At 43.7% G+C, this 144179-nt stretch overlaps 3 protein-coding genes and 2 long non-coding RNA genes across 13 annotated transcripts; 3 read left to right on the top strand and 2 right to left on the bottom strand.

The window, feature by feature from the left end:
* The first annotated feature begins 24905 nt into the window (after positions 1-24905).
* On the top strand, positions 24906-50302 carry TOP3B (DNA topoisomerase III beta). 6 transcript variants are annotated; one of them, XM_035098607.3, is made up of 18 exons: positions 24906-25175; positions 27283-27408; positions 28514-28645; positions 30542-30648; positions 30803-30877; positions 31802-31998; positions 32698-32854; positions 34004-34117; positions 35401-35491; positions 35811-35965; positions 36256-36361; positions 38144-38290; positions 40237-40410; positions 44086-44214; positions 46231-46380; positions 46483-46583; positions 47464-47665; positions 49787-50302. In XM_035098607.3, the coding sequence occupies exons 2-18, from the start codon at positions 27339-27341 to the stop codon at positions 50266-50268; spliced, it is 2589 nt and encodes an 862-aa protein (XP_034954498.2). In that variant the 5' UTR covers positions 24906-25175; positions 27283-27338; the 3' UTR covers positions 50269-50302. The 6 variants fall into 6 exon arrangements, with proteins under 6 accessions (XP_034954498.2, XP_034954500.2, XP_034954499.2 ...); XM_035098609.3 differs by having other exon boundaries at positions 25171-25513; XM_035098608.3 differs by lacking the exon at positions 24906-25175 and adding an exon at positions 25198-25508.
* A 3906-nt stretch (positions 50303-54208) lies between these two features.
* Positions 54209-114330, top strand: PPM1F (protein phosphatase, Mg2+/Mn2+ dependent 1F). Of its 4 annotated transcripts, none has more exons than XR_015947370.1 (8): positions 54344-54593; positions 64402-64532; positions 76365-76567; positions 77824-78012; positions 81768-81911; positions 83697-83790; positions 87515-87935; positions 114199-114330. XR_015947370.1 is itself a non-coding variant. In XM_035098330.3 (7 exons), the coding sequence occupies exons 1-7, from the start codon at positions 54415-54417 to the stop codon at positions 87880-87882; spliced, it is 1308 nt and encodes a 435-aa protein (XP_034954221.3). In that variant the 5' UTR covers positions 54209-54414; the 3' UTR covers positions 87883-89016. The 4 variants fall into 4 exon arrangements, 2 of the variants coding, with proteins under 2 accessions (XP_034954221.3, XP_088515293.1); XR_015947371.1 differs by lacking the exon at positions 114199-114330 and adding an exon at positions 100515-100532; XM_035098330.3 differs by lacking the exon at positions 114199-114330 and having other exon boundaries at positions 54209-54593; positions 87515-89016.
* On the top strand, positions 107607-128493 carry MAPK1 (mitogen-activated protein kinase 1). Its single transcript, XM_035098160.3, has 9 exons — positions 107607-107992; positions 114199-114381; positions 116165-116354; positions 116884-117000; positions 119227-119341; positions 120056-120187; positions 121238-121347; positions 121849-121976; positions 123801-128493. Exons 1-8 carry the CDS (start codon positions 107850-107852, stop codon positions 121963-121965), a joined length of 1107 nt encoding a protein of 368 aa, XP_034954051.1. The 5' UTR covers positions 107607-107849; the 3' UTR covers positions 121966-121976; positions 123801-128493.
* Positions 116351-123695, bottom strand: LOC148683094 (uncharacterized). Its single transcript, XR_015947372.1, has 3 exons — positions 123213-123695; positions 119495-119578; positions 116351-116666 (listed from the first exon to the last, which is right to left on the bottom strand). It is a non-coding gene; the product is annotated as an uncharacterized LOC148683094 (long non-coding RNA).
* A 12393-nt stretch (positions 128494-140886) lies between the features above and the next one.
* LOC148683093 (uncharacterized) lies at positions 140887-142194 on the bottom strand. Its single transcript, XR_015947373.1, has 3 exons — positions 142099-142194; positions 141766-141827; positions 140887-140984 (listed from the first exon to the last, which is right to left on the bottom strand). It is a non-coding gene; the product is annotated as an uncharacterized LOC148683093 (long non-coding RNA).
* Positions 142195-144179: the final 1985 nt, after the last annotated feature.

The raw sequence follows: 144179 nt of genomic DNA, 5'->3' as shown, positions 1-144179 counted from the left end.
AGCTAGGAAGCCAATTCTGTTTTTTTCAGCCCAATTTTTGAGTGGGTGGTGGATCCTGATCATTGGGACCACGTTGGGCCGATTTCCCGGAGGTCTCTGGCTCTCTAATGCTGGAGACAAGAATTCCCGAATGTTTTGCCAATTAACGCTGAAGGTTCTTTCAAGGATCTTTGGTAGTCAGTGTATGAGGGAAAAGATATTTTTATTTGGACAGAATAGGAAAACCTCCTTAAACAGCTATTTTAAAAAAAACCTCAAACAGTAAACCTTCTTAAACAACCATTTAAAAAAACAACCTCTTATACTGAAAATTAGCCCCTAAAGAACAATTCCAAAGGAACAATTCCCCCACCAGACCTTCACCTACATACAGCACCAGATCCAGCCGTTAAGGAGCCTCAGCAGTGCTTAGTCCCTCACCTTCCTTGACTTTGTTGCCCTGCGCCATTTGTACCTGCCTCAACCAGGCAGGACTGGATGTCTTCACGGCTGCCATCTGTGGCAATTCGGGGTCCTAATCTGGGCAGGAGTGCTCCTGCAAGGACTCACAGGAAGGGTTGGTTGCGCAAGGGCCAAAGCTACATCTCCTCAATTAATTCTTGCGCATTTTCCACTACACCAAGGACAAGACTATTCCTGGAGGCAAGACCCAAAGCATACTTCTTTAGACCTACTTCAGGTTTTGCTTGGTTAAGCTGAGAGATCTGCTGAGTCACAGGATAGTCTATGGACATGTTATTTTACTTGCCGCTGTTGCAAGGTTGAGATTTTGTTTATGATTGTTTTTCTGTTAGGTTTGGGGTTTTGTTGTAGTTGTTATCATGTATTTTGTGCTTTTATATTGCACTTTTATGTTGTGAACCGCTCTGAAATCTGCGGATGAAGGGCAGTGTCCTGTCCCCCCCCCCCATTTTTCAAAGTTTATTTTTTTTCCATAGTTTCGATATCTACATACATATTCTACATATTTTCCTCCATTTATTCCCTTTAGACTTTCCACCCCACCCCACCCTGGCTTCCTATTTTTCCTTTTTATGCTGCATATCCTCAAACAACAAATTATCACCTGTTATCATTCTATTCATTATTCCGGTTTGTAATTACTTTGACTTATATATCAATTCTTACTTGTAGATCTATTTGGTTATTGTACCTCTTTAGGGTAGTATACAAATTCAATAAATACTACTACTATACTACTCATAATGAAGCCACAATCAAAAGGACATCTGGAGGGGCTTTTAAGCATGTGGCGTACCCATTTGTGCTGAGAAGATAACGAGAACGCTGGCTTACTTTATAATTGCCCTAAAGATTTAAAAAAAACTAATGTATGTGATGCGGTGAAGACAAGGAAAATGCTGGCTTGCTTTATAGTGATCCTAAAAATTACAGACCCAGGGTGAATGGGGAACTATAAATAAGTCAGAAATTAGATCATTATAACAAAAGAAAAAAACCCCTATGTAAAATCGCATAGAAATGTTTTCTGCTCTATAGTGCCATCTGGTGTTGCATGTTTATAATGTATTCAAACTATCTATCATCTATCTATCATCACACACACACACAAACTTTTACAGTACTTTTTGAGAATAGAAATTAAATCAAGATGCAAAGGGTGAGTATTGACATAACAGGCTTAAGACAGCTCAATAACTATACATACAGATAATCTTAACATTCTTCAAAATTTCTTTACAGGGTGTCAAGGGAAGAAATAGATCAAAAGGTCCTTAATCTAGAATACTTGGGGGGGGGAGGCACTACCCTTCATCCTTTACACTTGTGTAATAAATAAGCACTTTCCATATTTTCCAATAATAATAATACAGTGGTGCCTCGACTTACGAATTTAATCCATTCCGAAGGCACCTTCTTAGGTCGAAAAATTCGTGAGTCGAAAAGCGCCATTGGAAATGCGATTTCCCATAGGAATGCATTGGAAACAGAAAAATTTGTAAGTCGAAGCAACCCCATCTAAAAATTTGTAAGTCAAAAAAACCCTATCTAAAACCGCCGTGGTTTCCGTTCGGATGTCAAGAAATTCATAAGCGTGCGGGAATTTGCCCCATTCGTAAGTTGAAAAATTCGGTTGTCAAGTCGTTTGTAAGTCGAGGTACCACTGTAATAATAATAATATATTATTTATACCCCATCCATCTGGCTGGGTTTCCCCAGCCACTCTGGGCGGCTTCCAACAGAATATTAAAATACAATAATCTATTAAACATTAAAAGCTTCCCTAAACAGGGCTGCCTTCAGATGTCTTCTAAAAGTCTGGTAATTGTTTTTCTCTTTGACATCTGATGGGAGGGCGTTCCACAGGGCGGGTGCCACTACCGAGAAGGCCCTCTGCCTGGTTCCCTGTAACTTGGCTTCTCGCAGGGAGAGAACCGCCTGAAGGTCCTCGGCGCTGGACCTCAGTGAATCCTTTATCATTTGTCCCCTGGTTAACTCTTAGTTTTTGTGTTAATTTCTCTAAAATACCTTATTGCCAAACGTTGGTATATTTTCTATGGTCCATTGCCGGGTTGGGAAATATTTTTGGCCCAGCAGGCCAGGTCATGCCCATCACCTAATGTCATGACAATATCATATGATTGACAGTTGGGCCCACCTACCAAAGTCTGTTATGTAGTGTTTCTTACGTTCCCCATGCAGCCATGCAGTCAATCCAAATCATAGAGTTGGAAGAGACCACAAGGGCCACCCAGTCCAACCCCCTGCCAAGCATGAAACACCATCAAAGCATTCCTGACAGATGGCTGTCAAGCCTCCGCTTAAAGACCTCCAAAGAAGGAGACTCCACCACACTCCTTGGCAGCAAATTCCACTGCCGAACAGCTCTTACTGTCAGAAATGCTTCTCTATCTGCCCCACATCACATATTACACAGGTGTGGGGCAGGTGGGTGTGGTTTGGGGGAAATGGCTTCATGGGCCCATTTGTGACCGATGCCAGAGCAAATGTTGCCCATACACCAGAGGTTTTTCACCCCTGGTCTATTGTATACTTTAAGGCAGGCACGGCCAACAGGTAGATCATGATCTACTGGTAGATCTGTGGTAGATCACTGGTAGATCACTGCTCCCCCCATAGAAGCTCAACAACTTTAAAAAAAATGTATTTATTGAATATTTTCAAACACAAAAAACATACAGAAATACAAAACAAAACAAAATACAAAAAACAAAAAACAAAAATTCTAACTTATACCTTGATGATAACACTTTGGACTCCCTCGACACCCCCCCCACCTTGGGTCCCTGTTACAATATTATTTAGACAGTATTCATTGTTATTTAACACATCTTAAACATTGCTCTCTCAATCCTTTATTTCTATAGTCAACTATAATTCCCAATTCTATTTATATCACCTTTAATCTAATATTTCAAACCAAATATTTCTTTTTCCCCCTTTATTCATTCTATTAAAATTTCCCCTTCTGCCTATAGTTTTTACTAACAACGATTCATCATTCTAATATTAGCTCTTATATCATAATATTGTTTCAAACATAATAATATATCTCCCCCCCCTTCCCCCAGATCTAGATTCTCCAAGAGTTTTCAGCGAAATCCATTTCCCATAACTTCCACAGGACATTTTTACCCCACTTCTGCTGTTTCCTCCCACATCCGCCTGTACCTCCCTTTCTAACTTCCCAGAGCGTGCCCTGTCCTCCCTCTCTCACTAGGAGGGCAAAAGCCCACCCTGGTTCGTCCTTGAGGTGTTCTTGCGCGTCAAGTCCTTTTTCTGTTCCACATCTCCCACTTGTGGAGCATTCTGCCATTCTTCCTCCTCCTCCTCTTCAAATTGTACAGAGAAGCTCAACAACTTTGGCTCGCCTAAAAAAAGCTCAACATTTTCTCCCTGCAACCCCCTCCCAAAAAAAATTTCCTCCTCCCTAAAAAAAGCGCTCAACAACTCTTTCACCTAAATGGAACCCCCCCCCCAAAAAAACAGGGCTTTCGTTCCTAAAAGGGGGTAGATCATTGCCAGTTTTTAACTCTGTGAGTAGATCACAGTCACTTGGGAGTTGGCCACCCCCCTGCTTTAAGGCATCCTGTGATTATTCATTGGCAAGTGCTATAAAAATGGATTACATAAATGTAAAGTATGTAAAATTAAAAGTGGGGGAACTGGGATTTCACCACCACACCAGCAGGGAAAGATATCAGTTAGGTGATGAATGTTCACAAAGAGAACTATTTTGGAAGGGTGGCTTGGGGAAGCAGCAAGATGCACCCAGCAAGTATTTATCAAAAGCCTCTGAAGACACTGAGAAAGCAAAGGGGAGTTCAAAAGCAAGAAAACATTCAGTCTTCACCCAACTGACAAGGCTGTAATGTTTCAAGAATTCCAGGCATCCATGTGGCTCTTCCATTAAACACCCCTGATTAGTGAGCAGTGCTGATAAACCTCAGGGGCCAGAGGTCAACACTTTGGAATTGAAGGTACCCCAGGTATCGTAGAATGCCTTCAGGATTTGGATTCCACTCACACAGTTAACCCTTCCTCCACTCGGGAGAAGAAAGAAAGAAAGAAAGAAAGAAAGAAAGAAAGAAAGAAAGAAAGAAAGAAAGAAAGAAAGAAAGAAAGAAAGAAAGAGAAGGAGGATGCTGGATCTAGTTAATGTTTGCCTTAAAAACTATATCTAAGACCCATTCATTTCCCTGAGTACGCAAGAGTTAAGCAGACCTTTATTTGGGTACTAATAATATGTATACCCTGCCTTTCAATTTATAAAATGTTCCTTGCAACTTACAACATTTTTTAAAATTAAATTAGTAGTAGTAGTAGTACGGTAATTAAATCATTATCCCACTTTCCCTCCCCAACACCAAAGTGCTAAACAGAACAATTCAAAATAAAACAAAAACATATTAAAAACCATCTAAAATTATTAAGGGGGGGGGACACACAAGCAAAACAGACACATATGCTCACAGGTAATAATTTCAAGGTTGTCGAAAACAGTTTCTTTCAGTCATCCAATAAATGCCTGGGTAAACAAAGGAATGTTTTTTAAGTACCTCCTGAAAGTTAAGAATGAGGGAGACAGACTTACCTCACAGGGGACGGCGTTCCACAAATGAGGAAATGATACACAAAAAGGCCCTGTCATGAACTGAAAGCAAATTAGTAGGAATAGGAATAAAAATTCAGAGACAGGTTCAGAGCAGATTATTCGTTTGTTTGTTTGTTTGTTTTTTTGGGAAAATGAAGAAAGTGCTTAATCAGAGTTCTCTTAAGTGCTGTACAAATAAAATGGTAGATGAAATGCAGTTTTACAATATATACTGTACATACAAATAATAATAATAAGAATAATGATAATTTATTTGTACCCCGCCCATCTGACTGGGTTGCCCCATTGACGGCTTCCAACATATATAAAAACACAATAAAACATTAAACATTAAAAAGCATTAAAAAGTACAGTCGTACCTTGGAAGTCGAACGGAATCCGTTCTGGAAGTCCGGTCGACTTCCAAAACATTCGGAAACCAAAGCGTGGCTTCTGATTGGCTGCAGGAAGCTCCTGCAGCCAACTGGAAGCCGCGGAAGCCCCGTCGGACATTCAACTTCCAAAAATAGTTCGCAAACCAGAACACTCACTTCCGGGTTTGTGCCGTTCGGGAGCCAAAACGTTCAAGAACTAAGCTGTTTGAAAACGAAGGTACGACCGTATCATCAAAACGAACAGAACTTTTAAAAACTAATGGAAGTAGCCTTAATGTATCTTTGAGGGAGCTTCTAGGTATGTTGGTAAATTCATTCCAAGGAAATCGATAGAAACAATGTTGATTGGGTAAGTCAAATGCAAAGGAATACAGTGGTGCCTCACTAGACGAATTTAATTCGTTCCACGGGTCTTTTCTTATAACGAAAAATTCGTCTAGCGAATCCCATAGGAATGCATTGATTTTGGGGGGAATTTTTTTTTGCCCATAGGAACGCATTAATTGAATTTCAATGCATTCCTATGGGAAACCGCGATTCGCTAGACGAATTTTTCATAAAACGAATTCGTCTAGCGAGGCATCCTCCGCTCGGAAAATCCTTTCGTTAAGCGGAAATTTCATTAAGCAGGGCATTCGTTAAGCGAGGCACCACTGTATCTGATCAATATGAAAGAATGTCATGAAGGAGGAGGTTCAAGACCAGCTTGACATAAGAAGACCCTCATGTTGGATCAGTTCAGTGACCCATCTAGTCTAGTATCCTGTTCTCACAGTGGCCCGCTAGATGTCCATGGGAAACCCGCAAGCGGGACCTGAACGCAACTGTGGTTTCGACACCCGCAATTCCCAGCAATTGGTATTCTGAGGCATGTTGCTTCTGATAGCAGAGGTAGAACATAGCCATCGTGTCTGGTAGCCTTGACATCCATGAATTTCTCCAGTCCCTTTATGAATACAGAAAGTGAAACACGCCCAAAGGCTCATCTAGTCACCTACAGTTCAAAAGACGACTCTTCTTCCCAGGCTGAGAAGGAAAGTGGTGAAAACAGGTTATTTATTGGGACAGAGCGACTTTTGCAGCTGTTGCTAAAGTGGCAAAACAACGAAGCACGGGGCGGAGGGATGGATACATTTCTGAAACTACATCGGGATATCAGCTTCGCCCAAGGCATGAAGGAGAACAGCAACAGCCGGGAAAAGATAGGCATAAAATTTTACAAGGACAGGAAGAAACATCAGACAGAATGATTGCCACACACAAGAAGAAGAAGGATATAGTTTGAGTGCCTCACTTGTAATTTTATAATGTGTCAATACGAATAGAAGTTATTAATATTGCAGTTGTTGTATAAGAGATTATTAGTACAGTGGTACCTCTACTTACGAATTTAATGCGTTCCGAATGCACATTTGTAAGTCGAAAAAAATTGTTAGTCGAATCCCATAGGAATGCATTGGGAGAAAAAATTCGTAAGTCGAAGCAACCCTATCTAAAAATTCATAAGTAGAAAAAATCCTATCTAAACAGCATCCAAGATGGCGGACGGAGCTCCATTCGTAAGTAGAAACATTCGTATGTAGAGTTATTCGTAAGTAGAGGTACCACTGTAGTAGTATTTAGTATTTTTCCATCTGTAAGCTGGATAACATGACCCCTATTTTTGGGGACTCCAATTTAAGAAAATGGGGGGAGATTGCCCCCGTGTATAAGACACCCCCAAATTTTGGACATTATTTTTTAGGGGAAAAACCTACATGGAAAAAGACGGTAATTGAAATTGATAAGATTATAGAAAGCCATTTCCCGTTCCCGGGGAGATGACGTTGCGGGCTGGGAGCAAGCGCACCCCACGCGCACGGGGTGGGATAGCCTCTGTGCCATGGGATGGTCCTCGGCCACGGCATCCTTATGCCGTCCAATCCGAATGGCCTGGGGGCATGGCACAGGCTATTTAAACTGCCCATGGCCGAGGACTCACCCCTGTTTTCTCCCTGCTCGGTCAGTTAGATGAACTTTATTGCACCACAATTTATCACAACAAAAATACCAAAACTGGAAAGAAAACTCTCAAAGGCTCATCGAGTCCAGCATCCTACTCTCACAGTGGTCAGCCTGATGCCTATGGGAAACCCGCAAGCAGAACAAGAGCGCAAGAGCCCCAGGCAGTGGGGTCCGTGCACCCCTCCTTCGCAGCCAGATGTAACTTCGGCCCTCAGCAGGACACGGAGGTGAGCTTCCCCAGCTGATCTCAATAAGGCTTAACTCTTTCTTCCATCAAAATCAATTGAGGCAGGAACCTTTGGTGGAGTCTCCTTCTTTGGAGGTGGAGTCTCCTTCTTTGGAGGTCTTTAAGCAGAGGCTTGACAGGCATATGTCAAGAATGCTTTGATGGTGTTTCCTGCTTGGCAGGGGGTTGGACTGGATGGCCCTTGTGGTCTCTTCCAACTCTATGATTCTATGATTCTTTGTCATGGCTTAAAGGCCGTGAACAGCTCATTTCTCATATCCTAGGGCAGGATTACCAGCTGCATTATGCTTATGCACATGTTCCCCCAGTGTGGGGTGTATGGAGTGGGGTTGCACAAATTGCTGGCAGAGACCTCCCCAATTTTGGCTTTTACCTTTCCCCATTGCTCCAGTCCTGGCATTGTATCCAGCTAAGTTCTCCTCAATTTGGATCTGCTGAAATGAATGGACCCAAGTTAGATAGAGATATTAACATCAACAGGTCAGCTCTGAGGAGCAGTAGCAATGAGTACACCTCCAGATCTGGCCTAGGGCCCACACACATGCAATTTGAGAGTGGGTGTCCTATTTATTGGATTATTGGGTAATTCCCCCCCCCTGCAAATTACTAGACCCACCAGGATCGTAGTAGCAGGGACCAAAAGGCTAGAGACCCCTATCCCCCGCCCCCATCCTAGGGTCCCAATCCAGACTGGTGCCCCTGCACTGTTAGGGTTGCCAGACTCAATAGAGGACAGGACTTCTGTGCCTTTAATTGCCCTGCTCTCTTTTGAGTCTGGAAACCTTAAAGAGAAACCAGCAGACCCTTTGTTTAATTTCCAAGCAAAGGGTCTGCTGGTTTCTCTTTAAGGTTTCCAGACTCAAAAGAGAGCAGGGCAATTAAAGGCACAGAAGTCCTGTCCTCTATTGAGTCTGGCAACCCTGTGCGCTGTAAATTTGCATTTTTAAAAATGTGCAGCTGAAAAGCACAGCAACCAAGTTAACAGCACACACACAGCCGCAAAGTTAACAGAACAAACATTGCCACCAAGTTAACATAACAAACATCGCCACAAACGTAACACATCGTTTGGCCCTGAGTTTTTATTGCTTCTGATGGGGAGGAGGCACACTCTGCTAGGAGCTTCCCTTACTCGAGTCTCGCAGAGATGAATGGAAGCTACCCAAAAGTGCTACCAATTATGCCCTAGGTTTTGCATTTTCTCCGTGTCTCTCCTTCCCCTGAACTTCCTTCCAGATGTGTTCCTCCTGGACTGACCCAGCTGTCAATAGCTGTTAATTTCACTGCCGCCTTTCCAAATGTGCTTGAAAACAAAACAGGAAAAAAGTAAATTGGAGTGGGGAGCCACCAGTGAAACAGCTCCTTCTGGCCCGAGGAGGAAAGCTATTAATGATGACAAGGAACGATACGTTTGTACTCCTGCAGCTCCCATCTGTCAAAGTTTCAATAAGCGTTACAAATATAAGCCCTCCCGACTTCCCTTTGCTGGAGAGCCGTGCAGGATCCCACAAGAGGGAAGGGGAAAGTGAGATTCCTGGAGCTCCTCTCTCTGCAGGAGAGACAGCCAAACGCTTGGCACAGACTTCTACACAAGCCGTGCCATTCGTTGTTGTTGTTTTAAATGTGTGTAGCCCTTGTGGTTGTGTACAGCAGCAGCCTTTCACAGACCTGGGTCTCAGTTGTTGTTGGACCACAGTTCCCATCAGCCCTGACCATGGCTGGCAGTAATATAGCGGCAAATTCAGGTGCGCAGGGTCCCTTGTCACAGCCACTTCCCCAACAGCCATGGCCCCTTCTAAGATTATATAATGATCTTATAGTTATAGAACAACAATAATGAAGCATGCATTGCAACAATCAATGCAGATCACCATGTGTAGCTTTTCAGATAGATCTTCTATTTTCCATGCATGTGCATGGGCAAATGATTTTGAGTGCTCCAATATCTCCTTTCAAAGCGACTTGAGTTGCGTTTTCCTTGAACTGCCATTGTACGTAACATAACTTGCACCCCATTCTCTTGAAACGGAAGCCCTTGTGTTTTCAGTTGTTCCTAGATGCTTAGCTTTGATTCTTCCTTGGTGTACCATAGTTTTCTGTGTATAAGATTTATTATTATTATTATTATTAAAAATGTTATAAAGTGGGGGACGTCTTATACACAGATAGTGCGGAGGGGGGACGTGAGCAGGAGATTGTCAGCGGCAATTGGGCGTGTGATTGGTGGCTGTGGCAAGGCCTGCTGTTGATTGGCTGCCACTGCGGTACTTGGGCGGGTGATTAGCGGCATTTCGCGGCGAGCGGGCAGACGGTTGGTGGCTTTGGTGACATGTGCGATTGGCAGCGTTGGTCAGGCAGCTGAGTGATTTTCGGCAAACCCCCCCCCCCAAAGCTCAACAATTCTGGGCAATCCTCTGTCAAAAAAGCTTAACAACTCTGGGCAATCTCTCCCCCCCCCCATTTTCTTAATTTGGAGTCCCCCAAAATAGGGGTCATGTTATCCAGCTTACAGATGGAAAAATACTAAATACTACTAATAATAATCTCTTATACAACAACTGCAATATTAATAACTTCTATTCATATTGACACATTATAAAATTACAAGTGAGGCACTCAAACTATATCCTTGTTCTTCTTGTGTGTGGCAATAACTTCTATTCGTATTGACACATTATAAAATTACAAGTGAGGCACTCAAACTATATCCTTGTTCTTCTTGTGTGTGGCAATTATAACACGAGGGCGTGTTATACAGGGGAAAATACGGTACTTCCCAGGCTCCTTCTCCAGAGGAGACAGTCCTCAGTGTCTGACTCGCCTTGTTTTTGCTCTGGCTCCAATCACCTCGTGTGGGTGGGCAAATAATTTGGAGTGCTGCAATATCCAATTTGAAACTCCATTCAGGAGCAGAGCTACTGCCAACCTGAGCCTGGCAGAGGGAAAACAAGACTTTAAAAGAGAGTTTGACTGCATGGGGAGACCTGCAGGAGCCAACCATGGGCTGCTACAAATGTCTGGAAGCTCACCATGGCCGAGAAAATTGCACACAACTCTCACGCTCTTCAAGGGAAACAAAAACTGGACACTTTTCTTGTGTTTGTGGTGGCCTTTTATTTCATACACGAGCACCAGTGGTATAACAGATCAATTATCATCAACACCACCAATAATTTCACAATCCTAGATACACATTGTATCTCTCATTTGACTGGTGCCGGCGTCCCTCTCTTAACTCCCAGGCTAGTGCTTGATCTTTGACCTGGATCAAAAGCACCGCATCCCAATTAATGTGAGAAACACTTTTTCATGTTTGATCCTCCTGGTATTGTTAAAGGTGGGGGTAAGAAAGAACCTAAGGGGCATGGGTGGCGCTATGGTCTAAACCACAGAGCCTAGGGCTTCCCGATCAGAAGGTCGGCGGTTCGAATCCTCGCGATGGGGTGAGCTCCCGTTGTTCGGTCCCAGCTGCTGCTGGTAACCCCCGGGATCCCTTACAACTCTACAATTCTATTATTCTAAAACATCCCACCCCCACAAAAAGGCCACAGATTGTTAAAACCCAAAGGCCTGGTTTAAAATGGTGGTGGTGGTGGGGGGTTTGCCTAAAAACACGTAACAATGGCGCCAGAGAGAGCCTCCCCAGCGAGAGCATTCCACAAGCGAGGAGCCACCACTAAAAAGGCCCGTTCTTGTGTTGCCACCCTCCAGACCTCCTGTGCTAATTTACAAAACAGAGTTTGTCTTACACCACCCTTTTGTCAGTGTAAGTCCCGCTGAGTTATAACAATAACAATAATATTAGTTTTATTATCTATACCCCGCCCATCTGCCTGGGTTTCCCCAGCCTCTCTGGGCGGCTTACAGCACATAAAAAATTGTAAAACATTAGACTATTAAAAATTTCCTGATACAGGGTTCCTTGGTCATGTGACTCAGCTGAAAGAGGTTTGGGGTAGCCTCTCCTTGCCCTTTCCTGCCCCCCCACATCCCTGGAAGATTGCTTTTTCAAGACATAGGGTGGCTAAATTCCCATTAGTTGAGCCCTGGCTGAGCCAGGATGAGGCAGCTAAAGCAGCATATTCCAGCTGTCTGAGCAGTCAAAGATTCACCTATCCCAAACTCTCTCACACATATACACCAGCAGCAGATCTTGGGTTAGGACTGCCCTGTAAATGTCCATTCTCTTAATCAGTTACATTTCTTTCTTTGCTCTCCCTCTTCCTCTCTTTAGGCTTCATTTCCCTGTAACTACCCAAATGGATTGCTGATCAGAAAGTCAGCGGTTTGAATCCCTGTGACGGGGTGAGCTCCCGTTGCTTGGTCCCAGCTCCTGCCAACCTAGCAGTTCGAAAGCACATCAAAATGCAAGTAGATAAATAGGGACTGCTGCAGCGGGAAGGTAAACGGCGTTTCCATGTGCTGCTCTGGTTTGCCAGAAGTGGCTTTGTCATGCTGGCCACATGACCTGGAAGCTATACGCCGGCTCCCTCGGCCAATAATGCAAGATGAGCGCCGCAACTCCAGAGTCGGTCACTACTGGACCTGATGGTCAGGGGTCCCTTTACCTTTTACCCAAATGGAACTTTTAGTCGTCCTGTCAACTTTTAACCTTTTTTGTTTAGAACAGCCTCTTTTTAAAAAAGAAAAAAGCAACCCTTTTATAACAATGCAGAGGATGCAAAATGTCAGGTAGACATCATGCATTTAAACACATGACTTCCGCAAAGAACTCTAGGAGATGTAGTTCATGAACGGATGCCGGGGGGGGGGGGTGTTGTAGCTTTGTAAACGATGCTTTCCATGATTCTTTAGGGGGAAACATGTGCATTAAATGTGCAGCCTGAAAAATCCAAATGCACCCTAAAACGTTGACAGTCCCTGGTCTACAGAAGCATTTATGCCCCTATGAGCCCACCTATAAAACAGAATATCCTCATTTATCCTGCGCATCACTCATTCCCATGTACTAGTTTGTTTTCTCTTTATTCTTTTCCTTATTTTCAGACTGTTGTTGTTTGTAAGGTCTTCTACTGTAACACTTTGGAAGGTTCCCAGTCGTTCTCAAAAATCCTGCATGCACACATAGGGGTTTCCATATGTCCTCTTTTTCCAGGACATGTCCTCTTTTTCATGGGTAGAGGCATCATAGTTAAAAGTAGAAGTCGGCAAAGGTGTCCTCTTTTTTTGCTTTTCAAAAGACTGTACAGTGGAACCTCGGTTTATGAACACCTCGGTTTATGAATTTTCGGTTTACGAACGCCGCGCACCCGTCTGGAACGGATTAATTCACTTTCCATTACTTTCAATGGGAAAGTTCGCTTCAGTTTATGAACAGACTTCCGGAACCAATTATACCCATGCTTCGGGTTAAGTATGCTTCAGGTTGAGTACTCCGCGGACCCGTCTGGAACGGATTAATTCACTTTCCATTACTTTCAATGGGAAAGTTCGCTTCAGTTTATGAATGCTTCAGTTTATGAACAGACTTCCGGAACCAATTGTGTTCATAAACCGAGGTACCACTGTATGGCAACCATTAAAGCACATCTAAAACACATTCCTGCAGCCTCAGAGAACCCTGTGAACTGTAGTTTGTTAAGGGTGCCAGAAATTGAAGCTGTGTGGGGATAAATTTCAGTTCCCATGACTCTTGGGGGTGTGCTTTAACCATATGGTGTGTACACAGCCTACAACTCAGCACAGAGGAGGATGAGGACAAAACCAGAATTAAATTGTGTGCTGCCACACATTTAAAGCACGTAACACTCCCCACCCCCCCAAAAATCCAAGAACTATAGTTTGTTCAGGGTGCCAGGAATTGTAGCTCTGTGAAGTTAAACTACATTTCCCAGGATTCATGAGTGTGTGGCTTCAAATGTGTGGTGTGTATAGAGTCTCCTTTACTTATTATTATTAGCCTGTGGATGGGGACTCTATATGGTGGTTTGTTTTGTATTTTGTTGCCTAGTTTACATGCTTCACTTTGCTTTATCAAACTTCCAGGTACTGTGGGCAAATAGAGAGAAAAGGGCATATCACAAGGGATGGGACATGTTCCTAGAAAATTAAGCAAATGATATAAACAAGGGGCCAAAAATCACCTGACCCTTTAGGAGAAAGTGGCTTCCTTTTTCTACGGCACCCCAGTCAGAGGGTTACTGGGGTTAAGTGCCATTTTTATTGTTTTACGGGCAGCTGCCCTAGACAAAGAGGGAAACTGAAGGGGCAACGAGATCCAATGCAAGGGGTGTAGGGAAATTAAGCGAGAGGGAGTTTGAAAGTGCACCCAATCAGAGAGGGCAACAGATGGCCGACTTGGGCAATGCAAAACCCCGGAAATAACAAGCTGAAGGAGGATCACCCTGCCCCTCCTAGCTCTATCCCGATTTTGGCTGTGCCTCCCACTTAAGTTTCCATGGCTTCTTTTCCATAACTCTTGGAGTTTACTGTCGTGGTGGCTAGGGCCCATTGGGACTGCTAGGGCAGAAGGCAGGGAGCCCAACCGTAGGGGGAGCCAGAGCCAAGGACAGGTGGAGTCAACCAATTCTTGTTTAATCCCCATCCTCCTCCCCACTCTGTTCTGCAGGGGCAACCCTGAGACTAAGTTGGAGGAAGATGTCTGCCAGCGCCACACACTGGGTTGTTTATAAGTAAAACAGAAGTGCAGAGAGAAGATGTTAAAGGAAGGGGGCCAAGGGAAGAAAAGAAGGATTAATAATAATAATAATAATAATAATAATAATAATAATAATAGGGCTATTGTTTGTTTGTTTGTTTGTTTGTTTGTTTGTTTGTTTGTTTGTACATACATTGCCTTTTTCCTTGATGGGACTCAAGGAGGTCTTACAGATAAAACAATACGTGCTTAAAACATATAAAATTCTATCACTGAAATATAGTTAAACGTTGAGAGAATGTATCAATGTGGTACCTCGGGTTACGAACTTAATTCGTTCCGGAGGTCCGTTTTTAACCTGAAACTGTTCTTAACCTGAAGCACCACTTTAGCTAATGGAGCCTCCTGCTGCTGTCGCGCCGCCGAAGCACGATTTCTGTTCTCATCCTGAAGCAAAGTTCTTAACCTGAGGTACTATTTCTGGGTTAGCGGAGTTTGTAACCTGAAGCGTTGGTAACCTGAAGCATTTGTAACCTGAGGTACCACTGTATTGGGGACTGAATAAAAATAAAAAAGTAAAGATCAACAAATAATTGGTGTTGTGTCTAACCTTCACAGAAACGTAATGCAAACAGGGGATTGGACTAGATCATCCTCAACAATTCTGTGATTTTATGAAATTAGGATGATTGCTCAATAAACAGGTTGATGTACCGGTAAGTAATTGACTGCATTCCATACCATTTTGATTTTATGTTAGCCACCTTCTTTGCAGCATAAAAAATGTTGAATTTAAAGAAACAACAACAGATAATAGTTTGCCCGTTTATTTGTTGGTAGTGGGTCAAGAAATGGCAGAGCGAATGAATCAACAGCAGACTCAAATCAACACTAAAGTCCTAGGAAGAGAGAGAGAGAGAGAAAGAGAGAGACTGGCATGTAAATAAATGAAGTTAAAACAAAGCAGTGTTGGTCAAAGGTGATCTTTTGAAGACGGATTCCAGCAGATGTCCTCAGGAAAGGAATCCCAAAGATAAGATCCTGAGGTTGTGAGCACCCTGCCTCCAGCCCAATTCCAAGGGGACCACAAGGACAGGGCACAAGCAAACGCCTGTCAGCTCCAATTACTGGATAGAAGCTACATATCCTATTGGCATTAAAGTAGCTCAAATGAATATAAGGAAAAGAAAATCCTCTACCCACCCCCCACCCCTTTCTGGTTTTGCTGTCCTTGTCAGAGCAAGGTTTGACTGGGCATCAGACCACAAGGAGGGTGGGGTGGGGGAGCCAGATTAGAACTCAGATAAAGAGAGACAACTTTCAGGAGATGAATTCTTTCAGAGAGCTGAACATGCCTACTCAAAAGTAAGCTACACTGAGTTTGATGGGGCTTACTCCAAAGTCAGTGTGTAGAGAATCACAAAACTTTGACCGGGAGAAAAAGATCTAAATTTCAAATAGAATTGTTGGAAGGCAGAGTGAAATTGTTGTCAAAAAATGTATAATTTTCTGTTAGAATGGTATACTAAAGATGAAATAACTAAGGAGGTGATGATAAAATGGGCAAAAGATTTTGGGCATCATATTGAATATGACGTGTGGTTGAAACTTTGGAATGAAACGATGAAATTTACTGCCCTGAAAGAAAATGTCATGAAAATGATGTATAGAATAGATGGTATTTAACACCAGTAAAAGTAGCTAAGATGTATAGGACGAGTAGTAAAGTATGCTGGAAATGTAAAGAGAAAGATGGACAATTTTATCATATGTGGTGGACATGCGAGACAGTAAAAAGATTTTGGGAAAACTTATATAATGAGTTGAAAAAGATATTTAAGTACACTTTTACCAAAAAACCCAAAGCGTTCTTATTGGGACTAATGGGCGATGAGATTGCTAAGGGGGATCAGAGACTATTTATGTATGCCACAACCGCGGGAAGAACTTTACTAGCCCAAAAGTGGAAAATGCAGGATATACCGACAATTGAGGAGTGGCAGACAAAAATGATGGACTATGCTGAACTGGCAAAGTTGACCTGTGAGATCCGAAACCAGGGAGAGACAAAGTTCCAGAGAGAATGGAGTAAATTCATTGACTATATGGAGAAAAACTGTACAAGTTTAAAGACACTTGCAGGACTGAAACAAATCCTACGAAATTGGACTGAGTTTGCAAAAAAACCTGCGATATAAGAGTGAAATAATAAAGCTGTATGGAGGAAGGGAGGAAAGTCACAGCTCGGCAGAGCAAAAGGAGATTAGATGAGGCGTAATTAATTGTAAATGATGTAATTAATAAGTTTTATTTTTGTGTACGTGTGTTTTGTGTTTTGTTTAATTGGAAAATTGAATAAAAATTATTATAAAAAAACACACCAAAACTTTGACCGGGAAATCTGGCCAGTCATTTTGTAATTGATACTTATCGTATATTCCGGCGTATAAGAGGACTGGGCGTATAAGACGACCCCCAACTTTTCCAGTTAAAATATAGAGTTTGGGATATACTCGCCGTATAAGAAATACGACCCGGCGTATAAGACAACCCCCAACTTTTGAGAAGATTTTCCAGGGTTAAAAAGTAGTCTTATACGCAGGAATATACAGTAGTTCCTGAGCCAGGACAGGCTCGCCTTATCCACACTTTAAATGTGACCTTAAGGCAGGATTTGTGAGCACAGAGAGAGACAATGAGGAGGTGTTGTTGTTTTTGCAGAGAAACATTTGGTCAGTTTAGGAGCTCCAGGACTGTCCTCCTGCACTGCTCCAGACATGTGGTCCACATATACAGCTATCATAGCTGCCAAGTCTCCCGTATTCCCCGGGAAATCCCCGTTTTTCCAGTTGTTCCTAGCTGGAAAAAAATGATTTTTTTTGTTTTCCCCCGGTTTATTCTGGCGCGGTGGCCATTTTGGAACTGGGCGGAGCATGCTCAGAAGCGACTTTTGATGCTGCTCTGCCCAGTTCCAAAATGGCTGCAGTGCGACTTCTGGCGTGGCGGCCATTTTGGAACTGGGCAAAGCAGCATCAAAAGTCACTTCTGAGCATGCTCCGCCCAGTTCCAAAATGGCGGCAGTGCTAGTTCCGGTCTGCTACTTCTGGCCCGGTCCCTTATTTCTCCGACAGCAACTTGGCAGGTATGACGGCAATGAACATTTAATTTATATATGACCTCAAAATTCTTACAACACTAGCAGCAAGAAGGTAAAGTATCATGCCATTACATACCTTCCAACATTTCTCCGATGAAAATAGGGACGTCCCATTCCATAATGATAATTCTACTATTTATAACCCACACATCTGACTGGGTTGCGCCAGCCACTATGGGCAGCTTCCAATATATATAAAAACAAAATGAAACATTAATTTTTTTAAAAAAATAGAAACTTCTTACAGAATTGCCTTCAGACAGTTCAGGGATCGGATAACTCTATACCTGCCAACATTTCTCCAACGAAATACGGACAAGTGGGACATTCCAGGATCAAATCAGAAACCAGGACGGCTTCTGTAAATCTAGGACTGTTCCTGGAAAATAGGGACACTTGGAGGGTCTGCTATTAATGAGCAAGGATAGATGAATTCATCAGTTTTGGGTTTCCAGTCTCACGGCGGGCAGGGGCATTTCTGCATTAGGCTGCAATTTCAAAATTCATCTGCACTTTAGTGCCCATTTATTTGCAAGCACTTTCCCCAAATATAATGCACTTTTATTTTTATTTATTTTTAAGCAATTTATTAAATTTTTCAAATAAACACATTAAACAAAACAAAACATTCAACAACAAACACAACACACACAATTTTTCTCTTTTTAACATCTATTCCCCTATCTCGAATTCCCAATGCTCTGCCGAGCTTTGACTTCCCTCCCTCCCCTCATTTGGTTTTCTTATCAACTCTTATCTCGCAGTTCCTTTACTCCTTCTATTTAGAGTCATTTCGTAGGATTTATTTCAATCCTGCAAGTGTCTTTAGGCTCCTACAGTTCCTCTCCATGTAGTCCACAAATTTACTCCAGTCTTTTTGGAACTTTGCCTCCCCCTGCTTTCGGATCCTGCTAGTCAGTCTTGCTAATTCCGCATAATCTATCATTTTTGTCTGCCACTCTTCGATCGTCGGTAACTCCTGAGTTTTCCATTTTGGGGCTAACAAAGTCCTTGCCGCGGTTGTCGCATACATAAATAATACTTGATCTCCTTTTGCAATCGCTTGTCCTATATGACCCAATAAAAAAGCCTCCGTTTTGGGGGGGAAAGTATATTTAAAAATCTTTTTCAATTCATTATATATCATTTCCCAAAATCTTTTAACTTTTTCACATGTCCACCACATATGATAAAATTCACCATCCTTCTCTTTACATTTCCAGCATGTTTTACTACTCATCCTATACATCTTAGCTAATTTTACTGGTGTTAAATACCATCTATACATCATCTTCAAGACATTCTCTTTCAGGGCAATACAATATAAGGATAATGTTTTTTAAAAATTATTTTTTTTAAAAAAAAAGAAGCGACTTGGTCATGCTGGCTGCATGACCTGGAAAAACTGTCTGCGGAGCGGACAAACACCGGCTCCCTTGGCCTGTAAAGTGAGATGAGCGCTGCAACCCCAGAGTCGTTCGCGACTGGACTTAACTGTCAGGGGTCCCTTTACCTTTACCGTTATGTTTTTATATATTTTGGAGCCTGCCCAGAATGGCTGGAGTAACCCAGCCAGATCGGCGGGGTACAAATAGTAAGATTGTTGTTGCTGTTGTTGGATATGATGTCCCCATTTCCATTGGAGAAATGTTGGAGGGTGTGCAGGGTCCCTCCTGAAACAGCTTTTTCCTCTAAGAAGCACCTGTTAAGGTTTACATGTACCTTTGTGCGTAACATGCAGTTTGGGCAACAGGTAACACACAGGAAGCAGCAGTGGAGGCTGTTCCTTTAGAGTCAGTGGGGCACTGCCCCACGAACCTCACCTGCCTGCCTTCTTACAACCGGTTAGTGCACCACTATTTGCCCAAGGAAGTTTGCCTCTTGCGTGAGGTGACATTTCAGCCGGTGCAGAGATGGTTTCCATTGCAGCCATCTCCCTCCCCCCCCTCTCTCCCTCCTTCCCTCCCTCCCTCCCTCTCCCTCTCCCTCCTGCACAGGTGACCAAAGCTCATAACACCCATAAACCAGTTAAGACCATAAACCAGTTAAGGCCAATTCACTTGACCTAATTGGCATGCGGAGAATGTGGGCCACATTGGATGTGCACAAAGCCCGGCGCATTCTCAGCATGCCACTCTGGGAGCACAGATTGGCCCCAGGGCTTCAAGTCTCTGTCATTCCTGGGATTCTGTCCTCCCATGAACAAGAGCTAGACTTACTTCCAAGTAAACAGGCCCAGGATCGAGCTGTTAGCCTCTAAGGCGTGCTGCATCTCTCACGCTTTTCGACCTTCTTGTATAGAGTGGGTGAGATGGCCTAATGTGTTCGGTGCATTAGTTAACTCGACTCAGTGAAGACCTGCATTCACATTTCACCAGGATTCAGAAGTGCAACAGTAGATCTTCCCTCTACGCATGCAGCCCTCAGCTCAGGGGATGGGGAACCTCAGGCCTGGGGGGGGGGGCAAATGTGGCCCTCCAGGCCTCTCTGCCTGGCCCTTGGGACCCCCCCAGGCCATACCTCTTACCACCTCTGCTTTGCAAAGCTAAAATTAATTTTAATTGCTCCACCCACTTTGGCCTCTGGACCCACCCACCATTTGCATGTGGCCCCCATTAGGCTGCCCAGAAAGGAATGCGGCCCCTGGACGGCAAAGGTTTCCCCACCGGTGCCTTAACCCCTTGCATGCAGTCTAGGATCCTGAGCAATGCATCCCAGTTACCTTGGCCTCAAAGGAACTAACCAGCTCTTTGAGAGCCAAGAGCGGATTGCTCACAACAACCGAGACAGCGACCCTTTGTGCCAATACACTAGTTTTTATGTATTTATTTCTGAATAGAAAATAAATAGGACCAACTTGCTTACTTTTCTACTTTCATACTGTATTTGTTTATTTGTTGGAGTTGTTTGCTTGGAAGTCAAATAATTTAGGGTTAAGGCCAAGGGAAGGGTTGGCTTTCGTGTGCTCTCTTTCCCATTATGATCCACACTTGTAAAATTGCTAGAAAGGCTTCTGGATTAAAACTTATTTCTTTCTACTCTTGAGTGCAACTGTGTGGTGCACAAGCATCGAAAAAACTAGCAATGCCTACTTCTCTCTTTGGCATTGCTTTTAACCCCGAAAAGTCCTGCAAAACAAATGGTTGACAGTTTCTCCGTAAATACATTTGCAATATTGTACTACACTGCCCTCTAATGGAATTAAATGAAATGGTTTCACTTGCTTCGTGCTCATCTATGGCGATGAGAAGATTGGCTTGCACTACAGTAGTTTGTTAATGTTTCAAGGAACAATATTCTGTTCTGATGCCCCACCCTACCTAATTTTACACTCTTTCCTGAGAGCACAGGAGGTGAATGTTATGGGTTCAGGAATCTGAGGCACCCAACATTATAGCCTATACTGTACAGTGGTACCTCAGGTTAAGTACTTAATTGGTTCCGGAAGTCCGTACTTAAACTGAAGCGTACTTAAACTGAAGCAAACTTTCCCATTGAAAGTGATGGAAAGTGGATTAATCCATTCCAGATGATGAAAAACACCCCCCTAAAACAGCAATTTAACATGAATTTTACTGTCTAATAAGACCATTGATCCATAAAATGAAGGCAATAATCAACCTACTGTACTATAAAATAAATAAGGCAGTATTGTAGATGAAAAAAATTAACATTTACAGTGGTACCTCGGGTTAAGTACTTAATTTGTTCCGGGGTGCAATTCGCACCCCGAAAAGTACTTAATCCGAATGGCGATAGCGCACGTGCGCGAAGCGCCAATAAGAGCACTTCTGTGCATGCACGAAGCGCACAGATTGCTTCTGTGCATGCACGAAGCATGGCGGAACCCGGAAGTAAACACTTCTGGGTCCGCGGAGTACTTAAACTGAAAGTAGTCAAACCGAAGTGTACTTAAACCGAGGTATGACTGTAGTCCAAAAATAAGAGGACAATGTCAGTTTCACCCAATACAGAGGGACTAAATATACAGTGGTCCCTCGACTTACAAAGTACTCGACTTATGAAATTTCGAGTTACGAATGAAAAAAAAATGGCCGCACACTTGCTTTTTTTTTTTCAACATCCGAAAGGAAAACCGTTGCAGTTTAGATGGGGTTTTCTCGAATTGCGAATTTTAGATGCGGTTTACTCGACTTACGAATTTTTCCGTTTCTAATGCATTCCTATGGGAAACCGCTTTTTCGACTTATAAACTCTTCGACCTACGAATGTGCATTCAGAACGGATTAAATTCGTATGTCGAGGGACCACTGTATTATGTGTTTTGTATGTGTGCGTTGGGTTAGAATCAATGCAGAACAGCTCAATTGTAGATACAGTACTCTAATTAAAAAAAAAGATAACCAAATTTTTGTGTTTTAAATGGAAGCTAAACATTGTGTTTTAAATGGAAGCTAAACACATGCAAGACGCCTGCTTCTTGGGAGAAAAGCAATGACAAACCTAGACAACATCTTAAAAAGCAGAGACATCACCTTGCCTACAAAGGTCCGTATAGTTAAAGCTATGGTTTTCCCAGTAGTGATGTATGGAAGTGAGAGCTGGACCATAAAGAAGGCTGATCGCCAAAGAATTGATGCTTTTGAATTATGGTGCTGGAGGAGACTCTTGAGAGTCCCATGGACTGCAAGAAGATCAAACCTATCCATTCTGAAGGAAATCAGCCCTGAGTGCTCACTGGAAGGACAGATCGTGAATCTGAGGCTCCAATACTTTGGCCACCTCATGAGAAGAGAAGACTCCCTGGAAAAGACTCCATTCAGGAGTGGGGTTGCTGCGCTGCCTAAGCCCAGCAGAGGAAAAGCAAGCATTTAAAATACGGTAGTATTCTTTGGTGAGTTGCCAGGTCATGTGACCCAGCTGAACTGGTTTAGGATCCAGATTAAGTCTCCGCTCTGTAGTCCCACGGCACCACCATAACCCAATAGCACCCTTTTGGGGAGACTTACAGCGACCTCAGCCGAGCCTCAGCCGAACCGGGATGAGCAAATTAAGCCAGAATTTCTTCAGCTGAGCCAGGATTGGGGATTTAACACCAAATCAGAAGGCTGAGCCAGTAGCATCCTAAACTGCTCATACGTAGGATTGCTTCCCTGTCCCTCTGCCCAAGCTATTGTAGGCTTTAGTTTTAATTAAAACTCTTCATCAGGCTGACTGCAGACAAAATGTAAATTCCGTTTATGATAAATGACATTGATTAATTGACAAATTGCAGGGCCAGTCCTGGTGAATTCAGTTCATTATTTTGTAGCTTTTAAAAAGATGATCTGAACATAAGATATTATGCTGCTATTACAACTATAGAGTAAATGTGATTAAAATGGTTTTTAATTGTTTTAATTGTGTGTGTGTGTGTTTAAATACTACGGTATGTTCCCTCAAAGCAGGCATGCCCAACCTTCGGCCCTCCAGATGTTTTGGCCTACAACTCCCATGATCCCTAGCTAACAGGACCAGTGGGCAGGGATGGTGGGAATTGTAGTCCAAAACATCTGGAGGGCCGAAGGTTGGGCATGCCTGCCTCAAAGGGATTATATCAGGCATGGCCAAACTTGGCCCTCCATGTTTTGGGACTACAACTCCCATCATCCCTAGCTAACAGGATCAGTGGTCAGGGATGATGGGAATTGTAGTCCCAAAACATCTAGCAGGCCAAGTTTGGCCATGCCTGGATTATACAAATTCAAGGAAGCAAGGCAGGAGAGTTAGTTAGTGTGGGGGATTAGGACTAGGGAGAAAAAATTTCAAATCCCTCACTCAGCCACAAAGCAGACTAGATGAACTTGGACCCATCACTCTCTCTTTCTCTAACTTACCTCACAGGGTTGTTGTGAGTAAACTCCCTCTTAGCCCTGAAACTCTCTGGGTGTCCTTCAGACAGCCTAAGTACCCTACCCCCTCTTGGCTAGCCTATCACTTGTGAATTGAAAATGATTTTTTAAACATTTTTATGTTAATTGGCTTACCAGTGCCAGGATGCCTGTGTTGTTAAGAATTGTTTTGGGAATTACCACTATTAATTAGGTACTTTTCACTGACTGCATTTCATTTCCCTCTGGCCTCACTGTTTGAAGTCCCTTTGTCATAACATGTGTACCTGCAAATCAGGATAATACTTCATACATCTGATAAAGAAGAATGTAGTCTGCAAAAGAGTATGCCACAAGGTCTCCAAGGTCCCTTACTGTTTGTACCTCACAGAGTTGCTGTGAATATAAAATGGTTCCAATCCCACACTTAGCCACAAAGCTCAGTGGGTAACCTTGGACCAGCCGCAGTTTCTCAGCAGGGCCTACCCTACAGGTCTGTTGTGCGGATAGAATGGGGAAGTGGAGAACTGTATACCCCCCTAGATATAAATGAAGTAAAACAGTGAATAATCAATCTCATTTATTATTTGGGATATACTTGGTGGGATAGAAATGCAATAAAATAAAAAAGAATAATAAAAAGAGGATGAGAAAGAACACTATAAAACCACTTCAGAGCTCCTTAGAGAAAATATAATAATAACACTAATAATAATTCTATGATTATTCTAAAATGTTAATAATAATAATAATAATAATAATAGTAGTAGTAGTAGTAATAAACACAATGCTAATACCCTATACAATTGCAAAAACAAAGAAATGGAACTTTGATAGTAATGCATTTCAGCAAAATATAATAATAATAATAATAATAATAATAATAATAATAATAATATCTTTATTATGGCCATAGACCAGCAAAAAAGAAAAAGAAAACCAATAATACATAAAATAGATAGTTCTTGGGTATCATCTTTGAACAATACTGTTTCATAATCCTATTTTAAATTAAAATTGAGTTCTATTTCATCAAAATAGAATTTAAAAATAAATAATAAATGAACATTATAAAAATACATTACTAATAATAAAACTTAAGCTTATCATTGCAAAATCTAAAAATTGGTAAAAGAAACAAGAAATAATTACTATGATTAGAAATAATAACAAACAAACAAATAAATGCAACAATGTCTTAATAATAACAATAACAGTTATAAGGATGCATTTTTAATATTATGAACATTTTAAAATACGTAATCAGTCCTGAGTCCTGTCAGGGGGAAAAACAGGACATGAATGAATGAATATATATATATAACAATAATTATTAACAACAATGCAAAAAACTTTCTTGCTTAGGCTGAGGTTACAGCATTTTGACTTTGGTACGTTCTCTGGAGGGGTGCAGGTTGTGACTTTTTCCTCGGTTCTCCCGTGTTACCTTTTTTCCTATTTGTGGGGCACATCACATTTTTGTAAAGGGAACAACAACAAAAACGAAACCCGTGTCGTGGTTTGGAAAGAAACGAGTCAGTCAGTCCCCACACCACCGGGGTGGGTGGGTCTTGTGCCCACCCCCACCAGCTTAAAAACCAACAGCACACAAAGAGAGGGAGAGAGGCATCTCCAGCCGAGCGGCGGGGCAGAGAAAGGAGAAGGGAAGAAGAAAGTTGGGGGGGTGTTTCTATGGCAACGGAGACGCCTGGAGGGGTGCAGGGTACCTGGAGCATCTCCGCCTCTCCATCCGCGACTGGGAAGAGGAGGAGGGCCCGAGGGTGACCCGGCAGTGGAAGCCTCGGCAATGGCCGCCGCCATAGCCTTCTGAGGCCGCCCCGCCGGGTGAGTAGAGCTGCCCGCCTCTCGCCTGTGTGGGGAGAAGGAGCCGAGAGATGTGGGGTGGGGGACATTTTGAAGGGGGTGTCAGGGGGCGCTTCTCCTTCCTTTCCCCCCCCCCGCAATCCGCTTCCACGTTGGGTCGCCTTTTAGCTGGGGAGGGGGGAGAGGCAGGGGAAACGACGTAATTTATTATTAATGATAATAATAACAATTTTGAAAAGCCCACGCAAAACCCCAAATTCGTTTGGCGTCGCCGTGGAAGCTGCTGATTCCTTTTATTTGGAAACGGCGCCTTTTCAGTTCCTGGTAACAACTTGGAGAGGAGAGGCCTTGCAGGCAAGGTGGTGCAGCGACTTACTTCCTCGGTGCAGGGGGAGGAGGGTATCGTGTGTATCTGGCATTGAGTACACACGCAAGCGCGACTGTCTTCGCGAAGGCCTAGTTTTTGTGCTCGCTTGGAAGGAAGCGTGGCGGGATTCGGCGGGCGTTTGCTCCCTGCTTGCGTAGCATTGCAAAATAAAATATGAAATATCCGGGTTAATATATTGGAATTTTGCGGGTGGGGTCAACGGTGCATTTTGACTTATTGTAAGCAATTGTTATTACCGGTAATTGCCTTGGGAGGTTTATTATTTTCATTCTTTAAAGGCAGGGTTTATTGGGACTGAAATTTAAAACAGGCTGCAATCCTGCGCGCAAACATTGGAGAGCCACCTTTCCGCGGAAATCAGTAGATTACTGGAATTATTAACAGCGGATTGTGAGTTTTACAAATGTTATTAAAAAAATAGGATTACCTAATTTGGACCTTTGGAGATAGGGAGGCTTAGAAATTAGAATAAATATACGGTAGGTGTTAGTTTGAATTCTTACTTGCCCAGTGAATATACTCTGGGGCAGATAATGACGCTTTTAAATGTGCATACATAAAATGCTCCTCGTAGAGTCTACTGACTGTTAAAACATACTGTACCTGAAACATGAGCTTGAGGAGAAATGTGATCTTTGCAGCATCAGACTACGAATGGTTCTTGGGGCCTCAGTACTTTTGAATGGGCATGTATCCACTTTTGAGAGTGGATTGCATGGTCTGCTGCTGAATTTTGACAATTCCTGAAATCATTTCAGAGTTGCAAAGCGAAGTCTGCTCCTGTCTCTCTTGCTGGTTTTCTCACATATCCAGTCTTAATAAATTTATAGAACAACTAATTCTAAACTAAGTTGCAGTAGACTGAACTCAGCTTTAATATGCATGTTTTTACAGGCATTTAAAAAGCCAGTATCATCTTTCCCATATTTTATTCAAACGAGTGTTAGCAAAATGTTTGCTCAACCAATAATCTTTGCTATTTTCCTTTTTTTCAAAGGGATTGGTGTTACTTTTCCTTATTTTTGAGTATGACAGCTGCATAGAATTCCCATAAAATAAACTTTCACATAAAATGGAATTAACCTTTTTTTTTACATTTATGTTCAATGTACTATACATATTTAAATTCCATGAGGCTTGCTTGTTGGTAGACTGGTATAGGGTTGCACTGTTACTCTCATAATTTAGCTGGAAGAGACCTTTAAAAAATCACTGTACTACACACTGGGATTTGTGAAGATGTGACTAAACGTAAAGGGTAAAGGGACCCCTGACCATTAGGTCCAGTTGTGACCAACTCTGGGGTTGAGGCGCTCATCTTGCTTTATTGGCCAAGGGAGCCAGCGTACAGCTTCCAGGTCATGTGGCCAGCATGACTAAGCCGCTTCTGGTGAACCAGAGCAGCGCACGGAAACTTCGTTTACCTTCCCGCCGGAGCGGTACCTATTTATCTACTTGCACTTTGACGTGCTTTCAAACTGCTAGGTTGGCAGGAGCTGGGACCGAGCAACGGGAGCTCACCCTGTTGTGGGGATTCGAGCCGCCGACCTTCTGATCGGCAAGCCCTAGGCTCTGGTATAACCCACAGCGCCACCCGCGTCCCAGAAGATGTGAATACTAGGTGATATATAGTTGCTTTTCAGTGTACTTGTGAAACAAAAAAAATTGAGAGGGGAAATATTGAATCTCCAGGACACCAGTCCAAATAAGTGATAAATAGGATTTGTTTTCTCTCTTTAGGTTGACAAGACAGAATTTTCTTGAAATTTGATTAGCCTTTTGACTACCAGCAGAAGATGAAGACGGTTCTTATGGTAGCAGAGAAGCCTTCTCTGGCTCAGTCCATAGCCAAAATCCTTTCAAGAGGTTAGAAAGGATCTACATCCTTTTTCTTTAAAACTATTGCTTGTTGTTTTGACAGTATTTTTGTAGTAGCATTTAAATCAATTTGGTCCGGAACCCCATTCACACAACTTGGGAGTAAATCCTCATTGAATTCCTAATACCTAAAGCAGGTTCAAAAGTGGTATTCCTCTGAAAATCAGAAAGGAGGAACATCAAGCAGGGCTGTAGACTTTATGTCCTGCTTGTGAGCTTCCTGCATAGAAACAAGATAGAGTAATCCCTCATTTTATTTGGGAGTTCAGTTCCAAGGGTTATGAACATACACAAAAATTGTGTGTAGCTCTTTGCCTTGCTTGGGACTTGACATGCACACTTTCAATCAGCTCACCTTCAACTGTGTATGATTGAAATTGCACATCAAATGCTTGTAAAATGGGAGGTTATTGTATTGGATCAGGGAATGTGTAGGCCTCCAAATGTTGCTGGACTACAACTCCCATCATCCCTAAGCATTAGCCATTCTGCTGGGAATTGGAGTCCTACAACATCTGGAGAGCCTCATATTCCCCACTACCAACCTAAGGAAGTAAGAAAACTTGTGGTGTTGTCCTCCTCCCATTCCTATGAAGGTTTCCCAAACTTGGGTCTCCAGCTGATTTTGGACTACAACTCCCATCATCCCTAACTAGCAGGCCCAGTGGTCAGGGATGATGGGAATTATAGTCCAAATACAGCTGGAGACCCAAGTTTGGGAAATCCTGGCCTAGATAATCCACCAGGGTCTCCAAGGCAGTTTCTGTTCTGAAATGTGACGGTAATTGATCCTGGAGATCAGCTTTCTCCAGGAATACTTAGATTTGGGTTGCCACCCATGGATCACCCATGGATTAAAATTGAAAATGAAATACTGGATGACTGTCTAATTTACTACATCCAAATATGTCCTCCCTCCTATGGTGATTAAGTGGCCCAAATGCAACTGTAATTTATTATTCCTAAAAGTAATTTATTTTTCTTAAATGATGCTTGCCTTCCTTTATTCCCAGGACAATCTTTGTCCAAAAAAAATGCAACATGAGACATTCTTAATATCTACTGTTACCATTAGCATATCTTCTTCTTGTAGGAAATATGACCTCTCGCAAAGGGCTGAATGGGGCGTGTTCAGTGCATGAATACACCGGATCATTCATAGGACAAAGTGCCCGTTTCAAGATGACATCTGTCTGTGGCCATGTGATGACACTGGATTTTATAGGTATAGCATCACCTGTTGACTACTTCACACTTTTATTTGGTTCTGTTGTTATTTGAGGCCAGAATTTCTGCAGAGCTGACTGAAACATTTAGGAAGCTGAACCCTGACACTTTCTGAAACAAGGCAGGATCCTACTGGCGTTGAGGGTGCGCATCCAGATCAGAAGTTCAGCGTGCTAAAAACTTTCAGCAGTTTCTCAACTCCGCTCATCCCTGCCCAAGTGTGCAGGCCAACCTTGCTCAAAAACAAGTGAGATGCCTGCCCAACCAAGTACAAAACTCAAGTCTGCAACTCCAGAACAGCAAGCTTGCAGTACTGGTGGGAAACCACCCCTTGAACTATAACAAATGGGTGGATAAACACTCGGTCGCAAATTCCCTGACCCAACTGTTGGGGCACACACTACGCCCCGTAGATATCGTGGACATCTCATGGTTGCCTTCTGGACCTTATATGAGACGTATGGTTATTAACTTTAGATCTGCCCATCTCGTTGCAAAGATTCTAAAACTAAGAAACCGTACAAGAAAATGGTACATCTATTTTACAAGGGTATTCGCCAATCTGACCCGTACACCGCTATGCACCAGGATAGGTGCTGCCTGTGTTGATGCTGGGCCTGTGTGCCACAAAGAACAAATAGATGGGGGAATGGAGCCGGGGACCCCAAACAAGGGCAAATCTATTACCCCACAGGGAGTGGCAAGCCTGCCTGCAAATGACTTAATTGATTTTCTACACCCTCCGCTTGGTACCCTGGTCTCTACGTGCAATAATAATTTAATAATAATTTATTATTTATACCCTGCCCATCTGGCTGGGTTTCCCCAGCCACTCTGGGCAGCTTCCAACAGAAGATTAAAATACAATAGTCTGTCAAACATTAAAAGCTTCCCTAAACAGGGCTGCCTTCAGGTGTCTTCTAAAACTCTGGTAGTTGTTTTTCTCTTTGATATCTGGTGGGAGGGCATTCCACAGGGCAGGTGCCACTACCAAGAAGGCCCTCTGCCTGGTTCCCTGTAACATGGCTTCTCGCAGCGAGGGAACCACCAGAATGCCCTCGGCACTGGACCTCAGCGTCCAGGCAGAATGATGGGGGTGGAAACGCTCTTTCAGGTATACTGGACCGAGGCCGCTCAAGAATCAATTAACTACTTAAGCAGTATAAATCATAGTTTGTCTCCAGACCAGAATTAGAAACCACAGTATGAACAAGAATCTTCCTTTTTAAAACAAAAACAAAAAACCTTGTTTGGAGGCAAATAAGGATGGCAGTAACCACTGTTTGCCCAGTTCAGATGTTGCAACACACTATAGTTAGTGTTAACCAATGTGTGGTAGAGGGAACTGAGGATATGCAAGGGAAGGAAGGAGTGTGCGAGATGGAGGCACAACCCCAATAATCAGACCATGGTTTTGTGTTGATGTTTGCACTGGAGTATTGTGTGAGAATCAACCCTTAGATTGGAAGGCAAAAGTAGAAAATGTTACCTTAGCTATCACCTTTTATATACCTGCTTCAGAGAATATAACTGGTTGCCAGAGTGATTTTTTGTACTTGTCAGATAAAAAATACACATACCTCTGAACGCAATGCTGAACTACATAAGCATCATCCTCTAAGACCGTTTATTCTTTTGAGGGCCACTTTCCCTTGGGGGTAAGCAGTTGGGGGGGGGCACGTGTCAATGGTGCTTGGAGCTATTCCCATATTTTCCCTCTTTCCTTCTCCCTGTCCAGAGAGATGCCAGGGAGGGATAAAGTTGTGCTCGCCAGAGGTCCAAACCAATCTCTCGCAGAAAATTCTGGAAATTGCTTACTTCTGCTCTAAGGCAGATAACCACAAAAGGCTTTGAAGATAATGAGACCTGTATTTCATTCTGTTGCCTTTCTTAGGAAAGTACAACAACTGGGATAAAGTGGACCCGGCTGAACTTTTCAGTAAGGCCCCGACAGAAAAGAAAGAAGCGAACCCCAAACTGAACATGGTGAAATTCTTACAGGTATTTGCTGTTCTGAGGGTTTTGTTTTTGTTTTGTTTTTTAAAAAAACAAGCATTACATTTGTCTCTGAACCATGCACATTTATTTATCCTGTTGTATGACACCCTGCAACACACCTGCCTTCTTTACAGTAACTGGAACATGTGTATTTTAGGTGGAAGGGAGAGGTTGTGACTGTATTGTTCTGTGGTTGGATTGTGACAAGGAAGGTGAAAACATCTGCTTTGAGGTAGGATTCCTGTGACCAATTTATATTCATTAGTTAACTGCTACATTTTAGTTGGTATCTATGGATTTAAACAGTTTCTTTTATAGTTTGTAGAAAACTTTAGGTCTTCTAATCCAGAAAATTGGCAGGGAACCTGTCTGTTGTGAATTCATATAAACAATATTTATTTTTATATTTTACTGACGATGGCATGCACCAGTGTCTCCACATTGACAGTAAACCATGAAGTATGGTTTATTATGGCGTACAAATTGGTCCATTGTACTCCATAAATCAGCATTATTATCTCCCTACTGTAGATGGGGAGGCTAAGACTATGTTGGCAAAAGTTACTTGAGTGAATTCATTGCAGATGAAATTGGATCCAGGGATTTCCTGATTTGTAGCTGGGGTTTTTTTCCAGATAATATACTGCATTAGCTCATAGAGAAATAAATAGGCAAAATGTTTTCCCAGTCCGGAAATCTGCTAAAGCCCATGTTGAAACAGGTAAATGTGACAGGGTGGTGGTGTTTATACTGCCAGACTTCCCTCTAGACTTGAAAGTGTAGAAATGGGGAACTGAGATACTCTCATTTCTTGTTACAACCTGGCATCCCGATTTTTCCAAGGACCTTTCTCATGCTACAGCAGCATTTTGAAGATTGGAGCCACAATCCACAAAGCGGATTGGTTTTCTGTGATAAAACACCTAAATTTCTGGATGCACCTCTCTCAGGAACTTCTGTTGCACAAGCTTCATTGAAATCAATGAAACATTCACAGTCGTGATCTTGAACAACTCCCATTTGTTTCCATGGTGCTTGTAGAGGAAATGTTCCTAAGGTGTACCTATTGTCTTCATAGGCACTTGAGAGTGGATGTGTCTAATTTGCAGCGTTTTTTCTTTAATTAAGAAGCACATGCTCTGGTTTCATCTCGTAGGTCCTGGATGCTACTGTTCCTGTGATGAATAAACCTCGTGGCAGCGAAAGGACCGTATACAGAGCCAAGTTCAGTTCTATTACGGACACAGACATTTGCAATGCCATGAACAACTTAGGGGAGCCTAACCACAATGAGGCTTTGTCTGTAGATGCCCGCCAGGAGCTGGATCTGAGAATTGGCTGTGCATTTACAAGGTATCCACACAGCACCCAGAGCGCCACAGTTTCCCCCTGCCTGATGTACAAGGAAAATTGTTTCAAACTAGATTACTCAAAAAAGAATCACACAATACCATTTATTGACTCAGTTCACACTTAACACAAAGCCAAACCACGACTTAAGGCAGACAGGTGAATGTGTGGGTTCCTGGAGAACGGATCACAGCTGCGTAGTCCTCCCCAAGTCCTGTTGCCATCACCCTACCTGGGGCTAAGCCAAGTTTTGGTTCAGCATGTTGTCTGAACTCAGACTCATAGCCTGGCGTAAGGCATACCACAAACTCGGGTTTGGAGAGCATGCTAAACCAAACCATAGCTTAGTCCTTAGTAGTGTAGCAGGGCTAGGGGAGGGATGCAGTGACCATTCTTTCCCCAGGAAAGAATTATTAGCATTATGTGTGAACTGGGTCATTCATTGTGCAGATGATGGCCACTTAAAAAAAGAAGAAGAAGCAGCAGTTTTAAAACAACACATTTTAAAATTATAAAATGTAAGAATCACATCCAGTAAAGTTCGCATGTGCGTACACGATAACTGAAACACATTTTAGATGGTCACGATCTAGCAATATCTCCTGGAAACATATGTTAGATATATGTGGTTCGTTAGGGTTAAATAGGTGTAATTATCAGCACTGAAAACTAATAGCTTAACTTCATTTCTTTATCTTATAGGTTTCAGACAAAATACTTCCAGGGTAAATACGGCAATTTAGACAGCTCACTAATCTCCTTCGGACCCTGTCAAACGCCAACTCTAGGGTTTTGTGTGGAGCGACATGATAAAATCCAGTCTTTCAAGCCTGAGAATTACTGGGTGTTGCAAGCCAAGGTTCGTGATAAAGAGATTCCTGCCTCCCTGAATATCTAATTGTGTGATAGTAACTGAATATGAATTTGCTTTTGTACACGCTATTAATATTAATTGGAAAAAAGAAAAGCTTAGCCCAGGTTTCAGAATTGTGTTAAAAATTCACAGTATCGAGTTGTATCCAGTGGTAGCTTCTATTATCACAAGGCATGGCCACCCATTTTTACCAATTGCAGGCTTCTATGCCATCTCTAATCCAGAGGGTCACCCAACCTTGAGGGACTGGTGACAGCCAGGTGTTCCACCCTACAGAAGAATTTCACTAGCACAAATCCATGATTCGATACAAGCTTTTAAAGTGAACCATCTTTCATGGAATATGCTTCAGGTTAGATATAAGATACTCAACTAAAGTAGCTGTAAGGAGGTTGTCTGAACAACAACCCCCACCATCCCTGACCATTGGCCACGCTTGGTGTGGCTGATGGGAGCTGTAGTTAGGCTACATCTGGAGGGCCAAAGGTTCTCCCCACCTGAAGTAAAGGGTGTTACAGTGCAGCCACCGTAGAAGTGGGAAAGCACAGGAAAGCTGAGGCAGTACAGAGTACCAACCCATGGACTGGGACTCTTAACAGGCTATTTGACTTCGGCCTTGAAGCAGTCAAATGCTGGAGGCTGGGATGGAAACTAAATGCAAACAGTTTCAACTCCTTGCCTCAGTTGCAGTAGCAATTAAGTTTCTTATGTCTCCTCAATTCTTCCTATTTTGCAGAAAGTTGGAATTTTGAAGTATAACAAGCAAATATCTGTGTGACGGAGATGGTTGCAAATGGGTTTGTGACTTAAACGAAATTCATTGGTCTGTCTTCAAGGGGCTGTCTCATGAACCAGGAACAAATTGTATGCTGTCTTGGCAGAAAAGCAGTGTACAAATCTAGTGAATGAATTAAATTGAAAACTGGATCTTTGTCTTGGTAGTATGCCTTCACAAACTGGTTTTGTGTGCTGTTAGTCTTGGGAGTTTGGCACGTCAAAGCATGCCGCTAAGGGCAGCATCTTAGAAAACGCCACCTCAGTGGTTCAGTTTGGCTTATGTCTGTTAAAGAATAGGTTACTGCTGGAGAAGAACAGAAGATACTTTAGCTTTTCTGTTTATTTTCTTCCTGACAGGTTAGCCATGAAAAAGACTGCTGTCTGACACTCGAGTGGGACAGAGTGAGGGTGTTTGACAGGGAAATTGCTCAGATGTTCCTAAACATAACGAAGGTTGCGAAAGAAGCGAAGGTAAGGCTATGAGAACGTTGTACACGGGCTGAATTCTGGTTTCAGAACTCCTGTTGTTTCAGTGTTGAAAGTTCAAATAAGGCCTTGCATCTTCTCTCATGGTGTATTGGGGTCTCCAATCTCTGGAGGCCAGAGATCTCGCTCACAGAATAGAAAGGAGGGAGGGTGTCCCATCCTGGCATCCAATGAAATGTGGGCATGTTTAAGAGGGCGTGTTAAATGGAGGAGAGGGAATTGATCAGGAAGAGCAAACATTCTTCTGTGCATTGTGGATTTTGATGTGGACATTTACTGAGACCTTTGACACGCACCATAATGTAAGTAGCAGACTAGCATATGCAGGCACCACTTTGGCAACTCCTGGCAAACTGTTTTCAGTTACTGTATGGTACCGAAAGTGTTGGAACTAAAAGTAGCGTACAGTTGTACCTTTGCTCCCGAAGGCCTCTGGAGTCAGAACGTTTCAGCTCCCGAACGATCGGAAAGTAGAAGTGAGTGTTCCGGTTTTCAAACTTCCTGCAACCAATCAGAAGCCGTGCTTTGGAAGTTGAGCAGACTTGCAGAATGGATTCTGTTCGGCTTCCGAGGTACAACTGTACAATAGAAACATGTTGCTAGCTTCCTCATCTCCACACTAAATTGGAGATAGAGAAATTTAGCTCACAATTCTTTACCAATGTACCTGAACGTAAGCCCGATTGCACCTAATGAGACTTACTTTCAAGTAGGCGTGTGTAAGGGGGAGGGCTTATAGGGAACAGCCCCCCCCCCATCAGGTCGAGTTCTTCGCAGAGCAGCACATCCAGTAGCGGATCAGGTTACAGCAATTAGGAAGTAGAGAGGGAGGAGAGAGGCTCGGACAGCATGAGAGAGCCTCAACACCAAGTAGAGAAGGAAGCAGCAGGGGAGGAAATGAGGGAATTGGCCACGGGAGAGCAGTCAGTAGGACGGCCCTTCCCCCCGACGCCTGAATTGAGGCGTATGGCACCCCGTAGGGCGAGAGGGAGGCACTTTGGGGATCCCAAGCTGTTATGTTGGGCGCGAAACAGAAAGAAGCCATTGCGAGGTTCTGACTCGGACTAAGCAGACATGTTTTCCAGACTCTTTGCACTGTAAATAAGATGCACAAGAAAGACACCTTAAAGACAGAGAGGCATGGAGCGTCGTTACTCATTAGTAGCCGCAAGAACCTCTGACAGCATGTATAGGACTGTGTTATGGGTTGGGTTTCCCTTCTGCTTTCCCCCTGATATCTCACCAAGGGACTTGTTTCTGTGTTGTAGATCGAATCTGTGAGTAAGAAGGAGAAGGCTAAGCAGAGACCTCTGGCACTGAATACTGTAGAGATGTTAAGAGTTGCCAGTTCTGCATTGGGTAAGTATATGGCTCAGTGGCATCAGTCTTGCTTAGCTCACAGCTCAGAGACTTGGGCCGTTGCTGCAGTGCTTTGCTGCAGAAAATCCCGGGTTCAATCTCTCCCAGCACCTGATGCCAAACCAGAGACTTTGAAGAGTGAGTTCTGGTTGGAACAGACAGCACTTGGCCAACTGGACAAGTAATCTTATCTGCTCTCTACATTCCGAATTGTGGAAAAGATTAAATCTGGAAAAAGTCTTGTGACTTTAAACATTTGGTTATTAAATAAGATAATTGGCTTTTTTTTAAAAAAAAAATGTCAATATTTTATTTCTAGGAATGGGACCGCAGCATGCCATGCAAATAGCAGAACGGCTTTATACACAAGGCTATATCAGTTATCCTCGAACAGAAACTACCCACTATCCAGAGAACTTTGATCTGAAGGGCTCTTTGAGGCAGCAGGCTAATAATCCTTACTGGGCTGAAACAGTAAGTTTTATATATATACATAGGTCTGCTATTTATTTGAAAAAGCAATGTGAAGAAAATGGCACCTTTTGCAAACTGCTACGCAAACAATGAGAAATATAAAGGGCATGATCCGGCCACAGTTGAAGCTCTCCTAAGTACCATTGCGTTCACAGAGTTTTTTAAAGCACTTGCTTAAATGTTGTCCCACTGAAATCAGTGGAAGATCACCAAACCTTAGACCGATTGTGGTCATGAAGAAAAATCTGCATTCCTAACTTACATACGTTTTCTTTTGGTTTCCCCCCTAGGTAAAAGCGTTACTGTCAGAAGGTATTAACAAACCAAGGAAAGGTCATGATGCAGGTGACCATCCCCCAATAACACCGATGAGAACTGCCACAGAAGCAGAACTAGGTGACTTGATTATTTAGGAGTCTAAACTCCTAAAGGCTGGTTGCACTTTTTTAGACCTCGTGGAAATTACTGGGCCTGTAAGCAGTTCTTTACCGGAGGGGTGGGGGGTGGCCTCATAATGCAGTGAAGTTGACTTGGAAGAATTTTTCTTAGCAGCTATGATAACTTCATAAGGCTTAAATTTTCTCTCAAATACTTTTTTTAGTATGTTTAGGAGCGTGAATGATGCCAGTTAAGTTAGTCTCAATTATCTGGGCTGCACATTGAGAGTTAAGGTAAAGGTACTCCTGACTGTAAGGTCCAGTCGCAGACAACTCTGGGGTTGCGGCGTTCATCTCGCTCTATAGGCCGAGGGAGCCGGCGTTGGTCCGCAGACAGCTTCCGGGTCATGTGGCCAGCATGACTAAGCTGCTTCTGGTGAACCAGAGCAGTGCACGGAAATGCCATTTACCTTCCCGCCAGAGCGGTACCTATTTATCTACTTGTGCTGGTGTGCTTTCGAACTGCCAAGTGGGCAGAAGCAGGGACCGAGCAACGGCAACACACCCCGTCACGAGGATTTGAACCGCCAGCCTTCTGATCAGCAAGCCCTAGGCTCTGTGGTTTAGACCAGTGTTTCTCAACCAGTGTGCCTCCAGATGTTTTGGGACTACAACTCCCATCATCCCTAGCTAGCAAGACCAGTGGTCAGGAATGATGGGAGTTGTAGTCCCAAAACATCTGGAGGCACACTGGTTGAGAAACACTGGTTTAGACCACAGCACCACCCGCATCCCCAGAGTTAAGATAGTACCTTTTAAAATGGCAAAGCAGTCCTCTTTCTAGAACTTTAAAATATATCTATATTTATTTGGTTTTTCAAATTAAAATTTTACAGTCGCATCCAATTTACAACATAAAAACAAGATTCCAAGGAATCTCTTGGACTTCCCTCCTCCCCTTTGTGGGTCCTATTGTTAATCATTCCCTCCTGCATCTTTTATGATAATCCAACTCTTTTGCCTCTCCATTGTGTCCAAAATTCACCATTAGACTACAGGTGATATTCCAATCCTACTCATGCTTTTAACTGTTTACAATGGTTTTTAAGAGAAGTTATACATTTCCCCCGTTCCTTATTAAAATGTTGGTCTTCCTGATTTCGGATTCTTCCAGTCATTTTGGCCATTTCGGCATAATCCATCAACTTGATCTGCCATTCTTCTCTGGTGGGGACTTTATCTTCTCCTTTTTCTATAACTTAAGCAGTCATCATTGGTCTCACTTGTATTCCTTCCTGCTAAAGCAACCTAGCTTTGTATGCTGCTGATTCCAAGTTCAATCCCTGCCGTGTCCAGATTTGGCTGAGAAAGACTCTTTAAAACCCTTGAGAGTTCCTTCTGTCAGTCAGCGTTGACACCACTTAGGTGAACCATTAGCCTGACTCAATATAAAACAACCCTGTGTTTCTTACATCTCAACTGAGAAGCCACAACAATGAAATATTGGTGATGAGAGTGGGCCTTCCTTAGTGAAAGGCGGAAATTAAGTGGCAATCCTAACCCCAGTGACTTGGGAGTATGCCCCACTGAATTCCTTAGGACTTACTTCTGAGTAGATATTGTTGTGATTGTGCTGTTAAGCTTATTTTGGCGCAGAATCATAATGGGTATGGAGGCATAAGGATTTTAAGAAACGTACATGAATAAGTTAGTATCTCCCCGCCCGCCTTTAGAATTTGCCTTTCCTCCTGTTCTTCTAAAGTGGTATGCAAACTGGAGTGAAAAATATCTGTATTTCTAGGTGGTGATGGATGGAGATTATATGAATACATTACTAGGCATTTCATTGCCACTGTCAGTGCTGACTGCAAATACCTCCAAACCACCATTGCTTGCAGCATTGGTCCTGAACGTTTTACCTGTATAGGAAAGACTGTTATTTCACCAGGTAAGTAAGGAGCAAAGAAATGTGCATGTCTCATTCTCCATATATTTCTCAATTCAGTCATATTTTTAAATCCTTCTATGCATTTGTGTTTATTGCTCGCACAAAGTGTACAGAAAGTATGTAAGACTAAATCTCACACTAGCTTCCCTATATGGTTGTTGAGAACCACTGGTTTTACCTTTATAAGTTACTAGCTGGCCCGGCCACGCGTTGCTGTGGCTCATCCCTGTGACTCCCCCCCAACCCGTCCCGACCCATGACCCATCCCAACCCCGTCCTGCCCCCGCCCCCAACGCAGGGAAGTCCCCACCTCCGCTCCCTGCAAACCTGAGTTGAGGTGTTTTGGAGAGAGAAGGGGACGGGAACAGTGTGGCGTGGCGTGGCTTGGTTTTTGGTGCGGTGGCAGCAATGTGAGGCCTGTCTCTGACGGTGGGACGTGGGTGGCTAGGGGCAGGATCCCGGTGTGGCCCTTTGTGGAGGAATGGCCATTGTGGTGGTTATAGCATATTGGTTCCTGACTTTATAATCTGCCCTACCCTGTGAGACGCAGCTTCTGGCTTCTATTTCCCAGTATGCACTCTGCCCCGCCCTTGGAGACATGGGGTTTGGGGGGTTTAACCTGGCGCTGTTGTGATGTCTGTCTATGCAAATGGTATGTGGTCACTCGCTTATCCGCATGTGACATTGTGTGCAAATTTGAACACAATCGGTCAAGTGGTTTTGGTGAAAAGTGGAGACAAACAAACATGGTCGGTGTACATTTTTATATACCGTATATAGATGATATCACCTCTGTGTGTAAATTTATATATCACTTAGTATTTCTGCTGCCTTTGTTATTGTTGGGTAGAGTTTCTGTGCTAACGAGCAAGACTTGTCTTCAATCTATATCTCAAAATTCTCCCATTGGTACCATTTGCTGAAATCTAACCACACCAGAGCCCAATATTTGCAGACACTTACCTTTGCCTCCCTGAGAACTGCTTTTACAGCTCTCAAACAATGCCCACATCTGCCTTAGTTGGAAGATACAGGAAAGTTCCAAGGCATTTTAAGATTCTGTATTTGTGGGGTAGGTGAAGTAGAAGATCTTCCCCATTACATACTCACTGTCAGCTCTATCAAAACCCCAGAAAGAGATTTTTGGAACAGATGTTGGCACCGCTACAGGGACAGAACCCTCAAGTGAAAATATGTTGGCTATTATCTGACTGCGACCTGATTGTCACGTATAAAGCAGTCCTATTTGCAAAAGCCACCAAACGTCTTCGTGCTAGGCGCATAAAAGACAACGCTGTAGATTGTGCAGGGAACTCATTAATTTGATTTATTGTAAATGGATTTGTAATGGCTTTTATTCCAGTGCAATAAATGATTGATTGATTGATTGATTGATTGAGTTTCCGTGCTTCTGGAAAATGAAGTCAGTGAGACTTTCTAGGATCTTTGGTATACAATATTTTTTTAAAAAAAAACCACAACATCAACAAACACCACTGGAGTCTTTACAGACACCAGGTACCATCTTTGTATACTTGTCCCCCTGTATTAGAAGATAACATTTAATACTTTCTTACCCAAAATTGGGGTTACAGTCGTACCTTGGAAGTCAAATGGAATCCGTTCTGGAAGTCCATTTGACTTCCAAAACATTCAAAAACCAAATCGCAGCTTATGACTGGCTGCAGGAACAGTAAGAGTCACTTCCGGGTTTGCGGCGTTTGGGAGCCAAAACGTTTGGGAACTAAGCTGTTAGAAAACCAAAGTATGACTGTATCATCAAATACATCTCACTGGGATTTCAAAACGTGCTTAACTGGGGGTCTGTCTTATGTCAGAGCTGGATGGGAACCAACCAGTTAACCTCTAGCCAGAGGCCGGTTGAGATGTGGAATTTTTTTAGAAAGCAACAATGCTGATTAATCAGAATTTTAACTCTGCTACAGGTTTCACTGAGATTATGCCCTGGCAGAGCATTCCGCCAGAAGAGAGTCTCCCCAGCTGTGAGAGAGGCACAGTCTTTCCTATCAGTGAAGTTAAACTGCTGGAGAAGCAAACCAATCCTCCTGACTACCTGACTGAAGCAGAGCTCATTACTCTGATGGAAAAACATGGCATTGGTAGGAAACGGAAGGGAACGGATCACTTTATTTCATTTCATAATGAACTGGCGTTTCTTCAAATACTGGCAAAATTCCATTGGTGGTGGCAATGTTGCTGTGTGATTGGAAAGGGTGGGAGATGCCTGTGTTTTGAATATTAATGCAGTCAAACCTCGGAACTCAAATGTAATCCGTTCTGGAAGGCCGTTCGACTTCTGAAACATTTGAGTTCTGAGGCTCAGCTTCCGATTGGTTGCAAGAGTTTCTTGCACTCAAGCCATAGCTGTCAACTTTCGGATTTGAAAATAAGGGATCAGCAGCCTCACCCATCCCGGGGACAGTCTACAGCAGGCATGTCAAACCTGCGGCCCTCCAGATGTTTTGGACTACAATTCCCATCTTCCCCAACCACTGGTCCTGCTAGCTAGGGATCATGGAAGTTGTAGGCCAAAACATCTGGAGGGCCGCAGGTTTGACATGCCTGGTCTACAGTATATCTACCAATCCAGGATAGCAGCGGGAAATGGCGCTGGAATAAGGGAATTTCCAACAAAAAAGGGGAAGGTTGACAGCTGTGGCTTGGAATAAGGGAGTTTCCCGCAAAAAAAAAAGGAGAGTTGACAGCTATGACTCAAGCGGAGGCCGTGTTGGATGTTCGAGTTCTGAGGGACGTTTGAAAACCAGAACACACACTTCTGGGTTTTTGGCATTCGGGGACTGAAACGTTTGGCAACGGAGCCGTTCGAGTTCCGAGGTTTGACTGTTATCATGCTCACATAATATGTATAGTTCTTTTGTGCTAAAATCCTGAGGTGTATCAGCTGGAGTCAGGTGCAAAATGGTGGTTCAAAGCGGCAGACTTAAGGTGGTAGTCGCCCCAAGTTTTCAGACCCACTGAAATGAACTTAATGACAGACATTAAAAACCAAACTTACCATAAAACTGTGGGGCATTATCTTGTGGCACTTTTGGGCAGGAGCATGAGGACCGTCGTAGGTCTCACTTAATACATCATTATGCCTCTAACTCTTGCTACCTCTCATGTCACTGCCTGCTCCCCAGCTCAGTATCAAAGCAAAACCAAATCCACTGGGGCGGCGGGAGGGAGCTGTAAATTTACCATTTGTTTTTTATTTATGTTTGCCGCGTGCAAGTTCCTTTTCACAAAGCTCACAAAATGATGTACAGTAAAATATCAAAGTACTGTAAGACCACTACAGCAATTAAAACGCACGTTAAGATAAGTGTAGTCAAGATTTGCAAGCTTCCATTGCTTCCCCACCATGATTAATATTTCACAGAGATGAAACTCGGTGCGTTTCCCCATCGACTAGCGTTAAGAATTCTAAGAGATGTGAAACAAAAGCAAGGGGGAGATTATGGAGATCAAACCCCATCCAGAATAGCAGAAACCAGATGTTTGTTCCACACACTGGAAGGAACAGATTCCTTTAAAAAAGGAAAGAAGTGTGCAGGAACAAGCAGTTAAAAAGAAAACCAAAACAATGCCAGTGGTAGAAAGCTTTTGGTGCAGCTGCTGCACTACAAGTAAAGTCCAGAGAATGAGATACAGGTGTGTCAAATGATGAATAAGATACAGCATAGGAGTCGGTCCAGAAAATAAGTCACCATTATAGATAAGTGGGTGGCATCTATTTGGAGCGCAGTACACAGTTGTAAGTGGAGGAATTCCCCTCTCTTATGACTAAAATACTTCATGCCAGGGTGGCTAACCTGTGGCCCTCTAGAGGTCGCAGGTTAGCCACCTTGGCATAAAGTATTTTAATAACTCCCATCTGCCCCAGGTAGCATAGGTCCCAATATATTGGGATGGGGCTGAGCCACCCAATCTTGAGGGGCTGGGCCTCGCTGCAGCAGCTCCCCCCCAACTGTGGCAGACCCCATTGGGCCTCCCTGCGGCTGCAGAGCCCCCCTCCCCCAAGATGGGTGGAACCCAGTGCCTATTCCATCAAGGATGATGGTAATTGTAGTCCAGCAACGTCTTGAGAGCCGCAGACACCACCACCCCTTCCAGATTTATGCCAGGAGAATCAGAAAAGAGGAAGCTGCTTTACACCAAAGCAAACTCTTGGTCCCTCTACATAGCTGCCAAGTTTTCCCTTTTCTCGCGAGGAAGCCTATTCAGCATAAGGGAATTTCCCTTTTAAAAAGGGAGAACTTGGCAGCTATGTCCCTCTAGCATAGTATTTTCAACACTTAACTGGCAGTTCCTTTCCCAAATTTTCCCAGCCCTAGCTGGAGATGACAAACCTAGACAGCATCTTAAAAAGCAGAGACATCACCTTGCCGACAAAGGTCCGTATAGTTAAAGCTATGGTTTTCCCAGTAGTGATGTATGGAAGTGAGAGCTGGACCATAAAGAAGGCTGATCGCCAAAGAATTGATGCTTTTGAATTTTAGTGCTGGAGGAGACTCTTGAGAGTCCCATGGACTGCAAGAAGATCAAACCTATCCATTCCTAAGGAAATCAGCCCTGAGTGCTCACTGGAAGGACAGGTCCTGAAGTTGAGGCTCCAATACTTTGGCCACCTCATGAGAAGAGAAAACTCCCTGGGAAAGAGGGCACTAGGAGAAGGGGACGACAGAGGATGAGATGGTTGGACAGTGTTCTCGAAGCTACGAACATGAGTTTGACCAAACTGCGGGAGGCAGTGGAAGACAGGAGTGCCTGGCGTGCTATGGTCCATGGGGTCACGAAGAGTCGGACATGATTAAACAACAACAACAAAGCTGGAGATGCAGTCAGGGACTGAACTTACAATATTTTACATGCAGAGTGTGTGTGTTCTACCCTGGAGCTACAGCCCTGCCTCAAATTCTGCACCCCAACTTTTCCTATCCAGTATCCTTTGGCTGCAACTGAATTAAGACAGTGCATTTCAGTTGCCTCATAGAGGCATTGATGCACACTAACATTACAAAGGGCAGCTGAGCACATTAGCAAATCCTTCGTTTTCCCTTCACATTCCTTTATTGTGTGTTTAAAAAATAAATCTGGCCAAGTATGGGAGATGACTCCAGAAGGATCAGGGATTTAGAATGCATTATGTTAAAACTAATTTGGTATTCAGGAACTAGAAATCTGAATTCAAAATCCCCAGCGTCGTATGTGCGACCACTTTCATTTCTTAGATTGTCAAGTTTGTGTTGCTGTTTCATAAAAGCTTTTCCTCTTATTTTGGCCACTACGTTTTGTCTGAACAGCCACTTTTTCTTTTAAGGAGCAGGAGACTTGAACTCGTGAGCCGAAGGAGAGCAAATATTTAGAAAAGTGGTGTGTATATACACAAAGAAGGGATGAGCATGCGGCCTTCTGTTTTGGAACTTGGAAAGTCTGAGGGAATAGAACAATAGATAAAAAGTAGACAAAGAGATTGAGGCTGTAATCCTTCTCACACTTTACTTGGAAGTTCAGTAGAACTTCAGAGTGGCTATCTATAGGAAAGCTGTGAGCTACAGATCAAGTCCCTGGTTTGAATGTTGCCTCTGCTATGAACTCACTAGGTGGTCTTAGGCAAACCTCTCTCTCTCAGTCTCCTTGCAATATGGGGGATAATAATATTGAATATTAACCTTACAGGGTTACAGCTGGATAATGCACGTGAGCTACTTTGAACTCTTTTAAAGTGCACTACAAATGCTAAGTGATTTTATTATCATCACTGCTATCAGGAACGGACGCCAGCATTCCTGTGCATATCAACAACATCTGCCAGCGCAACTATGTGACGGTAGAGAGCGGCCGCAGACTGAAACCTACAAACCTGGGCATTGTTCTCGTGCACGGCTACTATAAAATAGGTTGGTTTGTGGCTGCTTTTCTGTACAATTTCTCACAACTCTGGAGATCCTAGCTTCCATAGAGCCGATACAGTTTTAGGGCAGTGCCACCAGTTTTCCCGCACGTGGGTATGCAGCCAAGGAGGGCACCTTCTCAAAATCTGCAAAGCTCTTGTCCACCTTTGAGAAAGAGGCATGGGGGCTCTAGGATCCAGAATGCAGCAGCTAGACTGGTGACTGGGAGTGGCTGCCGAGACCATATAACACCGGTCCTGAAAGACCTACATTGACTCCCAGTACGTTTCTGAGCATAATGCAAAGTGTTGGTGCTGACCTTTAAAGCCCTAAACGGCCTCGGCCCAGTATACCTGAAGGGGCGTCTCCACCCACCATCGTTCAGCACAGACATGGAGGTCCAGCTCTGAGGGCCTTCTGGCAGTTCCCTCACTGCGAGAAGTGAGGTTACAGGAAACCAGGCAGAGGGCCCTCTCAGTAGTGGCGCCTGCCCTGTGGAACACCCTCCCATCAGATGTCAGAAGACATCTTTTAGAAGACATTTGAAGGCAGCACTGATTAGGGAAGTTTTTACTGTTTGATATTTTATCGTTGTAAGGGTGACTCCCTACAGGGAGCCAGCCCCATCATCCTAACGTCCACCTCGCCAAGCACAGGCAGCAGCAGTGGGTCTGAAGCAGCCAGGGGGGAGGGGAGAGACTCGGAGGGAGAGAGCAGCCAGTGTGCGGAACGATGGGAAAGCTCAGGGGAGGAGAGATGTAGGCAAGGGCTAAAGGATGCTGGAGAGCCCTTCCACCACCTTGAGCAGGAGGAGGCTAAGAGGGCATTGCTCCTTCTAGTGCATGAGTTAAGGAGAGCACCGCGACGCAGGTCAAGGGGGAGGCGTTTTGGGATGCCTAGACTACTTTGCTGGCGTAGAAACAGACGTACGCCATTGCTGGATTCTGATTCGGAATGAGAGGTCATGTTTTAAGCTGTCTATGCACTGCATATACTTTGCACAACAAAAATCTTTAAAGACAAACTGGACTCAAGAGGAGTTACTCTAGAGTAGCCACGACGACCCTCTGACAATCGTGTTTTTAATATTATGTTGGAGGCCATCCAGAGTGACAGGGGAGGACCAGCCAGATGGCGGGGTATAAGTAATACATTGTTATTATTGCTACTACTACTAATGGGACGTGGGTGGCGTTGTGAGTTAAACCACAGAGCCTAGGGCTTGCCGAGCAGAACGTCGGCGGTTCGAATCCCCGCGACGGAGTGAGCTCCCGTTGTTCGGTCCCAGCTCCTGCCAACCTAGCAGTTTGAAAGCACGTCAAAGTGCAAGTAGATAAATAGGTACTGCTCCGGCGGGAAGGTAAACGGCGTTTCCATGTGGTGCTCTGGTTCGCCAGAAGCGGCTTAATCATGCTGGCCACATGACCTGGAAGCTGTACGCCGGCTCCCTCGGCCAATAATGCGAAATGAGCGCTGCAACCCCAGAGTCGGTCACGACTGGAGCTAATGGTCAGGGGTCCCTTTGCCTTTACCTTTACTACTACTACTACTATAGGACCCTCATGCCTCCTTTGCAAAGCCCAGCACTTCTTACCTGGCGTTGGGAAGGCGGGGAAAGGGCTGGAGAGGGTGTCAGATTTTAGCCTCACACAGGGTGCTATATCACCAAGGTCTGCCCCTGCATACGGACAAGAGTCTAGCCAAAGGAGAAGTTTATTTTTAAAATGTCGTTTAAAAAACCTCTCTACATAATCACATTGCTGGGGGGGGGTATAGTCCATCAGATGGAAACATGTCTGAACATGGATACAAATGTTAGCAAATGCTTTTAGACATTAGGTGCAGACCACCGAAATCTCCTGCAGAAGAAAACGCGAAATAAACAAGACTTGCCCCCAGGAAACAGTATGCTTTTGCATGGATTCTGTTTATTCGAGTTGGGCTCATAACAGGGAAGATCCTGGCAGATTGACCTCTCTCCACCCGCTTGGATATTTGTTCTATCTCTGGTTTCCCTCTTAGATGCAGAGCTCGTTCTTCCCACAATCCGCAGTGCTGTAGAGAAACAGCTCAACCTTATCGCCCAAGGTAAAGCCAATTATCACCAGGTCCTAGAGCACACCCTGGATATCTTCAAAAGGAAGTTTCACTACTTTGTTGATTCAATTGCCGGTAAGGGTTTTCCCACTCTCGAATCGATCTAGCCTCGTGTCTTTAAATCAGGAAGCAAGCAAAGCATGCAGTTGACATTTCTGTGACTTGTTTTTTTGGCAGGCATGGATGAGTTGATGGAAGTGTCCTTCTCACCGCTTGCTGCCACAGGCAAGCCCCTTTCCCGCTGTGGAAAATGCCATCGTTTTATGAAGTATATTCAGGTAATGTAGAATTTAAGTTTATTCAAGATTCACAGTTGTGCGTGGGGGGGGGCAGTGTTTCATATGTATGTTGTTAAATTGAATGTATGTATGTTGGGACGCGGGTGGCGCTGTGGCCTAAACCACTGAGCCTAGGGCTTGTCGATTCGAACTGCTAGGTTGGCAGGAGCTGGGACTGAGCAATGGGAGCTCACCCCGTCGCGGGGATTCGAACCGCCGACCTTCAGATCGGCAAGCCCTAGGCTCTGTGGTTTAACCCACAGCGCCACCCGCGTCCCGGGTTTACCCGAGGTACCACTGTACAAATATCGGGCCACTGAAGGAAGAAATGCATCCGGCCATATACTTATTAAAAAGCACTCCTTTGGGTATTCTGCTTTTATAAAGGTTGTAAGAGTGCTGTTTTTCCTCTTACATTTCATAAGTGGAACGAAAAATAAATAAATATTTTTACCTTAACTCTTCTTCTTTATATGCTGAGCACTGTTAAGGGTAAGTTAACTTACCCAGAAAGTTAAAACTTTCTGCCTTTAGGTTTTCTTTAGTCTCTTAGAACGATAACTGACACTTTGAATTGTACCTGGAAATGGGCCAGTATCCAGCGAAAGTACTGTAATGATGGTGCCATATGGTCCAAAAGCTGGCTTCTTTCAACACTCTACCCCCTGCACTCTGGAACAGCTGGACTGCCCAGACACTTTTCAAAAACAGTCCCAAGACAAAATACCCGATAACAGGATTTTGTAAGCAGCAGGTGAGACCTGCAAGATCAATGACACTCGATTTAGGCTTTACCCCTTGCCGAATGAAGAGGTCTTTTGAGTAAGATGACGAGAGGAAAAACCATCTTTCTTAATGTGTTTTCCTTAATTCTTTGTAGGCGAAGCCGAGCCGTCTGCATTGCTCTCACTGCGACGAGACCTACAGCCTTCCCCAGAATGGTGTCATCAAACTCTACAAAGAGTTGCGATGCCCACTGGATGACTTTGAACTGGTGCTGTGGTCCTCTGGGTCAAGAGGGAAGAGCTACCCACTGTGTCCTTACTGTTACAACAATCCCCCTTTCAGGGACATGAAAAAAGGTTAGATTTTCTGCAGTGAAAGATACATCGGCTTGGTCCTTTTTGTGACACATTTTTAAATAATAGTCTCTCACAAGGTTTTAAGAAGAAAACTGCTGCAGGTGTCATTCTGACAGCGCTGGAGAACATACTTGAAAAAACGTATTTTGAGTCTTAGGATCACTACTGATGACCAGAATTTCACTAAAGGGAGTGTGGCCGCAATTCACCCCTATGCTTAAAATTGTATCAGAATTGTGTATACATATGTTTACTTGCAAATGTTTATGTTATATGCAAATGTTTGCATATGTTTACTCCTGCCCACCTAGCAGTTCGAAAGCATGTCAAAGTGCAAGTAGATAAATAGGGACCGCTCCAGCGGGAAGGTAAACGGCGTTTCCGTGCGCTGCTCTGGTTTGTCAGAAGCAGCTTTGTCATGCTGGCCACATGACCCGGAAGCTGTCTGCGGACAAACGCCGGCTCCCTCGGCCTATAGAGCGCGATGAGCGCCGCAACCCCAGAGTCGGACACGACTGGACCTGATGGTCAGGGGCCCCTTTACCTTTACCTTTATGTTTACTTACAAGTCAGTCAAGGGTGTATAGATTTCTTACTTGTAATAATAATAATAATAATAATAATAATAATAATAATAATAATAATAATAATAATTTTATTATTATTATTTGTTAGTTGCTTTATCTTGCCCAGGGCAACCCAAAGCAGCTTACAACCAAATCTATATGTATATATGCTTCTGAGAGTACAATTTAACTTATAGGAATTAACTGTTTAGGAGCATTCTCATGAGTGGAATCTGTAGGGGTTTAAAAAAGTTTTCCCACAGTTAGTAAACGAAAGCTTAGATGGACTCTGCTGTCCATAAAGTGTGATCTGTTTTCTACCTGCTGGGCAGAAGAAAACACTCTTTCCTCCCTGTAGAAGAATCCTAAATCCAGCCATGGTTGATCTTCATCTCATACACAGGGCTTTTAGGAATTTATATGGTCACAAGTGCATCACAAACCACAGAATATATGCTCTAATGCAGGGGAACCTTGGACTAGGGCGCCAAATAGTGCCCTCCATGCACATTTACCCAGTCCTCAGAATCCAGTCCACACACTCAATCTGGACATCATCTCTCACCACCCATCCTCTCAAGAGACACTCCATCCATCCCTACTTTTCTTAAACCTCTGCTGTTGTTTAAAACTGTCATATCTTCCTCTCGGTGTTACTCTACCCCCCACTTTACTCAAACTTCTGCAGCTGTTTAAAACATCCACTTCTATTCCTTTTAGCATCTCTCCCTTCTTGCTATACTTGCAGTTCTCCCTCTTCCATTCTCAGCTGCCTCACGTGAGAGACGAAGAACGCAGAGCCCTCAAATATTCCGTAGCGCTTTACTCAAACTTCTCCCATTATTTTAAACCACCACTTTTGGCCTCTCAGTGGCTTCCCTTCTCCTTCCCATGCCATGGCCACTGCAGTTGTGCAACCTGCCTTCATTTTTGCTCCTCTACCCCAAAATCCAGGATTACGATGTTGCACTACAAACAGGGGCATAGGAAGATAGGGGCGGTGGGGGCAGAGCCCCCAAGTGACACGATCCCAGGGGCGCCATCACCGCTGCCCGCCCCGCCCCAAAATGCGTGCTCCCGCCCCTGCGCACGGCGCGCCCCGCCCCAAAACGCGCCTCTACATCACTGCGCACAATGTGCCCTGCCTCCAAACCGTGTGCCATGTCACTGCGCACAGCACGCCCCACCCCCAAAACGTGTGCCACGTCACTGGGGGCGCCGTGCCTGTTCTCCGCCCCCGGTGAGCATGAAGCTCCGCCACTGACTACAAACCCTACTATTGGAGCTGCATGATGACATCCTTACGTTTTTATTAGAGAGAGAGAAAGAGAGAAATCCAGCTTGTACAATGAGAATAAAGATGCAAAGCATGTGTAAGCTTTCAGAGCTGCCTAACTTGCATAATTTGGCATTTGAAAGGTTAGGTTACACAAATTATTGGGAAATAATTATTTGCAGAACTCCAGATGCAGTTATTTTCCCTCTCTCATACAGAAGGGGCCGGGATGTGAGCTCCAAATGTCCCTCATGGTCTTTGTCGCTCCTTTTTCTTCAGGAATGGGCTGTAATGAGTGCACCCACCCCACATGCCAACACTCGTTGAACATGCTTGGAATCGGGCAGTGCGTGGAGTGTGAGAACGGGGTCCTGGTGCTTGACCCAACCTCTGGGCCCAAGTGGAAGATGGCCTGCAACAAATGCAACGTGGTCGTGCACTTCTTTGAAAACGCCCACAAGGTGCGGGTGTCGGCCGAGACCTGCGAGTCGTGCGATGCCGCCCTGGTGGACGTGGATTTCAATAAAGCCAAGTCCCCCCTCCCTGGCAATGAGACGCAGCACTCTGGCTGCGTATTCTGCGACCCCGTCTTCCAAGACCTGGTTGAACTGAAGCATGCGACGATGAAGCACCCTATGCATCGCGGAGGGCAGGGGAAAAGGCAGGGCCGGGGAAGAGGAAAAGGCAGGAGGCCTGGAGGGAGGCTGAATCCAAAGAGACCCAAAGACAAGATGGCCGCTCTGGCTGCTTATTTTGTATAATGACCTATTGAACAATAAAACGCCATACAATGTCTGTGTCTCAGTTCACTTTGCCAGCCTCGTAAGCACCACAGAGCATGTCTTTGTGTTGCACTAATAATAATAATAATAATAATAATAATAATAATAATAATAATAATAATACTTTATTATTTATACCCCACCCATCTGGCTGAGCCTCCCCAGCCACTCTGGGTGGCTTCCAACAGAACATTAAAATGCAATAATCTATTAAACATTAAAAGCTCCCCTAAACAGGGCTGCCTTCAGATGTCTTCTAAAAGTCTGGTAGTTGTTTTTCTCTTTGACATCTGGTGGGAGGGTGTTCCACAGGGCGGGTGCCACTACCAAGAAGGCCCTCTGCCTGGTTCCCTCTAATTTGTAGTGAGGGAATAGCCAGAAGGCCCTCGGTGCTGGACCTCAGTGTCCGGGCAGAACGATGGGGGTGGAGACGCTCCTATAGCAGGAAAGACTATAATGGCTGGGGAGTTTTCATTTAGGGACAAAGGTACATGGCAAGAGGTCTATAAAATTTGTGCAGGGTGTTGAGAAAATGGACAGAGGAGGTTTTATACCTCAATGCAAAGGTAATCAAATGATTTCAAGACAGACGAAAGGCTGAACTTCACACGTTGTGCAGTGTACAGAACTCTCTGCCACAGAATTCGGTGATGGCCAGTAGCTTGGATGGCTCTAAAAAGGAGGTTAGACAAATTTGCAGAATAGCATGCCAATGGGTGTAAGTCATGATGGGATGTTATCCAGTGTTCTTTGTGGATGGGTTTTAATGATGCACGGTGGGGGCATCCAGTGCAACAGTTGCACTAGCGCAGGGATGTCCAACCGGTCGACCACAAGCGACTGGTCAATCCCCGGTAGCTAGCGGTCGATCGCGGGCTCTTTTTCAGTTGCGGGGGAAGAAGAACATCCAGCCTTGCCCTGTCCTCCATTCGCACATAATCGCTAGAACGCTGTGATGCTAGATCACTGTGATGCTGATTTTTTCCTGAGCGATCTTCTGGTGAGTGACACCCCCCCCCCAAAAAAAAAGCTTGATAACTTTGATCACTGCCAGTTTTTTATTCTATGAGTATATCGTAGTCTCGTGGGAGTTGGACGTCCCTGCACTAGCGGAAACTTGTTGCATAGCTCTACCTTTCTTTTAAATCAGAACCAGTGAAGGCGGTGAAGGTCCTGTGTGAGTGCCTGGAGGCGGTTGGAGGATGGATAGCGGTTAATGGATTGAAGTTGAATCCTGACAAGACAGAAGTACTGTTTTGGGGGGCAGGTGTGGAGGACTCCCTGGTCCTGAATGGGGTAACTGTGCCCCTGAAGGACCAGGTGCGCAGCCTGGGAGTCATTTTGGACTCACAGCTGTCCACGGAGGCACAGGTTAATTCTGTGTCCAGGGCGGCTGTCTACCAGCTCCATCTGGTACGCAGGCTGAGACCCTACCTGCCCGCAGACTGTCTCGCCAGAGTGGTGCATGCTCTGGTTATCTCTGGCTTGGACTACTGCAATGCGCTCTATGTGGGGCTACCTTTGAAGGTGACCCGGAAACTGCAATTAATCCAGAATGCGGCAGCTAGACTAGTGACTGGGAGTGTCCGCCGGGACCACATAACACCGGTCCTGAGAGATCTACACTGGCTCCCAGTACGTTTCCGAGCACAATTCAAAGTGTTGGTACTGACCTTTAAAGCCCTAAATGGCCTTGGACCTGTATACCTGAAGGAGCGTCTCCACCCCCACCATTCAGCCCGGACACCCCGTTTAGTTATTCTCACTTTAAATACTTGTTAACTGCTCTTCATTGTATCGGCAGTTCCAGAGGTGGGGTACATGAACAATTTTAAAATGCAACGTTCAGAGTAAAACAAATGCAAATATTCACAGTGCCCAGCAAAACCAACAATGGGCAATAGACTCCAGTGTTAATGCCCAGCAAACAAATGTGTATTCAGCGGGTGCCAAAAACTCACCAAGATCAACGCCAGTCATATATCGGAGAGACTCCCATGCTGGTACAGCCAATGAGAAGGCCCTCCCTTTGTTGCAGTGTAATGTGCTTCAGATAGATCTAACACTACTACCGTAGGAGGACCTTCCCCAAAGATCTTAACATTTGGGCAGGTCTGTATGGGGGAAGGCGCTCCTTCGCTTATGTTCATAAAAGGCCTTTCATTCCCCACTTAGTTTGCAATGTTGCACCCAGGCTTTCTAAAAAATCCCATAAAAGTTAATCGGCTTCGCTTCAGCAGCCTGAAAAACATTTTCTCTTTTTTCATATAATTGCTTTTATTTTCATTTTCTATTACAGTAAGCCCACGTGCCTAAAGCCCAAATCGCGTAACGGGAAAACACATTGGGTGCAATGGCGGGCGGGATTGCCATAGTTATTTTCCTGGAACTCCCCCTTTCCACCCCCTTTTTAATTTTAATTTTTTGCCTGAACACAAAGCTAAATGTGCACAAGTTAAATGCACATGAGTAGTGGGCTTACTATCTAAAAAAACCAGTAACAACAGGAAAGAGGAGAGATTTCCCCAGAGGTTAAAATCTGTATTATGACCTGTATCTCTTGCCCAGTTTGTCATTGAGGCTTTAACAAGCTCGTTTTGGGTTTCCCACTCTAATAACAAATTGTACATTTTGGACAAAAGTTTCCAGAAGCTGAGGACAATAGGAGTCAGGAGTCTGTTCCATTTGGAATTTTAAAATTTGTTTTATTATTGTGATGCTTTTGGCTGTTTTTTACAGCCCCTACACTGTTGATTATTATTTACCACCTGCCCTTCCAAGAAGGCTGCTGCTTGCAATAAAGTCGGTGCTCCTATACCTACTTACCTGAGAGTAAGCCCCCTTAAATTCGGTGGGACTCCTTCACAAATGAATGACACTGGAAATCTGTTAAAACGTTTTCAGATAAACATGGGGTGGGGTGGGCAGAAGGGACAGATTTTCCAGCCACAACAGGGAAGTAAAGGTGCCTACGCCAGCATGAAGGTTGCAACCCCTTGCTTCCCTTCCATATCTGCAAGAACTCGGGCCGTTTAGTGTGGCAGCGCCTACACTTTGGAACTCCCTGCCTATTGAGATCAAGCAGGCACCTTCACTGTACTCTCTTCAGCGCCTGCTAAAAGCATTCCTGTGTTGGCAAGCCTGCCCAGCGGCTTAGAAAGCTGAGGCAATTCTAATCTGTTTTGGCATTTTAAATATTGCTTGCTGTGATTTTTTTTCTTGATTTTACTGTTTTGTCTCCTGTAAACTGCTTTGAGGTGTGTGTGTCTGTGTTTAACAAAGAAAATGAAACGATGTGCAAATTTCATGATGGTGATGATGACTACCCACACATCTGGCTGGGCGGCTTACAGCACATATAAAAACATACCGGTAGTAAAGCGTCAAACATTAAAAAAAACTTCCCGAATACAGGGCTGCCTTTCAGATGTCTTCAAAACGTTGTGTAGTTCTTCATTTCCTTGACATTTGATGGGAGGGCGCCACATTATCAGCAGCAACAAATAATACTGATAATAATAATAATAATTTTATTATGTATACCCCGCGAATCTGGCAGGCTTTCCCCAGCCACTCTGAGCACATATAAAAAGATAGTAAAACGTCAAACAGTAAAAAAAAAAAACTTCCCGAATACAGGGCTGCCTTCAGATGTCTTCTAAAAGTTGTGTACTGTAGTTCTTTATTTCCTTGACGTCTGATGGGAGGGCGACCCATAACAACAACAACAACAAATAATAATAATAATAATAATTTTATTATGTATAATAATAAACGTGTAGTTCTTTATTTCCTTGACATCTGATGGCAGGGCGTTCCATGATGATGATAATAATAATAATAATAATAATAATAATAATGACGGCCTCCGCCGTCCCCCCTGCCCCGCACCCCTCTCCCTGCTGGGCACCCCTTTCCCGCCGCCGCCCGGCCTGACAGGAGCCGCTTCCAGGCGGAGCCGGGACCGCGACTCCGCTTGGCTTCGGGGGTCAGGAGGCGGGGAGAGCGGAGGCCGGGCCGCGCGGCGGAGTCCGCCTCCCTCCCCCTCCCCTCCCTCCAGTCAGGCGGCTCGCGGGAAGCGCTCGGCTGCTGCCTGGCTCGCTCGCTCGCTCGCGCGTGGAGGCCATGGCGTGGCCGGAGGCGGCGCGGAGCTTCGTGGGGACCCTCCTGAGGGACTTCCCGAGGCCGCTGGGCCCGGACGATGCGCCGCCTTGGAGCCCGGCGCCGGGTCGCCTGGGCTCCCTCAGCCAGGCCGAAGTGCCGGCGGAGCTGGCCGAGTTGGCCCGGACCTTCTTGGGCAGCAGGTAGGGCCCGGAGGGAGAGAGGCCCCGGGGAGAGCCTGAGGAGGAGCCGCGGGTGGCGGAGCGAGAGGCGGCGCGGCGGAAAGTTGCGCCCGGGGCGAAAACTGGGCGCGGAGTTGGGGAGCGAAGCTAAGGCTGTGTCCTGCAGAGCGGGCAGGGAGCGGGAGGTGCACACACGTGTGTGTGTGTGTGTGTGTTGTGGGGTCACTACTAGTGCAAAGGTGAGGCAGCAGCAACATGAGTGCATATGGATTGTGGGCTCACTATTGCAAGGGTGAAAGTGTCTCAGATGCATATGGATTGTGGGCTCACTAGTGCAAGAGTGAAAGTGTCTCAAATGCATATGGATTGTGGGCTCACTAGTGCAAGGGTGGAAGTGTCTGGAGAGCACATGGATTGTGGACTCATTAGTGCAAGGGTGAAAGTGTCTCAAATGCATATGGATTGTGGGCTCACAAGTGCAAGGGTGAAAGTTTCTCAGATGCATATGGATTGTGGGCTCACTAGTGCAAGGGTGAAAGTGTCTCAAATGCATATGGATTGTGGGCTCACAAGTGCAAGGGTGAAAGTGTCTGGAGAGCACATGGATTGTGGGGTCACTAGTGCAAGGATGAGGCAGTGTCATGAGTGAATATGGATTGTGGAGTCAATAGTGTGAGTGAGGTTGTGTTTTGAGTGCATATGGGCTCCTTGGGGAGGAAGGGTGGGGATATAAATTCATTTAATAATAATAATAATACGTAGCACATTCCCCGTGCCAATCCATTTTGTGCCCTAGGCAAAGCTAACTACACACACACACACACACAAACCCCATTGCTAACCTACTGTTTTCAAAAACAGATGTCTTGTGGAAGTGATAAAATTCTTCCAAATAAAACATAAAGGTAAAATAATGTCAGAAATGTATATAACAAAAACTAATGCCCCCTGAAGGTCAGTACTGCACCCCTCTGAAGTCTGCAGCCTGGGCAGTTGCATAGTTTGCCTAATGATAACAGCAGCCCTGTAGGTTATTAAAGTTATTAAAGTAGGACTAGGGTTCATTATTAGTGCATGTGTGAGGTGGCATCGTGAATGCACAGATAGGAAGGGTTGACTTATCCAGGCAAATGTATTGTCTCTGTGGAGCATCATCAATAGTGCATGTGTGTGGAGGGTGTATTTGAATGTATGGATGGAGTCATAGGGTGTGCTTGTGGGGTTAAGAGTGAAGGAGGGGATTATTGGTGATTATACGAAAGAGTGGGTGCAAATGTTTCAAAAAGACTGTTTCAAAAAGAATGTGCTGCCTCGGGAATTGGAACAGTGCCTGCTAGCAGTAAAGGCAAGGCCTACAAATAGACTGCAAATCCTAATGTAATTGTTTTTATGGAAATAAGCAGTTATGAGCCTACTGCTGCCCCAGTGGGAGGGATCCTGGGTAACTCACGGGTGCTGCTTTGAGCAGAAGGAGGGCAGGACACAGTTTTAACAACTACCACTTCTGCATTTAATGGAGGTTAAGTGAACTAGGCACGAAGTGAACTAGGCATCCAGTTTTTTTTCGTTTTGCAAGTTCATTAGAAACAAGGAATGGATACCAACTGCAAATACAGAACTAGACAAACTTGGCAGTTTTAAAGTTTTTAGCCCACTTTCTAGGGAGTTGGAAAATTATCTGATACAAAGTGAAAATTAGATTACGCCACCTAGGAAATTTATTGGGGGGGGGGGGTGAATCAAGAAAACCCACACTGCTGGGTGAACCTCAAGCCAAATTCATGAGGAATTTGGAGTGGTGTGCCCCAGCCCCACCCAATAATTTTTGGACTACTGACTTTAAATGTTATTCTGAAAATAGCAAAGCATTGCTTTTCTACTTAACTCTCAAAGGTATGAGATGTTATCTCGCATGTACTAAAATATGTTGAGAGCTTTGTGTGTGTGCAAATACCTGCTGCAGTAACAGTAGGTGGTTTGAACAGAACCGGGGAAGAATGGGTAGAAAAAGCACCTACCTATATCGCCAGAACTGTGCAAATGTGAAGCAGTGCCTGTTTTAGAAGAGCCACAAAGCAACATTTTTTTGGCTTTTGAGAGGTCCGGTTGGCCATCGTGGAGCTGTTGTGGTTTTGGAGCTCTGTTGTTCAAAAACACAATTATTTACATTCTATTGCCATGCATAGGAGGGTGCGGCCCTTAGGAATTTTGGGGCAAAGTGCCATCAGTACACTGATGACACACAGCTCTGCTTCTCCATAGCATCTGAGTTAGGTGAGGCTGTGCACGAGCTGGACCATTGTCTGGGCACAGAGATGGAGCTGTGAGTTTGTAGTTCCTGCGTCCTGGAAACTTGGCCAATTGCCTCTTCTGGATGGGGTTGCACTCCCTCTGAAAGAACAGGTTCAGTGTTTGGGGTCCATCTTTGTCACTGAAGCTCAGTTGGCCTGAGTGACCATAACTGGCCTCCCCTTCCGCTACACAACTATGAATTTACCAATTTGATGGCACAAGGGGGGAAACTGTTCCTGTGCCTAGCCGTTTTTGTGTATAGAGTCCTGTAGCGACGTCCAGATGGAAGTACCGTAAATCAAACAGATGATGACCAGGATGCAAAGGATCTGTGACAATTCCCTCTGCTCTCTTCCTAGCTCGGACAGCATAAAGTGTCTCTGTTGAAGGCAAACTAAATCTTTTAACTTAAGAAATGCAAAATGTTCACTCATATTTCATTTTCTCAAGTTAGCATGGTACAATTAGCTATATAAATAGGGCGAAACTAGACAAGACTAGTTTGGATCTTTGGATCTTTTGTAAATCAGTTTTATCCAGTCCTTGATTTTGTTATGCTGCCGCTATTTCAGCTTGCTCTTCTGTTTTTGGCTGCTTTTATTTGTGTTAGATGATGGTCTAGTTCCCTTACTGCTCTTTGCTTTTTAATTGGGGTTGTTATCTTGTATTCTGTATCTTCTCCTGGTATCTTTACAGATGAAGAGTGGGATATAAATATTTCAGGGACAAAAAAATTTAAAGCTTGATGTTGGTTGAATCTTTTAATGTCTTTCCATCCTTTTTTTCTTTTCTTTTTTGCATGGGACATGATAGAAACTTTGATGCTCTCCTGAGAATAAGCGCTTTGTGGCCAGGACTGTTTCTCTTCTACAGTTACATATAACTTATCTACCATGTTTCCCTGTGCTCTTTAAAAGTAATGTTTGTTGTCTGCTATTATGGGTTAAACCAGGCTTCCTCAACCTCGGCCCTCCTGATGTTTTGAAACTACAATTCCCATCATCCCTGACCACTGGTCCTGCTAGCTAGGGATCATGGGAATTGTAGGCCATCTGGAGGGCTGAGGTTGAGGAAGCCTGGGTTAAACGCAAGCCTTCAAAACTCTCCTAAATGAAAGGCTTACTTTGTGCTGTCAAAGAAGAGAGAGATCAGTGAAGAAAAGAGAGGGAGGAAATAAATTCTGCTTCCACTAAGGAACAGAGGCAGTTCCGTAACAGGCTGCGTACAGCTAATTCATTTCTTTGGGGAATGCAGGGGATAGGAAGTCCGACATTCTGGTTTCTGTGTGTGGTGGAAAAGGGACCTCAAGACCTTCTGTAAATAGAGATGGAACTATATGATTTAACAGGCTAGATCCTTCCATTTTATTCTTAATCAGTGCAGAGAGTCTCTTCTGAAACACACATAATTACACAGTTCAAATTTCATTGTGTAAACCTAGAGGAGGGGCAGTTATACGGACAAAGCTGGAAAAATCATAGGTGGCTGTTTTTTTTGTTTTTTGTTTTGTATGGGTGCATAGGTGCATAACAATCTGAAATATTAGTTCATTCAGCCCTTCCAAGGGTGTAGTCCAGGGGTCAGCAAACTTTCTCAGCAGATGGCCGGTCTACTGTCGCTCAGACCTTGTCGGGGGCTGGACTATATTATGAAAAAAAACAAATGAACAAATTCCTATGCCCCACAAATAACCCAGAGATGCATTTTAAATAAAAGGACACATTCTACTCATGGAAAAACATGCTGATTCTCGGACCGTCTGCAGGCCGGATTTAGAAGGCGATTGGACCGGATCTGGCCCCCAGGCCTTAGTTTGCCTACCCATGGTGTGGTCTTTTTGCTATACAAAATTTACAATTTGAGCCTCCTTTTTTATGTTTCACATTAGTTAGTTCAGTCAGAGCCTTGAATTCAATTGTAACTGCTGAACAATTTAAAAACAATTCCGAAAAGGCCCGGGTCATATTTGCAAGTGGTGAACACTGTGTTTTCCTTTTCGTTTCTAAAGTTAATATTAAATCAATAATACCCCCGTTCTTTCTGGGGTTAGAAAAAGAATGGTAAAATGTGTGGTGTGTTTAATGTATTCAAAACTATCTTTGGTCAAAACATGCTTTGATGAAGAATGTTTTCATTTAAAATTAAGGCTGATTTGTGGCAGTTTGTGATTTGACATGTTTCTTTGAAAATGTTAATTTTTCAACTAAGGGTAAGCTGTTCATTGTTAAATTCTACTAAACACGGGTGTAGTTTGGATTCAAATTTATCTAGCTAAAGCAAATTTAAAGTCAACTTAGCCTCTCTCTATTAAGGAATGCTTCCTATTTTATATTTATTATTCTCCCCAGTGATGAATTGTTACTTTGCTTAAAATAACAATTTTACCAAGTTTTAACTATGCAAATAGGCGAACGTGTGCAATTTTCTGAATACTATTATTATTAATAGCTCATTCACGTTATGTCTGAAGAACTGTCCTGAATGCAGACATGGTTCTACCTTGGGTATACAGTATTTGTTGCAACTAAGCTGTAGCAATGCAGCTTGAAAAGTATCTGTACAGTGGTTCTGAATTAGCTACCGGTATTTTGTGTTTCAGCTTTTCTGGTATGCCAGCTTCAATAAACTCATTTCTCAATGGTAGACAAAATGTTGCTAAACTGAGCATTAAAAATATGTTTCCCATAGGATACGGTCCACACTTTATATAAAGCATTTTTTATCTGTTCTTCAACTGGAGTGAGGGAGAAGGTTTTGGAAATGCTTAAAATACCAACAATAAGACAGTCCTTGCCCTCAGGTTTACAGTCTGAAAGACACAGTATAAAAGGAAAAGAGATTGGGGAGGGAAGAGGAAAAGAGCAAACCCACTGCTATGGCCTGACAGAATGACTCATCCTAGATCACTCATCAGTGCTTAGACAGTCTTTGGCAAGGGATGCCTCCCAATAGGATTTGGGTTTTTTGTTGGCAGTGCTTCTCTTCCCAGTCCCCAGCTCTAAGCTATATGGGGAGGTGAACCTCCAGAAGTTGGATATGGAAGAAGGGGTTTGAACTGTGCTTTGGTAGTGCAACATGAGGTTAGGGACAAGACCCTGCTCTGTTGTGATAGAGTGTGGCTCTGGGAACCACACATTTTCAGTTGGCCATGAAGGCCAGCTAAAATGTCTGGACCTTGTGAAAACATCTTGAAATAAATAAATTAAAACCTCTCCCTGCCCCCAAAGTGCACAACACATTGTTGTAAAGCAGGGGTCCCCAAACTACGGCCCCCGGGCCGGATGCGGCCCAATCGGCCTTCCAATCCGGCCCGCGACGACCCCCGCACACGCACACGGGCGGGGAAAAAATCGCCGAAAATCCTTTGTGCGCATGCGTATGGGCCTCTCCCGACCCGGAAGAGGTCATTTCTGGTGCACTTCCGGGTCGGGGGAGGCCCATACGCATGCGCACAAGCGATTTTCGGTGATTTTTTCCCCGCCCGTGTGCGTGTGCGCATGCGCACGGGCGCGCACTCCCCCGCCCTCCGGCCCGCTGCGCGCGCACTCCCCTGCCCTCCGGCCCGCCGCACGGTAAGTCTGGGGACCCCTGTTGTAAAGCTTGGGCTGTGTTTCATTCTTCCTGACACTGTTTATGTTAATGCAAGAAGGAGCTGAACAGTAGCTGCATATTTTGCATTCCTGCCCTGGAGCTAATGCTTATTAGAGAGCCTCTGTGAGGCTCAAAATTACCTCTATCCCCAAGATTCCAAAACTGCCAAGACTTTCCCAACTTATTTTTATTCCTTTTTTTACCACAAGAATTCTCAGGGAGGGAGTCTCCAACTCTTCCACCCAACAAAACCTGGCTTTCTGAGACCTTGTACTCTTGCTGTTTCCGTGGGTAAGAAATGTACCGGTATGTACCGTAATTGGAGTAAAATTGCTCCTGAGAGGTGGGTTTGAAAGAACAACTGTTAATGACTTGACCAGATTTGTTTTGGCATTTTACAAGTATGCTTGAACTGTTGCACTGGGATGTTCTACAAAAGGGGACTCACCTGTAGAACTTTCACTGAAAATTTTGGCCAGGAGATTAATCTCATCACACCCACACACACACCCCCAAAAAACCCCACCATCCTTATATTGCGCCCAAACCAACAAATTAACAGGCAACTAACCAATTTATGGTACAGTATTCTCCTAACCTGTTAGCAGCTCCTGCCCCAGTGCTTACCCTGGTGATGGGCAGCCTGTTATATTGGTCTGCAACTCCTTTACCATTAGCCACGCAGGTTTGGGGTGATGGGAGTTGTAGTCCAACAACACTGGGAAGACCACAACCAAGTTACCCATTCCTGGCTTAGATAGATACTGACTGAGAGATTCTAGCTAGCAATGCTGTGTGCATGTCCCTAATAATTCATTGAACTTGGCAGAGCTTACTTCTGAGTAAGCATACACACAATGATGCAATGGTTTACTCATTCCAGGTGTCTGTAGGCTTGGCAGGATTACTAGGTTTAAATTCTTCCCTGGTCTCCTTGCTGGCCCTAGAAGGACCAACTTAGCCAGTTAGCCCTGGTGATCCTTTGATGTCTACTGACTGGGTTGTTGTTGTTTTCCCCCAAAATGACCCCTGGATTTTTGAATTGTATTGATATTGATGCTGCATTTTATGCTGTTTTTAAGTCACATTTTAATCAGTGTTTTATATTTGCTGTTAGCCGCCCTGAGCCCGGTTTTTTAAAACGGGAAGGGCAGGGTTTAAATAAAAAATATTATTATTAGGTGGCAAAAGAGAGAGGCATACTGAACACGCTCATAAATTATTTGTCAAGCCAACCCAAATATGATAATGATAGACCCAATTAATGGATGGGTACAAAACACTTGGGATCAGGGCCCATAGTTTAATAATTCCAGCTCAAATTAAATCCTGAAAATGATCCTTCTCTTGTTTTGGGAGGTGGGAATCCTACCATGTGAACCTAGCTCAGACTTGTAAAGTAACTTCAATAGCCTTCCTTCCTTCCTCTTTTTTACTAGCCTGCTTGGGGTTGGCTGAAAAGGGACAGAGAACTTCATTCTCCCTGAAGCAGCCCCACTGCTTTTCTGCTAGGTGCAGCAGAGGGGTGGAGAACTCCAGCCTTCAGCTGTGTACACGCCATACGTTAAAAGTACATTTAAAGCACATGGCTTCCCCCAAAGAATCATGGTCATTGTAGTTTACCCCTCACAGAGTTTCAGTTCCCAGCTCCCTTAACAAACTACAGTTCCCAGGATTCTTTTGAGAGAGGTCACTTGCTTAGAAAGCCTTCATATGCAGCCTTCACCTGCTAACCTGCTCAGTCGCCTGCATGGAATTGCTTCTCAACTGTGGCTGTCCCGTCTACTGCCTTAAATGCACGCCTGCCCAGCTAGAGCTTGTTATTTTATGTTACGTTATCCGGGTGAAGGGCAAACCATGAGATAACAGAATCCTGTTTTATCACTAGGAAATAGCAGTTTGCCTTCTAGAAGCACAGATATATTCAGTGCTGCCCCTGCAAATCTCTCCTCTCCCATTAATGGAGCCTTTAAAAAAAAGTCTCATCCATTCAGAATTATTCCTTTTGGGGCTGGGGCTGATGTGCAGTGTGGCAGGCACATTCCCTACCCTCTCCACAAGCAACAGTTGACCATTTTGTGACCCTTTCCCCTTCTTATTCCTCCTGCCTCACTATTTCTGTTTGGTTCTTCTAAATCTAGGCATTCTCCCTTTGCAACACTGCTATGCACTCTTTCTCATTATGTCAAAGGAAATGGCAACCACGAGTCTGTAAGTGGTGACATACACAACATTATGATGATGTTGTTGATGATGATGATGATGATTATACCTGCCCTCTCCAGCCAAAGCAGGGCTCAGAGCAGCTAACATCAAATATATAACATATTAACATAAAATCAGGCAATCAATTAAAATACGTCCTAAAATCAAATCAGAATCAAAGTGAAATCCAATCAGATGGCAACTCCCAGATTTAAGGCCCCCCCAGATAGGGATGGGGACCTTAAATGCTCACCGGCCTAACTGTTTGTATGAGCCTGTGAGAAAAGTTGGGGGGCCACTTTCATACAAGTTCTTATAGGGAGAGAGGGGGAGTCAGACTGGACCCCAACCAAAGGCATGGTGGAACAGCTCCGTCTTGCAGGCCCTGCGGAAAAGGCCTTGGCTCTGGTCGAGGCCAGTCTAATCTCCTTGAGGCCTGGGACCTCCAAGATGTTATTATTTGCAGACTGTAAGGTCCTCTGGGGGACATACCAGGAGAGGCGGTCCCGTAGGTTCGAGGGTCCTAGGCTGTACATATAGGGCTTTAAAGGTTAAAACCAGCACCTTAAACCTGATCCTGTACTCCACCGGGAGCCAGTGCAGCTGGTATAGTACTGGACGAATATGATCCCGCGGCGAGGACCCCATAAGGAGCCTCGCCGTGGCATTCTGCAACCGCTGGAGTTTCTGGGTCAGTTTCAGGGGCAGCCCCACGTAGAGTGAATTGCAATAATCAAGCCTGGAGGTGACCATGGCATGGATCACAGTGGCAAGATACGGTAGATTTAAAGCACCACTCCCAAAGTGTCCGGGGAACTTTAGTTTGTCAATGGCACTGGGAATTGTAGCTCTATGAGGAAACTACCAGTTCCCAGGATTCTTGAGGGGATGTACTTTAAATGACCTGTGCATATGCAACTTTAGCTTTCTGCAACAATGCTATCCATTTCTTATGTACTATCACTATCACGCTCATGTACAGACTAGTACTGCGACTAGCACAATTGCTCCTGTTAAGAATAAAACATGACTTAATGCTAGGCCAGGGTTTTTTTTGTTGTTGTTCACCTAGCTCTCCAGGAAGCAAAGTATTGTTCATGCCAAAAGATGCAGTTTGTATCCTGCAGGAAATTCGGGGGGGGGGGAAGAAGGATGCTATTGTTGACATCATTTTCCAGCACAGAATCCAGTTGCTTTGAGAAAAAGAGAATAACAGGAAGTGCCTCAGATTAGCTCATAATGACTGAAAAAAAGCTTGCATGGAATGGGCAGAAGTCCTTCAAATGCAAACTGGATCTGATATGTGTGAATCCTAAAATGAAGTACCGTACATAGATACAGTAGGTGTACAGAATAAGTTGCTATGAGTTGTACTACTCTGGGGTAAACCATGGGTTTGGTTCATTTTTATTTTTTTTGCACAGCCAAAAGAAGTTTAATGTATCAAAAAAATACTACTTTTCATTATGCAAATCTGGCAGTATTTACTTAATAGGAGCAGTATTGTTGCCTTGCATTTGCACCATCCCTTCTTTCTAATGCTGAACAAACAACAAAAACAACAATTTTATTATTTATACTCCACCCATCTGACTGGGTTGCCCCACCCAACTGCCCTGCAAATCATGAAGAATAGAAGTGTGAGTCTGAATCGTAAACATACTTTGTTTTAGACTTCCATTAACTGCTTTTCCTTGGCTATGCAGTCCATTTAAGTCTCTTTCCTTTCTTTCCATAACAGAAATGCACCGCCACTCCTTGCAGCATCTTTGATTCATGCTGCCATCCACGATATTTTGCAGATGGATCTTAACGAGTTTAAAAAGCAGAATGTGGAAGGGGAGGAAGCTGGAGATCACGAGACGGAGCCCTGTAAGTATATTTGTCTCCCAAAGTAATATGGGAGTCTGAGCTCAAGGTCATTACTATTCAAGTACATGTAACTCAACTTCTTTTATTTTCATTAATTTAAAACATTTTTATACCACTCTCCATCAAAATTGATTCATGTGGCCAGCATGACTAAGCCACTTCTGGTGAAACCAGAGCAGCACACAGAAATGCCGTTTACCTCCCCGCCGGAGTGGAACCTATTTATCTACTTGCACTGATGTGCTTTCGAACTGCTAGGTTGGCAGGAGCTGGGACCGAACAACAGGAGCTCACCCCGTCACAGGGATTCGAACCGCCGACCTTTCAATCGGCAAGCCCAAGTGGCACAGTAGTTTAACCCACAGCGCCACCCATGTCCCTTCCATTAATGGCATAATCACAGCCAAAAAGGTTAGCTAACACAGTGCAGCAATCTAACCAGGAGGTTACCAGAGAATAGATGTAAGCTTGATGTTGCTAGATGGTAGAATTAGAAATAGTGCTTTTATTGTTTTCTGCCATTTGAGAATTTCATTGCACAAGACACGGCACAGCTGCAGAACAAAGATATCCCTTGATGAAAAGCGGCAGGTTGTTGCAACAAAGCAAAGGAGAATAGTAAGACAACATTGATCAGCATAACTAGCAACATTTGGTCTTCCTGCACCAGCCCAAGGAATTGTTGGCATCCTGCTGCAATATTTTGAAAAATGGGGACTACCAAAATCCAATTATCATGTTAGTTTTTGATGATGGCAGTGGAGTTGCTAACCAGGGTGGATTTCATTTAAATCAAATCGATTTAAATCACAATTTAAATCACTGGTCAGTAAATCATTTTTTTTACAGAAAGGCTCATTCTTGCTCAGTATTGTTGACACTGACTGGCGGGGGCTCTCCAGAGTTTCAGGCAGGGGTCTTCCCCAGCCCCACCAGGAGATGTCAGAGATTCAGCCTGGGACTTTTTTTTGCACGCAAAGCACCATTGAACTGCAGACTTCCTGTGAGCAGGGAACACCTCCCACAAGCAGAAGGGGAACCTTTGGATTCAAGCCAGCAGTTTGGGTTTCATACAGTAAAAATTGCAAATCACCTGACAGACTAAAATGCTATCCCCATTCATATTAATGATACATTTCCTGTAATGGCCCCTAAGATTTGATCTTCCTAGTCGGCTTCAATATCCTATTTGGGGGCAGTTAAATAGAGTGTTGCTTACTGTTGCGGAAGGATGTGGCTTTATGTCACGCAAGCGTGAATGAGAAAGCAAAAACGCCCTTCCTCCTTTTCTTCGCTAGAATGTGGTGGTGGATGAAGTTGACAACGATGTGGCTAAGACTGCCATGCAAACATAAACCCACATGTACCTAAACTGTCTTGAAGCAATCATAGCCACTTATTATTATTACTCAGCTCTATAATAATTGAGCCACTCAGTTTCCCTCCTCACCATTCCTCTCTCCATCTACTCTTTGTATCTGTCACCAACAGATGGTGTTCTGTTCTGTAAACCAAGCGCAAAGCCTTTGATCCCTCCCTCTCCTCCCTCCTACTCTTATAATTCTCTGTTCATTCGGTTTTCAAGGGGATGCCAGTTCTTGTTTTACATCACTCATGCAGAGTTTATATCCCACCTTTCCTCCAAGGAGCTCGAGACCATGCGTGTGGTTCTCTCCTCTCCTCACCCCATTTCTAGACAGAACAACCCTGTGAGATAGATCAGGCTGAGAGGAAGCAAATTGCCGTAGGTCACCCACTGAGCTTCCCGACTGAGTAGGGCCCCAGGGGCAGCAAACGTTTTCAGCAGGGGGCCGGTCCACTGTCCCTCCACTATATTTTGGAAAAGAAAGAAAAAAAGAACAAATTCCTATGCCACACAAATAACCAAAGAGAAGCATTTTCAATAAAAGGACACATTCTACTCATGTAAAAACACACTGATTCCCGGACTGTCCGCGGGCTGGGTTTAGAAGGCGATTGGGCTGGATCCGGCCCCCGGGCCTTAGTTTGGCTACCCATGGAGTGGAGTGGGGAGTCGAACTATGGTTTCACAAAACCAGGGATCCGGCCCCCGGGCCTTAGTTTGGCTACCCATGGAGTGGGGAGTCGAACTATGGTTTCATCCTGCAGGGAAGGTTTGTTGAGAATGTATGCAGTCATTCCAGGGTTGTTGCAAAAAACCGTTACAGCAAATTTGGGCTGGGTTGGATTTGTACTGTTCGGCAAGGTGGCCAGAATTATGGCAGACAGCACCCAGAACATGGAGAAGGAGGCTGGGGAGGTTCCTAGAAAAGTAGAGAGACATTTATAGCTCCAGGAGCAGTAGGGAGGTGAGCCAAGGCCAAGGTGTAAGAATGCAGCAGTGGCTCCAGCTGAACCTTTAAAAAGCACACACTAAATATTTTAAAACTGGGGAAACATGTAAGAGAATCATGTGTCTAGATATGCCCACTGAAACAGGAAGATTTTCAGCAGGCATCTAAAAGAGAAAAACAACGGTGGCACCTGCCTAGTGTTTAGTTCCAGAATACAGGTGCTGCCACCTTAAAGGAACAACTCTTTGCAAATGCAGAATGGGCATTGCATGGCACTTGCAGAAGTGCAAGTTCTGTAGCTCCAAGTCGGCACATGTGGGGCAAGGCAATCCCTTAAGAAAAGTGGTCCCAAGTTGTTGCAGGCTTTATATACCAATATATACTCCATATACCTCCATATACCTCAAGTTCAGCCTGGGATTGAACTGGCAGCCAGGGCAAATCTTTGAGCACAGGTGTGATATGCTAGGGGTCTCTCACTACACCCAGCAACCGTTCTGCAGCATTCTGCACTAACTGCAGTTTCCAGACCAAGCTCGAGAGACGCCCCATGTAGAGTGCTTTGGGGAGTACATAACGATGGAGGTGCCCAGCATGGAGCAGCCTGAGCTGGGGGGGACGGACAGACGGGAGCTCCTTCCTTCCTTCCTTCCATCCTTTCTTCCTCCCTCTTTCTTTCTTCCTTTTTCTCCCTCCCTCCCTTCTCTCTCTCTCACCCCTTCCTTCCTTCCTTCCTTCCTTCCTTCCTTCCTTCCTTCCTTCCTTCCTTCCTTCCTTCCTTCCTTCCTTCCTTCCTTCCTTCCTTCTCTCTCTCCCCCACCCCTTCCTTTCTTTCTTCCTTTCTTCCTTCTCTCTCTTCCCTCCCTCCCTCCTTCCTTCCCTCTCTCTTCCCCTTTCCCCCAAGTTTTGATCCTGGGTACGCCCCTGGGGTGACTCCCCATCTCTCAAACTAGCCTACATCACTGGCCTGTTGTGAGGATAAAATAATAAGGGGGGGGGCAAGCACTCCACCCTGAGCTTCTTGGAGAAGGATGGGATCTAATAGTAGTATATAATGCAATGATCTTGCCAAATCCTAGGTACAACTCAGTTCCTCTCCTCAAGCAATTTGTTGGGTCACTGTTTCCTCTGAATCAAAGTGAAGTACTGTAATAAGTTGGCTCCATCTGTTGGGGATTATGAAAACTGCATGTAATTTAACAACATAGAGAGCAACTTATTTACCGTGACTTTTAGCAGCTCCCTAAAGTTTGAAAGCACGTCAAAATGCAAGTAGATAAATAGGAACCGCTACAGTGGGAAGGTAAACGGCGTTTCCGTGTGCTGCTCTGGTTTGCCAGAAGCGGCTTTGTCATGCTGGCCACATGACCTGGAAGCTATACGCCGGCTCCCTCGGCCAATAATGCGAGATGAGCACGCAACCTCAGAGTCAGTCACGACTGGACCTAATGGTCAGGGGTCCCTTTACCTTTACCTTTTTAAAGTATTAAAATCCATGATTACTGTATTGGGCAACAATCTGTTCCTGAAAAAGACTGGTGTGTGTGTGTGTGTGTTTGCAAAACGCCACTGGACTTTTCCCTGTCAAAATGCCACAGGTTTTTTATTTTAGTGCTCACAAAAAGTCTATGCCTACAGATCTAGAAACTGTCAGGAGTTTTAAAAAAACCCCAAAAAACTTCTCTAGACGTGTACAAATAGTTATCCCCTGTTTTCCTTTGTATTGTATTAAACAGGGCATATCCTAAGAACAAATCTTAAAAGTAGGCAAAATACTTAGACAACCTCGGAACAACAATAGGCTATTAAGTAGCCACCGTGGGAGCCATGTTTCGTCAGGAATAAAAGTATTCATACAAGAGGTTTATATAAGAAAGCATGACAATTTCAGACCCAATAAATTAAATATAAATGACATACATTGCATTTTGCATAACGCTCTTAGTTTACTAATTGAACAATATATATCAGGGTGTCATAAAAAAACCCTATACCACCCTAGACCCTCCATAAGAGGGTCCTGTACATTTAAGAGAGTTACCTAAGCTAAGGGTTTAGTATCAAGCCACAGAATTATTAATACTATTGTTATTTATTAAATTTGTATACTGCCCTTCATCCAAAGATCCCAGGTCAGTTCACAACAGAAAAATAACAAAATGAGAATACAAAATACATGATTAAACCAAAACAAATCAATAACTCTCTCCCTCTCCTGTACTCTCCTGTACTAACCCTTTGCCTGGGTTAGTGTCTGGAACTACTGAGGCAAGAATTAGGAACCTTAGACTTTCTGTGCAGCTGCGCACAGTGAGCTTCCAGAGCTGAGCTTTGAAGCATCTGTCTGTAGGACCAGCTTACAATTAATACTTAATTCTGCTATTATGCAGACAGGCAGGCAGACATAATTTTATTTATATGCCACCTATTCATAGTTCCAACAATGCTGAAGACAGCTTACAACTTGGAAAAAACAAGTAACTACAACATCATCAGGCTTGTCCACCCCAGAGTTTACTGTGTGATGGCAGCGTTTTGCTAACCCTTTAATTTGCATCATCCACATGATGTTACCCTCAAGCAACACCAGTCAATTGAGGATAATGCAATAACTTGGGGGGGGGGAAGCTGCAAACCACTCTGTTCTGGGGTCAGGGCCGTCTTAAGCATATCCGACGCCGTGGTGCAAAGCTCCCTCTGGTGCGCCTCCCCTTCCCAGAGTTTTTTTAGGGAGGACGGTGCTGCCGACGGGGCTGGAAGAGGCGGGCAGCGGCTGGAGGGCGGCTCCTCCGGCGAGGAAGAGGCGGAGGCTGGACGCGGCGCCTCCCGGCTCAGCTGGACACTTTGTGCCGCCGCGGCCACAGCAGATGGAGGCTCCGGGCGCGGCGGCAAGCTGATGGCGGGAGTCACTGCGTCCAGCCTCCACCTCTTCCCTGGCACCCTCCAGAACTTGGTGCCCTGGGGCCCCGTGCCACTAGCCTCTATGGGTAAGACGCCCCTGTCTTGGGTACAGACAGTTTGGTGTTTTGGTGTGAGTGGATCAAGCATCGCTTTCTGCTGCTTCCCTTCCATGACCACAGCTCCCTCAGTGCTTTCATTTCTTTTCTGGCCTTGCTCTTTTTCTGAAAAATTCCTGAATGGAAGAGTGTAGCCTTGTATTTGTTTATATCCTTCAGATTTGCACAAAACTAGAAAAAACTGCTGAGATTTTACAGTTGCCTGACTGTGTGCTTTTTGCTTACTTCCTGGGCAGGGATTCTTATTTAAAAAACAACAACAAAGTGCACATCCTCCATTGGTACTGTTATGTACTGAGCTGAATCCTAGAACAATAGGATTCAGAATCAGCAGTCTGATTGGTCCGCAGGAGCTACCCAATCCAACTCCAGGTGGAAGTGAATCCGCAACCTAATTGGCCTGCAGGAGCAGCCAATCAGGCGTCTGGCAGAAGTGAATCTGCAACCTGATTGGCCTGTAGGAGCAGCCAATCAGGCCGCAGGCAGAAGTCAATCCACAACCTGATTGGCCCACAGGTGTAGCCCTGAAGTAGCCAATCACGCAAGGCCCATTGTGTAAATAATGTATATAAGCAGATGGTTTTGGGGAAAGAGGGATTCTTCTTCTCTTCTCCTTGATGACTACGAGCTGAATAAAGAGCATGAAATTCACTCTCGACTCCAAGTATATTTCAAGTACTTAACCGGCATAGTAGAATCAGCAAATCAGAAGGCAGGAACAAGCTCCCAGCGCCACAAAGCCTGGCTCAGTGTCTCGTAGTAATTTGTAAGCAGCCAATATTTAGCTGGTAGCCATGGTCAGGTTGGATGTAACCATCCTTTCCCCTGAAATTCAGAAATAACTTGATTACTGGCAAAAAATAAGGTTCCTCCCAGTAATGTTCCATATAGAATGAGTTACCAGCAGAAGTTGGTTTAAAAACCCTAATTTTTTTTTAAAAAAGGGGAGGGGGGCTGAATGAGCCATAAAGATAAAGGAAGGTGTCACATCAAGAGAAGCTTGTTTACATTTGGCAAACAGCTGTTGGGGATCCTCGAGCAAGTGATAAGATCACATGGAGAGAAAGTTGGAAATAGTTCTCAACTCCATGCCTCCAAAGCCTGTCGCCCAACAGGGCATATTTACCAATCGGCCTAGAACATGGGAGGCTGCCTATTGCTTCAGACCAGGCATAGGCAACCTTCGGCCCTCCAGATGTTATAGCATACAACTCCCATGATCCCTAGCTAACAGGACCAGTGGTCAGGGATGATGGGAATTGTAGTCCAAAACATCTGGAGAGCCAAAGGTTGCCTATGCCTGCTTCAGACCATTGGTCCATCTGGTTCAGTATTGTTGACACCAGCTGATAGCATCTCTCCAGGATTTCAAAAAGGGGTAGAATCATAGAAATGTAGAGTTTGAAGGGACCATGAGGGTCATTTGGTCCTACCCCCTGCAGTGCAAGAATCTTTTGCACGACATGGGGCTCGAGCCCACAACTCTGAGATTAAGAGTCTCATGCCTTTCCAACTGAGGGTATTTCCCCGTTCTTTCTGGACATGGCAGGGGTTGAATCTGGGACTTTATGCATGCATAGAAGATGCTTTCCTGCTAAGCTATGGCAACCAGGGGTTTGGGTTGGATCAATAGATTATGGCATATCATAGCAAGAAAGGGATTTTCCCTGTACCTTTTCTTATCCTACCAATGATAGAATCATAGAGTTGGAAGAGACCACAAGGGCCATCCAGTCCAACCCCCTGCTGAGCAGGAAACACCATCAAAGCATTCCTGACAGATGGCTGTCAAGCCTCTGCTTAAAGACCTCCAAAGAAGGAGACTCCGCCACACTCCTTGGTAGCAAATTCCACTGCCGAACAGCTCTTACTGTCAGGAAGTTCTTCCTAATGTTTAGGTGGAATCTTCTTTCTTGTAGTTTGAATCCATTGCTCTGTGTCCGCTTCTCTGGAGCAGCAGAAAACAACCTTTCACCCTCCTCTATCTGACATCCTTTTATATATTTGAACATGGCTATCATATCACCCCTTAACCTTCTCTTCTCCAGGCTAAACATACCCAGCTCCCTAAGCCGTTCCTCATAAGGCATCATTTCCAGGCCTTTGACCATTTTGGTTGCCCTCCTCTGGACACGTTCCAGCTTGTCAGTATCCTTCTTGAACTGTGGTGCCCAGAACTGGACACAGTACTCCAGGTGAGGTCTGACCAGAGCAGAATACAGTGGTACTATTATTTCCCTTGAAAATGCAATTCTGGGCTGCATTTCCTATTGATGCAATTCTGGGCTGCATCAATAGGAGTATAGCATCTAGATCAGGCATCCCCAAACTGCGGCCCTCCAGATGTTTTGGCCTACAACTCCCATGATCCCTAGCTAACAGGACCAGTGGTCAGGGATGATGGGAATTGTAGTCCAAAACATCTGGAGGGCCGAAGTTTGGGGATGCCTGATCTAGATGCTATACTCCTATTGATGCAGCCCAGAATTGCATTGGCTTTTTTAGCTGCTGCATCACACTGCTGACTCATGTCAAGTTTGTGGTCCACCAAGACTCCAATGTACCAGCTTAGTTACATGTGGTGAGATATTTCTTTGTGCCGCCAGTGAAAATTAAAGCTTTGTCAAAGAAAATACTAGTTTTCAAGCCGCCTTGTTGACCTGTGGGTCCATGGTTTTCAATTTCACACAAATGTTTCCTGCAGGAAGCTGAATTGGTATGGTCCCTGCACAAGGACTGAACCACATTAAATGCAGCACCCGTTACCATCCCTAAATATGTGCTTATTATTTAAGGTGGGCATTGCTATGTTTCCTGCTTTACAGTTAACATAGTGCAAACTAAGCAAATTTATTCTCCAAAGTAAACCGCGCTGAACTCAATATGGCTTGTTCTCACGTAAATGTGCGTAAAATGGCAGCCTTAATGTATAAATCTTCGAAATAGTCCCTCTTGGTTTAGGAGTCGGTGCAACAAAGCAGTAGTTCTCACTTAGATCTACGGCACTATAACTAAACAGAAAAGGAGACAGATTTGCTATGCCGCATAATAACCTTTCCAGAAGCAAAATTTGTTTTACAGCAGGAAACGTGTAATAAATAGAATTCACTTTAATAAAGCCCGCCTGTCACTTCTGCAAGACACCCGAAGTGACATGCAGTAAAATGGAAATCCAGTCCCTCCAAGTTAAGCACAGTTTTGTTCTCTTCTATTAAAACCTGTGAGAAATACCTGAAATAACTTGGCTATTGGTGGTTTATGCCTGGACCCAGGTGGCGCTGTGGGTTAATCCACAGAGTCTAGGGCTTGCTGATCAGAAGGTCGGCGGTTCGAATCCCTGCAACGGGATGAGCTCCCATTGCTTGGTCCCAGCTCCTGCCCACCTAGCAGTTCGAAAGCACATCAAAGTGCAAGTAGATAAATAGGGACCGCTCCGGCGGGAAGGTAAACGGCGTTTCCGTGCGCTGCTCTGGTTCGCCAGAAGCAGCTTTGTCAAGCTGGCCACATGACCCGGAAGCTGTCTGCGGACAAACGCCAGCTCCCTCGGCCTATAGAGCGAGATGAGTGCCGCAACCCCAGAGTCGGACACGACTGGACCTGATGGTCAGGGGCCCCTTTACCTTACCATTGGATACAGTTGTTAGCCACATTGTTATGCAAAGTATTCTTCCATCTAGTCTGGGTCGCAATTGCTGTACAAGCTGTTTAGATTTCGGGATGCTGTGTCGGTACTGAGGATGGGACAGAAACGTGACTCAAAGACAAATCTATCAAATTTGCAATTCTTGAAACAATATTGAGGACCAAAAAAACACCCATCCTTCAACATCCACACCTGCCTTAATTTTGCAGTGCAGTCCTCCAACAGAACGGTGTTTACAAAAATGCATATATTAGGGGAAAGTGGCCATACAAATGAATATATCAGGTGGAAATGCACATAAAAATGAATAGATTAACGAAAATAGCACGCCATAATGCATTACAGTAGGACAAATTGTTTGCAAAAATGTGGTCAAAACTGCATACAAAAATACGTTTCTTAGGAGAAGTTTGCACTACAGTGCTGAAGAATTTTCATGTTTTAAAATATTTTTTTAAAAAAAAATGCAAATTGCTGCAGAAATGTTGAGAACTGAATTTCAGAGAAATGAGAAACTACGAGAACTAAAATTGACAGATCCCAGCATCCGTACTAGGGACTGCCTGCGTGCGTTTATCTTTATCATCATGTTGCGTGCTCTATCTGTACTTTTGTAAATAAAGATTATTATTATTATAATTATAATTATAATTATTATTATTGGCATTGCTATTCAAAATCAAAAGTAACCATATCAGTCCGTAAGTAAAAAAAAAAAATCCATCAGATGTCAAGCAAAGCTGGCAGGGAGGAGTAATGTTGGCAGACGCTGAAGCCCTGTCGTTTTTTGTTTAGTCAGACTTCAGGTGGAATGCGGGATGTGGTTGCAGACCATTGGACAAGGCTCTGCTAGCAAGGTGCTAGGCAGGTTTCAAGCTGCTTCTAGGAAGGCTGGGTTGTCAGGTAGCAGGGCTGGCCCAAGACATTTTTGGCACCTGAGGCAAGCCCCTCCCTGCCAGGAAAGAAGGGATGAGTGAAGATCTGCATCAGGAGGAAAGGGAATAAACATCTACAGCAGGATCTGCTGTTGCCCCTGCATATCCTGCCGCCAGAGGCCGTCACCTCACCTTGCCTCATGGGTGGGCCGGCCCTGCCTTTCAGGGAGCAGGGGAAACAAAACAAAACAGTAGTTGGCACTAGGATTAGCTGGCACTCATGCAATACCTTTTCCTTTCATAATGGAGACATAGGATCAAGCACCAGAGAGAGGGGGGGGGCATACCTTAAAAAGTTCGTGAAATGCTGAGGAGTTCCTTTAGGGGGCAGCATAGCTTTCTGACATTTTTCCAAGTTCTTCTTTTGAAAAGCATTTATGGAGTGTTCCAGTGCTTCAGTGTTATCATAAGTGTGCTCAGCATCTGAAAACAAAAATGCACATTATTATTTTTTTAAACAAACAAACGACAAATTGGTGCACACTGGTTGGAGGTGGGGAGCGGTTAATGGTTTCTTATTGAATGTGGTAAGCCAAAAAGTGCTTGGATCACAGGCCGAGAACCTGTGGCCCTCCTGGTGTTATTGGACTAATGCTCTCATTAGTCCCAGCCAGCATTGTCAATATTGGTAAGGGATGAGGAGGAGTTGCAGCCCAGCAACATGTGGATGGCCACACTTTCTCTGCCTGTGATCTGAGACAGGATACAATAAGGCAGAATGAATGGGAAGGGAAAAGCAAAATAAACAATTTCTGGCACCAGCACGTTCATATTAATACATAACGAAGTTATGTCCAGTGAAATGTTTACTTTTAAGGAGGCAGGTGCAGGAGTGGAGGAGGCCAATGGCAGCTGGTCTCGTCCTGCAGAGGGAACTCAGTTGTCGGTTTTCTCCCTCTGATACTGTGGTATACCCCTCGCCCTATTCTAAACAACCAGCATCTTGGGGAAATTAACAGCAAGAAGCACAACTTTCGTATCACGCAATCGTATCGTAATTTTTTTGTGAATAGTCGGGATGAAACGCCCACCTCAGGCGGCAGAAGTGCAAGAGCTCCACATACCTCACAGTTTCCGCCACCGCCACCAGAATGACCCTAGGGCAGAGAAGGCAAGCGACAATGCTTTGTGGAATGCCCGTGGAGTGGGGGCAGAAGGCGACAATTTCCATTCTGTCTCAAGTAGCAAAACAGGAGGAGCCTTCCCTGTCTCCTGTGCTGAGCAACACAACCATAATCAGTCCTTAATTAGAAGAGAAGCCTTAAACACCATTGCTGTTGTTTTATTAAAATCGTGCAGTGTCTTAGGTACTGTATATTCCTGCGTATAAGACTACTTTTTAGCCCAGGGAAAATCTTCTCAAAAGTTGGGGGTCGTCTTATATGCTGGGTCGTATTTCTTATACAGCAACTATATCCCAAACTCTATATTTTAACTGGAAAGGTTAGGGGTCATCTTATACGCCCAGCCGTCTTATACGCCGGAATATACGGTAAGTAAACAGATGAGAAAAACCTCAATCAGTGGCAGGTTGAAGGAGAAAGCCAAAGGATGCAATGTAAGCCCCCAAAGATGAAATCTCTTTGAGATCCAGTGCCGAGGGCCTTCTTGTGAGAAGTGAGGTTATAGGGAACCAGACAGAGGGCCTTCTTGGTAGTGGCACCCACCCTGTGGAACACCCTTCTATCAGATGTCAAGGAAATAAGCAGCTATCCTATTTTTAAAAGACATCTGAAGGCAGCCCTGTTTAGGGAAGTTTTTAATATTTAATGCTGTATTGTTTTAACACTCGATTGGGAGCCGCCCAGAGTGGCTGGGGAGACTCAGCCAGATGGGCGGGGTACAAATAAAAAAATATTATTATTATTATTATTATTATTATTATTATTATTATTATTATTATTATTATATTTTCATGGCAGTGCTGGATGCAGGCCCTTTGCAGCGCTGCTTCTTTAACAAACTCTGGGACGTTTGCTGCAAGTGGCAGAAGCAGCCGCCGCCGCCGCCGAAGCCGCTTCATCGCTACCTCCAAGTTTCCATCCATGCAACCCGTAATACCCGCCGGAAAATGGAGGACAGGCATGTTTCCCTCCCAGAATTTAATCAGCTGTTTGGCTTGACGGTAAGTTTCTAGGGCTCAGGTGAGAGAACACTGGTGGCGTCAGGACAGAAGTCCAGAGAGAGCCACTCAGCAGGAATGAGCTAGGGGCAAAGGGATACAGCAGGGCTGGCACGGCGCATTTTGAAATAAGTGAACTAATACATGTTACCATCTAAACTTCCATCATAATGCTCCAGATCAGTCTGTTGGGAAAAAGTAGCCTTCCACTGTGGCTTCCGTTTCGACCACTGTTTACTGGTCTGTTTGTGAAACCTATTCCACGAAAGGTGGTAGGCTCTCCTTCCTTGGAGGTTTTGAAGCAGGAGTTAGATGGCCAGCTATCATCCTGCATTTCACGGGGGTTGGATCAATGACCGTTGGGGTACCTTCCAAAACTACCAATTCTATAGATTCTGTGAAAGAGGGCGGTGCCCCCACAACACCATAACCTGCAGGAGCGTCTCCACCCCCATCACTGAGATCCAGCTCCGAGGGCCCTGTGGAACGCCCTCCCATCAGATGTCAAGGGAATAACTATCTGACTTTTAGAAGACATCTGAAGGGAGCCTTGTTCTTTGAGCAATCTGTTATAGAATAGGCATTGGTTGAGCACACCAATCTTTAACTATTTGCTAAGTTAATCCTCTGACGTAATAAATTTATTAATCTGAGTCTTGAAAATCCCTGCTCCCCCCCCCCGGGGGGGCAAGGACTAGTTCTAACTATTGTGATTTGGGGAGTGGGGTTCAGGAAAATTGCTTAAGAGATGAAAAGGCAGCTTTAGGTACATGTCCTGTGCAAGACAGTGGGTTGTAACCAATGTAGTGCAGCTAAATGAACGTCATTTAGTGGTATACCTCTTCCACTGGCCAAATGTTTTGCACCAGCAGAAGGTTGCTACATAAGAATATGCAAAAGCAGGTCGCTGTTGATTTCATTTCACAATAGATTTGAGCAACCTGTTGCACAGCAAAGTGGCACACCTGTTGTACTGGATTTTTTATCCTGGGTCTTGTTACTGTTTATGCTTTGGCTTCTAGGTATTGGTTATTTTTCGACCTTTTATTTATTTATTTCATTAAAATTCTATATGCCGCTTGAGTGTAGAAAAACCACAAAGAAGTTTATGGTGGTGGTGGTGGGGAGATATAGCAATGAAATTATCACTAAAAAAATTCTGCAGCCCAGTAGGGCCATTCTGATACACTCACAGAAGAATCCACGTGTGGTTAGAAAATGATCTTTGCCTTCTCTTTACATGTCCTTGCCTCCGAAAGGATGATGTGGACCGAGCGTACTTTGCCGTCTTTGATGGTCATGGAGGAATAGATGCGGCTAACTATGCAGCTGCTCACTTGCACGTAAATGTGGCGCATCACAAAGACATTCTGAAGAACCCGGTGGAGGCCTTGAGGGAATCTTTCCAGAAAACAGATGAAATGTTCCTTGCTAAAGCCAGGAGGGAGGTGAGTGGGGAGAGGCGAGTACCGCAGTACCGTGTTTCCCCTTTTTTAAGACGTAGTCATCAAGTAAGCCATGGCAGCATTTTTAAGCATTTGCGAAAGATAAGACATACCCCGAAAATAAGACATACCTCCATGCCGTGTATGAAAACTAACACCCTCAATGGCCACTACTGGCAGTAAGATGTTGCTGAATTAGTCTGGGATCCTATTTAAGTGACTGGATTTTAAAAGCAAGACCGCCGAGCGCCCCAGGCAGCCAGCGAGACCCAGCCAGCCAGCGGGGGCTGGAAGCGGCTGCTGTTGTAGTGGTGAGCGTGCGGAGCGCCCGGCCGAGGAGGCCTGCCAACCCGCTGCCCGGAACCGGCTGCTGCAGAGCGGAGCGCTCCGCAGCGCCGAGCGCTCGGAGCGCCCGGCTGCACCAGGCGGAGGGCTGGAGCCAGCGGCCTCGCCTCCGCCCGACCGAGGAGGCCGGCTGTCCCGCCGCCAGGAACCAGCTACTGGAGCGCGCAGAGCGCTCCGCAGCTCAGAGCACCCGGCAGCGTTGCAGAGAATCCCGGGTAAATAATTTATTGGTTCACTTAATAGACTTTTGCCTAAGAATCACTGCCCACAAATCAGAGGAGGTGAAAGGTTTAATTTAGGCCAACGTTGATGGATGTTGGGGTCTTTCCAGAGGGGTAGCCATGGTTTTTTTTTAAGCCCAGTAGGTTCATCCAGGTTACTTTCTGTTCACTGACACTCATGTAAGGATCCGGGGAATGATGGGCTGCAGTGCATATGCCAAGAAATAGGAGAAGCAGCATCTGGGACTAGGCTGCTGTACCCAATTCCTTCTTTCTAATTCAGGTAAATTGGGAACCTAAGCTATAGGCAGGGTGGTTTCTCTTGTTTGAATGGTAGCAAAGTATGAGAGAGAGTAAGTGAGGAAACTTGTAAAGCATAGTAATGTAGATTACAAGGTGATTTGGTGGGCCAGCCATTCCAAAATACGGCAATACTGAAATGGACTGGTTGCAAATCAAAGTGATTTAAATAGCAAGGGGAAAGTGCTTTTAAAAACCTGTTTTCCTGCTATGCAATTTGTATATTTTCTGAACAAGCATGTATGCAAGCTGTTTACTTTAAAAAAATCAAAACTACATTGGTTTGCAACTAAATAGAGCACTTTTTAGAACGTTGAAGCGTAATCCAGACCTCTAATTGAGCTGTTTAGAAACAAGGTGGACATTCACGTAGGTTAATCAACTACCATTTGACACTCCCTATGCACATAAAGGGACAATCCGTAAGCACAATCATTTAACCACAAAATGCCCAGAACTTTCCTGAGGCCAGACTGGCAGTTAGCGCTAGGGAGCAGGTGGCACTGTGGTCTAAACCACTAAGCCTCTTGGGCTTGCTGATTGGAAGGTCGGCGGTTCGAATCCGTGCAACAGGGTGAGCTCCGGTTGCTCTGTCCCAGCTCCTGCCAACCTAGCAGTTCAAAAGCACACCAGTGCAAGTAGATAAATAGATGCTGCTGTGGCGGGAAGTTAAATGGCGTTTCCATGCACTCTGGTTTCCGTCATGGTGTTCCGTTGCGCCAGAAGCGGTTTAGTCCTGCTGGCCACATGACCCAGAAAGCTGCCTGCGGACAAATGCCAGCTCCCTCGGCCTGAAAGGGAGATGAGCGCTGCAACCCCATAGTCACCTTTGACTGGACTTAACCGTCCAGGGGTCCTTTACCTTTTACCTTACTAGGCAGAATAGTAGCTTTCCTTCCAATATATTTTATTTGTTTATTTTGACATGCATCTATTGTGCCCTGGGTGGTTCTCACAAAACAGATCTACAAAGTTAAAACACTGGAAACAACACGGTGTGTGTGTGTGTGTGTTTATATCCCTGCCCCTGATCTTCACTCATCTAACTATACCAGGCTCAGCCACCAAAAATCTCTTCTCATTAATTACTGCAACCATTCTCCTCTACTGCCCCCATGTGGCTAGAATTCCCTCTCTCTGTCTGTGACGACAGTTCTGTCTCTCCCCATCTGTACTATCCATTTAAAGCAGTGTCATGCCACTTTAAGCAGTCATGGCATCCCCCAAAGAATCTGGGAACTGTAGGTGCTGAGAGTTGTTCGGAGGCCTTTCTTTGCCTTACAGAGCTACAATTCCAAGTGTTCCCTGGAAGAGGGCTCGATTGCTTAACCACTCTGGGAATTCTGCCTTTACCCTCCTTGATCAGAACTCGGGAAAACAGGAACAGCTTTACTACATAGTGAGCCAGCACACTTTGTGCCATCTGAAAAGTGCGACAGACTTTGCTTTTTAAATTAAACCTGATCGTTCAGAGAGAGGGGCTTGGTATATTCCTGAGTGGGCCATCACCACCCCAGCCCCCACTTGATGAATACAGCTCACAACATTGTTCTGAGAATACACTGCAAACCTCTTGTTTGTTTGTTTGTTTTAATATTTAATGCTTATAATTTATGTTAATGCAAGCTATCTCTCTATCCGATTGTACCTTCTCACGTCGACCACTGCGATGGTTGATTGTAATAGATGTTTGAAAGCACTTATCGAAAAGGGTATTACTGCCAGCACTGTATTTAATAGAAACAAACCAAGATCTTTAGGAGCATCTTCTGTTGCAATAGTTTTTGAATACATGAGTGGTGTTGGACAGGGGTTTCCAGACTACGGCCCGTGGGCCGGATACGGCCCGAAGGCCTCTTTTATCCGGCCCGCGACAACCTCCACCCGCTGCCGCCGCCCGCTCTTAGCAGCATGGTGCAGCTGCCCACTTCCGGGTCGGAGGAGCACCAGAAATAGCTTGTGCACATGCACAAGCGTCATTTCTGGCGCACTTCCGGGGCGGAGGAGGCCCATGTGCATGGGCACAAGCTATTTCTGGCGCTCCTCCAGCCTGGAAGTGCGACGAAAATAGCATGTGTGCACACGTATGGGCGCATGCTCCTGTGTGCTCCCCCGCCCTCCGGCCTGCTGCGCGATTGGCGCTGCGGGCACCGGACCGAAGCCGGGTAAGTTTGGGGACCCCTGGTGTTGGATAATACAGATAATTTGGATCCTTTCCAGTCTGGGTTTAGGCTCAAAATTGGGGCAAAAACGGCCTTGGTTGCCCTGATTAGTGCCTTACACTGGGGAAGGAGTGGGCGTCCACAAATGAGAGGAGGTGAAAGGTTTAATTTAGGCCAACGTTGATGGATGTTGGGGTCTTTCTGGATCTCTTGACAGCTTTTGATTTCGTTGACCATGCTGTGCTTCTGGATTGGTTGTTTGGGTTGGGACTGAGGATCAGCGTTAACAGTGGCTGCATTCCTTCTTGGGTAACCAATCTCAGAAGATGGTAGCGAAACATTTATCGGCCTATAGCATGTCTCAGAGTTCTGTTCTTCCCCCCGTCCGCCATGCTTGTTACCATCTACATGAAGCTGCTGGGAGAAGATGTCATCCAGGCACACAATAACTAAGTTGCCTTTTATTTCTTGACATGTTTTGAACAACCGGATAGAAGTCATCACAACAATAGCAACAAAAGGCTAGTGTGAATTCACTGTAATGCTTTTTACATCGCTAACAGAGTTCCTATGATCTTTGATGCATGGTTAAATAATGAGCACCAATTCTCCCCACACAGTTACGTTTCATCCTTTAAAGGCTCTTTATAACATTCCCTCCCCCCTTCTCTCCCTCTCTCCCTCCCTCCCTCCCTCTCTCTCTCTCTCTCTCTCTCTCCAAACTCTACAGAAGCTGCGCAACGGTAGCACAGGTGTGGCTGCCTTGATTGTTGGGAGCAAGTTACATATAGCTTGGCTTGGCGACTCACAGGTAATGCTGGTCCAGCAAGGGAAAGCTATAACCCTGATGGAACCTCACAAGCCAGAGAGAGAGGTAACTACTGCAATTCTTTGGGTTTCCCCCACAAAGCTCTTGGCCTCTTAACACTGGTCCTGAAAGACCTACATTGGCTCCCAATAAGTTTCCGAACACAATTCAAAGTGTTGGTGCCGACCTTTAAAGTCCTAAACGGCCTCGGCCCAGTATACCTGAAGGAGCGTCTCCACCCCCATCGTTCTGCCCGGACACTGAGGTCCAGCTCCTAGGGCCTCCTGTTGGTTTCCTCACTGCGAGAACTTCCTGGAAACTTCCATTTCACTGTATCTGAAGAAGTGTGCATGCACACGAAAGCTCATACCAAAATAAAAACTTAGTTGGTCTTTAAGGTGCTACTGAAGGAATTTTTTTATTTCACTGCGAGAAGTGAGGCTACAGGGAACCAGGCAGAGGGCCTTCTCGGTAGTGACACCCGCCCATAGCTGCCAAGTTTTCCCTTTTCTCGCGAGGAAGCCTATTCAGCATAAGGGAAAATCCCTTTAAAAAAGGGATAACTTGGCAGCTATGCACCCGCCCTGTGGAACGCCCTCCCATCAGATGTCAAGGAAATAAGCAACCATCTGACTTTTAGAAGACATCTGAAGGCAGCTCTGTTTAGGGAAGTTTTTAATGTTTGATGCTGTACTGTTTTTAATATTTGGTTGGAAGCAGCCCAGAGTGGCTGGGGAAAACCAGCCAGATGGGCGGGGTATAATATTCTGTTGGGAGCTGGGGAGGCCCGGCCAGATAGGCGGGATATAAGTATTATTATTATTATTATTATTATTATTATTAATATTATTTCCTCTAAATCCAAACATACCAGTTATTTTGTAAGATAAAAGGGACCATGCCAAAATAAAGAGATTAATAATAGTGAGATTAATAATAATGAATTGGATAACAGCCAATAAACTGAAGCTCATTCCAGGTAAGACTTAAGGTACTGTTAGTGGGCGGTTCCCTAGACTGGATGGATGGAAGGTTGCATGCTCTTGTTGGGGTTACACTCCCTCTGGAAAAGTAGATCTGCAACCTGGGGTTACTTCTGGATCCATTGCTGTTGCTTGAGGGTCATGTGGCACAGAGTGCCTTCCATTAGCTTTGGTTGGTGACCCAGTTGCAACCGTATCTGGATAGGGATAGTCTAACTTATGTCATCTATGCTGTGGTAACTTCTAAGTTAGATTACTGCAACATGTTATATGTGGGGCTGCCCATGAAGACTGTTCGGAAACCTCAGCTTGATGCAGAATTAAGCAGCCTGGGTTATTGTTATACAGTGGTACCTCGGTTTACAATGACGATCCGTTCCGGGGAGCCAGTCGCTCCCCGAGTTCGTCGCTCGCCGAAGGCACACTTCTGCACGTGCGCGAAGCATCAATAGAGTGCTTCTGCGCACGCACGCACTGCACAGATTGCTTCTGCGCATCCACTCACGTGGAACCTGGTTGTAAATACTTCCGGGTCCACGGCGGTCACTCTCCGAGTTCGTCACTAACCGAGGTTCCACTGTAATACTATGGTATTTATTATATTGTCGCCGGCCTGTGATCCTACGATGAAGGACGGTATAGAAATTTAATAAGTAATAAAATAACATACAAATTTAAAATAAGCTTTTAGCGGACGTTGATCTGCAGTAGAATGGAAACAGCGCTGATTGCAATGAATACAGGGCAGGATAGAAATTGCTGCCTCCTTACATCCCTAGGCTGTTTGGTACTGTGCTTCCTGTGCCTGTCACACCTACAACTACAATATAGATTTAGTGAGCTTTTGCTGTTGTTGTTGTTTATTTAGGATGAGAGACAACGCATAGAAACCTTAGGAGGTTGCCTTATCTACATGGACTGCTGGCGTGTCAATGGAACCCTGGCTGTTTCCAGAGCTATCGGTAAGCCATGTTCTTGAAGAACAACAGCACTAATGTGTTCATTTACCATATTTAGCTCTAATGAAATATTGTCAGCATGTAAGTGTGATGGGGCGGCTGTTGTTTGTTCTACCACCGTTCACAACTTTGCATTCCGCATCAGTTTGGAAGTTATTTCAAAGCACAGCCTTGACAGCTAGAAACTTCACAAGTAACCTGCATAAAAACACACACACACACACACACAGGGGAGAATAGTTTGATACTGCAGGGCTTTTGTGGAAATCTTAACGAACAAGAGAAAAGCAGCCATATCCTAACTGCACAAGGCCATTTGTTTTGTTCTTACCAACAGACACTGCAGCATTTTTCTAACCTTGGACTGAGTCGCTGCCGTTATTGCACCTACATTAATAATTGTTCCATGTGGTACATTGCCATAGCAACACAAACCTGACAGTGCACACTGAAGAATACTGCTCTTGCAGCTCTTTCCTCGAAGCATCTGTAAAACTATTTTATTATTATAGTTGTGCCTCCTCAAATGGCCCAAGCATGCGCTTCCTATTGAGAAGTCATGGATTGTTTCCCCTCTTCACTTGATAACTTTTTGCAAAATGTGTGTGGGGGGGGGGCTTTTTTAGGGCCAAATATAATATAATTTTTAATAAATAAATAAATAAATATCCTAGATCAATTTTTGAGAAATCTTGATTATAATGCTGAGTGCATAGCTGCCAAGTACCCCGTTTTCCCCGTATTTTCTTACCGTTTCCCGCAGGTGTCCCGAATAGCAAAATACCCCGTATTCCCCTGGATTACGGAGCTCCTGCCGGCGGCCATGTTCTTCTGGTGCCGTGCCGGCACCGGAAGTCACTTCTACGCACTTCCGGGCGCACTTCCGGACATATCATGATATCATGGTTTTGGGCGACATATCACCCAGCCCTTCCCACCATGCTCTAATTCTTTTATTATTACATTTATACCCCACATTTTCCTCCATGGAACTGGGGGTGTCAACCATGGTTCTCCCCCTGCCCATTTTACCTTCACAGCAACCCTGTGAAGTAGCTTAGGTTGAGACACAGCAACTGGCTTGTGGTCAGCTTCATAGCTGAGTGGGGATTTGAACCCTAGGCTCCCAGCTCCTAGTCAGACACTCTAACCACTAAACTACACTGCACTGATCCTTTTTTTTGTCATCTAGCTAACACACCTTTTTTAAACTTTAGGGCAGAAGTCCTTTTTATTTTTCTCTTCAATTGTACAATGTGTCTTTTATAAGATTACGATGGGGTGGCACGGGGCGTGATGGCATTGCTGGGGGTTGGACTGGATCCTTGGGGGTACTTTCCAACCCTTCAATTTTATGATTTTTATGATTCTAAGCAGCAAAGTACCAAAGCTTCCAAGAAAGACAAAAAATCCAGAAGGGGAAACAAACCAGAGGCATTTCCAAAACTAATTCATAGAAGCGTCCCTTAATTTTGATTAACTGCTTTTACTGCTTTTACTAGTAGTTGCATATTTTATGTGTTTAACCTTCTTGCGGGGGTTGGGGGACAGAAAGGCAAAATAATGGGTTTTAACATTTAAAATAATTCTATATGTACGTGGGTGTGTTTGTTTCATCAGTAGCTCACTGGTGAAAATCTTCTCCCTTGCCAGTATTAGACATTAGACATGACGCTGCCTACAGCAAAGAACTGTGTGTGAAGAGGAAGAACCATTTGCTGCAAATTCATATCACTGCAGTGAGAAAACAGAATAATGAGCTGGAGGATTGCAGCCGGATTCTGGGGCTCATTTAAGACACCATGCCAAACCACGGCTAAGGGAGCTTTACGTGAACTGACAACCCCTGGTTTGCAATGCCAAAATTGGAACCTATGGTTTGACACAGATTTGAAAACCATGGTTTGTGCTAAGTTTGGCTTGGCGTGATTCCTGAATTAAGAATGCATAGTTACTGCTGTTGCTCTGCCTTCGAAGCTGCTGCACCATGGAGACGAGAGAGAATTTAGGAGCTTATGAAACAGTCTGCCAAGAGGAGGGGAAACAAAATCAGACAAGCAATTCTAATCCACAGTTTGCATCTTTGGGAGCTTCAACAATGGCTGTTGTTATCACAAATTATGGTTCTCGGCTCTCGCATAATTCGGAGATAGGAAGGCATTTGACAGCGAGGTAGGGGAACCAGGAGGGTGGGGCGTAAAGTCTCTTCCTGTTAGTTTGGGAGTTGGTCAGAAGTTCCCATCCCCTCTTGCTGCCTGACACAAGGAAGGCTGTTGGAAGTGGGGAGTCAGAGGCGTCCAGAGACTCTTTTTCTTTTTTTAAGTAAAGAAAAATAAAGAAAACAGCACAAAAAATATTGGTCCTCATTCTCGCTGCACCATCTTGGCTGACATGTTGTTCATCACAGGAACTCCTTCAAGCCGTGCTGTGTTCCTATGCTTCTCTTCCCTCCTAAAAGAAGTTGCACATTAAAGCAAATGTTAATCAAAGCAAAATCGGCAGGTTCCTGCTTAGGCAAAACAATTGAGGATTTCAAGGGAAGCTATTTCATTTATTTTTTAAAAAAACAAAACCCTTTGGGAAGATCGACAAGAATTTTCAGGGGGGTGGGTGTCACTTATCCATGGAAAACCTTCAGTTCTAGCTCTGTAGTCCTGGTTCGCCACCTGCCTGCAATGGGATTTTTTTGAAAGACCTTTACAGCAACAATTTCCTCCCCCAGAGTCCTGTGGGTGGATGCCTGTGGCGCATGCACATGCGCACATGCTCTTTTTTCGTGCACCACATTTGATCACACACAGAGAGACAACTCTTTCAAAGCAGCGGCTGCATTTGCAATCGACAACCAAACCCCTGCTTTCCAAAGTGCCTTCTCTGCTGGGGAAGAGCAGAGCAGACTTCTTTCCATCCTGGCAAGGATAAATTGTGCTTCTTCCAGCACCATTTACCTGTTTGGTGTGCTGAGGAGAAGGTTTTAATGGAGAGATAGATGCACGGGAATGACTCTCCCTATCTGACTACCTTCCCATTCAAATAGAGAAGTGCAGAGAAGTGGTCTTCATTGGATCAGAAGTGCTGGCAGGGGTGGGGTTGGGTGGGAAAATTAAAGCCCCCCCCCTCGCTCCTTATTTGATGACTTTTTATTGTGCTTCATCTTCGTGTGGTTTTTAACTTTATGTGTACACCACTCAGCAATTCTGAATATTAAGTAGTATACAGATACCTGAAATGAAATAAATATACACAAGATCACTGTCCATGCACTGCAGTTTGCAATGTTTTCTCCTCAGCTGTGGGAAGGCCTTGTCAGGTCACAAAGGTTGGCTTGGCATGCAGATCTCCCACCCTTGGTTTAGAGCAGGCATGTCCAAAGTCCGTCTTGGGGGCCAACAACATTGGTCGGCCCTCACGCACGTTCATTTCATCAAATCTGGCCCTCTTTAAAAAAAGTTTTGGCACCCCTGGTTTAGAGCAACGTTCCCCAAACTTGTGTCTGTAGCTGTTTTTGGACTGCAATTCCCATAATCCTTGACCACTGGCCCTGCTAGTTAGGGTTGATGGGAGTTGTAGTCCAACAACAGTTGGGAGACCCAAGTTTGGGAAAGCCTGATTTAGAGCTTTGCCTTAAACAAAGGCAAAGGTTGACGGCTCTGAAAAAGGAATGGGGCAGATGGGATTTTGTACCCCTCGTGGTAATTTACTTCGTTCTCTCCTGCTTGCTTTTTAGGAGACCCACTCCAAAAGCCTTATATCTCTGGCTGTGCAGACAGTGCAACATTTGAGCTAACCGGGGCCGAAGATTATGTGCTTCTCGCTTGCGACGGGTTCTTTGACACCATCCAACCTTTTGAGGTGGTGGACCATGTTCTAGAGCACTTAATGCAAAACAAAGGGGATGGCCTCAAGATTGCGGAGAGGCTGGTGGCGGCCGCAAAGGAAAGTGGATCCACTGACAACATCACTGTCCTGGTGGTGTTTCTAAGGGAGCCCAAAGACATCATGTCCGACTGCCTCAGAGACCCTAGAAGCTGCTCTGCTGACGACAGCGCAGGGAACCCGCTCCTTAACTTTTTCACCTCCGAGAAGAACCATTGAAATGGAAGACGAAAGGGTGACTATCCGATGCGTTTAAAGCACAACGTCCAAACGTAAGCAAGTTTAAATGGGGGTGGGAATCCTTTTACCACTGGAAAATGAAAGCTATTGTGTGGCAGACAAGATACAAGAACCCAGGGTTGTCTTCAACTAAGCTGCTCAAGAGTAGGCCCTTTAGAAATCAATGGACCTAAACTAGTCATGCCTAGTTTCAATGGGTCTGGTCTATGATTCTTCCATAACTCTGACCTGTGTCTGGATTGTACCATTTTAGATTGCAGGTTCAGGGAATGCATAACTGAATGCCCCTCCGTGCAAAAAAGAAAAAGAAATATTTTTAAAACCCAACAGCCTTCTTAGATGCAGCCAAACTATATACCTGGGTGAAGGCTTCTAACCTTGCTTCTCTCTGGGTGCATTTGATCACAGTGGCAAACCACAGTTTGAAATAAGACATGGTTTAACATCCACAAGTGCTTTCCGGACTGCACTCTGCAGAGGAGAAAACGAAGCCAGAGTTTGACTTGATGTGACCCGGTTTGTCTCCTCCAAACAAACCATGAGCGATAAGTCAGAACCAACACTGGCTAATGGTTTGTGTGGAGGAAACGAACCATAAGGCTCAGTTCATGTGACTTGTTTCCTCTGGTGCATGATACAGGAGCAGGGAAATTTAAAAAAGGCTTGTACACCACAAATAAATGATAGTTTATTTTAAACGTTTTTTTAAAATGTTGAGTGCAGACCAGGTCTCTGACACACAGTTTTCTGTGTGGAGGGTTTTGTTTTGTTTTTAAATGGAGGCGCATTCAGTCGTGCAAATCCCCATCTAAAGTCTGCCATGAAACAACTCCGACACAAGGCCTCAAAAAGTCTGGTGGTTTTGCATTTACTTCTTTGAAGTAGTTTTAAGCCTGCCCATTCATATCCCTGTCTCTTGGGGAGATGGTAGAATAACATGCTGTATGTTAAAGATCAATACTTGGAACCCACTGGAATAATTTTAAATATCATTTAAAGGGGATTGCATTTAGATGCTACTTAATGATAAGCGTGAATAAGCTACCACACCCTCACCAAAGATGAGTGAATTGCTGTGGACAGATTCAGTATTAAACAAAGTACCAGATACTGGAACATCACAATATTGTTTTGCATAAGAGCTGACGTCCCCTTCTCTTCATTGCATACCAAAGAAAATATTACTAAGGAATATCAAGAATGTGCTAACGAGGCTTCAAAAGAAAGGGAGCTTAGATACTTAAATGAAAAATGCATTTCCGAAAATAATACCTACTAACGTACCAAACTATGAGCACAGGAAATGTCTATAGGAAGGTGCCATTACTTGTAAACACCATTAGTGTCATGGAGGCCAATTTTTATTCAGTGGGTTGCAGCCAATTCACAAACACAACTCTTGAATGAGCCTCATCCATTCCATTGAGTGTATAAGGAAACAGCATTCAATGGCTTTTCAGGGTTTTACCATTCCATCCTACCGGTGCCTATTAAGTACTGTGGACAAAATATTTTATCATCCGGTTTGAAAAGACATTGGCCACGTTCACATGGCGTGTTAAGCTATGGTTTGTTTTATCCATGGTTTGTTGGAACAAACCAATGTAAGTCTCATTGGTGAGCAAATTAACCATACCTTGTTCCACCTAATGTTGATTTCATTTTCTAACCACTCTTGCCACACATCCTATCTGGGGAGGGGCACCAAAATAATCCAGCATTACGCCAGGATAGTAGGCGTAGCAAGAAACTATGGTTAGCACAAGCCAAAGTTTGTAAGCCAAACCATAGTTTCATATTCTGGTTTGGTGCCCACAGGCAAACCATAGCCAGTTGGCTGAGGCGGGTTAACAAACTACAGCTAAGATAGGCAAACCATGGCTTCATGTTCGGAACAATGGGCTGGTTTGAAAACGTTATGTGCATCTCATTGTGAATATAACATTTAGTATTTTATTATTTTTATACTCTTCTGTGGTTGAGGACTTTTTTTTAGATGTGTTATGTTCAAAGCTTTATTTATATCAGGATTTAGATGTATATAATAGTTATTTTTTGCCTCTGGTATTTAAAACTGGCCACTCTCAAGTGCCATATGTCATTTTGACACAGATGCAAAGGGCTGCTTCTTCTGTCATGATGTGTGTGACGTGTTAGTTTTCATATTCATTTTGAAGAGGTGATTTATAATGTTAATTTAAATACTTGTAAAGCACTTAAGGCTTTCTTGATGTATGCAGAAACTGGTGTGGGCAAGAACCTTTTCATTTAAAATATTATTGTGGAGGGGGGGGCATGCTATGTTAAAAGCTTTCCCAAGAAGGTGTGATTTTGATCTAAAGGAACTGTTCAGCTGCCCTTTTAGTGAGAATAGTAAGAGCTATTCGAAAGTGAATCGGACTCCCTCAGAAGGTGGGGGGGTCCTCCTTTGTTGGAGATTTTTAAAGAGAGGTTGGATGGCCTCTCAGGGATGCTTCGGCTGTGATTCCTGCATCAATCAAATTCTGTACCATCAATCAAAGCACAGCTGTTTGAGGCTCAAACAACCCATGATGCCGGCAGACCTGTTTCGTTTAAACTTGGCTCTGTCCCAATCAAATAGGTTGGTTTTGTTTTCAAGCGCAAAAGGGAACACAAGCGGAACACTCCCCACCCCACCCCCCAATCCCATATCCAAAATTCATTTTCCTCTAATCGCACTCTGATTCCAGAGATGAGCATAGCTGGAAGACAAGTATCTCAAAGGAGCTAAATAAACTATAAAGGAGGGAGCAACGTTCGGCACCCCTCGTCCGCACACATCTTTTGCTCTTAAAACACATCCCTCCCACTTCATATGTGATTGAAGCTGGCCTGGATTGTGAACTATGTTGCCATTGCAACATAGAGTTTGAACCCAAGGGCTGTACCCAGTATACCCTGTCCAGTAGCACAAGGTCTCTTAATGTTGTGGAGCAGGAATCCCGTGCGGCAATTGCACTAGTGGAAACTCATCCAGCATTAGCAGCAGCAACCTGCTTATGGGACCAAGTCAGTCTTGGTAGTCGGACCCGCGCACTGCCGAACACCCTCCCGTCAGATGTCAAAGAGTTAAACAACTAGATACCTTTCCATAGACACCCGAAAGCAGCCCTGCATTTTGTTGGACGCTGCCCAGAGCGCCTGGGGTAACCCAATCAGATGGTACGGGGTGTAAGAAATAAACTATTATATTATAAGTATTCTCTTGAACAACCACGGGTGCGAAACATTTCACAAGCAGAATAAGTACACCATTAAAGTGACTTTAATTTAGCACTGTTTTGGATACAGCCCTGAGTTCAGGATCTAAAGGTTGTCCAGTCCTGCTTGTGGTTAATTCCAGTGTCATTTAACATAGGAAACCACTGGGGGAGAGATGACTGGTGGGGCCCATGGTTGATCCTGCCTTGTTCCGGTGTGTGTGCCTTGTGCCTCTTGGATTCAATGTGTGTTCCGTATTCTGAAACACTGTTTTAAAAAGAACACGAGACATTGTGTGTTCTTGGGGGCAGAAACATCTCTAAGAGAGGTGTGTCATTTGCCCTTTAATACTGTAGTGGCCTGCTAATAGAGCAGATTTGGTTTCTCTTGTGATCTGGGAAGGTTTCCAGTTTGCCAGAAGTACTGCAGATTGGTGAGGCAAATGGATGGCTTTTTAAAGGAGGACTAATGAACCTGCAGGGACGCGGGTGGCACTGTGGGTTAAACCACAGAACCTAGGGCTTGCTGATCAAAAGGTCGGCGGTTCGAATCCCCGCGACAGGGTGAGCTCCCGTTGATCGGTCCCAGCTCCTGCCAACCTAGCAGTTCAAAAGCACGTCAAAGTGCAAGTAGATAAATAGGTACCGCTACAGTGGGAAGGTAAATGGCGTTTCCGTGTGCTGCTCTGGTTCGCCAGAAGCAGCTTTGTCATGCTGGCCACATGACCTGGAAGCTATAACGCGAGATGAGCACCACAACCCCAGAGTCGGTCACGACTGGACCTAATGGCCAGGGGTCCCTTTACCTTTACCTAATGAACCTGCAGTATTTGAAATCTCTCACCATAAAGTCTCTTGGACTCTAAGGATTGATCCATTGACCTGGTTTACAGTAAGCTGAACCTCCTTTCTTCGGGAATTGGTTGTGCCGTGGGAAACACTGTCACCTGGGTGATCCAGCCGTGTCTCTACTTAGCCCACGTATGATATCAAGCGGGGGCAGGTGGCCCTGGTTTGTGGGAAATGGCCTCAAAGGCAAAATAATGTCAGGCCATATTTGGCCAGAGCTTCCCCATCCCTGGCTTTCTGGAACCACACAAACATGTAGGGTCTGGGAACAGCTCACAGCTACTTTGCTCCATGCTGCTAGGTTAAGCTCGATGCTCACTAACTTTGATTTGGAGCAAAAAACAAACACACACATAACCTCTGTGTATGCCATGTTACATACACACACTCAATGCATGTGTTAGTTTGCAGGTAGATATTGTTACAGGGTGGAAATGCGATGCAGAACAACTAGTACCTTGTTAGTTGAAAAACACGAATTCTTTTCTTTGGAATCTGTTGTTATTTCTTGAGAAGTTGCTTGATAGAACTCCACACCAAAATGCTCCCGCTCCCCCCCCCCAATTTAAATCCTCAACAACTCAACTTCTAAAAATGCCACCCCCTGTTCACTGTACTCCTCAAGCAAAATATCAGAGTGGTGTCCTTTTGAGGAGTCTTGGGCAGCAATCCACATTCCCACTGAAACTAAATGGCAAGACTCTTATATATTTGAATGAGGCCTAGCCACTTATAAATTCCAACCCCCATATATGTCTATTTGCGAAAGAAATATTAAGTCACATATACTAGAGGGACCTGCCATCACTAGTCTATAAACTAGAAATGCACAGCTTACTGGTGTAAACAGGGACATTTTCCCTCCCAAGGGGAAAAGGCTTCCTGTCTCATCCTGTTAATCTGTTTGACATGCAGTGTTTTGCAGAACCTTTGAGAGAGCAAGGGAATGTGCAGAACAATTTTTAGAACAATGGGGGAGGGGATTAAAAAAAGAAGAAGTAAATCCACCCTCTAATAGTGGTGATGGAGTGAAAGGGAGGGATGGGAAAGCATTTAAGAATTATTAGTGCCTGCTTTTGAAAGGAAGGTGGGCTGGAAAATAGAGCTACATATGCCTTGCTCCTTATCAAGAGATGCAGAGCACTGGAGGAAGCCAGAAATCTTATGCTGGCAGGCTGAATCTGATAAATATAGCTACCATACCATGAAGAGACATTGGATGGTACAAGGCAGCTGGCAGAGATGATAAGAGGTATATTAAATAGGTTTTGGGTAGGGAGTTCTCAAAGCATATAGATGCCCATGTGTTTTTTTCAATCCTAGGGCATTTCCCAAATACAGCATGCAAGAAACAATGTGTGTGTGTGTGTGTGTGTGTGTGTGTCCGTACTTGCATGTACAGAAATGATACACACACACAGAGTACAGTACTGTATATGCAAGTAGTGCCCCACACATGCTTCTGCTGCTGTAAGTGAATTTCCTGAAGGCTGCTGATGGCTTGGCTTGATACTGCAGGTTTTGTTCTGATAGGATGAACAACGGCAGCTGAATAATGTTAATCACAGCAATGACTTTAATCGTTGACACTGAGTGGAACTCAAGAGTGGGATGATGCCTTGCTTCTGTTCCACACACACACACACACACACACACACACACCCCACAAAGCTTCTTTTCTTTTTCAGGCTCTCCCAAAGCAATTAGAATCTTTTTTCGTTAAAAAGCTCTAAAACTTCTAGAAAAGAAAGTTGCCCTCGTTTGAAACGGGCTTTGCTCTCCGTGTTCTGGCAGCACCTGCTTTTGCTTCATTAGAGCATGTTGGCTTTCCTTAGACCAGTAAATGACTTCATCACCTGAGCCAAAGCGGTCATGTTTCAGGTGAGGTGGGCATCATCCTGAAAACCTCTCTTTGCCAGGTGCTGGGTGGCAGAGGATGACTCATGCTGTACTTTATCCTCATTTGTGCCCAGGTTTCTTATGACTAAAAAGGGAGCACAGCACCTTTAATCAGTCTGTGGGCCACTCTCCCTTTTTTAAGCAAACTTCCTATATCCTAGTTTCTACACACTGTTTTCCAGAGGCACCAGGGACACATTCTAAGCCAGGCAAAAACACTCAAGGGGTGGTATCAAGTGGAGGCCCACAGGCCAGACAGAGAGGGAGGCCTCCGTTTCACTGGTAGTCAATGGGGCAGGTCAGGCATAAGAACAGTGTTTCTCAAATTGGGCTCTCCAGCTGCCATTGGACTACAACTCCCATCATCCCTGGCAACTGCTCCTGCTAGCTAGGGATGATGGGAGTTGTAGTAGTCCAAGGACATCTTGGAGGTTTATCACCCCCACAGCAGGGTGCCTTTGGAGAGCGAAATGCATGGTATGCTGGCAACATCAGCTCTGCATACTTTGAAAACTCATGGAATCATGGAATTGTAGAGTTGGAACGATGGCTCAGGGGTAATGAATTCCTGTTTAGTCCCCAGAACCAAGTTGACTTTAATTCGAAGGAAGAGGAGATAAATATATATACCGTATGTTTAATAGTCAGCTGTCAGTTGATAGAAATGGAAACTAGCTCTGCTGCTTCCTTTATGGCTTCAACTCCCCCCCCCCAAAAAAAACTTATTACCTTTCTTAGTGACAGGGATGGTTTAATGCAGGCATCCCCAAACTTCGGCCCTCTAGATGTTTTGGACTACAATTCCCATCATCCCTGACCACTGGTCCTGTTAGCTAGGGATCATGGGAGTTGTAGGCCAAAACACCTGGAGGGCCGCAGTTTGGGGATGCCTGGTTTAATGCTACTGTTTGCTCTCTAGATGTTACAATGTGTCAAACACATAGACTTTTAACTGCTGTAAGTTTTATTCAGTGGGAATGTATAGTTATACGAGCCCAAACGACTTGTACGAATGGGACTGTCACTGTCGGATAGCCAAGTCCTCCTGTCCCATTCTGCCTCTTCTTTGCCTTATTTTCTGGACTTCTAACTAGAATGACCACTCGCAGCCTCTCACAGAGGTGTACTATTTGGACTTGAATTCTCCCTGGAGATTCATTACATCAGGAGCTGCCCTTCTAAATTTCTTCCAGGGCTTAGATTCCACTGACCAAACTGTGGAAGTCAGATTCATACTACAGAGTTTTGCAAAAGCAATAGAAATGCAGTTGTAGGGCCAGAACATCCAGTGTGCGGAAGACCATGAAAGTAAAGGAAGGTGATGAAATCAGGCCTCCATGCAAGCATTTATATGAATGCATAGCCTGTAGAGTAGCAGCTTGGGGATGGGAGGTGAGGGAATTTGTTTCTGTCTGCATTTTAGTGAGAAACTAGCTAATGCACACTTCTGGAACCAGTGTGTGAGTCCAAACACAATCATTGTGCAGGGCACCAAAACTAGGGTTGCCATACATCTGGAATTTGTCCTGGATTTCAATGTTGGAATTATAGTCCGGTGGAAATCGGTAAAATGTCACACAATGAAGTGTGCGTTGATTTCCCAAAAACCAGCTTTTGTGCCGTGGATTTTTACTTCTTGAAATATGGCAACCCTAACCAAAACATGTATTTTGACCCTTAAAAGCATTAACCACTTGACTGCACATCTTTAATAAGTTTCTTTTTCTACTTCCCATCCTACTTTTTTAAAGAGCAGATTCTCAAACAACATAATTCTGCCTTATTGTTACTGTTATTATTACTATGATGATGGTGATGATGATGATGGTTTTGCAGCATACGGCCTATATATAGAGCCCACTCTCTGAACAGTCCGTTGGCCATCTTTGCTTCAGCCAAACTGGAGACGATTAAGCTGCTACACTTAATAATGCAGCATGCTTTTTGTCGAGCCATTTCTTCAGCATTTGGCACATTATATAACTACAGAAGTACAAGCGGTAATGCTCCTCTTCTGTAACCACTCCTGCTGATTCCCCACCACCACCACAAGTTGTCAGTATTAATGACTTTGAGAGTACTTAACTGTTGCTTTATCTTGGCAGCATTCCTTCATTCTGTCCTGTTGCCTAAACCAACCTTGAAAGGAACCCCAACAAAAATTATGTTTAGAAGTAAGGAAGTTTTTATTCTGTGTGTAATCCTATTTATTTTTTAAAACACTGTCTGCTCATAACGAAGACTGAAATAGGGTGGGCTTTTATAAACTGTTGCTCTGGTACCTTTGGTAGCCAGAGGTTTGTTAGCCTTTTCATAGTTACGATATATGCATGAACTGTAACCCTATTCTTATTAATCATGATTATATGCTTATTCAGATTGTAACTTCTTTAAGCACACAGATTTTCCTAATGGTGCTTGTGTATATTCTGCAATATTTCCTGTTATTTATTTTTGCATGAGGTTGATTGGATTTGTGTGTGTGTGTATTTTATATATATATATATATAATATGTGTATATTATATATATAATTTTTCCAGTATTTGCACAGAGTGCCTCATGTACCTATTTGCAAACCATCCGGAAGAAAATGCGGAGAACAATGGCAGGGGGGAATTACTGGCTATAGGATGTGATGGTTTGAAGTGTTAATAAATGACGAAAATGTTTCATTTGTCCTTTTCTGCGCTTCATTTACAAATGGCTGAAATGTGAGGAGTTAATTTTAAAGAAAACGGATGTGCTTTTCCCAACTCATGGACACCAGATGCATGTTTACTTTGGATTCCACCCCACCGCCCCAGTTGTTATTTCATCCACCCTTTCTCCTTGCCAAACTGTGAAAAAGAAAAGCTTTGAAAAGAAAATGTGGAAAGGGTGTTTTCTGGTGCTGCTTCCACACAGCTGGATTGTAGCTACATTGTTTTCCAGCTGTCACAACAAGTTTTTTGTTTTGTTTTCTGGGAGAGAAAGTGGGAGCGGGGAGAGAAAACCCACTGCACCCTAGTCTGATGGTGATTCTGGAAAAGATGGAACTGCAATGTCTCATAGCGTGCAATAGAGCAGGCACGTCCAACAGTAGATCACTGGTCGTCTGTGGTAGATCACTGGTAGATCAGTGGCTCCCCCCAAAGAAGCTCAACAACTTTGACCTGAAAAAGGGGGTAGATCACTGCCATTTTTTAATTCTGTGAGTAGATCGCAGACTCTTGGGAGTTGGCCACCCTGCACTAGAGTTTACCTGAGAGTGGGCATGGGGAACCTTTGACCCTCCAGATGCTGATGTACTACAACTCCCATCAGGCCCAAGCAAGCATGGCCAGGGATTATGGGAGTTGTAGTAAATCAATGTCTGGAAGCCCAGAGGTTCCCTACACCCACCTTAGAAGAATGGCTGCATGGGTTGTTATCGTTGTTGCTTTTTCATGCCATCAGCTCAGCATTTTGGTGCCTTGAAGTTGAAAAAAAGGTGCCGTGTTACATGGTGAGTTTTGCAAAACATCCCATCTTCTACCACTCCGCCTGCCTAGGACAGAGGGATGTAGTTGAAATCTGATTCAGTTCACATTTATTTATTTTAATTATATTTATTGATTTTGCAAAATAAAACATACAACACACACACAAAAAGAAACACACAAGATATACACAAAAACACACGCAACCCCAGAGTCGGTCATGACTGGACCTAATGGTCAGGGGTCCCTTTACCTTTACCTTACATTACAAACACTACAATAAAAAAAATCAAAACATTCTTCTATCAAAAAAACTATCTTTGTTGACTTCCTCCAATCCCTCCCCACTACGTTTCATTATATTACTTCCATATCTTGATTCCAATCTTCTTAATAATTATCTAAACAAATTATATCACTTACTAACTTATCAATCTTACCCAGCCAGATGGGCGGGTTATAAATAATAAATTATTATTATTAAATTATTATCTCTTATAATTATCTCAAAATACAAATCTGTTCTAATTAAATCTTAAAACTCAATACAATAACAACACTTAACTAAATCTTAATATATAATAATAACTAATAATCTTCCACAACCTCTTTATACTTCCAAATCTTTTAATGAAAACTACTAATCTTACCATTCTTTTCTAAATAAACTTTAAATTTCTTCCAATCTTCTTCCACCGATTCTTCCCCTTGGTCCCGGAGTCTCCCAGTCAGCTCAGACAGTTCCATAAATTCTATCAGCATCTGCCAATCGTCCACCGTAGGTACATCTTCAGTTTTCCAATTCTTTGCTAATACTATTCTAGCTGCTGTTGTGGTATACAAAAAAAAGTAGTATCTTTCTTTGGTAATTCCTCTCTAATTATCCCAAGTAGAAAAGCTTCTGGTTTCTTGACAAACGTGTTTTTCAACACTTTCTTCAATTCATTATAAATCTTATCCCAGATGCTTTTTACTTGGGGGCAATTGATTCAGTTCACATTTAAAGGTGAACCTATCTAATTCACACTTTTCTGAAACAACATGTCAACTGAAACTCTGCCATCCTTTGAAATTTGCACTTCTCTGAATTTGGCAATGTAGTTCTCCAGCCAAACCTCATATGTGGGCATTAAAGTGTTCATGCAGACTGCAAATATTAGTGACGATGACACAAAAAATGCATTATATTAGAAGGAAATGCTTTGCAGAAATGTGTATATTAGGCGAAATTGTGCATAGAAATAGAAATTTGCACAGAAATTCTGGTGAATTTTCACACCCTTTAAAAATAAATATATAGATCACAAAGTGATGTGGAAATGTCGAGAACCAAACTTAAGAATGGAGAAATGAACTGAAATAAACCAAAACTGACAAATTTGCCTATCTCTATCCCCCCCATCGGCTCAACTGGAACTAACTACCACCTGACTTCTCCACAAACTGCCTCCATTTTATTTATTTATTGAATTTATATACCGCCCTATACCCGCAGGTCTCAGGGCAGCTTACAGAATAAAATCAAAATATAAAACCACAAAATCCGTAATCAGAATAAAAACAACAACCCAATAACCCCCCCCACACACACACACAAAAATCCGACATTTTAAAAGGGTATAGGATATCAATCAAATCAACTAAAGGCCTGGTTAAAAAGGAATGTTTTTGCCTGGCGCCTAAAAGTGTGTAATGAAGGCACCAGGTGAACTTCCCTGGGGAGAGCATTCCACAGATGGGGAGCCACTGCAGAAAAGGCCCATTCTCATGCTGCCACCTTCCGGACCTCTCGAGGAGGAGGCACACGAAGAAGGACCTCAGAAAATGATCTCAGGGTTCGGGTAGGTTCATATGGAAAGAGGCGGTCCTTGAGGTATTGCGGTCCTGAGAGGGAGGTCTACTTGGCTCCAAATTTGCCATCATTTTGACGCCATTTTGTTTTCCCAAGCATTTGGGCATAGGGTTGCCAGACTCTATAGAGGACAGGACTTCTGTGCCTTTAACTGCCCTGCTCTCTTTTGAGTCTGGAAACCTTAAAGAGAAACCAGCAGACCCTTTGTTTAATTTCCAAGCAAAGGGTGACCGCTGGTTTCTCTTTAAGGTTTCCAGACTCAAAAGAGAGCAGGGCAATTAAAGGCACAGAAGTCCTGTCCTCTATTGAGTCTGGCAACCCTATTCGGGCATCATTGGTTACTTATTTTGAACATTCCTCTTTGACAAGGGATGGGATTTGTCAAGCAATGGCAAGCAGCTAGGAGGAAGATGGGATTCTAGACCAGTCCATTACCTGCTGTACTGGCTGTTTGCAAAGCTTGCAATCTGATATGATACAGTTACTCCTCTATCTCATTTGTTGCATGTGTACATCTGAAGGCAACCCTGTAACGGGAAATTTTTAACGTGTAATGTTTTACCATTTTTTATGTGCTGTAAGTCGCCCAGAGTGGCTGGGGAAACCCAGCCAGATGGCAGGGATATAAATAATAAAATTCTTATTCTTATTATTACATCAAGCCTCTAGAACCAGCAATTCCTAGCCTTTGGTTCCCAGGCAAATTTGGGCTGTGACACCCATCATCCTTTAAAGCCATTATTATTATTATTATTATTATTATTATTATTATTATTATTATTATTATTATCCCTAGATGGCACAGCCCATGTGCAAGAAAGATGGGAATTTTAGTCAGGAACATCTTGAGTGCCAGAGGTTCCCATCCCTGCACCATGGCTTAGACTAGACCAGGGGTCAGCAAACTTTTTCAGCAGGGGGCCAGTCCACTGTCCCTCAGACCTTGTGGGGGGCCAGACTATATTTTGAAAAAAATATATGAACGAATTCCTATGCCCCACAAATAACCCAGAGATGCATTTTAAATAAAAGGACACATTCTACTCATGTAAAAACACCAGGCAGGCCCCGCAAATAACCCAGAGATGCATTTTAAATAAAAGAACACATCTACTCATGTAAAAGAACACATCTACTCTGCACATGGGGTCACGAAGAGTCGGGCACGACTAACGACTAAACAACAACAACAACTCATGTAAAAACATGCTGATTCCTGGACTGTCCATGGGCCAGATTTAGAAGGCGACTGGCCGCATCCGGCCCCCGGGCCTTAGTCTGGGGACCCCTGGACTAGACAATGCTCTTAACTTTTTGTTGTTCTTTACAGATCTACTGTTCCCATGCTATTCTACCCATAGACCAGGCATCCCCAAACTGCGGCCCTCCAGATGTTTTGGCCTACAACTCCCATGATCCCTAGCTAACAGGACAAGTGGTCAGGGATGATGGGAATTGTAGTCCAAAACATCTGGAGGGCCGAAGTTTGGGGATGCCTGCCATAGACACTGGGGCAGTGAGATTAATACCCATGGCACCCAAATGTAGCAAAAAATACCTCCGTACCCATTTCATTCACCTGTGCCTGTTTAAGGTTTCCAGAGACTTTGGGTACAAGGTAAAGAAACCAAACATAGTTGCAACTGCTGTCATACAGCTGGTGGGGTTTTTTATTTTTGCAAAAAAAAGTTTTTACCTGTTTGCTTTGCCATTGTGGTGCTACCTACAAACTCTCAAAAAAGAAGTATTGCTGTAGAAGGGTCCTGTTGACGCCACTTTGAGCTGCTGTTCGAAGACTGGAATTGCTCCTAGTATATTTGCTTTTCAGAGCCACTAAGAACAAACCCCACTTTCTGATCCAAAACAAGAGACTTGATCTTTGCTCTGATTTGTTTTCAAAAATGTTAAGTATTAAACCACTGCACACACCATGGTAGCTATTGGTGTGACCTGAAAGGATGGTGCTTTGAACCTTCCAGCAAAGAGGGGAAAGGCAAGGTAGGGGTTATCAAAGGAGAATGCTCAATAAACTTTTTTTATCTTTCTGAAAAATAAGATCATCCTCCTGTCAAGTGTTCAAAGCTTTTGAAATAAAATACAGTCAAAACAAAACAATTTATGCCACATTAGAAATGTCTATGCTAGTGCCCTGAGTGCTCACTGGAAGGACAGATCGTGAAACTGAGGCTCCAATACTTTGGCCACCTCATGAGAAGAGAAGACTCCCTGGAAAAGCCCCTGATGTTGGGAAAGATTGAGGGCAGAAGGAGAAGGGGACGACAGAGGACGAGATGGTTGGACAGTGTTCTCGAAGCTACGAACATGAGTTTGACCAAACTGCGGGAGGCAGTGGAAGACAGGAGTGCCTGGCGTGCTATGGTCCATGGGGTCACAAAGAGTCGGACACGACTAAACGACTAAACAACAACAACAACAATGCTAGTACTGAAATTTCTTCCAGGGAACGGCAAAGATATTAATGGGGGTAACTGTGTTGAGTACAAATGCAAGAGTTGCCAAGTGAATTAGAAGAATCAGGAATGTTTGTTTATAACCGGAATATTGTTCTGTACTGGAATTTGCAAAACAATCCGGATAGGCAAAGAGCAATGAGATCCTTATAGACTGGAACATAATATTGTTGATGAGCTTCAAGGGCTTTAGTAATTTTCATGATGTGATCTAAATAGACTCTTGTTTGCTGTGAAAAATCAAAATCTTGTGTGTGAATTTTTTTTATTGTACTGTGTTTCTACACTTTATTGTCGATAAGCAAAACACGTAGTCTAATGGCATCTTATTAACACTGATGCGTGTGGCCCCTTTATCTTCAGCACATCTCAACTTTTCATAGAAATGTTACCAACCACCTCCTCTGTTTCGTGGCCTTCTGACACCTCTTTATATTAACTTTCGTGTCTGTTTGTGTGTCAGCTGAGAATAACCTTTCATATATCTGATGAAGGCAGCTGTAATCCAGAAAAGGATAGGCTACAATAAATCTGAGCCTTTGCTTAAGGACATTGGTGACGTCATCTGTGGCCAAACCTTATAATTTCCACACCCAACAACCTCATGCCCCTCTGTTCTGTCATCTGCATCGGCTTCCACACATCTTGTTGGTGTTGTTTTCATTCCTGAATGCAAACCAAGACCTAGGTGAGGAACCATGACTCTCTAAAAGAATAAGGTGCAACATCCCTTTGCAGGGGTAGTCAACGTACTGCTCTCCATATATCATTGGCTTCCACCTCCCCTCGATCCTAGCCAGCATGATAAACTGTCAGGGATTATAGGATGTCCATCAACATCTAGAGAACCACAGATTCCCCACCACAGCCTTTGGAGACTGCTTCCCACATTAGAAAACCATTGGACAATTTTAACGCATCTGATGAAACGTATAAAAGTATGCATTGTGCATTCAGGAAGCTTTTTCTCCTCCCAAATACTAGCCCTCAGGGTCATCTGGTGAAGATGAATGTTGGAAGATTCAGGACAGGCCAAAGGAGGTTTCTTCACACAACTATGGAACGGTGCTCACGGCTGATGTAGCCGTGGGTGGCTTCGAAAGAAAATAAGACAAATTCATGGAGGGCAAAGCTTTCCATGTCTACCAGCCATGATGGCTATATTCTACCACTGCTGTTGCAGGCATTATGCCTCAGAATCACAAGTGGGGGGAATGGTGATTGCGTTCATGCCCTCCTTGTAGGCTTCCCAGAGGCATGTGGTTGGCCAACGCAATGAGTGTGTTTCTATCCAACGTAGCACCAAGTTAAATACACCGGGCCGTACATTTGCACAAGAGAGTGCACAAGCAAGTCGCCTGTAACTTTGTTGCACAACAGATGGTGCAATTGGTTGCAGAGTGAGTTTCCGTTAGCGAAAACGCTAGCAGCTTTTGGACTGTAGACCATTAACTCTCGATTTGTTTGAGGGTGTAGGTGTTGCTCATGTAGCCTGTGACTTTCCAGATGAGGTGGCCTATAAATGTAAGTAACACAACATGATGACTTGTTGCTGCAGTCCTGCAGGTGCTTCAATGCATGTGAGACCCAGTCACTTCTATGGGGCCTACAAGGGCTGAACGATAAGCAGGACTGCAGTTTTCGCCATCTGTTCCTCCCCCTCAACGTGAAAGCTGCTCCGATTATGTAATAAGAGGATGAAAAAATATTTTTGTACCAAGTAACATTGTCATCTGTGATCTCTCCCCCCCCTCCTTCATGTTCCTGACCAATTTTAAAAAAAGAAATCGCTGGGGGGGGGGACCTGTTTCATGCTGTTCTACTCTGTCGCATTGGAAAACTGTTAGAGCAAACAGGTGCTTGGGGTGGCCAGATTTACACTTAGCGAGTTTATCTGTTCTTTTAGACTATGTTTTACTTATTTCCTATTTTATTAACTTAACGTGTGTCTTTCAGGCCACCCCTCAGGGCAAAAACAGCCCTCTTTAAAGCGATTTGTAACATAAAATCTGCAGCAGATTGCACCTGTACTTAAAAAACTGCAATACCTGCCAGTTTACTCCTGGAGGAAGTTAGTGGTGTTACTATTGGTCTATACAGCCTCCTCCACTCTGGGATGATCAGCCAAAAAATACTGAGGCTGTTGTCAAGTTTGTTTAAGAAGAGGGAGAGGTACAGCATTTTGCCGGAGGAAAGTGGGAGCTCATGTGTTTTCCATGATACAAAAAAGTTGTAGGAGGCATCATCTCAGAAGAGGCTATCTTCCTATCTTACTAAGTCTCTTGGGCTTGCCGATTGTATGGTTGGCAGATTGAATCCGTGCGATGGGGTGAGCTCCCATGGCTTTGTCCCAGCTCCTGCCAACCTAGCATTTTGAAAGCATACCAGTGTGAGTAGATAAATAGGTACCGCTGCAGCAGGAAAGTAACTGGCATTTCGGTCCCGTTATGCCAGAAGCTGTTTAGTCATGCTGGCCACAAGTCCCAGAAAGCTGTCCTCTGCCTGAAGCGAGATGAGCGCCGCACCCCATAGTCCAGTGATGGCCAAACATGGCCCTCCAGCTGTTTTGGGACTACAGTTCCCATCATTCCTGACCACTGGTCCTGTTAGCTAGGGGTGATGGGAGTTGTAGTCCAAAAACAGCTGGAGGGCCAAGTTTGGCCATCACTGCCATAGTCAAATTCAACTAGACTTAACCGCCCAACCAAAGGTCTTTTACCTTTTCTGTCTTTTTTAATATGCTGCTTGCTGACTTGCAAGTTTCTCTGTGAAAACCGTGTAGCTATCTTTTTGTAATGGCTGTACAACAAAGCACTGGATATAAAGAGCTGAATGTGTGCAGAGTTATGAGCTGTGGATTTAAACCAGGGGTCAGCAAACCTTTTCTTTTTTTATTATTAATTTTCATTAAGATTTTCAAAATTTAAATACAAAAGATACAAAAAAAAACAATAAATTTCGAATTTCCACATCACATTTCCACATCCGGTTTACAACTAGTAAAATATTAAAAGAACAATTGATAATAATAATTAAAAAGAAAAAAACAGAAAAAAGAAAAAACCAAACCATACATCGTAATTCAAAATTTCTATAATGGACCTCCTCGAGGCCCCCCTCTAACGGTTCATTGCATATCGAACTTCGCAGGTTCTAGTCATACTTTCACTCCCTATATGCAAATTACAATTTTCCTTATATTTTACTATCCAACTTAATTTCCTACTCTAAATTCCTATTTAAAAAAAGACAAATTTCTTAACTCTTAACCTGCAACATACATAATTGCTTAGATTACTCTTCAAATATCAATTTTACAATACTTTTTATAATAAATGCCCAGTAGAAAGGATTCTGGTTTCTTAATAAACGTGTTCTTGAACACTCTTTTCAATTCATTATAAATCTTTTCCCAGAAATCCTTAACTAGTGGGCAAGTCCACCACATGTGATAGAATGTTCCTTCCGCTTTTTGACATTTCCAACACTTATTGTCCTGGTTGTGGTAAATCTTAGCAAGTTTCACTGGCAGGGGTCAGCAAACCTTTTCAGCAGGGGGCCGGTCCACTGTCCCTCAGACCTTGTGGGGGGCCGGACTATATTTTGAGAAAAAATATGAACGAATTCCTATGCCCCACAAATAACCCAGAGATGCATTTTAAATAAAAGGACACATTCCACTCATGTAAAAACACCAGGCAGGCCCCACAAATAACCCAGAGATGCATTTTAAATAAAAGGACACATTCTACACATGTAAAAACATGCTGATTCCCGGACCGTCCGCGGGCCGGATTTAGAAGGCGATTGGGCCGCATCCAGCCCCCGGGCCTTAGTTTGGGGACCCCTGATTTAAACACTTAATTTTTGTGATCTGCCTGCTAAAATGACAATGGAACAGCAGCATCTGTACCATCAGTACAGTATCTGTTTTGGCACTGGAGTTGCCAGTATGGTGCGCTCCAGATGATTTCAGACTCCAGCTCCCATCAGCCCCAGCTAGGATGGTCAGTGGGCAGGGAAGATGGGACTCGCTGTAGAGGGCAGCAGGCTGGCAATGCCTGGAATAAGATCCAGTGTAGAGTGATGGTTAGTGTTCTGACTATGACCTGGAAGTCCAGGATTGAAATCTCCTCAGCCACGAAGCTCACTGGGTGACGTAAATTCTGATGGGGTGGGTGAATTTGACGCATTTCTCAAATCTATGCTGCTAATAAGAGTTTTCGTCTTTTCCTTTAGCTGAAATGTTTCCCTTAATAAAGCTGAATAAATAGTTGCCGTAACCTCAGGCATACAATCTTAAAAGGCACATCAAAAGGAATAAAGGAGCGGGGGGGGGGCAGAAACCAGATCTTAGTTACAATGTTGTTATAAGGACCAGCTGGAATAGAAAGAATTCAAGGAGAGCACAAAAGTGGCTGGCCTCTCAGCAGAGTGGCACACATTTTATAGCACAGCTGCACCATGAGGCAGTGCTAGCATGTTTGTGGGGTTTTTTTGTACCATGCAATATGTGAGCTTAGATGCAAGCTGTAATTAGCTGATGCAATTGATGCCATATAAGAAACAGGAAGATCTACACTTCACATACAGGCTTTTGTACCACTGCAGTGCCTTCAAGCACTGGGGCTGGAGTTTTTTTTACAGCATTCTTGCAGGCATGAATATGAGCTGTGGTTATTAGACTGCTGATTTGAGACAACTGACAGTAACTTTTTTAAAAAATCAAGATGCTAGCTATACCTTTTTTAAGCCAAAGTGCCACAAATTCATGACACTTTTTTTGGCTTTGCTGTTGGAAACAGTACGTCCCATGCTGAGTGCTGGGAATCACAGATGGGCAATGTGCTGTTGCACTCGGGTCCTGCTTGCAGGCTTCCCACAGGCATTTGATTGGCCCCTGGGAGAACAGGATGCTGGGCTGCAATGAGCCTGATCCAGCAGCCTCATGTTCTTATGTTTTTACAATGAATGTTCACAGGCACACAGAAGCATGCTATAATTTGAAAGTGGATTTGGCATTGCCCCATGTATTGAAAAATAAATCACGAGCATTTCTGCAGCTCTAATGGATCCATAATAGATTTAAATAAGGCAGTCCAAATGCCAAGATGTCGACTGTGGTTTAGGCAATAGATGCGTGGGGTTTGCCGGTTGTTGTTTCTTTAATCGAGCCATCAAGGATCCATTAAGATTCCCCCCCCCCTCCCACGTGTGGAGCAAACCCGCTTAACTACCCGAATAAAAACTTTAGGAATATGGCTCCATGATTTTTAGGAAGCATAAGCTTTAATTTAAAACTACTTGGCCACATGCATTTTTCCATCACATCACAGTTTACTCAGAAACAAGCCCTAGTGCGGTAGAATTTACCCTCTCAGGCAGGTATGCATGAGATTGCAGCTGTCTCAGAGTGGGAGCCCACCTTAAGCGCGAATCAGAACAGGACAGGAGCCTGTTTAAAAGGCTGCAGGAGAGCAATCACGTGACCCACAGCTTTCTTCCCTCCCTCCTCCTCCAACCCTCCTCCCCCGCCTCCTCTGCGGCTCTGAAGTTACCGCAGTCCCCGCAGAGGCCACGCCCCTCCCGCCTCCTTTCCAGAGGCCACGCCCTCTCAGGCTCCTCAAGCCCGTGAAGCCGAAGCCACGCCCCTTCCGTGGCTGCTTGCTGCAGCTCGTCCCCTTAAGCGTCCCGTCCACCTCCAAACCCCGCCCAGTCCGCCTTCGCGCGACTGGCGAGCAGCGCTCCCTCACCCCGAGGAAGCCCCGCCCTCCCGTCACGCCCCCTCTCCGTTCCCTTTTGCAGCTTATAGATTTGGAGCAGGCCCCGCCCACCTCCCCTCAGCCGCGCCTCCCCATTCCCCCCCCCCGGCCGTTGCGCTCGCGCTCTCTCGTTCTCTCTTAGTGTCGCGTGCGCGCGCGCCGTATAAGCCCCGCCCCGTTTCCCTCAGCGGTTCCTCAGAGAGCGGCTGGCGGTTTGTGTGTCGGCGCCGGCGGGCCGCTCCTTCTTGTGTGCCTCTCGCTGTCTTCCTCCTCCACACACAGACACGGACAGCCGGAGCCGGGCAAGGGGAGGGTGGAGTCCAGCCCCTTGTCGCCTTTCCTCTCCTCTTCCCTCCCTCTTATTTTCCCCTCCTTCTTCATCCCCACTCCCCTCCTCTTCCTCCTCCTCCTCCTCCCCTCACGGACAACAACATGGCGGCGGTGTCGGGGGCAGCGGCGGGCAGCTGTGCCAGCCTCGCCGGGGGCCCGGAGATGGTGCGAGGGCAGATCTTCGACGTGGGGCCTCGCTACACCAACCTCTCCTACATCGGGGAAGGGGCTTACGGGATGGTCTGGTAAGAAGGGGCTAATTCTCTCCTCTTGCTTCCACTTCTCCCTCCCCCCCTTCAGCCTTTGCTGCTGCTTCTGCTGAACTTCCCCCTCAGCATTATTATTACAGTACTATTTTAATGCAAGAAAGCGCCCTTGGCTTATGGGGTTAAAGGCGCTGCGCACTAACGCTGCAACGAGGGACTTTACCTTACCTTCCTTCTGAATAAAAGCATGCATGGGATTGGAGATCGGGGCCGAGAGGTTGCAGAGCCCGACGCCTGCAGTGCTGTTCTGCGCGTTTTACTCGGAAATAAGCCTCTGTGCGGGGAGTGAGTACCCAAGGGCAAGAAAGGGAAACAGGACCGCAGCCTTATGTATGGTAGAAAGAGAGACCCCTTTCCTGTTTTTCTGGCTCAGTAAAAGGTACAGCTTGCAGGAGAATAAAAAATGCTTGCACACTGACCTGTTAGTCGTTGGGTTTTCCTTCTCACCTTCCTCTGCCTCCCAGTTTTTCAGAGGCTCCTGTGCCCTGCAAAGATGACCATCCACAGTGTCACTTTTATGCTGAAATCCTGTTGTGCGTGTATGTACAGCACCTGCTACCAACATCGGTGCACTGTATTTAGATTGTGTTGGGCTCCTAAGGGAGGCAGGGTCTGTTGGGAAAGCAAAATAGTATCATAAGTAGACTAGTCTTGCCCAGACATAGATTTACAAAGTGCAGCTCTTCAACTCAAGCTTGTGCAGGTTTACTTACAAGCAAATAGCAGTGACTTCAGTGGACTACCCCCAAGTAAATGTGCACAGAATGGTATATATATGCAAAGGGCTGGATTTCTTTTTTTAACCACCTCTTTTCTGTCAAACCATTAAATCAATAAGAGCATTGGAAGCAGCTTTATACCGAGTCAGATATATGGTCCATTTAGCTCAGTACTGTCCACACCAGGGGTCAGCAACCTTTTCCACCCTCAGACCATGTGGTGGGCCGGACTATATATCTTTGGGGGGGGGGGTTTGAACAAATTCCTATGCCCCACAAATAACCCAGAGATTCATTTTAAACAAAAGCACACATTCTACTCATGTAAAAACACGCTGATTCTTGGGCCGTCTGTGGGCCAGATTGAGAAGGCAATTGGGCTGCATCTGGCCCCGGGCCTTAGGTTGCTTACCCCTGGTCTACACAGACTGGCAGTTACTCTCTAGGATTTCAGACAAGGGTTTCTCCCAGCTTTACCTGGACTCCAGGAGATGCTGAGGATTGAACTGTGGGGACCTTCTGCATGCAAAGTAGGTGCTTTTACCATTGAGTTATTGCTCTTTCCTGTGTTTTCTGTTGAGCAAAGTGGAAGTTGTTGTAGGTTATAGGGCAATATATAAATTCAAATTATTATTATTATTTTATTTATTGTAGTTTGTAACATTCATGAGTCGCCTCTCCTTGGCCAACAGCACCCTGTGCAATTTATACTGATAAAAGCAATATAAATATAAAATGTGAAGCCAAGAGCTCAATAATCATATCACTGTGAACATGAAACAAAACCATAGTGTTTGTGTGTTGTGGCTTAGTTGATATATTTGACTTGATTATATATGTAGTGTGGGAGCTTTCTGGGAGGGCATGAGATGCCTCTATAAGCTAGGGAGCTACCTGATCTCTCATTGCTGAAAGAGTAAAAGCAAGGTGACATCTTTTCCCCAATTTATTTTGTCTTAGGGAAAAGTGAGAGAAGAGATCCTTGGTTGGATTTAATTAGCATTAATAACTTGTGGTGGGTTGCCGCTGACTGTATGCTGTCATGAGCAAAAAGAGATGGAGATGCAAGTGGAAGATTGAAAATTGAAAGAAATGATTGATCAAATGCCATCATTTGTCACATTTAGTTGGTACTTATAGGAAGTATGAAGAAAACAATTTGTTCTTGCATGTGTATTATGCTGGTTAACTCACATCCTCATATATCTGTCAAAATATGGATATGAGAAGCTGTGGCAGTAAGGTGCAAGACAGTGTTGTCTAAGCTGTATTTGCTGTTTGATTAGTACTCAAGTTTAATTGCTGGCATTTTCGCTTTTCTTGCTCTGCCAAATGTATTGTAGCAAGTGCAGTAGAACTCTGGCTTACCGTAACTTGGTATCTATCAGTAGTGTTTCAGATTTGCCAGAATAATTGAATATATCTTATTTAAATATCCATATGTTGTTATGAAACAACATAAAGTATACAGCGAATAATGAAGGATGAGAAGTAGTGGTGCATATGTAGGCAAAGTCTTACTGTGCACAAAAAAATCAGAACCAAGTGGTGATAAAACCACATTTTTTGCTTCAACTGCTTTTGGTAGAAGTCTACAAAACTGTGATTCAGTTTTTGTGTGCTTCATTATTATTAAAATAAGTACATTGAAAGTATTTTGAGTCTCAGGGACTTCACTGCAGCATAAACATACCAGTCTTGCAGTGAATGAGCTTTTTTAAAGGAAACATGTAATGGAATATAGTTGGTGAAAGTTAATAAATATTTAAAACATAATTTGACATTAAATATTATCTACCGGAGTCAGAGTGTATCTCTCACATGTACACACCCATTTAAGACTAGGCAACTGCTGCCCTAGAACTTTCTTCAGTTAGCTTATTCAGTTTATTCTATGTAGCCTAGTATCTCCTAATGGCTCTTTTGCAGGCATCAGTGACCACTTTTCAGACAGTGTGGTATCTGTGGACAAGGAGGAAATAATTTTTCTCACAGTGTTTGCTCAGCAGCACTTTGCATCAGGCCCTTTTAAGAAACGTTTTCCCCCCTTAGAAAGGAACATTGCACAGTACTCTGCCCTAGGGGAACTTTTTTTTAAAAGCAATATTAATAAAAGTTAGCATGTGAGCAATTGTTAAGCAATAAATAATACTGATTTAAATCACATTTGAATGCATTTTTTTTAAAAAAAACTTGTTGAATGCTTATTTTAGTGATAAAAAAACAAATGGGTCATTCCTTTAAAAACTATAGGTGATATAAACTGTGAAAACTGTAGTTGTATTTAGTTAAAAACTAAAGTATAGGCATAAGCCACTCAACTGCAGTTAGTAAGTGACCATAACGTGAACACTTATGTCTTAGTGTTACAGTAATGAGATTGGAATAAAGTTTATAGAAGTAGAAATGTCAATATTAAATGTAAAGATGTCATAAACGTATGCACATGCTCTAAAGCAAAGAAACTGTTGGAAGGTTGTGTTAATGTAAACATGTTCAGGACCAGTGTTGAGCTAACTCTGTGACTTTGCTTGAATCACTTAAGATAACTCCACAACAAAAGTTATTTGAAGCCAGGAGGAGGAGGAGGAGGAGTTGTTTATTTAATTTGTATACCGCCGTATACCCGCAAGTCTCAGGACGGTTCACGGGATAAAATCATGATATAAAAATACAGAATACATACTCAAAATAAAAACAAGAACAATACTACATTTTTAATAGGACCAGCCAAAGGCCTGGTTAAAGAGGAACGTTTTTGCCGGGTGCCTAAAGGTGTATAATGAAGGCTCCAGGCGAGCCTCCCTAGAGAGACCATTCCACAAATGGGGAGCCACTGCAGAAAAGGCCCATTCTCGTGTTGCCACCCTCCAGACCTATTGTGGAGGAGGCACACGAAAAAGGGTCTCAGAAAACCATTTCCTCAAGTGACAGCAAAGGATCCAGGAGTACTCCTAAACTATGAACCTGCTCCTTCAGAGGAAGTGTAATCCCATCAAGAGCAGGCAACCTCGAAGCCATCCGATCTAGGGAACCACCCACTAACAGTGCCCCAGTTTTATCTGGATTGAGTTTCAGTTTGTTGGCTCTCATCAAGTCTGTTATTGGGCCAAGACACTAGTCCAGCATTTCCACTGCCTCACCTGCAGATGTAAAGAAAAGTAGAGCTCTCTGTGTCATCAGCATACTGCTGACAGTGTACTCCAGACCTCCGGATAACCCCACCCAACGGTTTCATGTAGATGTTCAGCAGCATAGGAGATAGGATTGATCCCTGAGGAACTCCACATTGAAGGCTCCACAGGGCTGAGTTGAAATATTCTAGATTAACTCTCCTTGTGGATTGTGATACAGTGGTACATCTGTTTAAGTACACAATTGGTTCCAGAAGTCTGTACTTAACCTGAAGCAAACTTTTCCATTGAAAGTAATGGAAAGTGGATGAATCCATTCCAGACGGGTCCGCGGAGTACTTAAACTGAAGCGTACTTAACCTGAAGCGAACTTTCCCATTGAAAGTTAACGGAAAGTGGATTAATCCGTTCCAGACAGGTCTGCGGAGTACTTAAACTGAAAGTACTCAAACCGAAGCGTACTTAAACCGAGGTATGACTGTAATTAGGAATGCTGCTTTTTTGCCTCCCTCTAGCTCATTGCACTCACCAAAATCTGGCTCCCCTCCCCCAACACAGTCTCTGTTGCTGCTCTTGTCTTTTGAAGTTTCTTCTCCCACTCATCCTGACTTGGCTGATGTGATGGCAGAATTGGCTTCTTTGCAAAATCCTGCCATTTCAGCTCCTGGTTGCTTGCTTTTTTCACAGCTTCTCAACCTTCAAAATTCATCTTTTATATTTCCTTTGCATCTCTGGATTGCTGTGGTATATTGCCATTTCCCCATGCTACCTCCCTTTAGCTTTCATGCCATGCCTCATATGGCTTTTCCCTCCCCCCCCCCTGACAATATTCCAATTTTGCTGGTACTTCAGCATTCATACAAATAACCTCATTGACCCAGCTTCCCCTCCCCCCACATTCTCTTTTACACTGACTTCTTTTCAACCTCCACTGATAACCCTTAAGAACTCTCTGACCATTTTCCTGTGGAAATCTGTCTTGGCATTAGCGCTATTTCCTTCCCTCTTCTATCTCTTCCTATTTCTATGATTTGTAGGTGGCTGTGGTCCTCTTGAAAGTGTTATCTTCTGCCTACACCTTAGACTCTGTAAGAATGTAAGAAGTTGCCTCATACTGAGTCAGGTCATTGGTCCTTCTAGCTGCATCTGATCTAAACGTCTACCATCAACTCCTCCCTATCCTATATTATTTGCTTCCTGTTCTGGCTTACTCTTTTTATATAATTCTTGAAGCATCTCTGAAGAAAACAAGATTTGACCAACTTTGCCCATTTTAAAGTCATGCTGCCTTTCTTCTCTGCTGTCTTCCCAACAAAGCACCTTCTGCACCTTCTAATGTACACTCACTAAATCCTAGATGCTTCTTTACCTTTGCTTTGCTAAGGCCTGCACTTACGCTATACTCCTTTTGCTCAGGGCCTTGTTGACAAGGATAAAAATTGCTTCCCACACTGTGTCCATTCCCTTCCCCTTCCCAGGGTAAGTTTATTTAAAAACCAGTCATTTTCATATTGCCAGGAGCTGGAGTCCTTTTGGAACCCCAGCCTTCAACCTGGAGTCCACCTGTGCACACTTGGGGGGTACAGCCTAGAAGTAAAGTGGTGGAGCCCATGCAGTGTGAGCAGAGTCCAGTGGTAAAAGGGTTGTGCCCATGCACCTGGGGGCACAGTGAGGGAGGGAGGAAGCAGAACCCACAGAAAAATGCATTGCCAAGGTGTACTACTCTTCCATGGGCATAGAAGATACCTGCCACTAAGCAGTGTATCCATGCATGACATTAATGACTCTACTTGCTTCACAAGCACAAAGCATTAAGTGCATAACACAGTTTGTTGAGTGCAAGTGCAGTTTACGTGCTAAGTCACAAGTATAAACTACTGTAATGAACTTCCCAATACAGGGCTGCCTTCAGGTGTCTTCTAAAAGTCATATAGTTGTTTATTTCCTTGACATCTGATGGGCACCACTACCAAGAAGGCCCCCTGGCTTGTAACATCACTTCTCACAATAAGGGAATAGTCAGAAAGCCCTTGAAGCTGGACATCGGTGTCCAGGCTGAATGGTGGGGGTGGTAGGTATACTGGGCCTAATGCAAGCTACTAATGCAATGCAAGCTTTATCTAATATGGTTAAAGTTATTGTGATGCTGTATAATCTTGCAACTACCGGTACTGATTCTGAGAAAAATGATAAAGTGCTGAAACCTCACAGTATTTTGGCAGATAAATTGAATTTTGTTATCTTCATGATTGAAAAAGCATTTCTAGAAAACCTGAGTCTTGTTCTGTAGATAATGCCATTAATTTTTTAATAATGACGATTCTTCTTCCAGTTCAGCACATGACAATGTGAATAAAGTTCGGGTGGCCATAAAGAAAATCAGTCCTTTTGAACACCAGACTTACTGCCAGAGAACTCTTAGAGAGATCAAAATCTTACTGCGCTTCAAACATGAAAATATTATTGGGATCAATGACATTATCAGAGCTCCAACAACTGAACAGATGAAAGATGTGTATCCTTTAAAGATGTATGCCCTTGTGCTCTCATTGTTTCAGCTTTCTGCTCTGTATCACTGTTGATTGTTTATCTTGGTGTTATCCTAAATTATATGTTAAAGACTACTTCCTTGATCTTGTCATTCACTGATTCTTGCTGTTTTATTAGTTGTACTAAGCCCAAGTCTTTCTGTTTGTAATGTAACAGAACCTTTTTAATCTGTTGAGGACTTGAATCCCTCATGGGTAATCTGCTGGAGAGAGGGCTGCATGCTGGCAGAGGGTGGGGCCAAGGCTAAAAGTGGACAGAGTTTCAAGTGTAGCATAGCTCGCTCTTTGTACACCTCATCTCTTTTTCCTGTGCCATCCCATCTCTCTGTGCTTCCCTCAACAGCTGTCTATTTTGGCTCCTTCCCCCACCCATCCATTGACACTGTTTGGAACTGATAACTTGCACAGAATCTTCCCACACACACACACTCTCACACACTTCCATTGTTCCACTTGTTTTGATTGTACAGTCGTACCTTGGAAGTCAAATGGAATCCGTTCTGGAAGTCCGTTCGACTTCCGAAACGTTTGGAAACCAAATCAAAGCACGGCTTCTGATTGGCTGCAGGAAACCACGGAAGCCCCTTCAGCTTCCAAAAATAGTTCGCAATCCGGAACACTCACTTCTGGGTTTTGAGCGTTCGGGAGCCAAAACATTCGAGAACTAAGCTGTTCGAAAACCAAGGTACGACTGTCTCCACTTTGGGGAGTTTCCCTCTCCTTCTTTCTTATCCTTCTAGGCCCATCCCAAGGTTCACAACAAGCCTTTTCCCCCTTTAACTTCAGGGCTCATCATCTAACAGCCACTTCTTCTCTACTTTTCACACATGCGCATGTGCACACACATACAAAATGCAGATGAAATGACTTCCAGAGGGGTGGTTCAGAGAGCAAGGTGGCCTCACAGTGTCTGGAGGGCTACATGGAATTTGGCCAATGACTGCAGACTCCCCACCATTGTAATATAATAAGATGGGGAAAGATTATACAAGTATCCCTGCCAAGCACCCTGTTTTAAGCAGGATGGCCCTGCTTTCTTTGAAGGTGATCCAGGCTCTGCCTTTGTCCTGGGACACCCCGATTTCGCACAGCAGATGGGCGAGGGTGAGAAGGGGCAGATGAGGGTATGAGAGAAACAGGTGGCTGGGCGAAAATGTGAGAGAAGTGAGTGAGTGGACAGTGGGTGGCCAGGTGAGCAAAGAGGAGGGGAGATTGCGCGGGCAGGGTGGTGGTGGGGTGTCCCGCTCTACCCTCCCAAAATGTTGGACACTATGTATATGTCCAGTTGTCATACTGGAGAGGATTGTTTGAAGCAGTCATACGAATTTTTCCAAGAGCCCAACTGATTAGCAAATTGTAATAGGATATGGAATCATGCCATTCTCAATTCCTAAGCAATCGTTGTACCATGTGAATGTTGCAATTTAGAATCACAGAACTGTAGATTTGGAAGGGACCAAGAGGCTCATCTAGTCCAACTCCAGCAATGCAGGAATCTTGCCCAACGTGGGGCTCAAACCCACAACCCTAAGATTAAGAGTATTGTGCTCTACCGACTGAGCTATTCTTAAGTAAGACTACTATGACATTAGTTATGGGTGATGTGCTTCTTTATTGATTAACCATCTAGCAATATTGCACATTTTTTCTTCTAAAAATGTAGAAATGATTTTTAAAGAACTTGGGAGCTGAGCAACTCCAGTATTATGTAGTAGAATGTTGGTTTGTTTGCCTTAATACGATTTACAGATACATTGTGCAAGATCTAATGGAGACAGACCTTTACAAGCTCTTAAAGACTCAACATCTCAGCAATGACCACATCTGTTATTTCCTTTACCAGATCCTGAGAGGATTAAAATATATCCATTCAGCCAATGTGCTGCATCGTGACCTCAAACCTTCCAATTTGCTGCTAAACACCACTTGTGATCTCAAGGTTAGCAAGTATCTTTTTGTCAATATGAAAGTATCCATGTCAATATAAAACTTACTCATTCGCTATTTTAAATCAGTGGATTTCTAGGCCGACAAAGATCCCAAAAACTAAGCTGCAACAGAGACTATTAGAAAGGCATGTGTGCCATTGTTGTGGTATTTGGCAATGAAGTTTTAGCACACACACAAAAGTTGTTTATGCATGGATTGAAGCTTTGTTCACTTTTTTGTTCTGATGTTATCTCCATTTCCTTAAAGAATGGAACCTGTAAATGTTCCTTCTTGTTGCCATGGGACAGCTAATCTGCAGATTCTAAAAGACAGAAAGCACATTTACAGTTTTTATTGCAGCTTGAAAATCAGAGGGTTGTTGATGATAGGATCATAGAAATATAGAGTTGGATGGGACCTCAAGGGTCATCTACTCCAATCCCCTGCAATGCAGGAATTTTTGCTTGATTAGGAATATTGATGTGACAAAAATAAAGAGAAAGCTGTCCCTATAACATCTTTGTTTGATTTTATATTAGATCTGTGACTTTGGACTGGCTCGCGTTGCAGATCCAGATCATGATCATACTGGGTTCCTGACAGAATATGTAGCTACGCGTTGGTACAGAGCTCCTGAAATCATGTTGAATTCTAAAGTAAGAGCTATGCATGGAAGAATGCCTCATGTGGTGCTTGAAATATTTAATAACAAATAATAATAAATATTGTTATTCTTATTACTACTACTACTGCTACTACTGTTGTTGTTGGGCTGCCTTCAGGTGTCTTTTAAAAATCACGTACAGTGGTACCTCTACTTACGAATGACTTGACTTACGAATGTTTCTACTTACGAATGGAGCTCCGTCCGCCATCTTGGATGCTGTTTACATAGGATTTTTTCTACTTACGAATTTTTAGATAGGGTTTCTTCGACTTACAAATTTTTTATCCCAATGCATTCCTATGGGAATTGGCTTACAATTTTTTTCGACTTGCGAATGTTCGTTTGGAACGCATTAAATTTGTAAGTATAGGTACCACTGTAGCTGTTTATCTGTTCAACATCTGCTGGGAGAGCATTCCACTACAATGTGGCTCCTGGAAAATCTGATTAATTTCTAAATTTTGTTCATGAACAAATTGCACCCCGATATTTAATTCACTGACAGTGACCATATGAGAGTTTGCTGGCTCAGTTGAATGTCTTGATTATGTGTTTAACCCAGTGTTTCTCAACCAGTGTGCCTCCAGATGTTTTGGGACTACAACTCCCATCATTCCTGACCACTGGTCTTGCTAGCTAGGGATGATGGGAGTTGTAGTCCCAAAACATCTGGAGGCACACTGGTTGAGAAACACTGGTTTAACCAACTGTGCTGCAAACCAGAGCTAGCTTTGACTTCAAGCAGAAATTCTTGATTGCATATCATTGAAAGTTATGTTGCTTTCTGAGAGATGAAGCTGCTTGCGTATGCCTTTTTATATAATTACCAAATTGAGACCACAGTACCTAGTGCTGCTACTTTTTAGCTTTGGAATGAAAATGTGAATATGATAGGAAATAAACTGTAGCAGCCCAGCATTCATTTGCAATTTTAATCCCTGGAAGAAAGTGTACATATGCAGGCATGCAATTATGACTAATGAGAGACAGGAGCTGGCTAAACTGGCAGAGCACAGTGGAACACATGGTTATGGGTTTGCATCCTAGTTTGCAGAAGCAGGCAAGTGGGAATCTAAGGCAGTCTGAAGCTTAGTAGTAGTGGGATCCAACTCACATAAACCCAAAAAAGTTCAATGGACCATGTTCTAATACTTGTCCATTCTTTTAGCATGTATATATAAAATCTTATGCACAGAAGTATATCCAAAGTTCTAGTGCACTTCAGAAATCCATATTGTCAGGTTTTTAATTATTTCTGTATCATCTCTTTGTGTGCAAAATATGCTGTTTATTTCCATATGAAATCAGAAGTTAGTACCATTTTACACATGAGCAGCTCAGGCTAAGTGTGTGGCTTGCTTAACTCTGCAATCATTGAAGTTTAAGTTTCTTGATACTTTGTCTATATCAAAAGATCACACTGGCTTTAGGGCTTGGAATAATAAAAAGAGTAATCTTTGTGGGTTTCACATGGTAACAATTAAATAAAATTTGTATTTTTTGTTTCTAAGACTGCATTCCCATGCACACATGTCAGGGTGAGTGCAAGGGAATCCAGCTGAAAGCAGTGGTTGAATATGCACCTTATGATAAACCATAGTTTAGCATGATGTGAATAAGCAGGAGTTGGCTGTAGCGAGCCTCAGGCTTACATGCTCCCCTCCCCTTTTTTGTTCCTACATGATGATTAGGAATCTGGAAGCTTTTACTTAGTGACCGTTCATAATGTTCTGAACCAACCAACCAACTGTGGTTATTGTTAACTACAGCTAGTTTAAAACAAGCCAGCTTGACACTATTGCTACTGATGTTGGCTTGTTAAGACTAATTGTGGCTAGGCTTAATAGTAGTTCTTAGTCCCAACAGCATGGCAAGCTGTGCTTAAATCAAAAGAAGAAGCTTCTAAACTTCTCATGGCTGAACTGTGGTTTTCTGTGATAAGCAAATATAAACATTGAGACTGACTTTTTAGTAATCATCCATAGATTGTATGGTAGGTGTCTTCTGTACTTTTGTGGTTACCCTTCATATTTATAAAACACAGTGCTTGCCTCATTGTTCAAGAACAGTTATATAAATTCTGATTCATCACAAGTGCTAGGACTGGAATTCTGGATTTCAAAATTACCATATCTTAGCTCTCTTAAATTGCAGTATGTTGAACAGTACAGCAAATGCTAGCAACAAGTGATTTTCCCCATCTTTCTACTTGTAGGGTTATACCAAATCTATTGATATCTGGTCTGTAGGCTGTATTTTGGCAGAGATGCTATCAAACAGACCCATCTTTCCAGGAAAACACTATCTTGATCAGCTGAACCACATCCTTGGTAAGATTTCTATATATAACTATAGGCAAATGCTGCTTTTGTCTACTAATTGCCATTTCTCTCCAGCCTACTGATTTGATTGATGGTACCAGCTGTGGCCATCTATTCATATTTTTATTTTAAATTCATGCTGATTTTCTCCCCTATTCTCACCTCTCCTGCTCTGCATGCAGCACTCTGCACTTCTCCACCAGACAAGGGCACAATCCAGCAGAAACCTCCTTGATGTAAGCGCCACTGAAACAAATAGAAAATGAACAAGAGCAAAATTCCTCTTCAGTACCATCCTTTGATACAAATTTTCATTATCATCCATTGGTACCCAAATATGAATTAGTTTGAGACAGTTCAAGAATACCACATAATTGCCCTTCAGTACTGCTCCCGGTTAATTTAAAATACAGCTTCCAGATTACTAGTAGCTGTTTCCAACCAGTTTCCAAAGTCAACCCCTGAGGAGGGGTTAAATCCGGAGGTAACCAGAGCAGGGATAATGTCAGGAAAGGCAGCAGCTGGTGAAATAACCTTAATTAGTGGAAGGTGCTCAGCACCACAAATGACACATGGGTGTTCAGTGACAAACCTGCATCTATTACTACACCCAATCTAGTAAATGATAACAGATTTAAGAAACTTGATATTAATCTTTATCAAATGCATTCACATGCTTTGTTTCCACAATAATACTCTTTTCTCTATTTTATTGAATTGTAGGAATACTTGGATCTCCTTCTCAAGAAGACTTGAACTGCATAATCAATTTGAAAGCCAGAAACTATTTGCTTTCTCTTCCGTACAAAAACAAGGTGCCATGGAACAGGCTGTTTCCAAATGCTGACCCCAAAGGTAACATAAAAAGATTGAGATAACAACTGGAATATAGTGATGCAAGGTTTGTGACCATTGAAATCTGAAATCTTGCCCATTAAATCTCCCTTCACAGAATATAACTTTATAAACTACGCTATATTTGTGTTTGGTATCAGATTCATTGCAGCTTGTAAAGAGTTTAAATCACAAAAAGTTAGAGATTTGTAGTTTGCTAATTTCTGTTCCTAGTTCATATTCATTGGAGCTAATCACTTCATGTGCTGGTGGTCAGTGGCACTCTGAAGGATGGTTGCTCACCCTAAGCATTAACTTGGCCAAATGCTCATGAAACTCCTTTTAGCTGGTGCTTTTTTCTTTTTCTTTTGGAGTTGGGAGTGAACCTCTATCAATTGTGCTTGACTCCAGGTTAACAAAGCTTGGAAATAAGGGCCAGGCGCTATGGACATGCACACAGTGCATATGGGCTTTGCATTTCATGTTTGGGTGAAATCTACACACATATAAAAAACACTGTGAAAACGTTTTGAAAAATATATTGAATTTGCCATAGCTTACTGTTGCCATCTAGTATCACATTTGTATTTTGCACTTTGCAACACACTTAAAACATTTTATTTGCAGCTGTATAGCTGAGTCCTTGGTGATGAGCAGAGGTAGGGAGCCTCTTTGGCTTCTTTTGCACCCTTCTGGGGCAGAAAGACATAAGTACACTGACTGTGGCAATGTCCAGCAAGATCAGAAGCAGAGGGCTGGCAAGTACCCCAAGACAAAGCACACTTACTGCTCATCTGCTCCCAATAAAATTAATTGTAAGTCCAGTCCAAAGTCCCAAATAGCATGATGCCTTGGAACTTATTAGGGAGATTGTGGGATTTGGTTTGTTCTCCTATAAACTATTTTTCTTCCCACCCTCCAATTTCTGTGTTCTGAATTTGGATATATATGTCTTGTGCTACTGGCTAAACTTATTCAGAACCACTCTGAATCATGCATGAAGGGAAGAACAGTGCTGAATTAATATGGCTGCATTACAACACAAACTGAGTCTAGCTTTCTCTACTATAGCTCTTGATTTGTTGGATAAAATGTTGACCTTCAACCCTCATAAAAGAATTGAAGTGGAAGAAGCTTTGGCGCATCCATATCTAGAGCAGTATTATGATCCAAGCGATGAGGTAGGGGAACATTTTATTTTACTTGGTTTGAAATCACTGAAACTCTTTAAGTAGATGCTTAGAATAGTTTGGGGAATAGAGGAAGCTAGCAAGTAAATCACAAACAAAATTCATAATTTTATATGTAGTAGTACGTAAGTAATTATATATTTACATTTACAGGCAGATCTGATAATTTTTACATTTCCCTCCTTTTGTCAGGCTCCACTAACAAGATCACTGTTAAAGTGACAAAATTCTGTGCAAGCACACTCACTAACATTCAGCAATCCATTCTAGTGTGATTGTGAGTGTGTGACAATGCTCACACATCCTAGCCCTTTGCCATTCTCTTAATTCCAAATACAGTCGTACCTTGGATCTAACGCCTTGGCTCCCAAACCACCTGATCCTCGAAGTAGTTTACATTTACCTCACTGTTACCTTCCTGTTTCCTATGGTGGTTTGGAACAAATTTGTAAACAGGTGTACTAAAAGCTTTCATGTTTTTGTTGTTTTTAGCCTGTAGCTGAAGCACCCTTCAAGTTTGACATGGAGCTGGATGACTTACCAAAGGAAAAACTGAAAGAACTGATTTTTGAGGAAACTGCTAGATTCCAGCCAGGATACAGATCCTAAATGACATACAGGTACATTGAATCTTAGCCTAACTCTGTAAAGATGGCACAAGAAAATAACAGACACATAATGTGTGACGACATTTTTCTAAAGTAATTATTTTATAAATCTTGAATTACTGGATATCATTCTTGAGTAATCTTGGGTAAATTGGGGCCTTCCTCTGCAAGGGAATTCCCTGCTAGCCATCTTAAAATCAAAAAGAGAAAAGTTCAGCCCCAAATTGAAAAATGGTCCAAAAATAAAATAATTAAAACCATTCAAAATAAAGACTCAAAATCAAAATCACAAAGATAAAAATCCAAATAGCCTCAAAAAGCAAAATAGAAGTCAAAAATCCTCAAGTCTCATTGGTGTGTTGCAAAGGAAAGGGGAGGAAAAGGGCAGGCGAGTTGATCCAACAGTAGAACAAAAGAACTCTCGTGGCTTTGAGAAAACAAAACAGAAGAAAAATATTTCTTCAGTTTACGTCATTTTCAATAATTAGTAAAAACCTCAGAAATCTCTGGAATTCTTTCCTATAACCTTATGATGGGCTTTATTAGGTAGGTGAGGCAATATAATTAACTATATTTTATTCCCCTACAGACCCGCATGTGTGGGTTAGCAGCCAAAGAGATCAGCTTAGCAATTGCACTTAAAAGCGTAGGACTGAGCAGAGTTTAAATCCCACCTTAAGCAGTTTAATTGAAAGCATAGGACTTAGCTGTTAGGCTGATTTCTCCCTTTATTATCCCATTTATCAAAGAAACAGGCTACAGACTGAAAATTAAGTTTAAAACATATATTTTACTCACAGTCAAGCATTTGTCCTTAGCAGCAAAAATAAATGCAGGTAAAATATTTTTTTGGGTACAAAAATAAAAGGTTATTTTCAAAATGGGATCTAGGCTTGGGGCGGACCCAGACATGTTCATCTGCTCACACGGTATGAAGCACAGAGAGAGAGAACAGGAAATACTTCTTTTGCTTCCCCCCCCCCCCCAGGAGAGAAGGGGGAAATGACAGCACACGTTAGTCTGAGTTTGCCTATCAGCAATACAGTTCTATGGTCTTAACCCCTTCACATGTTAACTAGCACGAATATGCATTGTTAGATTTTGCATATCTCCCACACTACAAATTTTAGTCAAATGTGCTCTGGGTACACCTGGGGGTAGAGCATAATTTACATTTGATTTGTAAATAGTGGACACAATTGGGTATTTCAGTAGAGTATTAAATGCAGTACTGTTTGGATTATTTACCTCAGGTGGCGCTGTGGGTTAAACCACAGAGTCTAGGGCTTGCTGATCAGAAGGTCGGCGGTTCAAATCCCTGCAACGGGGTGAGCTCCTGTTGCTCGGTCCCAGCTCCTGCCCACCTAGCAGTTCGAAAGCACATCAAAGTGCAAGTAGATAAATAGGGACCGCTCCGGCGGGAAGGTAAACGGCATTTCCGTGTGCTGCTCTGGATCACCAGAAGCAGCTTTGTCATGCTGGCCACATGACCCGGAAGCTGTCTGCGGACAAACGCCGGCTCCCTTGGCCTATAGAGCGAGATAAGCGCCGCAACCCCAGAGTCGGACACGACTGGACCTGATGGTCAGGGGCGCCTTTACCTTTACCTTACCTGCTTTACCCTTCTTAAAGATGTTGCAGAAGGTCTTTCAGAATATTTAAGTGAAGACAGGAAAGAAATATGTTTCAATAATGTTGGTTCTGCTGCCTTGGTTTGCTTTTTTGAGGGCTGTAATTTGATGGTTGGTTCTCATTTCTAATCCTTTCTACTTTAACAATAAATACACACACGGTTCTTTGTTAAAACTTGTTTCTTCTTTGCCTCTCCCTCCCCAGGAAAAAGGAGTTCAAGGGCTGGACATACTCCACATAGATGTTATCTTCCTGGTTCTTTATCTATGGTCATGCCTTGTGGCCTATTTCAGCTTATCCACTAACCACTTCAAGCCATTCAGGAGAACCATTTCTGGTAGTCCTGGCTTTTATGCTTTCAATGGATTCTTTATTTATGCCTGAAAAAATTGTCACTGATATTTCTGTGCGTAATGTCCATCACTGACCTTTATGCAGTACTGTACTTCCATATGCACCTACTGCTGACAATACTGCTTCCTTTTCTGTTTTGAAAGATGCAGTGTTTCATCCCCAGATTTTAACCTAGAAGGTGGCAGACAAAGATTTCTACATCATGAACTGTTTTATTTTCTAGATTTAAATTTTGTTAGTAGCATTTTTATTTTTTAAAGAAAAAGCTACGATTTAGGGCACTTTAAGTCAGTGGCATCCTCCACTCTTTTGCACTTGGTAAATGGCATTTCCGTGCGCTGTTCTGGTTTGCCAGAAGCGGCTTAGTTATGCTGGCCACATGGCCTGGAAGCTGTACGCCAGCTCCCTCGGCCAGTAAAGCAAGCTGAGCGCCGCAACCCCAGAGTCGTCCGCGACTGGACCTAATAGTCAGGGGTCCCTTTACCCTTTACCTTTAAGCAGTAGTGGTTACTAACACACACAGTGCAGATGGACTGAGTGACAGCATAGGCTACATTAATATTAAAATCATGTGCTTGCTCTGATTTCTTCTACACATGTAAATTATTTATTGCAGGGCATTTTACTAGGACATCCAGAAATCTTGCTTTGTTAACCAAACCTTAATAATGGGCGGGGGGGCCATTCTGTCACCTCTTTCAGCAGTCCTAGGTACGTCAACAATTTTCAATTTGAATGGTACTCCCAAAGCATTTACTGTCCTATTTGAAAGATATGCATATCCTAAGCATGTTTACTCAGAAGCAAATCTCAGTGAGTTCAGTAGGACGAGTAGGTATTCCTAGGATGATAGCCTTGCAAACAGAAAGTAGCAGCTCAATAGCAGTGAGAGAGTAATTTAGATAACCAAATTTCATCCTCAGTAGTTTTCTGTTGTGGAAAGGCACCATGTGGTATTCATTAGTGAGTGGATATATTCATATGAATATGTGAACTCAGTCTACATATTAAATACCAGTGAAACACTTCAGGTATCTTTACAATCTTTGAATTTACACGGAGGGCTCTGACAATGGAACACTGCATCTTTGAATAAGAAATTTAGAATTTACCTTGCTGTAATCTTCCCTGTGGTGATAGGCTCTCAAATCCTTTGATTTGATCTACTGCTCAGTTAAATTGTTTATTGATAATGCTGATTTAGGGCCACCAAACGAAGCTATCACTAAATCATGTTTCGTTGAACACCTTACCTTTTTTAATGATAGCTCTTTAAGTATTTGTTTCTGAAACTGTGTCATGTGGAGTTTACTAGGTGTAATGTTCCAATGCAGTGCCTCCTTTACTTTCCCCACTGCTCTGTGGTGAGAAATTTGCCTTGTTTAAGATAATTACTGTGCCCTCGCATGACTGTTACAAGCTTTCTGTGCAAAGATGATTGTCTAAGTGCCACATGCCTACAATTGAAAAAGTTACCTCCGAGTTGTGTTGAATTAAATTCTATCCAGCAAATAACTTAGGAAAAAAATAGTTTTGTTTTAGCTGTTTTTTCTCTGCTCTGTTGTGTTTTGGAAGCAGTGAAGAATAGACTGTATAAAGAACGCTTACTAATGCGAACAAAGACGCACTTGTAATTAATCAAAAATAAATTTTAATCTTGTATCTTTACATTAACCTTTCAAATAATTTTATTTGCTCTTTGGTAAAGCATTTAAATGGGAATCTGACGTCTGTTGTATTAAAGGACACTTGCTGGTGATAGCACTAATTTTATCTGCAGTATAATTTAGAAAGCATTAACCTAGACTTTTGGCCCTATCATTTTACATATTTACTGAGATTGACAGAACAACTCCCAAGTAATGATACATAGGATGGTTCCAGGCCCCAGCCACCTCAAGTTAGTGATAACCAAATCCCATTGAAAGTATTGGGACACTGGTTAGTCACACCTAAACTAGTTTTGATTGGTTCCAATGGGGCATGCTGCACAATCCTAAGCATGTTTACTTGTCTCATTGAGACTTAAGCTGCAATCCTGTGCACACTTACCTGGGAGTAAGTCCCATTGAACTCGATGAGGTTTACGTCTGAGTAAATGACTTTAGGATTGCAGCTACAGGCACTTTAGCAGAATTCGGGGCCCAGTATAAAAGGGTGCTTATAGGATCCAAAATCCAAATATTTTCTTAATGAATAATTTAGGAATTTGTTTAAGCAGACTAACTTTTAGTAAACACAAGTTTGTCTTCAAAGGGCATTTTCTATTAACTCTTATGGTCCATAGTACTACTACTTTGTAAACCACGAATAGGGGACATAGTTGGGAAAACTGCGAAGATGTCAATTTTGTTAGGATTCTACACTTCGCTGTTTGTACTCAGGTGGAAACGTTTCTTGGACTTTTACAAATCATATCTTAGCCAAAGGCCTGCACCTCATTCAGTTGAAATATAGCCCTAGGCTCTGCATGTACGATCATTACAGAATTAACTTGGTGAGTTTTGACTGTTAGAAAAGCTCTACTGAAATAACACCACTGTTTTATTAGAGCTTTGCCAGCTTTTCATTTACTCCTTGCAGTTATGCTTTGGAGATTTAACTTTAGTAGGATGAACATTACCTTGGATTTACAACTCTACAAAAGAAGCCATGGGCACTATTTACTAATATCTGGTGCTTTGAGGCATTACTTCTGTCTGCTTTTAAAACAGATTGACTTGAAAGCATTAATTGCAGACATCAAATGTTTTAAGGCGTGAAATTCCACCTTGAGCATAAAAGCAGGATTTTCAACAGGAAATATTTTTAAGATGAATGCCTATACCAATGTGTTTTTATTACCTGTCTATTTCTGCATGACTATCCCAGGAATTCCTACTAAAGTGATTGAGAACATGAGGTCATGTTACCAATATAGTATGCAGTTATACGGAAGTTTGTTCAGGGATCTTTGGTGTAAGAAATGCATATTTTGGATTTGATGTGAGTTGAGTGCAGATTGTGCATATTCACCGGTCACTATATTAAATCCTTTGGATAACTTCATATTCAGCTTGGAGACTATGCATATTGATCAGGCAATATATACACTATTCATTCCGTCAGTTTGTGCACATTCTCCGTTCAGCTCCTGTTAGCTGCAACATATGCAAGCTGCCAAACATTCCAGTCTTCGGCTAGTAAGACCCTGCAATTCACAGTGGTATAATGCAACAAAATTATGTTTCCTGGCTGTGATTGATTGAACTTTTGCTTTCTGAGGCCTATTCCCCCCCCCCCAAAAAAAGCCATACATGTGTGCCATACATGGGAAGCCTCATAATGTGTGTTTTAATTGGTAACTGCATTATCACATAGGTAAGATATGAGAGCTGCAGGAGGACTTTGGTAATTGAAGGCAACCAATTTTGTTTCTGCTTTAAAATACTTAAATATGAAGCCGCCTTATAGAGAGTCAGATTATTGGCACATCTACCAAAGTACTTGCAGTGGCTCTCAAATATCATTAATGGGGAGGTTTTCCCCAGCCCTGCTATACGATATTCTTTTAAGCCGGAGATGCCAGGGATTGAACCTTGGACTTTTGGGCCATGCAGACCTTATTGCTTCTGCTACTATGTGCTACACTATGGTATATTTATAATTTGTCAGAAATACATCAGCCAAGAAGCTGTCATGGGGATTGTAAATTCTTAAAGAGTTCCTTGGTTTCCGTAAGTTCAGTATCCTAAATGCTTGCTTAATAAACCAATTTTTAAAATAGCTCAGATAGGGGTATACATACATATGATTTCACTTTTAGTCCTTTGCATAGTACTTCTATATTTATAAAGCAATGTTTTGAAGCAATCCCAAGTTTAAGGGAAAGTATTTTTGTAAGTGTTGCAGTTTAAGTCCAAGAAATCCTTTTCACATAAGTTTAAAATGCATTTCTGCTTTGGCTTGAATGATTTGTCTGAAAAGAAGACACTAATGAAAAGTGCACCTTGGTGAAGTTCATCCAAGCCATCAGTGTTATAGCATGTGCTGTGATCAGAACTGAAGTGATATATTGGAAGAAATTCAACCATAGGACTAACCTTGTGACCCCAGAAGAAACTTGTAAAGGCTGCAGCAGGTTTACTTACTATTGTTGCCTTTTCTTGTGGTGTTTCAGCGTAGAGCACTCCCAAGGAAATACTTCTGCTTTTGTATTTGCTTTGTACTGTTGGTGCCTTAGTCATGTACCCCAAACATCCCGCACAGCTAATTTTAGTTAATGGTAAGATTTAAAACCTAAAACAAAAGCAAAATTTTATAAAGGTTTTCTGTATGTTGTTACATTATAACAACTAAACGTTTATATCGTGTGACAGATTTGTGATTTGTTTATTATAATATGTATAGAATGACTGTGAGTAGAAAAGGTTTATATTTCATCTTCTGTTGATGTAAACGTATATACTTTTTTTTTAATTAAATGTCTTTTTAGTATATGCCATCTGATTCTTGTACAAACAAATGTGAATAAATCATTAAATTGTGATCCTGGATTACCAAAGTAAGAAAGTATTGTGCATATGTAGAATGAATGTGGTAGTTGCCTTTCTAACAACAAAAAACAAACAAACCTAAGAACAAAACGTTAATTGAGGACACATGAAGATATCATATTAAGGTTTTCAGCACCCAAGTAAAAGCTGACTCTCTTAATTAACTTAAATCCATTTTTGCCTAAATAATAAGCTAGCACTTCCAGGATATAAAAATAGAAAAAGTTACTACTACTTATGCTCAGGTTAAGCTATTTACCAAATAACCCTGTGGTGAGGGGGTGGAATATGCTGCCATTTTGCTTGCGGAACAGCCACGATATCCTGTGTGCTCTTCCCCTTCCTGTGCTAACAACAGCTGGAACAGCACAAAACACCAGGCACCCTCCCAATCTCCATAGAAGCACTGTCAAAGCCAACGAAGTAGGAATTGCGCACGGAGTGAGCTGAGAAATGCCTGCCACCACTGTGTCGCAACCTGGTGACACAGCCAGCAAGTGGCCAAGTCACCAGGCACCACTCCAAGCAGGAGTTTGAGTCCCTTTCGCTGTTCATGAGTACCATTTTGGAGCATAATATGGAAGGCAGCTCACACAACACCCACATCACTTCCTGGGGAGGGGACCTGCAGCCAACCTATGTGCACACTCTTGGGACAATATTCAAGACATTCCACCCCCCACTCCATAGCATGGCAGCAGTTGCTAATTGCACGGCATGAGGAATCTTGTGTCATGGAATTGATCCAGAGTAGATTCCAATGTATAGTTAGCAGAGTAACAACTTAACACGTTGCAGGATTCCCCAAAAATAGACCAGAGGCAATTGCATTTCATCCAGCAGAGCTTTACTTGCTACTGAAGGCAAATGAGCATAATGGTCACAAATCCAATACATTCAGGATTGGCAGTGTCCATAAGAAATCCAGTTGTGGCAGACTTGAACTTACAATAACTTCTAATAAGTCTAAACCTTGACACTAAGCATACTGTGTACAGAACACCACACCAGAAAGAAAAGTGAGTGAAAGTGAAAGTGAAACTCAGGCTCCTTCTGGCCTATAATTATAGTTAGCATGAGCTTGACAAAGAGATAACGGAACCAGTTTACGCCAGCTGTACTCGGCTTCTCTGAAGGAATAACCCAACCATCATGAACCTTCTGCTTGTTTCTTTCACACAGAGAAGCTTTCAGTACCCTCTCGAATTAATTAGAATAGGAAAGATCTCTACATATCACATCAATACTTTCTGTGCTAAGAAATGCAAACTGACAATCTGGCCTTCCGACGTCATATTGCACCTCCCACCTTCCTGAGCTTTGGCCTTGTTGGCTGGGGCCAAAGGGAGTTGGAAGTCCAACCCACCTGGAGCACCACAGGTTCCCCACTCCTGGATTACACTTTGTGTGTATGGGTGCTGGGTTTGAATCCAGGGTACCATCCCACCCTAGGGTGGGAGGGACCTGAGGGGCAGGCACTCCTGAGCCAATCAGGAAGAGTGCTGCATGGGCCAACTGCCTGCCTTGTGCATAGGACAGCCAATCCCTTCCCCTGACAACCCACATGACCAAAGGAAATCAAAAAGGAAAAAGTGTGGAGTTCCTGCAGAGTTTACTCCTGTGCGTAGGACAGCAACAGACATCACGATAACAGGTGTAAAGTCCCTTAGGGCTCCAGTTCCCCTGGTAGAAGCATGTCCGCCTCACTATTACAGAGCTTGCAAGGGTCCAGGAGCCTGGCTGGAGAAAGCACAACATCTAAAAACTCAGTAACAGTTTAATAAAATAGCAACCAGGGGCCTTCCTTAAAAGGGTGGTCTTTACAGTAGAAGACCATCAGGTCATAGCTGCCAAGTTTTCCCTTTTCTCACGAGGAAGTAAAAAAAGGGAGAACTTGGCAGCTATGCATCAGGTATGGGAGAATCTCTGGGCCAGGGATTCCAAAGGACATGTGCACTGAAAAGGGGCTTTTTTCAGATTCTGCAACAGGGAGGAATTATACCTTTTCTAAAAAATTGTCCCATCTCCTTGAGAAAAATAACTGGGAGGATAGCCATATTCCTACCATATCCCCCTACAAACCTATCTATAGGAAGGAGTTAAGTCTATAGATGAAGTGTGAGGAATCTTCGCCCCCCCCCCAGCTGTTGCTGAATTGCAACTCCCATCCTCAGTGGCCATTGGCTATGCTGGCTGGGACTGGCTGGAGTTGTAGTTCAGGGTCAAAGGTTCAACAAACCTCCAAACCTTCAACAAAGTGGAGGGTCAAAGGTTAAACAAACCTCCAAATTATTCTACCACCGGCAGCTTCCATCTCAGGAGAACCACAACTGACTGACTGCAGGCTAGCCCTACATATCTTGAAGTGGGTCCTAGAAACTTACGTCCAAAGCATATAGCCTAGTTTTTCAGGTTCTCCTGTCCCAGGAGAAACCTACTGCATCACTGGTGGCAAAAGATATATGTGAAAAAGTCCACAATCACAAAAACTTGGCAATTTACTTGCTAAGCCCACTGAAAAACCACAGAAGGGAGATGGGGAACCTTTGACCCTCTAGATCAGGCATCCCCAAACTTTGGCCCTCCATATGTTTTGGATTACAATTACCATCATCCCTGACCACTGGTCCTGTTAGCTAGGGATCATGGGAGTTGTAGGCCAAAACATCTGGAGGGCCGCAGTTTGGGGATGCCTGCTCTAGATGTTGCCAAACTACAGCTCCCATCATCTGTGGTCATGCTTGCTGGGGTTGATGGGAGTGGAAGTTCAGTGACATCGGGAGGACCAAAGGTTCCTCCTCTTTGCTGTAGACCTGATTCCTGTTCCTCCTTATGGCACAAGTTTTTAAAGAAAAAAAATAGAGATTAATAGATCTGAAAACATTCAAGATGGAGAAATTAGCTCCTCCACGGCTGCAGCTGCATCCCCAGAAGACTCTCTAATGCCTATAGACTTAAAAAGATGCTTGTCTGCATTGCTACCAGAAGCTATAGCGGAAAAATGAAGCAGCAGTGTGGAAATAATAATCACTGTGCAGATCTATTTTTAAGCTGCTTACACTGCTTGTTTAGCGGGTTGTCACAGGCATGTGAACCCTGTGGATTACAATCGCTCTCCCAGCTGCGAGAGAGGGCACTCAGCTTGCAATTGTTTGCTTTTAGAAAGTTGATGCTGCCACCCTCTTAAATTGGCTTTTAAGGCAGGCAGCCAGCCAGCCAGCAATGTATACTGCATTACTATAATTATGTGAAATGCATGAAGGTTCCCATTTGCAAAGGACCGGGACTCATGTGGGTCTCCTGACTAGCTCAAACTAGGCTTCTTGAAGTTAAAAAAACCACTCTGGTTCCTTCTCTCACACTTCAAGTGGGATGCTGGAGCTGTGCAGGGCTAGGCAACCTGGGGCGCTCTCCTGATGTTTCTGGACTCCAGCTCCCATCATCCCTGACTTCTGACCTTGCTGGCTGGGGCTGATGGAAGCTGGAGTCCAACAACACCTGGAGGGTCACAAGCTCCCTACCACCTGACTCAGACCCTGGAAGAAGAACGGAGGAGGTAGCAACCCACTTGAATTCTGCGAGGCCTTTGTGTGTGGGTTACTGGTGGTGGATCTCTGCAGACTGTGGAGCCAGGTGACATGGAGAACAAAGCAGGGGTGTGTTCCTCCAGATGCTCCTAAAGTATCACTTCCACACAAACCCCTGTCCTTTGGTCATGCCGGCTGGAGCTGATGGAAGTTGGGAGTCCAACACGGCATCTGGAAGGAAGCCATCCCTAGACTAGAGACTGAGTCACATATTATTCTGGTTATTCTCTGGTTATTCTGGTTATTCTCATGCAAGTGGATAATATACAAGTGGTAGAGTTTACCCATCGCCAAAGAAGACGCTGCTTTGCCTGTATATACTCAATGTATATATATTTATATAAGAGACAGTTTTAGGGGGGAAACACCATAATTTAAATATAATTGCAACAAGTTGTATCCAACATTAGTCCTGTTCAAAGTACATCCATATGGTGCATTGATTACAGTGGGTCAGGATGTTCACTGTAAAGGCCTGGGTGCCCACTCCGTCTGCTGTCTAGATGCTGCCTGCTGATGGGCATCTTCAATTATTCTGCTTCCCTCCTTTCTTAGGCCTGGACAGTTCTCCAAACAGAGGACTGTCCTCTGTAATGGAAGTCATACAACCAGCCTAGCTGGGTAGCAATCTACTCACTTGAGTAGCATCATGTGTGGGGTGAGCAAGACAGCTAAGCACAGCTATTGCTGTTTTTCTGCTATTAATTCATGGCCCATCACAAAGGCTTGTGGCTTTACAAATATTGTACTCATCATTAGCAATGGGCCAAAATAAATGTGACCCGGGAGATATACATTATCAGGTCTCCTAAAGTGTTCACACACTCCTTAGCAGAGATGAGGCACATGGGAAGCTGCCTTATATCAAGCCAGAGCAATCAGTCCATCCTGCTCAGTATTGCATACACCAAGTGGCAACATCCTTTCCACTGTTTTCGGCAGAGGACATTCCCAGATTTACCTGGAATTGCCTAGGATTGAACCTGAGACATTCTGCATACAAAGCAGACGCTCTACAACCGGGCCACACCCTTTCCTAAACTTGTGGTCCTCTGTGGTAAAACAATACTGTAATTCCCATCTTTGCCGACCATGGGCTATATTAGCTGGAGCTGATGGGAGGCTGAGTCCAACAACTGGAGAGTTACAGGATCCCTAGACCTTGTTTAAAGCAACTGTGAGAGGATGGTTTTTATTGCAGCAGTGATGCTCACTTGTTAAGATCTTATCTTGGGACCCTTCACAAGCTGCCTCTATGTTACCAACTGAGGTGATACCAATAGGGTTTTTCTGATTATTCTTAGCAATAAGGAAGGATTTTGTTGTTGTTGTTGTTGTTTAGTCGTTTACAAATATACAAATAGATTGTCCTTTCCCCATGCCATTATCCTGATCTAAATCACAACCCACCCACCCCTGAAGCTGCCTTTAGACCATGGGTAGGCAAACTAAGGCCCAGGGGCTGGATCCAGCCCAATTGCCTTCTAAATCCGGCCCGCGGATGGTCTGGGAATCAGCGTTTTTTTACATGAGTAGAATGTGTCCTTTCGCTTAAAATGCATCTCTGGGTTATTTGTGAGGCCTGCCTGGTGTTTTTACATGAGTAGAATGTGTGCTTTTATTTAAAATGCATCTCTGGGTTTTTTGTGGGGCATAGGAATTCGTTCATATTTTCTTTTCAAAATATAGTCCGCCCCCCCCCCAAGATCTGAGGGACAGTGGACTGGCCCCCTGCTGAAAGGGTTTGCTGACCCCTGCTCTAGACTCATAGTTTGTAAAAGGACACACACTTTTATCGTGTCTGTATTCCCTGCCCCCCAGTGGGAATACTAGCAGGAGAGTGGGTGGGCAGGGGGTGGGGGTGGGGTTAGATCAGGAAAACAGCACAAGTGGGGGAAAGCTTCAACATCCCCTCCTCCTGTAGCACTCCTCTAATCAGAATTGTAGCCGCTCTCCACAAGTTCTTTAAAAACCATGAAACATGTTGCAGCATTTATGGGTATGCGCCACTAGTGCAAACTAAAAATTAGAAAATTTGAGTGGCCTTTGCAAAAAAGGAGAGGAAGGAAGGAGGTCTAGAACATAAGGAAAATAGTAGCTGGGTGAGGTCACTGACTTGATGGCTATTTACATACTTTTGCTCACAGAAGCTAAATTTAAGAGCCCCCATTATACAGAATTGTCTCCTGTGTAAACAGGTTCTGCTTGTAGCAGCAGCTGCAAGGATACGTAGGTACAGCTGTGCCATCCAAATAAGGAAAACAGTGTGTTGTTCTCTGTACATCAGAAATGGGTTCTAGTTGTCCTGAAGGCTGCTTCAATAAATGCAGAGCTATAATTACAGCATATAATTAGATGAACCAGAATCCTTTGCACTAGCACCAGAGGAAGAGGTTTAGGTTGGAGAAGTACGATGTGGGAGACTCCTCTCAAATGCCTGTTAGCTTTGGCTGCTAGAAGTCAATGATGGTCTGTGACTCACCTAAGTAGAGCATGATGTATGTTTCCTCCCCCCTCCCAAGAAAAAAAAAATCTCAAAAACCCGGTCCTATTGTTAGGAAAAGAGAGACAGTCACCTCGGGTGGCAGAAATCGGAAGTGGTGGATATGTGTTGGAGGGCAAAACTGTGTGTGCCATGTAGCCCCCACCCTGTGCCTCCTAGGCTAGGGTGCTGCCTTTTGGGAATGTGGTCCTGTCCACATTCTACTTTACAAACAAAAAAACAAAAACCTGACATATTTCATTTCACATGCTACGTACAAGCAAGTCACTGCTATCCAGTGCGAGCAGATACAGGGAAATGATGCAACAATGATAATTCAGCATCTATAAGTGGGGAAATAAAAAAAAAGTAATACACATTTATCCAGTGCTTTCCCCCCCCCCTTAAAAATATGTTTAGGAGTACTCTCATTTTGACTCAAGAAAACCACCATTTTATAGTTCAAATCGGGGGAAATAGATACAATAAATGGACAAAAGTACAAAGATTCACAAAATGTTTGGGGGTATGCGTACCCCCAGAAAAAAGGACTGCATTTATCCCCCACTTCCCTAGTCTTCACCTGGATAGACTGGTGGGGGAACTGTCACCGATACATGGTCAGACTTGGGAATTGGAACAATATCCAATTTGCATCTTTTATTCCCGTCACAGAACTAAAATTCCCAGAGAATAGGGAATGACTGCCAAACCACTGTGGAAATCATACCTCTGTGACAGGGGTGCTAACTCCTGGGGGTCCAACCCTTTGGGCCCCCCCAAATATTTTGGCGAGGGGGCTGCCCTTCCAATTGAGCACAGAGCCCAAGCATGGCGTGGCTTCAGTGTCTGGCTCCTTCTCCTCCTGCCATGGAGCAGAAGGAGGGGAAGCAGCCCCCGGCCAGTGTCAGTAGCGGCAGGAGGAGATAGAGCCACTGAAGTCACGCTGCCACTGCGTTCAGCTATGCCCCCGGCTCCTCTGTCATCCTGCCACGACATCAGGGCACACGCAACATGGGCGCCCCCAATCTCCCTCACAACTTGGCGACTCTGCTTAGCACCCTTGAAAACTACAGTTCCCAGGATCCTTTGGGGGAAGCCACAACAGTTTAAAGTGGTATGAGGCTGGTTGTTTTAAATGCATAGTGCAAATGAGGCCCAACTTCCATCCCCATCCTCTTTGCTGCTGAGTCTCAACACTGAGACTAAGGAGGAGAAAGCTGCCAGCCAGTGCCAGCCTATGAGCTGTTTGTAAGTAAGGAGGCAGGCAAGCGGGGGCTGGCGAGGCAATGCCCTGCCAGCCTTGAAAGTTGGCATCTCCTTCTGGAAGCACTGGTTTGGCTGGCCTGCATTTAAAAATAACTATTCTGGGGTGGATGTCAGAGTGAGGTTACTTGCGAAGGCTGCCTTGCCAACAACAAATAACGTGGCTTGTGACATCTATGGGGCAACGAGGAACATAATGTTTCCTTGCGAGGGACAGAATGTAGGTGGTTCTGCTGGTCGTTGGTGCTTCTGCAAGGCCATTAGCTAAAGGATGGCAAAGTGCAGCAACCCTTTAGCTCAGCTCTTGTTGCAATAATTATATGTTTAAATGGTTTGAAACGCCACCAGCTTTTTTTTTGCTGCCGGCTGGTGAGATGGAGGGAGAGGCAGAAAGGGGGGGGGGGGAATGCATTTAATTTATGGCCAGAGAGAACAATATAGAAAATCTGTTGCTGTGGTAGCATGCTATCTTACCAGTCCGTTGGCTGCAAATAGGAGATAGTCAGTTTTTCACACTACTAAGAAATTGTCAAAGGGAGGGGTGGCAGAAACAGGGGGGGGGAAACATATTTTATTTATTTACAGACTTACTTACTTAGAAGCAAGTCGTTCTGTGTTTAGTAAGGACAGCGGGAGAAATGCGACTCAGTTTGCATTTGTAGGCGAACCCACCTCGCTAATCCACACTTTCCAAGCCAATTACCAAACCAAAACACAGCCACCTTTGGAAATCCACACTTCCCCAAGTTTTGCAGTGCAGTTCTTCAGCCAAGCATGGGGTAATGTGTCCATTGAAATGTGTATATTAGTGAAAGTAACATACATTATTCTGGAGGAATTGCTCTGGAAAAATGTGCATACACTATTAGGCAAAACTGCATGCAAACAAGTATATTAGGAGAATTTTGTATTAAAATGTGGGTGGGTTTTTTATAAGGACTTTAAAAAAAAATTAACAAATTGCAGACTGATATGGAAATAGTAGGAGATGTGAACTTCAGGTTGAAAAATGAGGAGCTGAAATTGACAGATTCACCCATCCCTAATGGTCAGTGGGGACATACTCCCTGGTAAGTGTGGGCCTTTGGCTGAATGTGAATTGTGAACCCCACTCGCTTCTGTTAATTCACCCTCGTCCAACTAATGCTCTCCCATGCTTTCTCCTTCCTAAACCAGATGCTGCACAGGGAATCTCTGGATTGGGGCTACTTTGATCTGTGGATCTGGCACTGCTAAAGGTGCCACATGATACTTGTTCAGCATTTGTAAGAAAAATTGATCTTTTTGTGCATCTGCACTTGGGAACTCCCTGCCCATTGACATCAGACAGGGGCCTTCACTGTCGTCTTTCCAGCTCCGGCTAAAGACTTTTTTGTCCAGCCAAGCTTCTCCAGGCACATAGAATATTGAGAGGCATTTTAATCTGGATTTTAGCTTACCATTTATTTTAATTATTTCTAAATGTTTTATAGAGTTGCTTTAAAATGTTTTTACTGATAATTCTATTGTTTTATTCTCTTTTTACAAACTGATCTGAGGCTGTTGCTTTGTTTACAATTAAATGGTGTAAAATTATTGTGTAACAATTTTTAAAATATATATATATATATATATCAGAGTTTAGTACCACATTCCTGCCAGGTATATAGAACGCTAAAGGAGGGTATAAAGTAAGGCTGAGGAGGAGTGTGGTCAGGGGATAAGGTGGGTAGCTGAGGTGAAGCTGTGGCCTAAGGAGATTCTTGAGGGTCAGATATGTAGGCTTGGAGGGTCATATCTAGCCCCAGGCCTAAGTATACTCAGCCAGTGCTAGGCAAAGTAAAAGTAAAAAAATAAGGTAAAGGACCCCTGGACAGTTAAGTCCAGTCAAAAGCAACTATGAGGTTGCAGCGCTCATCTCGCTTTCAGGCTAAGGGACCCGGCATTTGTCCACAGACAGCTTTCTGGGTCATGTGGCCAGCATGACTAAACCGCTTCTGGCACAACGGAACACCTTGACGGAAACCAGAGCGCACGAAAACGCTGTTTACCTTCCCGCCGCAGCGGTTCCTAGTTATCTACTTGCACTGGCATGCTTTCAAACTGCTAGGTTGGCAGGAGCAGGGACAGAGCAACAGGAGCTCACTCGGTCATGGGGATTCGAACCGCTGACCTTCTGATTGGCAAGCCACAGCGCCATACTATAGAGCCATACTAGGCAAAGTATGGGTTGTAATATGACTGCCTACTGATGAACCTATCAGAGTCTAAGAACAGCATTCTGCACTAGCTGCAGTCTCCAGGGAAGCCCAATGTAGAGGGCATTGCAGCAATCTAAGCACAAGTTTACAAGAGCATGCAGCAGAATGGCAGGGCTATCCTGGCCCAAGAATGACTACAGCTGGTCTTACCAGCTGGAGTTGTTCACCAGGCCCTCTTTCCCACCTGGTTCTCAAGTGGATTCAGGAGTACCTGCCCCCCAGCTATGAAGCTGCTGCTCTTAGGGGGAATGTGACTCCACCAAGGGCAGGTCATACATCCAGTTTCCCATCATGAGTCTAAGAACAGCATTCTGCACTAGCTGCAGTCTCCAGGGAAGCCCAATGTAGAGGGCATTGCAGCAATCTAAGCACAAGTTTACAAGAGCATGCAGCAGAATGGCAGGGCTATCCTGGCCCAAGAATGACTACAGCTGGTCTTACCAGCTGGAGTTGTTCACCAGGCCCTCTTTCTCACCTGGTTCTCAAGTGGATTCAGGAGTACCTGCCCCCCAGCTATGAAGCTGCTGCTCTTAGGGGGAATGTGACTCCACCAAGGGCAGGTCATACATCCAGTTTCCCATCATGAAAACCGCCCATCGGCACACCCTCTGTCTCAACAGGATTCAACTTCAGTTTATCAGCCCTCAACCAACTCATTTACTGCCTCCAGAGCTGTTGTTAGCCCCTCCTTCTATGATAAATGCTTGCCCATTAAGGGAAGAAAACCCTGATTGTAGACAAATTATTTTTGCCTATACATTGGTACCTCGGTTTTTGAACGTAATCCGTTCCGGAAGACCGTTCAACTTCCGAAACGTTCAAAAACTGAAACCTCAATAGATGACAGTTATTTTGGACTCGGCGGAAGCCGCGTAGTATGTTTGACTTCCGAGGTTTGTTCAAAAAACGAAGCATTGACTTCTCGGTTTTCGGCGTTTGAAAACCGAATGTTTGACTGTATAATGATTTTATCAATTTTAGCAGACATACCAAAAAAAAAAAAAAAAGACACAGCAAATTTCACCACAAGATGGAGCCATCGTAATACCATATCTATGCGTGATGGTGTATTGCTATAAGCATGTTTTCTGGATCCCACCAGCGAGACGTGTTGTAGTATAGAGAAAGCAACAAAGGGTATTGAGGCACACTGAAGAATAACACATCTATTAAGGCATAATAATATGCTCTCAGCACCAGCCAGTGTGGCCTAAGCTCGGGAGTTGTATAGGAATGCAGGGGAGATAGGAAGTTGCCTTATACTGAGTTTATACCATTGGTCTGTCTAGCTCAGCAGTATCTACACTGACTGGCAGCAAATCTCCAGGATTTCGGGCAGAGATGCTCTCCAAGCCCTACCTGGAGATGCTGGGGATTAAACCTGGGACCTTCTGCATGCAAAGCCAATGCTCTACCACTGAACTATGGCCCTTAAGAAACCACGTTGGCCCACACGGTCAGTCAGAGATGATGGGAAGTGGACCCCAGACTCTCCTCTACCTTCTTCTTCCCAGAACACCCTGCTAAAAACACTCTTTTCCTGTCACCTCACACCCATTTACCCTGACAGCTTTCTAAACTCTGTTCACAGGACAAGGGGGAAGGGCAGTTCTCTTTCATTGGCTCTCAATGGCCCTGTATTGTTTCTTAATGTCCATAGCTTGGCCAAGTCATTTTACATAGGTGAGCCCATGAATTCCTCTGTAGCTGGTATTTCTAGCTTCACATCTCAAATAATCAAAATCCTACCATTTATTAATTTCTAGGGTTTAAGGGAGTCCCCCCCCCAAAAAAAACCTGGCCACATGACCTGGAAGCTGTACGCCGGCTCCCTCGGTCAATAACCCACGATCTCTTCTTAGGTCATTATGACGTGTCAAGTATTTTAAGTAAGCCCTGTTTAGAGGAAAGGCTGTGTCCATGGGTGTATTCAGGGGGTGGGAGAGAGCAGCTGCCTCCCCAATCAAGTAAATAAATAAAAATGCTTAACTAAAAATAGAAATTGCAGAAAGATTTTGACAGATTTTTCTGAGCACTTGGGGTCAAAAGAAAGTAATTTAAAACAACTGCTGTTGAGACATTTCATTCCGAATCTGATAGACAGCCAGACAGAGGATGATGACAGGTGGGCGCCCTGTCTCCCTAACATAAATCCTGACTATTGCCCACGGCTGTGCCCTTTAATCTGAACGGCAATTGAACCTGCTCTGCATTATTTATAAACAGATTTCTACACTGCCTTTCACCAAAAATGGTTGCAGGGTTAAACAACAAAAAATTAAAAGGTAATGTAAATCATAATACAATTTTTTTAAAAAAATTCTAGTAAAGTACATAAGTAACAACAAAAATGACTTCAGATTCAAAGCTTGACAACAAAAGGTGAGTTTTTACCTGACACCTAAAAGAATAAAAAGTTAGGTCAAAGTCATTCTGCAGATGCAGAGTCACCACCGCAAAGGCTCTTCGACAGGCCCGCACAGAACTCATTTAATTTAACACAGGGACCCCAAAGCGACCAGTCTTTCGTTGATGGGCAGGTTGATATGGGAAGTGTTAACAGGACCCCAGGCTATTCAGGGCTTTAAATGCCAACATAAGCCCCATGAATTGAGAGTGGAACGTTGGGTTATTGATCATTATGAAGTGGTCCAGCATTAAACGAGAGTGTAGTGAATTAGCAAAGAGCCTTTGAAAAAGTCTCAAGATCCCTTCCCATGCTGAGTGGTGCATCTTTCTTTCAGGGTACCCACTGTGTGTATGTGGTAAAGAGTGACATCATAAGTGCTCACAAGTAGGGCTTTTAAGTCATGTGCATCAACTTACCTCCCCATAGTATGGGCATCCTGAACCTGCCGTCAAGTTTTCCTGTAATGTTTTGGCCGAGCATTGCTTGGCATAGAACACTGTGGCTGTGGAGATTCCTAAAAGTAAAGGTGAGGAAAGCTCTTTTAATTATGCCAAATGTATATGAAGGTAAAGATGCATACTTTATAAGGTAGCAGAAAAGTAGCTAACTTCCTGCTATAGAGCACGTTGCCAACACTGGTGCAATGGTACCTTTGAGGCCATTTTTTTTAAAAAAGCTTTTGTACTGCTGAATTTATTATAATTGTTTCACCGTGGATGTTTTAGTTGTATTTTTTAAATTTGTTATTATTTGATTGCTATATGCAAACTTTCTGTGTTACACAACATCTCTAAATAAATAAAAAAACATTAAAAGGTTACCAGGTCATAATCTTGCAGATTAAAAACCGTTACCTGTTCCAGATGTTTATTTTCCTTATGTTATTGAGCTTCACATCGCATAAGGTGGCTTCTTAACGCATCAACGGGGCCATGAAGAGAAAATGCATCACCAAAAGGTGCTGGTTTGTATAACATTTACATATGCTAATTTATATGCATAGATTTACATTTTAAAATAATTCCTTTTGTTTAAATATAATCTTCTCCAACTTCAACTATGTAATAGCAAGGAGACAATACAAATCGGGAGTTGGGGGCTTCGTTTATGTAGCCAGTTTCACAAAAGATTTTCTCCCAAAGAATCCTGGGAATTGTGGTTTACCCCTCAAAGAGCCATAATTCTCAGCACCGTTAGCTACAGTTCCCAGGATCCTTTGGGGGCAGTCATGAACTTTAAATGTGTGCGCAGCCTGTAGAATCTTATGCTTGACTATTTGAGAAGGAAGTCCTTACTGTGTCCCGTGTAGACTTATCCACGGGAAAGCATGCATGGATCGTATCCTTACAGTGCAATCCTAAATTAGATAAATTAGATAAATTAGATAAACAAATAGCAAAATATACATCAGGAGGCTTAGTTTGGTCAGTATTGAGTATACACTTCCAGAGTTAAAGCAAAATACATTACTTCTGGTGAATGAGTCACCATAGCTGCTAGTGGGCCGTGAAATTTTGTGCCCCAGTTTTTAAAGATATCTACCCATGTACTACCTGAAACCAGAGGGGCACATTGGTTGCCAGATGTGACATTTTTTCAGCTCTCCACCCCCACTATAAAGATTTTACCTGAAGGACATCAAGTTGATGAAGGTTGGCAGACGGGGTCCTCTTCATCAGATGCACCGTTGTTCTTGAATTACCAGTTTATCCGGGAAGGGCAGGGGGTTAAATGAAGAGGCCAGAAGGAAAGGATATAGAAAAGTACAGTCAGTGATAATTATTAAGAGCAGCCATTCAGGGAAATCACACAAAACAATTGTGTTGAAACAGACATCCTAGTAACAAGGCAATTAACAAAAGTAGTGTTATAAGAATTTTGAGGTCATATATATATATATATATATATATATATATATATATATATGGACAGATCGTGAAGCTGAGGCTCCAATACTTTGGCCACCTCATGAGAAGAGAAGAATCCTTGGAAAAGACCCTGATGTTGGGAAAGATGGAGGGCACTAGGAGAAGGGGACGACAGAGGACAAGATGGTTGGACAGTGTTCTCGAAGCTACGAACATGAGTTTGACCAAACTACGGGAGGCAGTGCAAGACAGGAGTGCCTGGCGTGCTATGGTCCATGGGGTCACGAAGAGTCGGACACGACTAAACGACTAAACAACAACATATATATATATATATATATATATATATATATATATATATATAATTGTTCATAAAACATGTACATGAATGTACAGAAACATGTCTGAAGCAGCACAGGAAGACAGGCCTGACTGACACCATTTTGACTCTCTCTCTGACCAGGTGTTCCTCTGCAAGGAAGAAGGGGGGTGGGGGGAACCTTCTCATTGTCTCAGGAATTAAAGTGATAATCCCTGGCATCCTGATACCTGGGTGCCAGACAAAAGGGTGCGATTAACTTGGCTGGGAAACAGGGAAATGTAAATATCTCTCTTTTTTGTTGATTAGGTTTTGGGGGCAGGGGACAGGGTCCAGGATGCTCAGATTACTGCCACCAGACCTCCCCTTTCATGATGTACCTATGATGAATCTAGGGAGGGGGGTCTTGGGCTACACCCCTTCTGTGACATATGGATGATGCTTCTGGGGGGTGGGCTGAAACCAATTTCAAATTTCTTTTTAAGGGCAGGACACCTTTGTTTGGGGTTCCTTCCTTGTTCTCCTGCGTGAGAGGAAGGACCCTGTTGCAACAGCGAAAATAAAAGTGCCTTGCTTCGTAAGTCCTGGTTTGGTCTCTGTTATTTGGTGGGCAGGAGACGCTTAAATTCGTCTGCCTGCCAGGATACCTGGACTCTACCTGGGTCAAGGATCCACTTATTCCTAGGACCGTGTAGCTCCGCAAATTTTTACAACAGTAGTGTGATAAAAATCCACAAGTGAAAGCACTGAACCTTGTGATTAATTTATGTATCAGATTGATATATAAAAACACAACCAAAACACTCAATATCTCTCCCTCTATATTATATACTACAGCAAAAAAGTACAAAAATTGACAATTCAATTTGAGCCTGAGAAGTTTACAAAATAATCACAGTGACTCTTCACAAGGGCTGTGGCAAGCAAAAACTATACAAAATACTCCTCTGGAATTTGTCTCCACATATTTCCTAGAAACATAGCTGCCAAGTTTTCACTTTTCTCGCGAGGAAGCCTATTCAGCATAAGGGAAAATCCCTGTAAAAAAGGGATAACTTGGCAGCTATGCCTAGAAAAAGAGAAAATACTGGCTGTTATCTTGTTATGATAAATCTTTAATAAAAGTAAAGAGAAATTATCTAAACGTGTTGGGAATCCACACAGTCAACTTTCTTTGTTTCTGTAACAACCCAAAGTTGAGCGGCACCATAAAGCATTAGCGTTTGTGGACTTCATAGAAAGCATGAATTGTTATCCTTAAGATTATCTGCGCAAATAGTTGCCAGCATAGGAGCCAACTCCTAGGGTCAACCTCCCAATAAAATATTTGATGGGACCGCCCCTCCCCAAAAAAAGGTTAATGGGCATTGCCTTTCAAACTGTGTGCATGCACCACATCTTGTGATTATGTGGGGCAAGGTTTACCTGCCCTCCCCCCAATATTTTTTTCAAGATGCTGCTTTTTAAAGGGCTGTAAAGAGCTGTATTATAATATGCAACCTTCATGGGGCATTTTAATGTT

This window comes from Zootoca vivipara, chromosome 16, assembly GCF_965207765.1.
Source record: "Zootoca vivipara chromosome 16, rZooViv2.hap1.1, whole genome shotgun sequence".
NCBI classification, from domain to species: domain Eukaryota; kingdom Metazoa; phylum Chordata; class Lepidosauria; order Squamata; family Lacertidae; genus Zootoca; species Zootoca vivipara.
This window is presented reverse-complemented; position numbering and strand designations above follow the sequence as displayed.

What these genes read in the sequence shown, in the direction of transcription:
- PPM1F (XM_035098330.3), top strand. Translation starts at nt 54,415, where the DNA reads ATGGCGTGGCCGGAGGCGGCGCGGAGCTTCGTGGGGACCCTCCTGAGG. An exon ending in AGATCACGAGACGGAGCCCT is followed by an intron (nt 64,533 to 76,364) that starts GTAAGTATATTT and finishes TTTTCATGGCAG; the next exon opens with TGCTGGATGCAGGCCCTTTG. An exon ending in ATCAGCTGTTTGGCTTGACG is followed by an intron (nt 76,568 to 77,823) that starts GTAAGTTTCTAG and finishes TGCCTCCGAAAG; the next exon opens with GATGATGTGGACCGAGCGTA.
- MAPK1 (XM_035098160.3), top strand. Translation starts at nt 107,850, where the DNA reads ATGGCGGCGGTGTCGGGGGCAGCGGCGGGCAGCTGTGCCAGCCTCGCC. An exon ending in ACACCACTTGTGATCTCAAG is followed by an intron (nt 116,355 to 116,883) that starts GTTAGCAAGTAT and finishes ATTTTATATTAG; the next exon opens with ATCTGTGACTTTGGACTGGC. An exon ending in TCCAAATGCTGACCCCAAAG is followed by an intron (nt 120,188 to 121,237) that starts GTAACATAAAAA and finishes TCTCTACTATAG; the next exon opens with CTCTTGATTTGTTGGATAAA.
- TOP3B (XM_035098607.3), top strand. Translation starts at nt 27,339, where the DNA reads ATGAAGACGGTTCTTATGGTAGCAGAGAAGCCTTCTCTGGCTCAGTCC. An exon ending in GATGACACTGGATTTTATAG is followed by an intron (nt 28,646 to 30,541) that starts GTATAGCATCAC and finishes TGCCTTTCTTAG; the next exon opens with GAAAGTACAACAACTGGGAT. An exon ending in ACATGGTGAAATTCTTACAG is followed by an intron (nt 30,649 to 30,802) that starts GTATTTGCTGTT and finishes TGTGTATTTTAG; the next exon opens with GTGGAAGGGAGAGGTTGTGA.